Source organism: Ranitomeya variabilis, chromosome 2 (assembly GCF_051348905.1).
Source record: "Ranitomeya variabilis isolate aRanVar5 chromosome 2, aRanVar5.hap1, whole genome shotgun sequence".
Taxonomy (NCBI): Eukaryota; Metazoa; Chordata; class Amphibia; order Anura; family Dendrobatidae; genus Ranitomeya; species Ranitomeya variabilis.
In genome coordinates, this window is record NC_135233.1 from 364,123,522 (window position 1) to 364,267,700 (window position 144,179).

General features: G+C 45.6%; 4 protein-coding genes and 1 pseudogene across 9 annotated transcripts; all 5 read right to left on the reverse strand.

Annotated features, from left to right (window-relative positions):
* Positions 1-14,268: 14,268 nt before the first annotated feature.
* Positions 14,269-49,751, reverse strand: LOC143805978 (delta(3,5)-Delta(2,4)-dienoyl-CoA isomerase, mitochondrial-like). 3 transcript variants are annotated; one of them, XM_077285774.1, is made up of 10 exons: positions 49,621-49,751; positions 47,637-47,799; positions 47,143-47,231; positions 45,532-45,656; positions 31,308-31,356; positions 27,289-27,353; positions 26,940-27,010; positions 20,674-20,745; positions 14,796-14,946; positions 14,269-14,724 (listed from the first exon to the last, which is right to left on the reverse strand). In XM_077285774.1, exons 2-10 carry the CDS (start codon positions 47,765-47,767, stop codon positions 14,623-14,625), a joined length of 855 nt encoding a protein of 284 aa, XP_077141889.1. In that variant the 5' UTR covers positions 47,768-47,799; positions 49,621-49,751; the 3' UTR covers positions 14,269-14,622. The 3 variants fall into 3 exon arrangements, with proteins under 3 accessions (XP_077141889.1, XP_077141887.1, XP_077141888.1); XM_077285772.1 differs by lacking the exon at positions 49,621-49,751 and adding an exon at positions 48,656-48,972; XM_077285773.1 differs by lacking the exon at positions 49,621-49,751 and adding an exon at positions 48,761-48,964.
* A 4,302-nt stretch (positions 49,752-54,053) lies between these two features.
* LOC143805977 (delta(3,5)-Delta(2,4)-dienoyl-CoA isomerase, mitochondrial-like) lies at positions 54,054-76,056 on the reverse strand (annotated as a pseudogene). The gene is made up of 10 exons (XR_013221363.1): positions 75,933-76,056; positions 71,418-71,580; positions 70,925-71,013; positions 69,880-70,004; positions 63,881-63,929; positions 63,735-63,799; positions 63,386-63,456; positions 55,163-55,234; positions 54,808-54,957; positions 54,054-54,736 (listed from the first exon to the last, which is right to left on the reverse strand). The product of XR_013221363.1 is annotated as a delta(3,5)-Delta(2,4)-dienoyl-CoA isomerase, mitochondrial-like (transcript).
* A 7,505-nt stretch (positions 76,057-83,561) lies between these two features.
* On the reverse strand, positions 83,562-98,441 carry HNRNPL (heterogeneous nuclear ribonucleoprotein L). Its single transcript, XM_077285775.1, has 12 exons — positions 98,285-98,441; positions 95,741-95,859; positions 94,652-94,892; positions 93,913-94,000; positions 92,575-92,669; positions 92,044-92,116; positions 90,383-90,454; positions 86,702-86,982; positions 86,496-86,617; positions 85,852-86,117; positions 85,639-85,734; positions 83,562-83,862 (listed from the first exon to the last, which is right to left on the reverse strand). The coding sequence occupies exons 1-12, from the start codon at positions 98,396-98,398 to the stop codon at positions 83,804-83,806; spliced, it is 1,626 nt and encodes a 541-aa protein (XP_077141890.1). The 5' UTR covers positions 98,399-98,441; the 3' UTR covers positions 83,562-83,803.
* Positions 98,442-119,003: 20,562 nt separating this feature from the next.
* On the reverse strand, positions 119,004-125,370 carry LOC143805981 (ADP-ribosylation factor 6-like). Of its 3 annotated transcripts, none has more exons than XM_077285778.1 (2): positions 125,344-125,370; positions 119,004-121,026 (listed from the first exon to the last, which is right to left on the reverse strand). In XM_077285778.1, exon 2 carries the CDS (start codon positions 120,995-120,997, stop codon positions 120,470-120,472), a length of 528 nt encoding a protein of 175 aa, XP_077141893.1. In that variant the 5' UTR covers positions 120,998-121,026; positions 125,344-125,370; the 3' UTR covers positions 119,004-120,469. The 3 variants fall into 3 exon arrangements, with proteins under 3 accessions (XP_077141893.1, XP_077141891.1, XP_077141892.1); XM_077285776.1 differs by lacking the exon at positions 125,344-125,370 and adding an exon at positions 125,122-125,281; XM_077285777.1 differs by lacking the exon at positions 125,344-125,370 and adding an exon at positions 125,106-125,268.
* A 5,387-nt stretch (positions 125,371-130,757) lies between these two features.
* Positions 130,758-136,333, reverse strand: LOC143805983 (uncharacterized). The gene is made up of 3 exons (XM_077285779.1): positions 136,229-136,333; positions 135,525-135,591; positions 130,758-133,859 (listed from the first exon to the last, which is right to left on the reverse strand). Exon 3 carries the CDS (start codon positions 133,828-133,830, stop codon positions 131,392-131,394), a length of 2,439 nt encoding a protein of 812 aa, XP_077141894.1. The 5' UTR covers positions 133,831-133,859; positions 135,525-135,591; positions 136,229-136,333; the 3' UTR covers positions 130,758-131,391.
* Between the last annotated feature and the right edge of the window lie 7,846 nt (positions 136,334-144,179).

The following is a 144,179-nucleotide window of genomic DNA, read 5'->3' on the forward strand; positions in this document are numbered from 1 at the left end:
TTGAACTTGAAAATGATACTGTTTTAGAACAGTAATGTCGAGATAATGCTTTGAAGAAAATGTAACTGTTTTTCATGGAAAAGTTATGTGTGTTTAATTTGTTTAAAATGTGAAACCTAGATAATGTTCTTTGAAGAGAAAGATGCAGAAAGCCCGTAGGGGTAGATGTAGAGTTCCGTTTAACTGAAAGTAAAGAAGTAATAACGAAGGTGAGGATAGAAGGTAAACCCTGCGTCCCCATAGAAAGTTAGTTCGTTACTAAGGACAGAAAGTAGACCCGTAGGGGTTAGTGAGTGAGTCCTTATAGGAGCAAGCAGAGTGTGCTCCATGCTCTCAAATTGAAAGGAATGTTATGTCTATACTATGTATAGTAGAGAAAGGCAGTAGGCCCTGGCTGAACGGGGCGGTCCTGTAAAAGAAAGGAGAGGCAGTAGGTCTGGTGCCATAGGGACAGGCGGTCCTGCAGGTTCAAAGTAGGAGAATGTGAAGTTACCTTGCCCTGTAATGTGATTATAGGAAGGCCTTTGATAAACTAAGAGTGTATGTTTCTTAAAGGCAATGTTAATTTATTGTTCCAGAATTTGCACTTAGTAGAATACCCGGTTGGGTAATGAGAGTAAATTGTAGCCTGTTGCTATGATATTTGATTATGTTTTGTAACGTTAAAGTGTCCTCACCTCCCATAAAGGGAAGCCTGTTCAAGTATGCTTATTGTTTTGCACTCAACAAATTTGTATGTCTTTTTGCTAACCTGTATTGTTGTTTTCTTCCCAGTCCCGGAGTACTGTGTTTAACCAGGGGGGAGTGCAGCGCCCCAGAGTCCTGGTCGTTGCAGTACTGTGGCTCCGCCACTAAGGGGAGCCATGGTGCGTTCGATGGCACTGAAGGAGTTCCTCCAATCAGGTATCACAGACACCAATATGTTTCACAGCTGGGCCTCCGGGGGGAGCTAAGGGTGCTATTCATTAGGCCACTCCCCACCATAGTGGGTAAACTGGGGGTCAGGCAGGAAGTTAGTAGAGAAAGCTGACTGGATCGAACGAAGCAACACCTAGTGAGAGAGGGTGTTGTGGAGGAAGAGACAGAAGGGTCTCTGCCAGGGGTGGGATCCTGGCAGAGGCTTGGCATTGAAAGAACGTAACGGGACCGTGCCTGCTCAGAATAGCGGCGGTGCCCTAAGAAAGGATTAGAAGCGAGATAGATTGTGCTGAGTGAGAAACGAAATCAAGCAGAAGGAGAATACCAGCAGGGGTTTTGTTGAAAGAGGCAGCACCTTGCTGAGGCGCATTACCGGTGGCCGGAACGCCGAGGGAGTGGAATAATATACAGCTTTAAGCCATACTCCAAACAGCGGCAGGACAGTCAGTCTCAGGCGGGCTGTCTACCACATATCACCTATGAAGTCTTGGGGGGCAATTGCGGGAGAGGGGCGTCTCTAGGGTCCCGGAAGAACTCCAGGCCTACCTGACAAACGGGTGCCGTTCTTACTGTAACATCAGGAAGGGACGGAAGATTAGCAGAAGATCAGTTAATCGAGTTGTGAGGGAACTTAAGAAACAGACACAACAGTTGTGGGGTACTTTCCGTAAGCACAGCAGGGAAGGACTACAACACAAAGCGCTAAGAAGGAAGGCACTGATTTCCACCTGTGAGGAGAACTCTGGAAGTGCCATTGGACCGGCCGGACTTGCGCAGCCTGGTGGACCGGATTCCGGACTGAGGACCGAGAGATCTCCAGTAAAGAGGTAAAGAGACTGCAACCTGGTGTCCTCGTTATTTACCGCGACCTGCACCCCACAACTGCACCGCTACACCACCGTTAACAGCACCTATTTGCAACGGACGTCCCCCACTGACAGACAGGGCCACGGACCGGGTCTAGCCACCGTGACAACCCCAGGACTGAGATCCCAGAGGCCCGGCTCCGGGTACCCCTCGGCCCTGCGGCGGTGTGGGGGCGCTCCGCATGAGCATGTGACCCTCGATCTCCAACGGGAGATCTTGCCCTGGGCATGCTTAGAAGGGGAAAAGCAGGACTTAGTCCCAAAAGCGTCTGCTCGCCGCTGCCCAGCACTGGCTTCCATGGCAGAAGCTGGAAAAGCAGCAGTAACCCCTTGCACAGAGTGAGACTGAGCAGGCTCCACTGCGGCTGATGCAGAATGGGAGACCGCAGCAGACATGGTTCGAGATTCCCCCGGCGCAGCAGCGGGAACTCGGCTCCTAACATTACCCCCCCCTGGGCCTCGCCATGCCCAAAGGCTGCAATGAGCAGCAGAGCCCGAATGTTCTCTACAGGTTCCCAGGTTCTGTCCTTAGGGCTGTGGCCCTTCCAGTCCACCAGATAGTATTTTTTGCTACGTACTACCTTGCACCCCACGATAGCATTCACCTCGTACTCATCCGTGGACGAACCCGATGTCCCGGCAGATGACTCAGAAAACCGGGACATATAGACGGGCTTTAAGAGGGAAACGTGGAAGGTGTCGGTGATACCAAGGCGCAGAGGAATAGCAAAACGGCAAACCACAGGGTTAACCTGTTCCAGAACCTTGAAAGGACCAATGTAGCGAGGCACAAACTTAGTGGACTCAACTCGCAGCCTGATGTTACGGGCGGAGAGCCACACTAAATCGCCAGGAGCAAAGGTCGGAGCGGGGCGCCGGTGAGCATCGGCAGAAACCCTCATTCTCTCCTTGGAAGCCAGAATGGCATCCTGTGTGCGGTCCCAAATGTCACGTGCCTCCACTGCCCAGTCTGCCACCCTGGAATCAGTGGATGACACAGGCATGGGCACAGGGACACGCGGATGCTGGCCGTAATTAAGGAGAAAAGGAGTCTGCCCAGTGGAATCGGCTACGGCGTTGTTCAGAGCAAATTCTGCCCAAAGTAGCAAAGATACCCAGTCATCCTGCCTAGCAAAGACAAAATGTCGCAAATATGTCACCAGAGTCTGGTTGGCCCCCTCTACCAACCCATTCGTCTCGGGATGATATGTAGAGGAGAGATTTAGTTCTATGCTGAGTAAACGACAGAGCTCCCTCCAAAACCGAGACGCGAACTGGGGACCCCGGTCTCTGATAATTTTATCAGGCATGCCATGTAAACGTAAAATATGTTTAATGAACAACGCCGCCAAGGCCCGTGCAGAAGGTAACCGTGGAAGCGGCACCAAGTGCGCCATCTTGGAGAAATGATCGGTGACAACCCAGATAACGGTGCAGTTACGAGACATGGGTAAGCCCACCACATAGTCCATCCCAACCATCTCCCAGGGCCTGTCTGCCACCGGCAGGGGGTAAAGTTGCACAGCAGGCCGTTGCCGAGGAGACCGATTCTTGGCACAGGAGACACACGCCCGAATATAGTCCCCGATTTCACGGGCAATATGCGGCCACCAGTACGTCCTCGCCAAAAGCTCAGATGTCCTCTTGGTCCCAAAATGTCCACCCACCCTGGATGAGTGAGCCCAAGAGAGAACCTCCGGTCGCAAATTAGATGGAATGAAAGTCTTGCCTGGGGGCACAGACTCTAGCGAAACCGGAGCCACAGTTCTCAGGCTCTCAGAAGGGACAATAAGCCGAGGCTCCTCCTCCTCCTCCTCAGATGACACTACGGAGCGAGAGAGAGCGTCGGCACGAATGTTCTTCTCCCCGGAGAGAAAATTGAGAGTAAAATGGAACCGGGAGAAGAAGAGGGACCATCTAGCCTGGCAAGAATTCAGCCGCTGGGCCGTCTGTAAGTACACCAAGTTCTTGTGGTCTGTGAACACTTGGAAGGGAAAGCGAGCTCCCTCCAAGAGGTATCTCCACTCTGAGAAAGCCAACTTCATGGCTAGCAACTCCCTGTCCCTGATGGAATAATTCCTCTCCACTGGTGAAAAGGTCTTGGAGAAGAAAAAGCAAGGATACTTCCGACCTTGAGCATCCTTTTGGAAGAGGACTGCTCCAGCACCAACGGATGAGGCATCCACCTCCATAATAAATGGCTTATCTACATCGGGGCGATGTAGGATGGGAGCACTAGCGAAGTGTGACTTAATCAAGAGAAAGGCCTTGGAGACCTCCTCCGACCACAACTTGGGATTTGCTCCCTTCTTGGTGAGGGCAACTGTTGTGAATTCCGCTCTTGGGCTCCTGTTGTGATTCGGTTCGTGGGCTCCCCCGGTGGTCTCTTGTGGTACTGGTGTCCTGCAAGCTTTGCCTTCTCAGTTCACCTGTTCCTATCAGGATGTGGGTGTATCCTATTTAACCTTGCTCCTCAGTCATTCTAATGCTGGCCAACAATGTATCCAGAGTGATTCTGTTGCATGTTCCTGCTCCCAGTTTTCTGCTCAGCTAAGTTGGACACTTTAGTCCTTAAGTCTATTTTTGTATGTTTTGTCCAGTTTGCACTTATGTGAATCTCTGCAGCTGGAAGCTCTTGTTGGGCTGAAATTACCACTCCAGTGGCATGAGTTGTCACATGAGTTAAGGTAATTTCAGGATGGTGTTTTGAAGGGTTTTGCAGCTGACCGCGAAGTCCTCTGTTGTATCTTTCTGCTATTTAGTTAGCGGGCCTCTCTGTGCTAAATCTGCTTTCATACTACGTGTGTCTTTTCATCTGCTCTCACCGTTATTATATGTGGGGGGCTGCTATCTCCTGTGGGGACATTCTCTGGAGGCAAGCCAGGACTGTGTTTTCTTCTACCAGGGGTAGTTAGTTCTCCGGCTGGCGCGCGGCATCTAGAGACAACGCAGGAATGCCCCCTGGCTACTTCTAGTGTGGTGTGTAAGTTTAGCATCGCGGTCACCTCTAGTTTCCATCACCCGAGAGCTTGTCCGTTTATTCTATGCTTCTGATGTTTCCTTGCCATTGGAAACCATAACAGTATGGCCAGCCCGAAATGTTTAATCTATAGGCTGAAGCAGGAGAGAAAAGGAACTGTGTGAAACCTTTTTTTTTTTTTTTTTTTTTCCTTCCTCTGAAGTTGCACTCCAGCTCTAATTGCAGTCTCCTGTTTTCCTCTCCTCTTAACCCCTGAATGGCTCAGACTTTATCTGTTGAAATATGGATCCCCAGAGTCTGGCTACCAATTTGAATAATCTTGCCTCTAAAGTTCAGAATATACAAGATTTTTTGTTACATGCTCCTCGGTCTGAACCTAAAATTCCTATACCGGAGTTTTTTTCTGGAGATCGATCTTGTTTTCTAAATTTTAAATACAATTGTAAATTGTTTCTTTCGCTGAGATCTCATTCTGCTGGAGATCCTGCCCAGCAAGTAAAAATTGTTATTTCTTTACTGCGGGGTGACCCCCAAAATTGGGCATTTTCATTGGCACCAGGGGATCCTGCGTTGCTCAATGTGGATGCGTTTTTTCTGGCTTTGGGGTTGCTTTATGAGGAACCAAATTTGGAGATTCAGGCTGAGAAAGCCCTAATAGCCCTCTCTCAGGGGCAAGATGAAGCCGAAATATATTGCCAAAAATTTCGAAAATGGTCTGTGCTTACTCAGTGGAATGAGTGCGCTCTGGCGGCAATTTTCAGACAAGGTCTCTCTGATGCTGTAAAAGACGTCATGGTGGGGTTTCCTGCGCCTACTGGTCTGAATGAGTCCATGACAATGGCAATTCAGATTGATCGGCGTTTACGGGAACGCAAACCTGTGCACCAGTTGGCGGTGTCTTTTGAAGAGGCACCATAGAGTATGCAATGTGATAGCTTTCTGTCCAGAAGCGAACGACAGATTTATAGGCGCAAAAATCATTTGTGCTTCTATTGTGGAAATTCTACTCATGTTATATCAGCATGCTCTAAACGAACAAAGAAAGTTGATAAATCCTCTGCTATTGGCACTTTGCAGTCCAAGTTTATTTTGTCTGTAACTCTAATTTGTTCGTTATCTTCTATTGTTGCGGATGCGTATGTGGATTCTGGCGCCGCTTTGAGTCTTATGGATTGGTCCTTTGCCAGGCGCTGTGGGTTTGATCTAGAGCCTCTGGAAGTTCCTATACCTTTAAAGGGTATTGATTCTACACCATTGGCTAGTAACAAACCACAATACTGGACACAAGTGACTATGCGTATGACTCCAGACCATCAAGAGGTGATTCGCTTCCTTGTACTGTATAATCTACATGATGTGTTGGTGCTGGGATTGCCATGGTTGCAAACTCATAACCCAGTCCTTGACTGGAAAACAATGTCTGTACTAAGCTGGGGATGTCAGGGAAATCATGGGGACACATCTTTGGTCTCCATTGCTTCATCTATTCCCTCTGAAATTCCTGAGTTTTTGTCTGATTATCGTGAGGTTTTTGAGGAATCTACTCTTAATTCTCTTCCTCCTCACAGAGATTGCGATTGCGCCATAGATTTGATCCCTGGCAGTAAATTTCCTAAGGGTCGTCTATTCAATCTGTCTGTACCTGAACATCCTGCCATGCGAGAGTATATTAGGGAGTCCTTGGAAAAGGGACATATTCGTCCTTCTTCGTCTCCTCTTGGAGCGGGGTTCGTTTTCGTAGCTAAAAGCGATGGTTCTTTGAGACCTTGTATTGATTATAGACTCTTGAATAAGATCACAGTCAAGTATCAGTATCCTTTGCCATTGCTGACAGATTTATTTGCTCGCATTGAGGGGGCGAAGTGGTTCTCTAAGATTGATCTTCGCGGTGCGTATAATTTGGTGCGAATTAAGCAGGGGGATGAGTGGAAAACCGCATTTAATACGCCCGAGGGCCATTTTGAGTATTTGGTGATGCCTTTTGGTCTGTCAAATGCCCCTTCGGTCTTTCAGTCTTTTATGCACAATATTTTCCGTGAATATCTGGATAAATTTATGATTGTGTATTTGGACGATATCTTGATTTTTTCGGATGACTGGGAATCTCATGTTCAACAAGTTAGGAGGGTTTTTCAGGTTTTGCGGACCAATTCTCTGTTTGTTAAAGGTTCAAAGTGTGTTTTTGGGGTTCAGAAGATTTCTTTTTTGGGGTACATTTTTTCCCCCTCTTCTATTGAGATGGATCCTGTGAAGGTTCGGGCTATTTGTGACTGGACGCAACTGACTTCTCTTAAGGGCCTTCAGAAATTTTTGGGCTTTGCTAACTTTTATCGTCGATTCATAACTGGTTTTTCTAGCGTTGTCAGGCCTTTGACTGATTTGACTAAAAAGGGTGCTGATGTTGCAGATTGGTCTCCTGCTGCTGTGGAGGCCTTTCGGGAGCTTAAGCGCCGTTTTTCTTCTGCTCCGGTGTTGTGCCAGCCTGATGTTTCTCTTCCTTTTCAGGTGGAAGTTGATGCTTCCGAGATCGGAGCGGGGGCGGTTTTGTCGCAGAAAAGTTCAGATTGTTCAGTGATGAGACCTTGTGCGTTCTTTTCTCGAAAATTTTCGCCCGCCGAGCGAAATTATGACGTCGGTAATCGGGAGCTTTTGGCGATGAAGTGGGCATTCGAGGAGTGGCGTCATTGGCTTGAGGGTGCTAAACATCAGGTGGTGGTCTTGACTGATCACAAAAATTTGATTTATCTTGAGTCGGCCAGACGTCTGAATCCTAGACAGGCGCGCTGGTCGTTGTTTTTCTCCCGGTTTAATTTTGTGGTTTCGTATCTGCCAGGTACTAAGAATGTGAAGGCGGATGCCCTTTCTAGGAGTTTTGAACCTGATTCCCCTGGTGATTCTAAACCTACGGGTATACTTAAGGATGGGGTGATATTGTCTGCTGTCTTCCCAGACCTGCGACGTGCTTTACAAGAGTTTCAGGCGGATCGGCCTGATCGTTGTCCGCCTGGTAGATTGTTTGTGCCGGATGAGTGGACCAATAGAGTCATCTCGGAGGTTCATTCTTCTGCGTTGGCAGGTCATCCGGGAATTTTTGGTACCAGAGATTTGGTGGCTAGGTCCTTCTGGTGGCCTTCCCTGTCTCGGGATGTGCGTACTTTTGTGCAGTCTTGCGATGTTTGTGCTCGGGCCAAGCCTTGTTGTTCTCGGGCTAGTGGGTTGTTGTTGCCCTTGCCTGTTCCTAAGAGGCCTTGGACACACATCTCTATGGATTTTATTTCTGATCTCCCTGTTTCTCAGAAGATGTCCGTCATTTGGGTGGTGTGTGACCGCTTTTCTAAGATGGTTCATTTGGTGCCCTTGCCCAAGCTGCCTTCCTCATCTGAGTTGGTGCCCCTGTTTTTTCAGAATGTGGTTCGGCTGCATGGTATTCCGGAGAATATCGTTTCCGACAGGGGATCCCAGTTTGTGTCCAGATTTTGGCGGGCGTTTTGTGCCAGGATGGGCATTGATTTGTCTTTTTCGTCTGCATTTCATCCCCAGACAAATGGCCAGACGGAACGTACTAATCAGACCTTGGAGACTTATTTGAGGTGTTTCGTGTCTGCTGATCAGGATGACTGGGTCTCCTTTTTGCCGTTGGCTGAGTTTGCCCTTAATAATCGGGCCAGTTCTGCCACTTTGGTCTCCCCTTTCTTTTGCAATTCAGGGTTCCATCCTCGTTTTTCATCTGGTCAGGTGGAGTCTTCGGATTGTCCTGGAGTGGATACCATGGTGGATAGGTTGCATCGTATTTGGGGGCAGGTGGTGGACAATTTGGAGTTGTCCCAGGAGAGGACTCAACGTTTTGCTAATCGCCATCGTCGTGTTGGTCCTCGTCTTCGTGTTGGGGACTTGGTGTGGTTGTCCTCCCGTTTTGTCCCTATGAGGGTCTCTTCTCCTAAGTTTAAGCCTCGGTTCATCGGTCCTTATAAGATTTTGGAAATTCTTAACCCTGTGTCTTTTCGTTTGGACCTCCCAGCATCCTTTGCTATCCATAATGTCTTCCATCGGTCATTATTGCGGAGGTATGAGGTACCACTTGTGCCTTCTGTTGAGCCTCCTGCTCCTGTGCTGGTTGAGGGTGAATTGGAGTACGTGGTGGAGAAAATCTTGGACTCCCGTGTTTCCAGACGGAGACTTCAATATCTGGTGAAATGGAAGGGCTACGGTCAAGAGGATAATTCTTGGGTTACAGCTTCTGATGTTCATGCTTCTGATTTGGTCCGTGCCTTTCATAGGGCTCATCCAGATCGCCCTGGTGGTTCTTGTGAGGGTTCGGTGCCCCCTCCTTAAGGGGGGGGGGGTACTGTTGTGATTCGGTTCGTGGGCTCCCCCGGTGGTCTCTTGTGGTACTGGTGTCCTGCAAGCTTTGCCTTCTCAGTTCACCTGTTCCTATCAGGATGTGGGTGTATCCTATTTAACCTTGCTCCTCAGTCATTCTAATGCTGGCCAACAATGTATCCAGAGTGATTCTGTTGCATGTTCCTGCTCCCAGTTTTCTGCTCAGCTAAGTTGGACACTTTAGTCCTTAAGTCTATTTTTGTATGTTTTGTCCAGTTTGCACTTATGTGAATCTCTGCAGCTGGAAGCTCTTGTTGGGCTGAAATTACCACTCCAGTGGCATGAGTTGTCACATGAGTTAAGGTAATTTCAGGATGGTGTTTTGAAGGGTTTTGCAGCTGACCGCGAAGTCCTCTGTTGTATCTTTCTGCTATTTAGTTAGCGGGCCTCTCTGTGCTAAATCTGCTTTCATACTACGTGTGTCTTTTCATCTGCTCTCACCGTTATTATATGTGGGGGGCTGCTATCTCCTGTGGGGACATTCTCTGGAGGCAAGCCAGGACTGTGTTTTCTTCTACCAGGGGTAGTTAGTTCTCCGGCTGGCGCGCGGCATCTAGAGACAACGCAGGAATGCCCCCTGGCTACTTCTAGTGTGGTGTGTAGGTTTAGCATCGCGGTCAGCTCTAGTTTCCATCACCCGAGAGCTTGTCCGTTTATTCTATGCTTCTGATGTTTCCTTGCCATTGGAAACCATAACAGGCTCCCTCCGGTGGTTGTAAGTGGCACTTTTGTGAGTTCTGCTCTTGGGCTCCCTCCGGTGGATTTAAGTGGAACTGCTGCTCCTTGGATTTAGCAGTCAGCAGCTGCTTCCACTGATCGTTTATTCTGGCTCGGCTATTTATCCTGGCTCTATCCTTCAGCCATTGCCAGTTGTCAATGGTTCCTGCTTGGATTCACATCTCTGCTTGGATTTCCCTGATATTCTTACCTGTTCAGCAAAGATAAGTCCTTGCTTTGTTCTTTTGCAGTCCACTTGTTGTGGACTTAATCTTTCTGCACTTTCTATGTTTTTTCTAGTCCAGCTTGTCTCTATGGATTTATTCAGTTAAGCTGGTAGCTCTGGGAAGCAGATTTACCCTCCACACCTTTAGTCAGGTGTGGAGACTTTTGTAAACTCTGTGGTGGATTTTTCTAGTTTTTAATACTGACCGCACAGTATTCTGTCCTGTTCTATCTATCTAGCTAGACTGGCCTCCTTTGCTACACCCTGTTTTCATTCTGCGTATGTCATTTCCCTCTCCACTCACAGTCAATATTTGTGGGGGGTTGTCCTATCCTTTGGGGGTTTTCTCTGAGGCAAGATAGCTTTCCTGTTTCTATCTTTAGGGGCAGTTAGTCCTCCGGCTGTGACGAGATGTCTAGGGAGTGACAGGAACATCCCACGGCTACTTCTAGTGTTGTGTTAAGCTTAGGAACTGCAGTCAGTACAGGTACCACCTCCTCCAGAGCACGTCCCATGTTCATAACAGGCAACCAAGGGAGCTACCAAAGTTGAGAAGTGTGGGATGAACTGGCGATAGTAATTAATGAACCCGATAAAGCGCTGCACCGCTTTAAGAGAATGGGGTTCTTGCCAGTCCATCACAGCCTGTAGCTTGGCAGGATCCATAGCCAATCCCTGGGCAGAGATGATATAGCCAAGGAAAGGCAAGGACTCCTGCTCAAACACACACTTCTCCAACTTGGCGTAGAGGAGTTTGCCCGTAAGAGGTCAAAAACTTTGCGAACATCTCTCCGATGGAAGTCAATATCTGGAGAGTAGATGAGAATATCATCCAGATAGACTACGACCGAGGTGGTGAGCATCTCCCGGAAGATGTCGTTCACAAAGTCTTAGAAAACGTCTGGGGCATTACAGAGCCCGAAGGGCATCACCTGATATTCATAGTGCCCATCCTTGGTGTTAAAAGCCGTCTTCCATTCGTCCCCCTCATGGATGCGAATCAGGTTGTAAGCACCCCGCAGATCTAACTTAAGATACCCTTGCTCCCCGCAGCCTATCAAAAAGCTCAGATATCAGGGGTAGTGGGTATTTATTCTTAACGGTGATGGCGTTAAGACCCCTGTAGTCTATGCATGGATGTAGTTCTCCACTCTTCTTCTGCACGAAGAAGAACCCAGCCCCTGCAGGTGACACTGACTTCCTAATGAATCCTCTTGCCAGATTCTCTTGAATGTACTGGGACATTGCCTCCATCTCCGGGAGAGATAACGGATACACTCGACCCCGGGGAGGCTCTGCACCAGGCAAGAGGTCAATAGGACAGTCATAGGGGCGGTGAGGAGGAAGAGTCTCCGCAGCCCTTTTGGAGAACACGTCCGCATAGGACCAATAGTGCTTGGGGAGAGAGAAAAGATCTGCGGGTACCTCTGTAGAAGTAACCTGAACGCACTCCCTCTGACATCTACCCTCACATGATTTACTCCATCCCAAAATTCTCCCTGAGGACCACTCTATATGAGGAGAATGATAGCGAAGCCAGGACCTCATCAATTCCCTCAGGAATGACTAATAGGGAGATAATCTCCTGATGTGATGGAGACATAGAAAGAGTGAATGGAATGGTCTGATGTGTAATCTGTGAGGATAGTGTCGACCCATTTACCACTCGAACGGTCACAGGTTTGGCGAGCATCACCAGGGGTATTGCGTGACGCTGGGCGAAAGCAGATGACATGAAATTGCCTTCCGCCCCGGAGTCCAGGCAAAGCTCTACCGTAAGAGTGGATGGGCCTATGGTTATTGTCCCCTTGAAGGAAAATTTAGAGGAAAACATCTCCGTGTCTAGTGTACCTCCTCCAACTACCACTAGACGCCGACGTTCCCCTGACCGCTGAGAACACTTGGAGGCAAGATGTCCTGACTGCCGGCAAACATGACAGACCATAGGTGCACGAGTGGACCGGGACTTAGATCCCACACGCAATGCCTCTATGGCCTCATGTGACTCGGACGCCTGGACCGGAGATTCCTGAGGTTTGGTGAAGGTGGGAGTCAGCCGAAACCTCTGCCTACACTGGGCTCGCTCCAACCCTCGCTCGTGAAAACGAAGGTCGATGCGGGTTGATATAGCTATGAGCTCCTCCAGTGTGGCGGGAATCTCCCTAGTGGCCAAAGCGTTCTTCACATGGTCAGCCAGTCCTCTCCAAAATACCGGGATAAGGGCCTTATCTGACCATTCCAGCTCAGACGCCAATGTCCGGAAGTGGACGGCAAAATGACTGACCATGGACGAACCCTGAGTCAATGCCTGCAGTTGGAGCGCCGTGTCATGGGTGACTTGGGGTACTAAAAAGACCTGTTTCAGAGTGCTCAAAAACCGAGGAGCACTCTGCACCACATGATCGTCGCGCTCCCACAGCGGCGTAGCCCACTCCAATGCCCTGTCCGACAGCAGAGAAATTATGAATCCCACCTTTGCCCGCTCTGTGGGAAAACGTGCAGCCAGGAGCTCGAGGTGTATACCGCACTGGCTCACGAAACCCCTACAGGATTTACTGTCATCAGAGTATTTCTCTGGCAGCGGGAGGTGAGATAAGGTCGGAACAGAGATGGCAGTGGGTAAAGCTGCCGCAGCCACGCTAGCAGCCTGAACAGCTATTGCGGTAACATCCACCGCTGAGGTTGCACGCTCGAGAGCCGCCAACCTGGAAAAGGGGAAAAGTAGGACTTAGTCCCAAAAGCGTCTGCTCGCCGCTGCCCAGCACTGGCTTCCATGGCAGAAGCTGGAAAAGCAGCAGTAACCCTTTGCACAGAGTGAGACTGAGCAAGACGCTGGGACCGACGTCTCCGCTGAGCAGGCTCCACTGCGGCTGATGCAGAATGAGAAACCGCAGCAGACATGGTTCGAGATTCCCCCTGCGCAGCAGCGGGAACGCGACTCCTAACAGATATGGCGCTAGAACCTCCGCCCACTGATCCGGCGGCAGTCTCTCAGGTCCTCCACTTTCTCAAACATAGCTAGGAACGCCTCAAAATCATCCCCCAGAGACATAGTTTGCAATGCCCCTCTCATGGTTTTCCTCACCTGGGTCTCGTCGTTACGGCTTGAAGGAGGTGCAGCTTCACTGACACGGACGTCATCTACTTCCATTGAGGCATTTTTCCACATTTGATGAGCAGATATTTTCCCCTTCCCCCCTCCTATTCTGCTTTTTTTTCACTGTCACATCCATACCTGATCTTGGTCCACAGATGTTGGCTTCTGCCACCAGGTGCCTCAATATTAATTCTGAGGGAGACGCTGGTGCGAAGGAGACCTTGCGGCAGAATGGGTGTGTGCTTTCCAGATCTCAACCGATGTAATCAGTTCGCTGCTGTGGCTATTGGGGCAGTACCACACCCTACTTAAAGGGACACTGTCACCTGAATTTGGAGGGAACAATCTTTAGCCATAGGGGCGGGGTTTTCGGGTGTTTGATTCACCCTTTCCTTACCCGCTGGCTGCATGCTGGCTGCAATATGGGATTGAAGTTCATTCTCTGTCCTCCATAGTACACGCCTGCACAAGGCAAGATTTTATACCCACTGCTGACCCAGGACGGATCTAAGCCTCCATTTGCCTTGTGATCCTACGCATGACTCCCTACTCCTAGTTCTGACCTCGACAACCTACTGACTGTTTCGGACTCCTGAGTTTGTCTTCTATGTTCCCTCTCTGGTTTTGACACGGCTAGTCGACATCCTCTCCTAACTCGCTCCACCGGTCAGCAGCCAAACTGTGTACGCCACCCGAAGGACCCTGTAGTAAGCTCAGATACCCCTGTATAAGTGTTAAAAGGGTGAAAGCCAGGGTTTCTCTGGGACCTGCTAAGCAGAGTGGCTTGTGAAGGCTCTCTGTAAAAATCTGGCAGCTCTTAACATGGCTTCCACAAACAGATCAATGAGTGGGCGGGAGAAGCAGGGCTAGTATTTGCTCCGTTGCATTTGGAAAAGAAAATGAAGAAAACTTGCAAATAGTCTTGGTTGGAAATCATGCACTGTCTACAGCTTCGATGCAGATTTATAGACCTCAGACTGCAAATAAACCCTATGTAATCTGATCCTGCAGTCAGACTTGTATCCATAAAGGTTGGAGGCAAATTGTTCTCCATAGAAGCTGTAGACACAAACCGGAACAACAGTTTTAATTAACACTTTTGAAACCTACTTTATTTTTTATTTTAGGTGCACCAGAGCAATGCAAACATTTTTGCAGAAATGGACATACCCTCTAAGTGCACTTCTTTCTTTACATACAGATTTGAAAATGATTGGCTTTAATGTGTAGGTTTACTTATGTTTTATTAGATAATTGTATAAACTGCTGTCCTAGAATTCGCCCATTATTAATCAGATTGTCCCCAGTGACATTAGTGCAGGTCCCCAACGCTTCTCCTTGCTTATGGTGACTGCAGCTCTGAGCCTTACACTTCGGTTATACCATGTTCTGGCGGTCTGTAGTCAGGGGCATCAATCTCCCAGCATGTAGACGAGTCCTACAATTTAGAGAAGGTGACATCTTTTGGGGTCTTCTTCTGCATGGCGGCTTGAGCAGATGTCATGATGTCCTCTGTCTGCATGCTCATGTTCCAGGTGGCCTGAGACACAGACACAACATGATTACCTGACTGTGATTACCAAGGAAAAGCAGAACAAGACGACTGCTCACCACGTAATTCAGACTATCCTCCACCGAGTGATCTCGGGAGTACAGTAAGTTCACTTTCGTTCCTTGGACGGCAACAGGGCTTTTGCTGGCAATTTCAGTGGCCAGATCAAAGGCAGCACTAAGGAGGGAGGCCTTATCAGGAAACACCCGGCTGGAGGAGAGGAAAAAAGGTTTTATGGGATTAGAAAAACATGGCTGCTTTTTTCTATAAGCAGTGTCACTGTTGCTCACATGACATTTATGGTAAACTGGAGAGAAAAATAATTGTAAAGTATAATCCACCCCTAGCACCAAAGCACCGAAATGGATTACAGGAAATAGGAAGCAGGCCTCTGTCTCTCTTCGGGAAGTGGGGGCAGGCCTCTGTCTCTCTACGGGAAGTGGGGCCGGGTCTCTGTCCATATACAGGAAGTGGGGGCGGGCCTCTGTCCCTCTGTGGGGGTGGGCCTCTTTCCCTCCATGGGAAGTGGGGGCGGGCCTCTGTCCCTCTGTGGGGGTAGGCCTCTGTCCATATACGGGAAGTGGTGGCCGGCCTCTGTCCCTCTGTGGGGGTGGGCCTCTTTCCCTCCATGGGAAGTGGGGGCAGGCCTCAGTCCATCTGTGGGAAGTGGGAGCGGGCCTCTGTCCCTCTGTGGGGGTGGGCCTCTGCCCCTCCGCAGGAAGGGCCACTGAAAAAGAGTGGATTACAGATCTATAAATGCAAAGCAGATAATATTTTTGGAACTAAATTTCATACAAAATCGACTCAATTTTAAAAAAGGCTTAAAATATCCAATTATGGATCGTATCAATAGACATAGGTGTGAGCCACGATAAGTGCACACCCCTATAATCACCCTACAAAATCAAGCTACATCAGATAATATATAAATAGCACAACCTCAAAGGCATCATATCAATGCCATGCATGTCACTAAACAAGGCTATGACGAGAGCCACACAAAAGAACCCGCTCAATAAGAACTGTTATAACTCCGGAGGAAAGAAGAGCAAACAGGTGTAGAAAAGGAAAACACTTTATTATTATATGAATAAACATACAAAATACAAAAAAGTGCATAAAAAGTAGCAGGGGAAGGCCCAAAGGGGAACCACAGGACTCCAAAACGAAATGACCCGACATTACGACACACAGCACAGGTTTAATTCACAACCTGGCATAAAGTGCATAGTGCATAGTATAATGATAATACCGTGTCTAAAAAGCATAACCGCTTGTTACCCCATAAGTGACTGCATAGTGCTGCAAGAGTATAATAGCGGGTAACCCCTAAGGGTAGGATGCTTACCGGGCATTAAGTTTGCAGGAGTCCAGGGCCGGGTATGCGTCTCCCGACGCGCGTTTCGCGGGTAACAGACCCCGCTTTCTCAAGGGAATGTCATAATGGCCCAGGCAGGACCTTAAATTAGCCTCTGACCTGTCATGTGACAACATGCCGGCCAATCACAGATGGGATCAGCGGCGCATGCGCACCGCAGTTGCCAGGCACTCGGCCAAAGAAGCAGAGCGTCATCGTCGTCACATGGGAGAGGGGAGGAGGAGCAATCCCCCGACCCATGGAAGAAGATAAAGACGCACCGCTACACAGCCAATGCCAGCACCGCAGCACGCATGCGCACCCCTACTGCGCCACCACTGTGGGGTATATGTGCACCTGAGAGATATCTAAGATACCGAATATTAATACAATACATCTAAGAGCGGCGCAATATAAACATACTGCACCACCAATGTAAAATATATGTGTACAAGAGAGATATCAAAAGGTACAGGACATAAATACAGTACATATAAATACGGTGCCATATGAAAATATAAGAATTCCAAGATGGTCTAAAATGTGCAGCATCACGTAATGTCCCATCCCTTGTGCATATTCAGATGGTCCAAAAGCAGTACTAAAGAGTAAGGGCGATATGAGGGTGAACAACCGTGTCCAGTAAGAGCATCATGCCTGGGATAAAGAAGGATAAATGGAAGATAAAAAGATGAAACAAATTAAAACCAAAAACTTAAAAACAAAAAAACACACACCCAAACCCCGCCAGGGGGGAGCAAGAAGACAGGAATACTAATTTTTTGTAGGACGGGACGGTGCAGCAGCTGGGTGAATTTATGGGGGCATTAAACCAAAATGCTTTAAACATCCGTCTAACGTATACCTATGACACCAAGAGAGTTAACTTTCTGGATGTCACTTTTGAAGTGGACCGTGCTGGTCGCATTCAGACGGATGTTTATCGCAAACCAACATCGGTTAATGCACTCATCCATGCATCTTCTGCCCATAATCCATCCACGATTAGGGCCGTCCCGGTTGGCCAGTTCCTGAGGATGAGACGGATCTGCTCGTCAGATGCCAAATTCGAGAGCCAGTGTGCTGATCTTAAAACACGGTTTTCTGCGCGTGGTTACTCGAACAGATGCATCAAACGTGGGTATAAAAGGGCTAGAGAAACCATTCGTAATGACCTACTACAGCCACCAAGGACAAAAAGAGGGACCCTTGCCAATGGCCCAATTAGGTATATCTCGACCTACAACCACGAATGGGAGGAGATGCGATGTATTCTCAAAAAATACTGGTCCATTCTTGGGGCTGAACCCTCCTTACAAACATCATTAGGGATGGGTCCTTCTATGACCGCCAGGAGATCTAAAAACTTAAAAGATCTGTTGGCACAAAGCCATTATGTTCCATTTAGAGCCAATCCTTTTGGGTCCAGAGGGCCCATTGTTGGATCTATACCTTGCGGTCACTGCCTGGCATGCGCAAATGTCCTGCGGTGCACTACATTTAAATCATCCAATGGTCAAAGAGAGTTTGATATTAGGCACCGTATCTCGTGTGGGACCACTAATGTTATTTATTACGCCACGTGTGGCTGTCCAAAAATCTACGTTGGTTTAACATCAAGAGAACTTAGAGTACGTGTGCGTGAGCACGTGCGGGACATTTGCGCGGCCAGGACAGTGACTGATTTATCCCTCCTCAAGACCATCCCGCGCCACTTTAGGCAATTTCATGGATGTGACCCCACATCACTGTTGGTGCGTGGTATTGATGTGATTCATCTGGGGATTCGAGGGGGGAATTATAAAAAACTACTCGCACAGGTAGAGGCCAAATGGATTGTGGCTTTAGATACCATGACCCCAAATGGACTAAATGAGTCACTCTCTTTTTCCTCTTTTCTTTGAGTTGCTCTGGTTTATATACAGTTATAGTTATCCCTTAAAATACCATGAAAAATTAGTATTCCTGTCTTCTTGCTCCCCCCTGGCGGGGTTTGGGTGTGTGTTTTTTTGTTTTTAAGTTTTTGGTTTTAATTTGTTTCATCTTTTTATCTTCCATTTATCCTTCTTTATCCCAGGCATGATGCTCTTACTGGACACGGTTGTTCACCCTCATATCGCCCTTACTCTTTAGTACTGCTTTTGGACCATCTGAATATGCACAAGGGATGGGACATTACGTGATGCTGCACATTTTAGACCATCTTGGAATTCTTATATTTTCATATGGCACCGTATTTATATGTACTGTATTTATGTCCTGTACCTTTTGATATCTCTCTTGTACACATATATTTTACATTGGTGGTGCAGTATGTTTATATTGCGCCGCTCTTAGATGTATTGTATTAATATTCGGTATCTTAGATATCTCTCAGGTGCACATATACCCCACAGTGGTGGCGCAGTAGGGGTGCGCATGCGTGCTGCGGTGCTGGCATTGGCTGTGTAGCGGTGCGTCTTTATCTTCTTCCATGGGTCGGGGGATTGCTCCTCCTCCCCTCTCCCATGTGACGACGATGACGCTCTGCTTCTTTGGCCGAGTGCCTGGCAACTGCGGTGCGCATGCGCCGCTGATCCCATCTGTGATTGGCCGGCATGTTGTCACATGACAGGTCAGAGGCTAATTTAAGGTCCTGCCTGGGCCATTATGACATTCCCTTGAGAAAGCGGGGTCTGTTACCCGCGAAACGCGCGTCGGGAGACGCATACCCGGCCCTGGACTCCTGCAAACTTAATGCCCGGTAAGCATCCTACCCTTAGGGGTTACCCGCTATTATACTCTTGCAGCACTATGCAGTCACTTATGGGGTAACAAGCGGTTATGCTTTTTAGACACGGTATTATCATTATACTATGCACTATGCACTTTATGCCAGGTTGTGAATTAAACCTGTGCTGTGTGTCTTAATGTCGGGTCATTTCGTTTTGGAGTCCTGTGGTTCCCCTTTGGGCCTTCCCCTGCTACTTTTTATGCACTTTTTTGTATTTTGTATGTTTATTCATATAATAATAAAGTGTTTTCCTTTTCTACACCTGTTTGCTCTTCTTTCCTCCGGAGTTATATCAGATAATATATGAAGTCGTGCAATATATACAGTACCTAAAAGACACTGATAGTAAAGCGGTAAAGTATTAACCCCTTAGTGACGGAGCCAAATTTTTTAAATCTGACCAGTGTCACTTTATGTGGTAATAACTCTGGAAAGCTTCAACAAATTCGAGTGATTTTGAGATTCTTTTTTTCATGACACATTATACTTTATGATAATGGTAAATTTAGGTTGATATGTTTTGTGTTTATTTATAAAAAAAATATCAGAAATTTGACAAAAATTTAAAAACATTTGCAATTTTCAAACTTTGAATGGTTATCCCTTTAATTCACATAGTCCTACCATAGCAAACCATTAATAAATAACATTTCCCACATGTCGGCTTTACATCAGCACCATTTGTAAAATGTTATTTTATTTTGTTAGCATTTTAGGAGGTTAAGGGTATGTGCACACGTTGCGGTTTTTGCCGCGGATCCGCAGCGTTTTTGACGCTGCGGATCCACAGCAGTTTTCCATGCGGTGTACAGTACAATGTTAACCTATGGAAAACAAAAACCGCTGTGCACATGCAGCGGAAAAAAACGCGCGGAAACGCAGCGGTTTATTTTCCGCAGCATGTCAATTCTTTGTGCGGAATCTGCAGCGATTTTTCACCTGCTCGAATAGGAAACTGCAGGTGAAAAACCGCAGCGGAAACCGTAAGAAAAACCGCGATAAATCCGCAGTAAAAACCGCAGCGGTTTTGCACTGCGGATTTATTAAATCCGCTACGGAAAATTCCGCAATGGAATATGCAGCGTGTGCACATGGCCTTAAAAATGTAGAAGTATTTTTTCATGGAAATTTACAAAATTATTTTCTTTTAGGGACTTATCCAGGTTTGAAGTGACTTTAGGGGTCCCATATATTGGAAAACCCCCAAAACTGATACCATTTTAAAAACAGCACCCCTCAACATATTGAAAACTGCTGTCAGGTAGATTATTAACCCTTCCGGTGAATTTTAGGAATTAATACAAAGTGGCATAATAGGAATGAAAAAGTTGATTTTTACCACCTAAATGTCGCTAACTTTTGAACAGGCCGCTGCTGCGGTCAGATCTAAGGCCGCTATTTGGCTGTGAATTGCCATCGTAAACATCAGGACCATACAATCATGATCTCAGGGTGCCGATGGGGATAAAGAGGGAGAAGCCTCATAGTGGGCGCTCTCTTTTTTTAGTCTGCGCAGCTTTTTTTATTTCTCCTCTTGGGGATCCAATTAGTTGAGATCTGTTTTCAGACCACCATTTTCTGGAGTCTGCTATAAATGGTGCGTAATTATGGGTTATTCCACTTGAATAGGACAGAGCTGCATTTTAGACACAACCTTCAGAGACTGACTTTTAACATCCTGTCCTGGTTGTAGGGACCACTGCAGTCAAACATTGGCCGCAGTGGTGATGCGTTTTGTCACATGCCTTGTCCCTGCTGGAAGATAAAACAAGCAGACCAGCGGAAGACCGCTATAACAAAAACATACCTGACTAGTCCACTGCTCAAGGCTTCATCTGACATCATCTTCCTAGCGGTGAAGGCCAGCTCGTTCACCAAGCTGTAGAGAAAGAAGAGAATCTGGTAATCATTCCCAAATATATGTAGTTTAATATCAGCACCCCACACACAGACACAAGACACTGCTCAGATACTCCTCCAGAAATATAGACATACGGAAACAGGGGTCTTTGTCTTTCTACAGGAGGTGTCAGGGGGAAAGGAAGTTCCATTTCCCATTGTGCTGTCAGAATGTCGATGAATCGGAGCCATCCACTAAAAATTAGTCATTGCAAGTTACAGAGCCGCTATCTCCATTTAATTGTAAACGTTGTTGAGTTTAACTTTTCAATGAATATCCCATTGTGGAACCCCATGAACAAACTATTTTTATTTTCCATCATTGTATTCTGGGAGCAATAACTCTACCCCCCTTGATAAAGCTATATGAAAGACTAATTTTTTTTTTCCAGGGAAAGTTATATTGGATCAGTGGCACAATTTTCAGGTGTATATCTTTGCATAATTTTTTTTTTTTTCCCCTGGGGAGAATTAAAAAAAACAAGCACAACTATAGCGCAGTCTTGTTTTGGTTTTCACTGCATTCACTGATTGAGATATATATATATATATATATATATATATATATATATATATATATATATATATATATATATATATATATATATATATATATATATATATATATATATATATATATATATATATATATACATACATACATACACTCACCGGCCACTTTATTAGGTACACCATGCTAGTAACGGGTTGGACCCCCTTTTGCCTTCAGAACTGCCTCAATTCTTCGTGGCATAGATTCAACAAGGTGCTGGAAGCATTCCTCAGAGATTTTGGTCCATATTGACATGATGGCATCACACAGTTGCCGCAGATTTGTCGGCTGCACATCCCAAAGATGCTCCATACAAGGCAGGATGGATCCATGCTTTCATGTTGTTTACGCCAAATTCTGACCCTACCATCCGAATGTCGCAGCAGAAATCGAGACTCATCAGACCAAGCAACGTTTTTCCAATCTTCTACTGTCCAATTTCGATGAGCTTGTACAAATTGTAGCCTCAGTTTCCTGTTCTTAGCTGAAAGGAGTGGTACCCGGTGTGGTCTTCTGCTGCTGTAGCCCATCTGCCTCAAAGTTCGACGCACTGTGCGTTCAGAGATGCTCTTAGGCCTACCTTGGTTGTAACGGGTGGCGATTTGAGTCACTGTTGCCTTTCTATCAGCTCGAACCAGTCTGCCCATTCTCCTCTGACCTCTGGCATCAACAAGGCATTTCCGCCCACAGAACTGCCGCTCACTGGATTTTTTTTCTTTTTCGGACCATTCTCTGTAAACCCTAGAGATGGTTGTGCGTGGAAATCCCAGTAGATCAGCAGTTTCTGAAATACTCAGACCAGCCCTTCTGGCACCAACAACCATGCCACGTTCAAAGGCACTCAAATCACCTTTCTTCCCCATACTGATGCTCGGTTTGAACTGCAGGAGATTGTCTTGACCATGTCTACATGCCTAAATGCACTGAGTTGCCGCCATGTGATTGGCTGATTAGAAATTAAGTGTTAACAAGAAGTTGGACAGGTGTACCTAATAAAGTGGCCGGTGAGTGTATATAATAATTTTATTTATATGGCGCCAAAATATTCTGCAGCGCTTTACATTATGGAGGGGATTTGTACAGGCAATAGACATTACAGCATAACAATAATCACAGATCAAAATAGATACCAAGAAGAGTGAGGGCCCTGCTAGCAAGCTTACAATCTATGAGGAAAAAGGGAGACACGAGAGGTGGATGGTTTCGTTGTTCGGACCAGCCATAGTGTAAGGATTGGGTGTTCATGTAAAGCTGCATGAACCGGTTATCAGCCTTAGTACAGTATGTAACAGTACAGACACCGAGGACTATTAACTGTATAAAGTGTATAAGAACATGATGCGAGGAATGGGCCACACAGGGATAGTTAGGTTAATGCGTTGAGGCAGTAGGCCAGTCTGAACAAATGCATTATTAGGGCACGCTTAAAACTGTGGGGATTGGGGATTAATTGTATTAACCTGGGTAGTGCATTCCAGAGAATTGGCGCAGCACGTGAAAAGTCTTGGAGACGGGTGTGGGAGGTTCTGATTATTGAGGATGTTAACTTCTGGTCATTAGCAGAATGGAGAGCAGGGGTAGGGTGGTAGGCTAAGACCAGGGAGGAGATGTAGGGTGGTGCTGAGCCATGGAGTGCTTTGTGGATGAGGGTAATAGTTTTGTACTGGATTCTGGAGCGGATGGGTATGTAATGACTGGCACAAGGTAGAGGCATTGGTGTAACGATTGGTGAATATGATCCTGGATGCAGCATTCAGGAGCGGGGAGAGTTTGGAAAGAGGGAGACTGATTAGTAGAGAGTTACAATAGTCCGGATGAGAATGAATAAGAGGAACAGTAAGAGTTTTTGCGGAGTCGAAAGAAAAAAAAAGGGCGAATTCTAGAAATGTTTTTGAGATGCAGATAAGAAGAGCGAGCCAGTGATCGGATGTGGGGGTGAATGAAAGCTCGAAATCAGGCAGCGGGCATGTAGCTTGGGAGTAATGATGGAACCACACACGGAGATGGCAATGTCAGGCAAAGGTAGGTTAGTAGAGGGAGAGAACACGAGGAGTTCAGTTTTTGACAGGTTCAGTTTCAGATAGAGGGAGGACATGATGTTAGAGACAGCGGTAAGACAATCACTGGTGTTTTCTATAAAGGCAGGCATGATATCAGGAGAAGAAGTGTATAATTGTGTGTCATCAGCATAGAGATGGTACTGGAACCCAAATCTACTGATTGTTTGTCCAATAGGGGCGGTATACAAAGAGAAGAGAAGGGCGCCTAGGACTGATCCTTGAGGAACCCCAACAGTAAGGGTACCGTTACACAAAACGATTTACCAACGATCACGACCAGCGATACGACCTGGCCGTGATCGTTGGTAAGTCGTTGTGTGGTCGCTGGAGAGCTGTCACACAGACAGCTCTCCAGTGACCAACGATGCCGAAGTCCCCGGGTAACCAGGGTAAACATCGGGTTACTAAGCGCAGGGCCGCGCTTAGTAACCCGATGTTTACCCTGGTTACCATCGTACCATAGCCCCATGCGGGAAGTAAAGGCAAAGAAGGACAACTGAATCCAGGTATCACAAACATGCAACACATTTTGCACTCCAGACCACCAGGGGGAGCCCTGCTCCTATTTATTAGGGCACTCTTCACACTTAGGTAAAACTGGTTGCCTGGGGAGGAGGTTAGTTAGTTGCTGGCTGGGCTTCGCTCAGGTAGTTGGTCTCTGACAGGGGTGGGATCCTGTCAGAGATCAAGACAGAAGGACACGGAGCTGTGCATGCCCTGAGAGCTGCAGCTTCTAGAAAGAGACACTGAAGGAGAACTGTATTGTAGAGAGGGTGAAGAAGTCATAGCAAAGGAGTGGATACCAGGAGGAGTTCTGCCCTACACAGGCTGCCTCCTTCTGAGGCGCAGGATCCCGGTAGCCGGAACACGGAGGGAGCAACGATCCTTTATGCCTTGCTCCAGAGACCGGCAGGACAGCTAATTTCACGTTACCTGCCCGCCCTATACCCAGGAGGCAAGGTGGCACACTTTGGAGGCTGGGGCATGATAGAGTCCCTGTAAAACGCTTCAAGCCACCGGTCATACAGGTTTGTCCTATCCATCTGGGGGACAGCGAGAGAGACATAACATCTATAACATCTGTGAAGACCTTATGAGAAGCTTAGCAGTAAGGTACTACAACACCACGGCGCTAGAGGAAGGCTACTGATTTCTACCTGGACAAGGGGACTCTGGATTTGCCTCCAAACCGGCCGGACTCTGTCTGCCCTGTGGTCTGGTGCCCTGGACTGTGGATGCTGAAGCCTTCAGTAAAGGTAAAGAGACTGCAACCTTGTGTCCTCGTTCTTCACTGCGCCTCTCACCATCCACCATTTACACACTGGGAATCCCTGGGGACATACTTCACCTGTGGGAAGGTATACCATCTAGCTGCCATAACATCACCCCAGCGGACCCCTTAAAGCAGCGCCGGTCACCCTGACCGAATACCACAGGTAGCGTCACGAACATTCCCCTTTAAATACCTTTCCCTTTTACACAGACGTCCCAGGGCCACGGACCGGGTCAGCCACCGTGACATCCCCTGTGAACAGTAGGACCCGGTACCGAGTACCGCACGGCCCCATGGGGGCGCTCCATATGCGTTTGTTTTTGCCTCCCATTGACTCCATTGGCGTTCGGCTATGTTAAACGAATATTGCAAAATCGGTGATCGTGATCTGAACCGAGCAATGAAATATTCACTCATCTCTAGTCTGTACGATCACTTTTTATCTACATTTTTGGTAGGGGGACTAAATAAGCAAAAAACTGTAATTCTTGTAATGATTTTTAATTTATTTAAGATTTTCACTGCATGGGATAAATAATGTGATAAGTTTTAGGGTATGTGCACACGTTGCGGATTTCTTGCAGAAAATTCCTGAAGAAAACCGGAAATTTTCTGCAAGAAATCCGCATTTTTTTTTTGCGTTTTTTTTCCGTTTTTTTCGCGTTTTTTTAGCATTCTGCAAGCGTAATTAGCTTGCAGAATGCTAAAGTTTTCCAAGCGATCTGTAGCATCGCTTGGAAAACTGACTGACAGGTTGGTCACACTTGTCAAACATAGCGTTTGACAAGTGTGACCAACTTTTTACTATAGATGCAGCTTATGCAGCATCTATAGTAAAAGATAGAATGTTTAAAAATAATAAAAAAAATAAAAAAAATGCTTATACTCACCCAGACATCTCCTCAGCGGCCGTCCGGCTCCTCTTCTAGCTGGTCTGTGCGCACAGGACCTCCCGTGACGTCACGGTCACGTGAGCGGTCACATGACCGCTCACGACCAATCACAGGACAGTGACGTCATTCGGCGAGGTCCTTCAGCGCACACCAGCTACAGGAACCGAACGGCAGCGTGCGAGGAGGCGGGAATACATCGAGGGTGAGTATAGGACTGTTTATTATTTTATTTCTTATTTTTTTACCACTTATATGGTGCCCAGTGCGTGGAGGAGAGTCTCCTCTCCTCCACCCTGGGTACCAACCGCATATAATCTGCTTACTTCCCGCATGGTGTGCACAGCCCCGTGCGGGAAGTAAGCAGATCAATGGACCCCTAGGTGTGCGGAATCCCTGCAATTCCGCATTTTTAATGAACATGTTGCTTTTTTTTCCGCTATGCGATTTTTTCGCGGAAAAAATCGCAACATTTGCACAAAAAATGCGGAATACCCTGTAAATAATAGGAGGCTTATGCAAGCGTTTTTTTTCGCGTTTTTATCACGTTTTTATAGCGAAAAAACGCGAAAAAAACGCTAACAATCCTGAACGTGTGCACATGGCCTCATGGTTCGAATCATCCAATATAAGTTGATACCAATTATCTGAACTTCTTTTAGCTAGTAGTTTTTTTTTTGTTTTTTTTTAATAACTGTTTTATTCCAACTAGGGGACCCAAACGGGCAATTGTCCCTTCTGTAAGGCTACTTTCACACTAGCGTCCTACGACGCACGTCACAATGCGTCGTTTTGGAGAAAAAACGCATCCTGCAAAGTTGTGAGCAGGATGTGTTTTTTCTCTCCATAGGGTTGCATTAGCGACGCATTGCCACACGTCGCATCAGTTGTGCGACGGATGCGTCGTGTTTTGGCGGACCGTCGGCACAAAAAAGCGTTACATGTGACTTTTTTGTGCGTCGTGTCCGCCATTTCCAACCGCGCATGCGCGGCTGGAACTCCGCCCCTCCTCCCCGGACATCACAATGGGGCAGCGGATGCATTGAAAAACTGCATCCGCTGCCCCCGTTGTGCTTTTATTTCACAGTATGCGTCGGTACGTCGGCCCGACGCACAGCGACGGGCCGACGCTAGTGTAAAAGTTAATTAATACACATGTATTCTGCAGATAGCTCTGCAGCACCCCCTAGTGGCAAGCACAGGCATGTTCTGTTTTCAGTATGGACGTATACTTACATCACTAATCCACATATAATAGGCATATAGAGGAAAAGGATGGGTCTTTCCCATTATTTGGTCTTTGTATTATGGCTGTGTGCAAGAGGCCTAACGCCAAATCATTGAATAGAGGAAATATGATCATGTCCTGCTGTATTGGAGGATAACGTGGTTACATACCTTCTGTTCCCAATGACATTCGGCAGGCGCTGGAGGGTTCCCACGTCCGCCGCCAAACCCACGTCCACCTCCTGCAAGAAGAGACGGTTATATAGAAGGAGGGGGCTGGAGGGGCTCCATTTATTTCTAAAGAGCCTTAGAGAAAATGCCAGCAGTAGGGAAAAGTAAAAGGGGAGCAGTGACCCCACGCCGCCGACACTGAGGGGGCTTAAGACATCAGTACTAGAGGGGGCCCAGTTACACATTGGTGCCCAAATATGGCCAAAGCAAGAGACCCTAATAAGCCGCTTACGTTATAGAGAACAAGGGACCACCAGAAAGAATCACGACCGCTTTACGGACGTCTCACCTTAACTTGAAAATAGGCGTCCTGGGAACAGTAGCGAATGTCACAGGCAGTGACGAGATCCACACCTGATGGGACACACAGCATTACAGGGAATGTATAACTACTGTAAGGGGGTGTGCAGGCGGCTGGTTTGAGCCCTGCATTCCTGTGCATGCCTACTTAATGAAACTGGGTATGTTTTGTGTTTGCTGTCTGCCCTGTGTAGCTTGATAGTTGACACTGTTTAATATGATAATGGCTGACACTGTTCTGATATCTGTGTGTTAGGGACTTGAATAGGGGCAATCAGTGGCAGTAGTAGGTCAGCATTGGTAAGGGTTATGTCAGTGTAGTTGTGGGTTAGTGTTAAGGGGACACTGTGGAGTAGGAGATTAGATTGTGTTGAGAACTGGTTTCAGTCAGAGTAGTGACAGTTGAGAAAGGGGCGGAGCCAGTGTAGTGGCAGGGAGAGTGCCTTTCTGAGGTAATTTTCAGGTAGTGGGAGGAGCTAGAGCAGAGTGAGAGGAATTGTTCTAGAAGGAGTGGTAGTAGTTGTGTGGTGAGTTACAGTAGAAAGAGACAGACGAAGCACTGAGGGAAGCAGGTCTGGAGATGTTAGATCTTAAAGCACGTGAAAAGCGAGGCGGTCTGGAAGGGTCGGTGGCTTGTCTGTGGGTTATAATATATAGATTAAAGTTGCAGTTGCACTCTCATATATGAAAGCGCAATGGCGTTAAGAGGAAAAAAGTGTCCAGTATATAAAAGGTAACCTTAAGCACTCATCCGTGAAAAATTATCTTTATTAATGGCATCCACAGCCGATATAACAACAGAAAAAACTTTTTCCCAATGTTTCGGCCTACTTCTGGCCTTTTTCAAGGGTATTTTTCTGTAGGTAGGGGAATCAGCAAGTGTACTGTGCATCTGGTCCGGTGTGACAAGAAGAGACACTGGACCTGGTGCACAGTACACTTGCCGATTCCCGTACCTACAGAAAAATACCCTTGAAAAAGGCCAGAAGTAGGCCGAAACATTGGGAAAAAAAATTTCTGTTATTATATCGGCTGTGGATACCATTAATAAAGATAATTTTTCACAGATGAGTGCTTGTCTGTGGGTTACCTCCCGTGACATCCCGGACTTACGGTCTGAACAGGAATTGCAGAGGCAACCTGATTTTTCGCCCAGGATGAGGAAAGTGGACGGGGAGCACCTGGTATCAGAAAGCTGGAATTCCCAGGGGACTGCGGGTCTGGAAGCCACGGTGCTAGAAGATAAGCTGAAGGAAAAGACCAGGGAAAGTGCAGGAGGAGAAGTTCTTATGTCTTTTGAAGATTGTTGGATTAAGACTGTTATGAAGATGCACGAATTGAGTAAAGTTTTATTGAAAATGAATCGGGACTTTGATAACATTTGTATGTGTCTGCGACGGATTGGAGCCCTGTATGCTGTGAAGGATTCTGACTCACAGGTGGGTGAACTACTTGACACACACAGCACACCACAAAATGGACATGATATTTCTGTAGCGGAGCGTCAGGGTGTGATGAGGAAGCAGCAGCAATCCCTCAGTACGGCTACCACCCTGGCCCCCGTTACAAAGTGGCGTAGTCGGCAGGATGCAGATGCCTTGCATTTGGAAAATGGAGAAACCCCTGAAACGGCAAAGATGGCGGTCGTTAAAGACTTTAAAATGGCGGATGATGGTGCAGAAGCAGAAGACAGCTCCGTCCATCGTGGGTGTTCTAAACTGAAAATGGTGCGAAAATCTGTTGGGCAGAGACTGTGGCCTGAGGCCTGGGTAGATCCCCCCCTATGAGAGGTGCCCGCCCGCGGTGGGCACAGCGAAAGAAAAAGAAACCTTCATCCCCAGCAGCAGATTCCTGGAGAATGGGAGGATGATCTATCAGCAGCAGCTCTGGCGTTACCGGTGACCGCTGGAGCATGGGCACGGAGCCCTTTAGATGATGTACGGGACTGGAGGGGAAGTGGAGCAGAGGCTAGTGGATGCTCCTCCGGTACCCCTTTGATGATAAGTGGGGACAGTGACTGTAACTGCACCCCGGATCAGAAAGTTGTGCTAGTTGCACCAGATGTGAAAAAGTGGGACTGTTCTGTGTCCCTGAGGGCAAGAGCCCTGTAATGCTGTGAGGGACTGTTCTGCGTACTGTGGGCAGGAGCCCAGAAGACAGTGCAGTGAGAATGGCTGCAGTTAAAGAATTGTTTTGAACTGTTTTCCCCACTCCAAGTTTTGTTGCGCCCCTTCTGCTGGATTGCAGGACACAGACCTTATGAAGAGATGGTGCCCTATCGACTGTTGCTGATCTGTGTGTGGCTGCTCCGGAGACTGTGATAAGATCTGTGAAATGTCATTGTTTAACCTGAATTTTGTTTGCAGGAGGTAAACTGAGCAGCACACATGTTTTAAAGGGACCGTGGTCTGGAAATAGGAGGGAGGAGAAGAAACATATGCAGGATGACCTGATGGGTGAGCCGGGTCAGAAGAGAATGGACTGCATGCTCCTGAATGGTTGGAGCTGTAGTAATTTGGCCATGTGGGCCATGAAGAAGAGTGTGGACATTCAAGTCAGTTTAGGACTGGTCAGTGGACCTGGAGAGTCCTATGGAGAACTGTCTGTCTGTCCGGGTCTCAGGAAGAGAAGATCGGGGTCAAATGGATCCATATTGAAGTCTGGACAACCCGAGGGTCATGTCGGGTTATGCCAGGATTGTGCTCACGTGATGGTAAGTTGGTGAGAACTGTTGGCCAAAGTTGGGCCATGCTGTTAAAAGAACTGAACTGTTTGCTCCGGGGTCCAAAGTAAGTGGGATCGGTGCCAGTCCTGACCTGAAACGGGTCAAACGTGGTGGACTGGAGCAAAGTTCTTTTATTGTAATGTATAATAGTTGTTAAAGTTATTGATGTTTTAATAAGATGCCATTACATTGTGCTTATTGTGATGTGTACATTCTACCGGTACTGTATGGTCGGGGACGACCATGGTTTTAGGAGGGAGGTATGTAAGGGGGTATTCAGGCGGCTGGTTTGAGCCCTACATTCCTGTGCATGCCTACCTAATGAAACTGGGTACTTTTTGTGTTTGCTGTGTGCCCTGTGTAGTTTATGATATTTGACACTGTTTAATATGATAATGGCTGACACTGTTCTGATATCTGTGTGTTAGGGACAGGAATAGGGACAGTAAGTGGCAGGTCAGCATTGGTAAAAGTTATGGCAGTGTAGTTGTGGGTTAGTGTTAAGGGGGCACTGTGGAGTAGGAGATTAGATTGTGTTGAGAACTGGTTTCAGTCAGAGTAGTGACAGTTGAGAAAGGGGCGGAGCCAGTGTAGTGGCAGGGAGAGTGCCTTTCTGAGCTAATTTTCAGGTAGTGGGAGGAGCTAGAGCAGAGTGAGAGGAATTGTTCTAAAAGGAGTGGTAGTAGTTGTGTGGTGAGTTACAGTTGAAAGAGACAGAAGAAGCACTGAGGGAAGCAGGTCTGGAGATGTTAGATCTTAAAGCACGTGAAAAGCGAGGCAGTCTGGAAGGGTCGGTGGCTTGTCTGTGGGTTACCTCCCGTGACGTCCCGGAAAGTGGACGGGGAGCACCTAGTATCAGAAAGCTGGAATTCCCAGGGGACTGCGGGTCTGGAAGCCACGGTGCTAGAAAATAAGCTGAAGGAAAAGACCAGGGAAAGTGCAGGAGGAGAAGTTCTTATGTCTTTTGAAGATTGTTGGATTAAGTCTGTTATGAAGATGCACGAATTGAGTAAAGTTTTATTGAAAATGAATCGGGACTTTGATAACATTTGTGTGTGTCTGCGACGGATTGGAGCCCTGTATGCTGTGAGGGATTCTGACTCACAGGTGGGTGAACTACTTGACACACACAGCACACCACAAAATGGACATGATATTTCTGTAGCGGAGCGTCAGGGTGTGATGAGGAAGCAGCAGCAATCCCTCGGTACAGCTACCACCCTGGCCCTAGTTACACTACCCACTTAGAATAAATAGACAATATTATCCGGGTGTTCTCTCACCTCCTCCAATACAACCATTGTGGACTGCTGCAATCACAGGCTTCGTGCACTGAGGGTAAAAATACAATGTCAGAAAAGAGCTCAAACCCATATCATGACTATCCACAGGATGAGTATATTCATCATCATCAATTCTCATTTAATATCCATCCCCATTCATATCCATATTAATCCCCTATTCCCATCCATCTCCATATCCATCTCTAGATCCATCCTCATCCATAACCATCATTAACCCCTTCCCGACCCATGACGCCACGTAGGCGTCATGAAAACCTGTGCCAATCCGACCCATGACGCCTATGTGGCGTCATGGATAGAGTTGAGCATTCCGATACCGCAAGTATCGGGTATCGGCCGATACTTGCGGGTATCGGAATTCCGATACCGAGATCCGATACTTTTGTGGTATCGGGAATCGGTATCGGGATTAATATCAATGTGTAAAATAAAGAATTAAAATAAAAAATAGGGATATACTCACCTCTCCGACGCAGCCTGGACTTTACCGCCGTAACCGGGAGCCGTTGTACCTAAGAATGCGCGCTTGCAGGGCCTTAGATGAGGTCACTGCGCTCTGATTGGTCCGTAGCGGTCGCGTGACCGCTACGCGACCAATCACAAAGCAGTGACGTCACCTAAGGTCTTTCAAGCGCTTGAAATACCTTAGAAGACGTCACTGCTTTGTGATTGGTCGCGTAGCGGTCACGCGACCGCTACGGACCAATCAGAGCGCAGTGACCTCATCTAAGGCCCTTCAAGCGCGCATTCTTAGGTACAACGGCTCCCGGTTACGGCGGTAAAGTCCAGGCTGCGTCGGAGGGTCAGTATATCCCTATTTTTTATTTTAATTCTTTCTTTTACACATTGATATGGATCCCAGGGCCTGAAGGAGAGTTTCCTCTCCTTCAGACCCTGGGAACCATCAGGGATACCGTCCGATACTTGAGTCCCATTGTCTTGTATTGGTATCGGGTATCGGTATCGGATTAGATCCGATACTTTGCCGGTATCGGCCGATACTTTCCGATACTTTCAAGTATCGGACGGTATCGCTCAACGCTAGTCATGGAATGATCGTGTCCCTGCAGATCGGGTGAAAGGGATAACTCCAATTTCACCCGATCTGCAGGGACAGGGGGAGTGGTACTTCAGCCCAGGGGGGGTGGCTTCACCCCCCCCCCGTGGCTACGATCGCTCTGATTGGCTGTTGAAAGTGAAACTGCCAATCAGAGCGATTCGTAATATTTCACCTAAAAAACTGGTGAAATATTACAATCCAGCCATGGCCGATGCTGCAATATCATCGGCCATGGCTAGAAACACTTATGTACCTTATGCCGGCCGGCAGATTCGTTCCAGATATATTTTGATCACTGAGATATAACCTATCACAGTGATCAAAATAAAAAAAATAGTAAATGACCCCCCCCCCTTTATCACCCCCGTAGGTAGGGACAATAATAAAAAAAAGAAAATATTTTTTTTCTTTTTCCACTAGGGTTAGGGTTAGAACTAGGGTTAGGGTTAGGGTTAGGGGTAGGGTTAGGGTTAGGGTTAGGGCATGTGCACACAGTGCGGATTTGGCTACGGATCCACAGCGGATTGGCCGCGGAGCCGCAGCGGATTGGCCGCGGAGCCGCAGCGGATTGGCCGCGGATCCGCAGCGGATTGGCCGCGGATCCGCAGCGGATTGGCCGCGGATCCGCAGCGGATTGGCTGCTGCGAATTCGTAGCAGTTTTGCATCAGGTTTACAGTACCATGTACACCTATGGAAAACCAAATCAGCTGTGCCCATGGTGCGGAAAATACCGTGCGGAAACGCTGCATTGTATTTTCCGCAACATGTCAATTTTGTGCGGATTCCGCAGCGTTTTACACCATTAGGAATCCGCAGGTGAAATCTGCACAAAAAAACACTGGAAATCCGCTGTAAATCCGCAGGTAAAACGCAGTGCCTTTTACCTGCGGATTTTTCAAAAATTGTGCGGAAAAATCTCACACGAATCCGCAACGTGGGCACATAGCCTTAGGGTTAGGGTTGGAATTAGGGTTAAGATTAGGCTTGTGGTTAGGGTTACGGATAGGGTTAGGGGTGTGTTGGGGTTACAGTTGTGGTTAGGGTTGGGATTAGGGTTAGGGTTGGGATTAGGGTTAGGGTTGGGACTAGGGCTACGGGTGTGTTGGGGTTAGGGGTGAGTTGGGGTTAGGGTTGTGATTAGGGTTATGGCTACAGGTGGGATTAGGGTTAGGGGTGTGTTGGGGTTAGTGTTGAAGTTAGAATTGAGGGATTTCCACTGTTTAGGCACATCAGGGGTCTCCAAACGCAACATGGCGCCACCATTGATTCCAGCCAATCTTGCGTTCAAAAAGTCAAATGGTGCTCCCTCCCTTCCAAGCCCCGACGTGCGCACAAACAGGGGTTTACCCCACATATGGGGTACCAGCGTACTCAGGACAAACTGGGCAACAACTATTGGGGTCCAATTTCTCCTGTTACCCTTGCAAAAATTAAAAATTACTTGCTAAAACATAATTTTTGAGGAAAGAACAATTCTTTTTTATTTTCACGGCTCTGCGTTATAAACTTCTGTGAAGCACTTGGGGGTTGAAAGTGCTCACCACACATCTAGATAAGTTCCTTGGGGGTCTAGTTTCCAAAATGGGGTCACTTGTGTGGTGTTTCTACTGATTAGGCACATCAGGGGCTCTGCAAATGCAACGTGACGCCCGCAGACCATTCCATCAAAGTCTGCATTTCAAAACGTCACTACTTCCCTTCCGAGCCCCAGCATGTGCCCAAACAGTGGTTTACTCCCACATATGGGGTATCAGCATACTCAGGAGAAACTGGACAACAACTTTTGGGGTCCAATTTCTCCTGTTATCCTTGGGAAAATAAAAAATTGTGGGCTAAAAAATCATTTTTGAGAAAAGAAAAATTATTTTTTATTTTCATGGCTCTGCGTTATAAACTTCTGTGAAGCACTTGGGGGCTTTAAGTGCTCACCACACATCTAGATTAGTTCCTTGGGAGGTCTAGTTTCCAAAATGGGGTCACTTGTGGGGGAGCTCCAGTGTTTAGGCACACAGGGGCTCTCCAAACGCGACATGGTGTCCGCTAATGATTGGAGCTAATTTTCCATTCAAAAAGCCAAATGGCGTGCCTTCCCTTCCGAGCCCTGCCATGCGCCAAAACAGTGGTTTACCCCCACATATGGGGTATCATCGTACTCAGGACAAACTGGACAACAAAATTTGGGGTCCAATTTCTCCTATTACCCTTGGGAAAATAAAAAATTCCAGGCTAAAAATCATTTTTGAGGAAAGAAAAATTATTTTTTATTTTCACGGCTCTGCGTTATAAACTTCTGTGAAGCACCTGGGGGTTTTAAGTGCTCACTATGCATCTAGATAAGTTCCTTGGGGGGTCTAGTTTCCAAAATTGGGTCAATTGTAGGGGAGCTCCAATGTTTAGGCACACAGGGGCTCTCCAAACGCGACATGGTGTCCGCTAACGATTGGAGCTAATTTTCCATTCAAAAAGTCAAATGGCGCGCCTTCCCTTCCGAGCCTTGCCGTGCACCCAAACAGTGGTTTACCCCCACATAAGAGGTATCGGCGTACTCAGGAGAAATTGCCCAACAAATTTTAGGATCCATTTTATCCTGTTGCCCATGTGAAAATGAAAAAATTGAGGCTAAAAGAAATTTTGTGTGACAAAAAAGTACTTTTTCATTTTTACGGATCAATTTGTGAAGCACCTGAGGGTTTAAAGTGCTTACTATGCTTCTAGATAAGTTCCTTGGGGGGGTCTAGTTTCCAAAATGGGGTCACTTGTGGGGGAGCTCTAATGTTTAGGCACACAGGGGCTCTCCAAACGCGACATGGGGTCCGCTAAAGATTGGAGCCAATTTTTCATTCAAAAAGTCAAATGGCGCTCCTTCCCTTCTGAGCCCTGCCGTGCGCCCAAACAGTGGTTTACCCGCACATATGACGTATCAGCGTACTCAGGACAAATTGGACAACAACGTTCGTGGTCCAGTTTCTCCTTTTACCCTTTGGAAAATAAAAAAATTGTTGCTAAAAGATCATTTTTGTGACTAAAAAGTTAAATGTTCATTTTTTACTTCCATGTTGCTTCTGCTGCTGTGAAACACCTGAAGGGTTAATAAACTTCTTGAATGTGGTTTTGAGCACCTTGAGGGGTGCAGTTTTTAGAATGGTGTCACTTTTGGGTATTTTCAGCCATATAGAACCCTCAAACTGACTTCAAATGTGAGGTGGTCCCTAAAAAAAAATGGTTTTGTAAATTTTGTTGTAAAAATGAGAAATCACTGGTCAAATTTTAACCCTTATAACTTCCTAGCAAAAAAAAATTTGTTTCCAAAATTGTGCTGATGTAAAGTAGACATGTGTGAAATGTTATTTATTAACTATTTTGTGTCACATAACTCTCTGGTTTAACAGAATAAAAATTGAAAATGTGAAAATTGCGAAATTTTCAAACTTTTCGGCAAATTTCCTTTTTTTTTCACAAATAAACTCAGAAATTATCGACCTAAATTTACCACTAACATGAAGCCAAATATGCCACGAAAAAACAATCTCAGAATCGCTAGGATCCATTGAAGCGTTCCTGAGTTATTACCTCATAAAGGGACACTGGTCAGAATTGCAAAAAACGGCCAGGTCATTAAGGCCAAAATAGGCTGGGTCATGAAGGGGTTAATATTTATCCTCCATATCCAACTCCATCCATATCGATCACCCTCATCCATCCTCTATCTCCATCCATATCTATCTTCCATACCCTTTATCCATCCTCCATCGTAATCCATATCCATCCCCAACTGCCATCCATATCCATCCTCCACATGTATATTTAGCCTGCATTTCCATACTCCATCCATTTCTAAACCCACCCATATATATCCTTCATCTTTATCCATACCCAACTCCCTCATCCATCTTTCATCCCCATTCCTATCAATCTTCCATCTCCTTCATCGATCCCCCATATCTGTCCTCATCCATATCCATCCCCATCCATACTCCATATCCACCCATATTTATGCTTCATATCTATCCTCCAACTATATCCATCCCCATTAAAATCCATCCTCCTTTTCCCTCATCATCCTCCATCCATATTCATCCCCCCATATCCATCTGACATATATTGACCCATATCCATCCATATTTATCTTTCATATCCATCCTCCTTGCCCCTTTTCTATCCTTCATCCTCATCCATATCCATCCCCAGTCCCTCACATCCATCCACCCTGCATCATGATACATAATTTTTCTATAAAAACAAAAATTTCAACTTTCCACTCCATACTACATATAGCAGCAGGATGAGAAATGCACTGATGTCTTCAATCTGTTGGTGAAGATATTTGAGAAGACCATGGGTGTTTACTGCAGCGCCCCAGAGTCCTGGCCGTTGCAGTAATGTCGCTCTGCCACTAAGGGGAGTGATGTTACGTCTGACTGCACTAAAGGAGTTCACCTGACCAGGTAACACTCACATTACACTTCACACTCCGGCCACCAGGGGGAGTGGTTCTATCTAGTAGGCCACTCCTCACACTCTGGTAAAACTGGGGGTTGGACAGGAAGAAAGAGAGAAGTGACTGGGAAAAGCTAGTGAGAGGACCTGTCAGGGATGGGATCCTGGCAGACTCCTAAGAGACCAACGCCACAAGTGAGCAACGGGAATACAGCAAAGAGGCAATAGGACCAGAAGGAGTTGTGCTGAAAGATCGAGGCAACATCCTTCTGAGGCGCAAACAGTCGGTGGCCGGAACGCCGAGAAAGTAAGAGACTTTAAGCATTACTTCAAACCACGGCAGGACAGCCAATTATAGGTTGGCTGTCTCACTAAAACACCTAAGCAGACAACGGAGGCAGCTGTGGGAGAGGGGCGACTCTAGAGTCCCGGAAGAACTCCAGGCCTACCCCGTCATACGGGTGCGTCCTGCCATATCATCTGGGGGACGGAGAGAGAACGAATATCAGTAGGCAGACAGAATCAGTTGTGAGGACTATCCCGGGTGCTCAGCAGGGAAGGACTACAACACATAGGCGCTAGCAGATAGACGCTGATTCTCACCTGTCAAGGGAACTCCTAATGTGCTTTTGGACCGGCCGGTCTCAGACAGCACGGTTAACAGTGCTCCGGATTGGCTAACTCGAAGCCTTCAGTAAAGAGGTAAAGAGACTGCAACCTGGTGTTCTCGTTATTTACTGCGACCTGCACCGCACCACCATAACATCATCACCATCCACACCTTTCATTGGGCGCCCCTCAGCAGGGTCACGGACCGGGTCTAGCCACCGTGACAACCCCAGAGCAGAGACTCAGAGGCCCGGTACCGGGTACCCCTCGGCCCTGCGGTAGTGGGGGCGCTGCAACTTGGCGTCACGAACAGGATCTACTTAAGCCTGAAGAATCAGGTCATGTGTGCCTTGGAACTGTGATTTAATGTGCTTGGACTGTGACTTATTGCAAGGACTGTGCATTGTTATTGCGCCTAGAGTTCCCGCCACAATTCGCCATCGCCACGCACGGAGGGAGGAGCCTTAGCTTCGTGGGCGGAACCGGCCAAAAAGAAGCGCGGAACGAGGAAACGCAGTAAGGTGCCAACCCCGGAAGAGGAACTCCGACCTCCAGCAGGTTAGTGGGAGGAAGGAACAGCCATGTCTGAGTCAGGGGAAGCGGAGGCGGCGGTCGCAGCCGTGAATGCAGAGGCAGCTCCGGTCCCCTTAGCGGATGTAGCCGCGGCCCTAATACTACCACCGGTGGCCGCAGAGCCTGCTGCCCCCATCAACCAGTCGGACACTGCCGCTACCACAAAGGCCATAATGCCCTTCTCTATGCCATACCTGCCCGGAGCGGCCTGGCTCCCGCGATACTCCGGGGAGTCGCACACATTAACTGATTTTAAAGAAGGAATCTGCAGCCTGCTCAAGTTCTATCCCCTGACGGAGCCACAGAAGGTTCATATGATAATCGGCCAACTCTTCGGGGCGGCTTTGAGGGAAGTGAAGTCCTGGCCCGCCGCGGATAAGGGAACTGCGCAACAGGTTTTTGCAAAGCTTAAAGCCACCTTTGATACCCGCACTGCTACAGAAATTAAACTGACTTTCTATGGATGCAAACAGAGACCGCAGGATAGCTTACGGGACTATGCCCTTAATGTCCAGGAGGCGCTGCGGGCCATTAAGCAGAGTGACCCCGACAGCATGCAGGATGAGGATAAACTCCTGAAGGAGCGGTTCATTGAGGGGCTCCTGTGCAGTCACCAACGGGGCCAATTGCACTTCTTGGCCATGCAAAATCCAGACTTGACTTTTGCGCAATTCAAGGATAAAGCTATCCAGGCGTTGCAGGAGCGACAGCCCAGCCGTGCAGTGCCTCCCAGGCGTCCCGCTCTCACATACCACCAGGAGGTGGCGTCAGATGCCCCAGTCGCCGCCGAGGCCGATGCCCAGAGCCTAGAGGACGACTCCCCTGCAGGACTCCGCCTCCAGATGCAGGAGCTGACCAAGAGCGTTGCTGCCCTGGCCCAGACGGTGCAGTCCCTACAGGAGGCCCCCAAGGAGAAGATCCAGCTGGCCTCCAGACCAGAGGATGTCCCTTGGATGCGACAGAGGAGGACTCCGCCGAACAGAGGCCGGGACGGCGATCGCTTCCATCGGGACGGACGACCCATCTGCCGCCGCTGTCATCAGGTGGGCCACCTTCCAAGGTACTGTCCTTTAAACGAGCAACACCTGGGGCAAAGGGCCAACCCCCAGGAGTAGGACGATCAGGCCCGCAACATTGGAGAGCCAAATACATTGGAGGGCGACCAGTTCTTCCTGTAGTGGTTGACGGTATCCCCATGAACGCTTTGCTGGACACCGGTTCTCAGGTGACGACTATGCCTTACGTGCTTTATAAACGGTATTGGGAGGACACCGATATTACTCGTGGCCCCGATGACGATTTCACCATAATAGCCAGTAATGGTCAGCCATTGCCACAAGTGGGGTATAAAGAGGTCACCATCAAGGTGGGGCGGGTGGAATTGAAAGCCCAAGGGATTGTAATTGTTGATATTGACCGCCGAGAATGTAATCCCATGATGACTATCGGTACTAATGTTATAGAAAATTGTCTTGCAGAAGTTATTGTTTTGTTGCAACAGGTAGCAGAAACCGCTGGCCACAGTGAACAACGCGCCCTGCAAAAAGAAATCAGAGCTCTGATGCAGAGACAGCAGGTAGAGCTGACTGGTGGTGAGATTGGTCGTGTCACTGTGAGTGATTCAAACCCCATCGCGATACCCCCCAGGAGTGAGATGTTAATATGGTGTCGGGCAGCCATAGGCCTCAGGGGTAAGGACTACCAGGCCTTGGTAGAACCCGTATACTCAGACAATAGGCCTACTATCCTGACAGCCCGGGGGGTGGTCGACGTCCGCCAAGGGAGGGTGCCCGTACGTGTCCTCAATTGTGGGGAGGAAGAGGTTCACCTCACCAAGTATGCCACGCTCGCCAAACTGTTCGTTGTCAATAATAGTGTGATACAGACACCTGAACCCTTGGTCCCGTCAAACGTGGCGGAGGACAACGGTTCTGCAGGGCACTCGAAAGATTGGTGTCAGGAATTGCATGTGGGCACTGACTCCACCCCAGCCCATCAGAAACAGGGGGCCTACAGGGTGGTTCACGAGTACGAGCAGGTATTCAGCAAACACCCCTTAGATTTTGGACAGGTGAAAGGGATCCAACATCACATCCCCACGGGAGATCACCGGCCCATAAAAGAGAGATACCGCCCTGTACCCCCAGCTCATTACCAGTGTGCCAAGGACATGTTGCGAGAAATGAAGGAGGCTGGGGTGGTGAGAGACAGTTGTAGCCCCTGGGCAGCTCCATTAGTCCTTGTTAAAAAGAAAGATGGCACAATGAGGATGTGCGTTGATTACAGGCAGTTGAATCGCATTACACATAAGGATGCATACCCACTGCCCAGGATAGAGGAGTCTCTGGCTGCCTTAAAATCTGCTAACTACTTCTCTACCTTAGATCTCACCAGTGGGTACTGGCAGGTTCCCGTGGCGGACAAAGAGAAGACGGCCTTCACGACACCGATGGGTCTCTGCGAATTCAACTACATACCCTTCGGATTGTGCAATGCCCCAGGGACGTTCCAGAGGATGATGGAGTGCTGTCTGGGGCACAAGAACTTTGAAACCGTACTGCTGTATTTGGATGATGTCATTGTCTTCTCTAAAGGTACCTTCACACGAAACGACTTTACAACGAGAACGACAACGATCCGATCGCTGCAGCGTCGCTGTTTACATCGCTGTAGAGATGTCAAACACAGCAGCTCCAGAACGACGCAGGAGCGATCCTGTGACGTAACGGTGATGCACTTATCGTTCTCACAGGTTGTTAGCTCCATGTTTAACATTGCTGGCATCGTTGCTTTTGCTGTCAAACACGACGATACACGCCGATCTGACGACCAAAGAAAGTTCTGAACTTTAATCAACGACCAGCGATATCACAGCAGGATCCAGATCGCTGCTGCGTGTCAAACACAACGATATCGCTATCAGGACGCTGCAACGTCACGGATCGTTGTCGTTCTCGTTGTAAAGTCGTTTCGTGTGAAGGTACCTTTAGACCTACGAAGACCATCTGAAGCACCTGGCTGAGGTGTTTGAAGCCCTGTCCAACTTTGGCTTAAAGGTGAAACCGTCCAAATGTCATCTGCTGAAACCAAAAGTGCAGTACCTGGGCCATGTGGTGAGTGCCGAAGGAGTGGCCCCAGACCCCGACAAGGTCACGGTGATCCAGGACTGGCCAAAGCCCAGCAACCTCCACGAAGTCCGGCAGTTCCTCGGGCTGGTAGGCTATTACCGGAGGTTCATTAAGGACTTCGCCAAGAAGGCCGCGCCCTTGCAAAACCTGTTGGTGGGCCAATCAAAGATGACCAAGGGGAGGAACACCCCATTTGATTGGAACGAGGGGCTGGAGGGATCCTTCACTTGCTTAAAGTCGGCACTGACGGGAGAAGAGGTACTGGCCTACCCCGAATACGACCAACCGTTTGTGCTGTACACGGTTGCCAGCAATGTAGGATTGGGAGCCGTGCTGTCCCAGGTCCAGAAAGGCAAGGAGAGGGTAATCGCTTACGCCAGCAGGAAACTTCGTCCCACGGAAAGGAACCCTGACAACTACAGTTCCTTTAAGCTGGAATTCCTTGCCATCGTCTGGGCAGTGACAGAGAGGTTCAAACACTACCTGGCCTCAGCGAAATTCACCGTCTTCACGGATAACAATCCGCTAACGCATCTGGATACCGCCAAACTTGGGGCCTTGGAACAGCGGTGGATGGCCCGGCTGTCCAACTACGACTTCACCATCAAGTACCGGGCAGGACGCAAGAATGCAAATGCCGATGCCTTGTCTCGAATGCCCAATTTGCCAGAAACGGGGGAAGACCCGGAGGCACTTGAAGAGGTGGAGCTGCCTGCATTCCATCGCCCCAAAGCCACTCAGAACTCCCATCATGTGAAGAACAGACACAAGAACCAACCGGATGCCACGCTGAATCCCCTGCCCCATCACGGATGGGTGGAAACCCAGGATGGTGACCCTGCGGTCCGTCGGGTGAAGGAGCTCTTGACGCAGGCAGGGTTGCATCCCGGCCCAGATGATCTACAGGAGACCCAACAGCTGTGGAAGGGGAGAAGCAAACTGTTTATCCATGATGGCAAGCTGTGCCGGAGAAGCATCGACCCACGTACTCACGAATTGGTATGGCAGATAGTAGTGCCAAGGCGAGATGCGCCCATGGTTCTAGGAGCCTACCACGATGGAGCCGGACACTTCGGGTGGAAGAAGCTGGAGAGGCTACTCCGAGGGAGGTTCTATTGGATTGGCATGAAGAGAGCCATTGAGAAGTGGTGTCGAGAGTGCGGTCCATGTAGCCTATGCAGGAGGGACGGTGGCAGCCAACGGGCTCCCTTGCAGCCTATCATCACCAGGCGGCCGCTCGAACTGGTCGCGCTGGACCATGTGAAGCTGACACCTAGCCGGTCAGGCTATGTCTACACTCTTACCATTGTGGATCACTACTCCAGATTTTTGGTGGTTGTCCCTGTCAAGGATCTAACGGCCAGGACGGCCGCCAAGGCTTTCCAGCAGTACTTTTGTAGGCCCCATGGCTACCCGGAGAAGGTACTGACCGATCAGGGACCAGCATTCGAAGCGGAGGTGTTCCAAGAGTTCTGCCAACTGTACGGGTGTAAGAAGATCAGAACCACACCATACCATCCCCAAACAAATGGGATGTGCGAAAAGATGAACCAGGTGGTGATCGACTTACTAAAGACCTTGCCCGTAGAGGAACGGAGCCTGTGGCCAACGAAGTTGCCTGACTTGGTGGACATATATAATCACATCCCAGTAAATTCCACCAACTGCACTCCAGCATACCTAATGCGAGGAAGGTCTAGCAAGTTACCCGTTGATCTGGACATGGGGGTCCTAACCCCCGAGGACACACCGCCAGATGTCGATTGGGATACCGAGAGGCGGCAAAGGTACCGCAAGGTACAAGAATGCATGGAAAGAAGCCTTGCTCAGGCCAGGCAAAAAACAGGAATGGGACTACAACCAGCATGCCCCTGCAATTCCTTTGCCACCTGGTGAGCACGTACTCAAACGAAAGAGGAGGCTACACAAACTCGACGACCAATGGGAAGCAGAACCGTATACCGTCCTGCCATCCGATTTTGACAACACGAAGGTTTGCCTCATCAGCAAGGATGGAGGGGAGACCTCGACGGTGATATCCAGGGACCACCTTAAAGCCTGCCCTGATAAGCTGAGAGCGAGGGAAACGGATCCAGGAACCTCCCCACCTGTGGAAAAGGAGAAGATGATCTACACTGTCCTTGCTGACTTTCCCCAGTCCTGGACTCAGATAAATCAGGCCATCGTGGTACCTGTTCTAACGTTCCACCAGCCGAACCCACCAGAAACAATGGTGGTACCAGATCATCCGACCCCGCAGCCTCAACAAGCCCTACCTGAAGATGCTGTGCCGACCGTTGAAATGGCAAATCCTCCCTCTGCCATCGGCGAGCCTGCCGTACCCACTGTTGGTAGCAGCAGCCCTGAGAGCTCTAGCCTGCCAGTGCTACCCAGACTCACTAGAAGTGTAGCCAGAAGACAGTGCACTACACCAGCGGTAGCGAGCATAGCGGGCCCTGTTAGGTCAATAGCGACCACTGCGCTGCGAAGGTCCACACGCAGCACTCAGAATCAAACTCCCCTCCGCTACAAAACTTGGAGGTATTAATGAGGGCTGCTATTTAGTTGAAAATGTTTGTGTGCATATCTTCTGTTACAGGTCTTAAAAAAAAAATGGACAACGGAGTAATGGACAGTGAATTGCTCCAAAAACTTCTAAAAGGGGATCCCTTTGTTTACCCGGGGTCCCCGCTGTTTCAACCACTGAACTGAGAGTCATAAACTGTGCATGACCTAACTTTCGCAACGTTCAAGAAGTCCTCACCTCCCATAAAGGGAAGCACTGTTATGTTTAATTGTTTATGATATTGCAAATTGTTGTGTGTTTCCTGTTAACATGTATTGTTGTTCTTGTTTTCCCAGTCCGGGAGTACTGGATTTAGCCGGGGGGGGAGTGCAGCGCCCCAGAGTCCTGGTCGTTGCAGTAATGTCGCTCTGCCACTAAGGGGAGGGATGTTATGTCTGACTGCACTAAAGGAGTTCACCTGACCAGGTAACACTCACATTACACTTCACACTCCGGCCACCAGGGGAATGGTTCTATCTAGTAGGCCACTCCTCACACTCTGGTAAAACTGGGGGTTGGACAGGAAGAAAGAGAGAAGTGACTGGGAAGAGCTAGTGAGAGGACCTGTCAGGGATGGGATCCTGGCAGACTCCTAAGAGACCAACGCCACAAGTGAGCAACGGGAATACAGCAAAGAGGCAATAGGACCAGAAGGAGTTGTGCTGAAAGATCGAGGCAACATCCTTCTGAGGCGCAAACAGTCGGTGGCCGGAACACCGAGAAACTAAGAGACTTTAAGCATTACTTCAAACCACAGCAGGACAGCCAATTATAGGTTGGCTGTCTCACTAAAACACCTAAGCAGACAACGGAGGCAGCTGTGGGAGAGGGGCGACTCTAGAGTCCCGGAAGAACTCCAGGCCTACCCCGTCATACGGGTGCGTCCTGCCATATAATCTGGGGGACGGAGAGAGAACGAATATCAGTAGGCAGACAGAATCAGTTGTGAGGACTATCCCGGGTGCTCAGCAGGGAAGGACTACAACACATAGGCGCTAGCAGGTAGACGCTGATTCTCACCTGTCAAGGGAACTCCTAATGTGCTTTTGGACCGGCCGGTCTCAGACAGCACGGTTAACAGTGCTCCGGATTGGCTAACTCGAAGCCTTCAGTAAAGAGGTAAAGAGACTGCAACCTGGTGTTCTCGTTATTTACTGCGACCTGCACCGCACCACCATAACATCATCACCATCCACACCTTTCATTGGGCGCCCCTCAGCAGGGTCACGGACCGGGTCTAGCCACCGTGACAACCCCAGAGCAGAGACTCAGAGGCCCGGTACCGGGTACCCCTCGGCCCTGCGGTAGTGGGGGCGCTGCATTTACTAATCAGGCCTCATCTTCACTTTGAAAGAAAATGACTCCCAAAATACGATATCATTTTGGACATTATGGGAACCCCAAACTTATGGGAGGGGAAAGTATACATGTGGTGGGCCGAGGTGGAGATGAAACTAGATGAGGATGACCAAGGTGGATGGAGACAAGCATAGAAATTATGAAGACGTTATTGAGAAGTCTGGGGAGGTTGAAGAAACATAATTCATATGACCAGCAAGTGTGGAGTCCAACCTTCCAGGCTCTTATAGGTCAAAGAAGTCCATGACCTTTTATATTCTTCATAACAGTCACCATGAGGACCACGATTCACAACTAACACAAGTGCCCAAATAGATGCATGCTAAACCAACGAAAACTCATCCATTCATCAAGAGCTAGCCTGCAAAAAGAATCGATGTCAAGAGTCCACTCTGTAAAGAGGCCATATTGTTCCCATAGAGACAGTATCCCATATCCTAGACGTCTACTGTCCAGATTGAAGCACAAACCTTCTCGATGACAGAAAAAGATTTCTGATATTCAATAATCTTCTTACGAACGCCCCAGGCAATTCTGGCAGCGTCTTCTCCCGATGGCTGTATGAAGTCACCTGCCAGGTCCATGAGATCGATCCCTGCAGAAGAGAGAACGACATAAGGGGCATCCAAGGGGATATATACCACAGAAGCAAACTGGGGGTCCTTGGAGAAAAAAAACGGGGGCTTAGACTTGGTTGGTCGTATTATATTTGCTGACAAGGGAAGTGACAAAAAACCATATTACACTGCGATCACATGTCCATATGACATCAGACTGTAATGGATCAAGTAAAGAAGAAAAAAAAAAAGAACATGTACAAAAGAAGAAGGAAAAGATGCAAACTACCAAACCGAACCCAAAGCTTCCATCTTTAAACGGATTCATCAAATGCATCGGTTTAAAAGAGGAAACTTTTGGTTTCCGTGTTCTATCCATTTGCATCTGTTTATGTTCCGTTTTGATCAGATCAGATTTACTAGCTGAAAAAAAAACCAAACTGATCCGTTAACCCCTTCCCGATCGATTTGTTTTTGTTTTGTTTTTGTGCTTTTATTTTTTCTTCTCTGTCTTCAGTGTCACAAATTTATATACAAACAAGTGATTGGGGTTTTTTTTGCAAGACAAGTTGTACTTTTGAATAACTCCACTCACTTTGCCATATATTGGGAACCAAAAAAAAAAATCAAAGTGCAGTGAAACAGTGGAAAAAATGCAATTAAACTATTTTTTTCTTTTTTTTTTCTTTTTTTTTTTTTAAATGGTGGCAAAATGATTCTCCAGGTGAGTACCATTAGGGCAAAACAAAAATGCCAACTTTGTAGCACAGCCCCTGGAACGAATGCAAAAGGACATTCTACTAAAAATAAAGCTCATTCAACTGAATGGATCTTGTAAATGAGAACATTTGTTTTTGTATGACTCAAAAGAAAGAAAAAAAAAATCACAAAAATTGAAATACAAACACTAGTGTTAACAAAGACTTCAGAAAACGCCAAGATTTTGCAATCTGAGCTGCAAGACCACCAACGTGGCACTGTTTCTAGCCAATGCTATCAGTAAATCATGTTGCTTTTGCCAGAATACCCCTGATGAGCGGCCATGCTGGGACTGATGAACACAGCCAAGCCATCAATCCCGGAAAAGTGAATGGAGCGATGGCTGCACATGCGCAGTAACGTTTCATTCACATAGGAGACTTTGACATTTTCTTTTTTTCGATCGGTCGGATCCTTGTTACTTCTGACATCTGATAATGTTAGTTCTCTGATGTCAGAAGTATAAAATATCCGAGATCACTGGTAGATCCCACCGATCGTGAGAATAAGAGTGTCAAAGTCCCCTGTGTGAATGAAATGTTAGTGCGCATGCGCGACCACCGATCCATTCAGTTTTTTTGCAGTGATAGCGGCTCGGCTATCTCCATCAGTCCTAGCATGGCAGCCAGCCATGAACTGCGCAGGTGAATGGGATGGCACAAGATGGAAGATGGCACAAAATTATGGTCAGAAAGCCATCGATCGTGAAGTTATATATCGTAGGACTTACGACTCACCCCATATTGGGTGTAATGACGCACTGACCTGATGTGAACATTTTTCCCGAGCCAGAAATGACGACTGCCCGGCAATTAGAATCTTCTCCGAGAGCCTGAAAGCAAAGGACCATCTCCCTGTGGAGGGAAGTACAGAATATACAGTCCCATATCTGATGTCAGAGAGATTATTTCCAACATCTACCATCCGGGGAAACAAGGACCTAACAGACTGGATTGTTACCGGCTCGATCCTTTAACTACCCCAAGATAAGAGGAACCAAAATGGGTCTGGACGCCACACAAAGCGATATCATAGACATTTATTACAACTCCACAAAAGGAATGGGTCCTCCGAACCAGACTGTACCTCGATAGGCGGCCACCATCCAGGCGGGACTGGGAGGGTAGAAGTGGCCGCACACCTGGAGGCAGCAGCCGGACAAATCCTGCACTTATGCCATAGATGTCTGTTGTGTTAATGGGGGAAGATGTGATATCTAGTGTCTACAATATAATAATGAGAATATTAGACCTTCGCACCTCCAGAAAGCCTTGTTCATTGCATTCCTCTTCTCGGGGCGGTTTATCTCTACATGGTAGATGTGATCGGCAGGAGTGGTGACTTTCAGGGTCTCATAGCTGTAGGAGGATATCGTCGTGTCAGACGACATATTTTGGAGACGTAGGATCGCCTTGTAGATGTCTGAACATTAAACATACATCATTAGTATCATCCTCCCATCATCAGACTTAGTACCAGTGCTAGTCGGACATCTTAACGATGTAGAAAAAAGTGCAATGTTGCCCTATCATATAAACCAAATATTGTGCCAACCTGGCATCATTCATTACAACCCCAAAACGCTTCCTCTTCCAACATGCCATCACATAGAATTTTGTCACCTTCTCCCACAGAGATTGATACCTGCTTTGATATTAATGACTGATCCTTAGCACTCATACACATGGCTGTATTTTTGGTCCGAGTGAGATCCAACAAAACACTGTATCACACTGGGAACAATGTTAGTCTATGGTGCCGAACACGTCATATTTTGTCCTTGGACAGAACTGGTTCAATGGGGAGAAAAAAAATCACAACATGTCCGAATTTGATCCGATATTCGTATTGCATTCAAATCAATGAGTCCATGGAAAACATCGGACTGCACTCGGATTACATCTGAGTGCAGTCCTACTTTTATGGACCGACATTTTTTCTTCATCTTCTCCTCATCTGAAAGAATCAGGTCACACAATGCTCGAATTCTGATTAGAGTTTGATTTGCATAATCAACCAGATTCCTTTGGATGAAAAAAAAAATACACCTGCCCTTAGGTCATCAATATCAGGTAACCCGGCATCCACACAATCAGCAGCAGCGAGCAAAAGTACAGTGTTAAGCTTTGTAATGGCCGTTCTGAAAAACAGCCGATCGGTGGCAGTGCCGGGTGTTTTCTAAGTGCAAGTCTGCAACCCTTATACTCCAAACATGTCTGGCTAGAAACATGATGGCCTCATTTACTAATAGCGCAAACTGAAGGTCCGTTTACTTCACCTGATTTTGCAGCATTAAATGTCATATATTTGCACAGGACGATGCGCTGCCGAGGATGATGATCTTGTGTGCAGCATAAAAGATCATTTCACCTGACTAACGTACGTTAGGATTTGGCTCCGTGTGCTGGTTCTTATCGCGGACTGGTTCCAGAGTGGTCTTCTATTGCGTACACTACTCCGGTCCATAAAACCAGACAGAATACTGCATTGACCTTTTTTTTCCCATTGATCCGTGCAGGCATAGCACGTTAGCAGCGATTAGCCCTCACGCCAACTCTTGTATGATCGTTCTACATCTATGGCTCCTCTCTTGATTAGCCAGCCTGGCATGTCGTCATATGTGCATCGGAGACGTCTCGCCAGACTGGCTAATCAAACAAAGTATCGCGGATGCCGTCAGGCAAGAGGCGGTTCACTCACCTTCATCCGGCGGACACAGATCACTGACATGGTCGATGGACGGGGTCGTGTGAATCGATTCACGTTAACGTGTGTGCCCGCCAATAAAATTTAAACCTGTGACCTCCAATAGCAGCGCTCCAGGTGCTGCAAAACTAGGACCCCTCGGACGCCCGGTACTTCCAGGTGTTGTAGGTTAAGGCTGGCACTAAACACCGATTTTGGTCACGACACGGGTCATGCAGCCAAACAATGATCCATGCCCCTTCTACATTGTAGCATATTGCAGGGGAACGGGGGGGGGGATGCATTACAACCACGAAAAGGCAACTCGCAAAATGTCCAGCTGGTTCTTAAGTTTTGCAACTTGCCGCTTTGCAATGCAACCCCCTGTGACGTGGAAGCAGCAGAGTGCGATTTTTGGCTGCGTGATTGGTTTCGTAACCAAAGTCGCTGTGCAGCCCCAGTCATTCCCTGCAGAGCCACAGATAGGAGACCACCCAACAATTCTTTAACTTGCAATCCTAGCGAATTAATGGGGTTGTATACAGACAATGCATTTACCTGGGCAGCCGCCACTGGATCAAGAGTCACAGTGCAAAGTATCTGGAGTAAAGTTCAGCGCAGCAGGGGAGGAGGTAGAAACAAAGTCTGCAAATCCACAAGTCTGCTCCAGAGCCAGGCGTGGATACGTATGTGATCACACAAGGCTATGTTTGCATTGATTAGGATATTATACAAAAAAAGTTAATAATAACAAGTCTCGCACCGCTGCAGACAGTCACAACTCTCTCCCTTTAAGGCTACTTTCACACTAGCGTCGGGAACAACCCGTCGCTGCGCGTCGGGCCGACGTTCCCGACGCTAGTGTGGTCTCCGCCGCACAACGGGGGCAGCGGATGCATATTTCCCACGCATCCGCTGCCCCATTGTGATGTGCGGGGAAGTGCGGGGAGGTGGGGGCGGAGTTCCGACTGCGCATGCGCGGTCGGAAAAAGCGGACCGTCGGGAGCAAAAAACGTTACATGTAACGTTTTTTTCTCCCGACGGACCGCTACCATACGCCCAAACGCCGCCAAACGCATTCACCGTTTGGAAATGCGTCGCAAATGCGTCGCAAATGCGTCGCTAATGTTACTCTATGACGAAACAACGTATCCAGCAAAAACTTTTGCTGGATGCGGCGTTTCGCAAAAACGACGCATTTGCGACGTATTGCAGTTAACGCTAGTGTGAAACTAGCCTAAGAGTCTGAGTGACTACAATAAAATAGTTGAGTGCCAAGTTCTTTATTTTACTGCACATTGGTTTTGGTAACCTACTTGAGCACCTCACGGTAGTGCCACGCTATACTTCACATTGAGTGAACACAATGACTAAGGGTACCGTCTCACAGTGGCACTTTTGTCGCTACGACGGTACGATCTGTGACGTTCCAGCGATATCCATACAATATCGCTGTGTCTGACACGCAGCAGCGATCAGGGACCCTGCTGAGAATCGTACGTCGTAGCAGATCGTTTGGAACTTTCTTTCGTCGCTGGATCTCCCGCTGTCATCGTTGGATCGGTGTGTGTGACACCGATCCAACGATGCGTTCGCTTGTAACCAGGGTAAACATCGGGTTACTAAGCGCAGGGCCGCGCTTAGTAACCCGATGTTTACCCTGGTTACCGTCGTAAATGTAAAAAAAAACAAACAGTACGCTGTGATCTGCTTTCACTTTACGGCCGGGAGTCAGTCAGTGCGGGAAGCAGACGGCAAGGGACCTGACGGACACCGGAATGTGAGTATGTACTGTTTTTTTTTTTTTTACATTTACGACGGTAACCAGGGTAAACATCGGGTTACTAAGCGCGGCCCTGCGCTTAGTAACCCGATGTTTACCCTGGTTACCCGGGGACCTCGGCATCGTTGGTCGCTGGAGAGCTGTCTGTGTGACAGCTCTCCAGCGACCACACAACGACTTACCAACGATCACGGCCAGGTCGTATCGCTGGTCGTGATCGTTGGTAAATCGTTTTGTGAGACGGTACCTGGATGGTTCCTGCACTATACACACGACTAGGTCAGACTGTGGGCTCCGCCATATTGAGCTCAGCAGTTGCCCCCTCCCCTCTTTTGCATGGAGCTGATGGGAGGAGAGACACAGGGGCTGTGCTAAGTGACTGCAGATACTGAGTTCACACCAGACTGCTTTGGGACGGTCCAGGATGGAGTATTCTGCTGCTGATATGGCTCCGCTGTCAGCACAACCTGTCAGCTGCGCATCTGAACTACAAGTCCCAGCTATGTCATCCTCAGATATAGGTGTAGCCCCTTAAGAGGGTGTGTATGTCGTCGCTCCTCTGTCACTGTCAGTTTATTGTACTTGTATATTATATATGTATTATATGTATGTAACCGTCTTCACATGTACAGCAGCCATGAAGTAATCAGGCTCTATAATAAACTAGCTGAAGAGCCCGGCGTTGCCAAGGCATAGTAACTAATTGTGGTTAATTATAACAAATTATAATGGTTATATTGCACATAAAAACATTTCACATCATAATTTCAACACTACAGATTTGCAACACAAATTAACTAAATGATTACCCAAGTATTGATAGTATTTTATTTTCAACTCATTCAAAAGCCTTTGATAAACAACCTTTTTGGCTTCTACACAGCCTCCACCTGCAGCGCCTCACTCTTCTCGATACAAAGCCTCATACAGCAGCACCTCACTTTTCTCATTTTCCCATCACGCCTCTCATTTTCCCCCTCACATCTCATTTTCCCCCCTCACACCTGTCATTTTAATCTCACATCTATCATTTTCCGATCTCTCCACTATTTTCCTCACTCCTCCCATTTTCCACTCACACCTCTTCATTTTGACCTCACCTCTCATTTTCACCTCACATCTCTCATTTTCACCTCACTCCACTATTTTCCCCTCACTCCTCTCATTTCCCCCCCTCACACCTGTTATTTTGACCTCACATCTGTCATTTTCCGATCTCTCCACTATTTTCCCCTCACTCCTCCCATTTTACACTCACACCTCTTCATTTTCACCTCACACCTCTCATTTTCACCTCACACCTCTCATTTTTCACAGAGAGATCACAGTACAGACCAAGTCCAAGATCTTGTCTACATCTTTTCTCCACAACACAAAGACTGGCAACTTTAACCTCCAATGGCTCCACCTTCTGTATGAACTGCTCTTGGGAAGTATAACCGTCAGTCTGCTGTTCACCATGTCTCTCACGGATTCTGCTGTCGATTCTTATGGCCTGGGTCATGACCTCCACCAGAGAATAAGAAATGTCATGAAGGACTAGAACATCCTTAAGAGTTTCAGAAAGGGCTTTGTGGAACTGGTACCTGAGAGCAGCATTGTTTTATAGAACTTCAGTGGACCACTGCCAGAAATCAGTACAATAGTCCTCAGCTGTGCTACTCCCCTGTACCAGGTTCATGATCTTAACCTCAGTGATCTGGATCCTGTCAACTTTGTCCTAAACTGTCAAACAACGTGTCAACAGCAAACCATTCTGGGGTTTGTTGGGATTAAGGAAAATGCGCAGGTCTGAGGATACCCTTGCAGTAGGGCTATACCTATTCCCACCAACTCAAACTCATCCCCTGATGACCGGGGGCGCAGGGTAAAAAATAACCTACAGCTCTCCCTAAATACCCTAAATTGGCCTTTCCCTCCCAAAAATTTATCAGGGAGGGCCTTTACAGGTTCGGAAGATATCATCTGTACATCAGAGGGTACTGACGTCACAGCCACTGCCGGCAGCGGAGGAATTTAGGAGGGATTCATCAAAATAATTATCTGACCCTGCATTTTGATGACTCCAGACTCTGGCATTCCCTAGCCAGATCCTGAGTCATCTGCGTCAAATTCACCACCTGGTCACAGAACATGTGAACAGGCTCCATACTGGCAAAAAAGAGAAACTTATTGGCCAGACATAATGTACCACTGAGTCACCTCTCATAGACAAGCCATGAGATGGGATAGTCAAGAAATCTGAGGTCAAAAGCCAGGAGGGTACGTCATAAACAGATGGAAGAGATAAAGGCGTAGTCAGGTTAAGTTCCAAGGTCAGAATACCAGGAGAAAGAGGATGAGAGCAGAAGGAGTTAAACAGACAGATGGTCAGAATGAGGTCCAAGGTCAGGTAATGCAAGATCAACAAATATAATTCAAGGCACAAAGACGAACCACACAGTAGCTGTATGTACATCTGGCAGAGATCTGGGAGTAACAGCCAAGTTAAGTAGCCTGGCAATCACCTGGCAAAATAAACACCTGTAGACAGCCAGTGCCTCTCAGTCTCAGGTTGGACGGCCTAGCTGTCAATGAGCACACTGACGGCTCAGTATTCCCCTGAACCAGACTGGACGACTGAGCTGTCAATGAATGTATTGACAGCTTCAGCACACCCTTGTAGCAGATTGGACGGCTGAGCTGTCAGTAACTGTATGCCAGACACTCTCAGGGGTGGAACCGTGACACACTTATTTTTAACTATCACATATGGATTTTGCATGTGAAGTTACGTGCAAGCGACATGAACAAGAAAAATCTTTATCTTAACCAAAAATGTACACAATTTTATATATAAAAAATTATTGCACAAGAATTCTGCAACATTATTGGAAACTAAATCTTGTCCTTTTCTCTTCAAGGCTTCTCTTGATACCTTTTGTCTTACAGCCTACAGATCTTCACTGCGTCCAGCAGTAGTCCCCCATCATGTTCACATTCCATCTACCTTGGTATCGTCGTTTCATCACCTTGATATCCTGATGAAATCTTTCCTCTTGCTCTTCACCAACAGCACCAAAGTTTTCAGGAAAGTCGTCCAAATGAGAATGTAAAAAATGTAACTTCAAATTCATCAGACAAACCACAACTTTGAAACGTTTCAACATGTTCTCCACAATGGACTTAAATTTTGGATCTTTGTTGTTACCTAGAAATTATTTCACAATTTCTTTAAAATAATCCCATTTATTTTCTCAACAGTTTTCATTTTTGTTTAGAACATGTTGTCTTTCATGAGTTTGCGAATATCCAGACCCTCAAAAATCATCCACCAAAGGTCACGCAAAGAGGTCAAAGTATGGTGCGAGAAAAAGTGACGGTATTTTTTTGACATTTTTATTGAGTTAAGCGATCAAAAGTATATAAACATCACCCCTTACTTTTCAAACAATTTTACCTTTGTATTTATTCTTTCCCTTGAGCCACTCCTTCGGTGTGTCAGATCCAATCAAGGTGTCACAGGCACCAAGATTCATAACATTTCTTATAAGTTTGCAACCTTTGCAGATGACCTCTTATTTTTCATCACTAATCCGATTTGTCTCACTTTCCAGTTTAATGTTGGAATTTAAAAGATATGCATCCTTATCTAACTTTAAAATTAATTTATCTAAATTTGAGGCTTTGAATATTAATCTCTCATCAAACATAGTTTCCTCTATAAAATTTGTTTTTATTTCGCTGGTCATCACGTTCCCTGAAGTATTAGGGAATCCGAATCAGCTGATAAGATGTAGACGAGTCCTACAACTTAGAAAAGGTGACATCTTTTGGGGTCTTCTTCTGCAGGGCGGCCTGAGCAGATGTCATGATGTCCTGGGTCTGCAGCATGCTCATGTTCCAGGTGGCCTGAGACACAGACACAACATGATTACCTGACTGCGATTACCAAGGAATGGCAGAACAAGACGACTGCTCACCATGTAATTCAGACTCTCCTCCACCGAGTGATCTCGAGCGTACAGTAAGTTCACTTTCGTTCCTTGGACGGCAACAGGGCTTTTGCTGGCAATTTCAGTGGCCAGATCAAAGGCAGCACTAAGGAGGGAGTCCTTATCGGAAACACCCGGCTGGAGGAGAGGAAAAAAGAAGGTCTTATGGGATTAGAAAAACATGGCTTCTTTGGTCTCTGTCCTTCTAAGGGAAGTGGGGGCTGGTCTATGTCCCTCTACAGGACAAAGGGGCATACCTATGTCCTTCTACAGAAAGAAAGAAGAAGATGGAAGAGGAAACGAGCAGAAGAGGAAACGGAGGACCACTATGAGAGAAACATACCTGACTAGTTCGCTGCTCAAGGCTTCATCGGACATCATCTTCCTAGCGGTAAAGACCAGCTCATTCACCAGGCTGTATAAGAAGAAAAGAATCTGGTAATCATTCCGCTCCCCAAATATATGTAGATTATTATCAGCACCCCACACACAGATAAAAGACACTGCTCAGATACTCCTCCAGAAAGGTAGGCATACAGAAATAGGTAGTGGAAAGTGTGGTCTTTGTCTCTCTACAGGAAATGTCAGTGGGGAAGGAAGTTCCAGTTCCTATAGTGCTGGAAGAATATTAATGAATAAAAACTGTCCACTAATAATGAATGGATTGCAAGTTACAGAGCCTTCAGAGATTCAGGACAGTTCCTGGACAGGACAGAGTATACTGGTATGAGCACCAAAAGTGGTATTAAAGGGGTATTTCCGGGAACTTGCATGTATAGAATTGTATGATGGGTGATAGAATTAAAATCCTTAGTTGGAGTATAAGAGGACTGTCAGAGGGAACACGAAGAACGGCGATCATGGAATATGCTAGGAAGAGGAGGCCGGATGTTCTATGCCTCCTGGAGACTCATTTTCTACGGGGAAAGGTGGAGGTGTTGAAGAGGAGGTGGATTGGGAGAGCATATCATTCCACGTATTCTTCATATGCTAGAGGGGTCTCTTTATTAATAGGAGCGTCTACGCCATTTGAACAAATTGAAAGCCATGTTGATAGTGAAGGACAGTATATTATTGTTATGTGTAAAATTTATGGGCAATCATTATGTATAGTAGCTATGTACATATAACCGCCATACAGGGGGAAAAAGTTATGTGAGGTTATGGAAATATTTAAGCGAGGTACGGGATTTCCATTACTGATCATTGGTGATTTCAATAATGTTATAGATGAGGGGTGGGATAGACATAAACAGAGAGCAGGTAAAAGTACTAGGAAATTGACGGCATTAGGGAATTATATTAAAGAGATTGGAATGAAGGACCTGTGGAGAGTGAGAAATGAGAATGCGGTGTGCTACTCTTGTTATTCTGCGACGCATGGGTCTCTCTCACGAATAGATATGGCACTTGGAAATGAGCGAATGACACAACTGGTCTGTGGAGTGGAATACCTCCCAAGGGTGATTTCGGACCATAAGCCCCATAGAATTGTCTATTAGACGGATAGGGGGGAATATTGGGAAGGGAGTTGGGTGGAAGTTGAACCCGGTATGGCTGGGATATATCAATATGAATTCTATAAAGGAAGAATTTGAGGAGTATTGGCAGATTAATGAAGGGAGTACTGATAGTCGGGTGGTGTGGGACGCTATGAAAGCGGTCCTAAGTGGTCTCTTGTTTCGAGAGATTTCCAGGTGTAGGCCGAAATCTAAGCTAGAAGATACGGCAATAATAGAAACCTTGGAGAGGGTGGAGAGGGATATGGCATGAGACCCATCAGCAGAAAATCAGAGTGGGTTAAGGGGTGCACAGGAAGAGGTTAATAAGGTGTATTTGAGGAAAGCGGAGACGAGGAGGGCCTTTCAGAAAACGCAATTTTATGATGAAGGTGAAAAAGTGGGGCATCTGTTGTCAGTGGTGGTGGCGGAGCAGAGGGAATCGTCTTATGTATATAAATTGAAGACTGATGAGGGAAGGGAGGTGGGAGACACAGAGAGTATTTTGGGGGAATTTAGACGGTTCTATAATCAGTTATATTCTTCGGGATCGGGGGACTCATTGGGAGACATAGAGGGTTTTCTTCAGGAAGCAGGGCTCCTGAGTATTAAAGACAGTGATAGGGGGAGACTGGAGGTGCCCATAACAAAAGAAGAGATTGAAATGGCTATTAGATCTATGGATAATAATAGGGCCCCGGGGGCAGATGGTAGCCCGAGTGAAATTTACAAACAATTAATTGAGATGGTAACACCCAGATTGCAAAAGGTTTTTGAAGAGGTTCTTCGGGAGGGGGAATTACCGGCGTCCATGAGGGAGGCGGTGGTGGTGGTCATTCCGAAAGAGGGAAGAGATCCGGGGTTGGCGGAATCTTATAGGCCTATCTCGTTGCTGACGGTAGATGTAAAGATTTTTGCTAAAATTTTGGCTAGCCGTTTGGCGAGTGTGGTTCAGGATCTTGTTCATTCTCACCAATCCGGATTTATGTCAAATTAGTCTACGGCAATTAATTTGCGTAGACTCTTTCTGAATTTGCAGCTGCCGTCGGACAACAGGGGCAGTAGGGTTGTGGTATCATTGGACGCGCGTAAAGCTTTTGATAGTGTTGAGTGGCAGTATTTTTGGAGGGTGTTGGAACGCTTTGGTTTTGGGCCGACCTTTATTTCATGGATACGGTTGCTATATACTTCCCCAACCGCTAGGGTCAGAGTTAACGGGCAAATGTCTGTCAGTTTTGCGCTTCATAGGAGGACTAGGCAGGGGTGTCCACTGTATTTGCTTTGGCAGTGGAGCCTTTGGCACAGACAATTAGGAGGGCGGCTTCGGTTAAAGGGTTCAGATATGGCGTGGTAGAAGAAAATTATCCCTGTATGCAGATGATGTGTTGCTTTTTTTGGAGGATTCCGGAGAGTCGTTATTGAGAGCAATGGATATTATTAAAACATTTGGGTCTATATCGGGATTAAAAATTAACTGGGAAAAATCCACTGTCATGGCTGTAGATGATTGTGTTGATTTGCCAATGTCGGGGTGAGGGTAGTAGGTTGGCAGTGATGCGACAGTTTAAATACCTGGGCATTCAGGTGTCACTCCCGATTTCGAGCTATGCAGATTTGAATCTGATTCCACTGCTGATTAAGTTTAGGAGTAAAGTAGGGGCGTGGTGTAAACTGTATCTTTCAGTAGTGGGAAGAATTAATTTAAGATGATTTTGATGCCCCAACTGCTGTACGTCTTGCACAATGCCCCTATATGGTTCCCTAGGCGGTGGTTTCGTACTATTGACTCTATATTTAGGGATTTTGTGTGGGGAAAAAAGCAGCCGAGGATCAGACTTGAGATATTGCAGAGGCACAAGGATGGAGGGGACTGGCGCTTCCGAACCCTTGGATTTATTACTTAGCTGCTCAGGGCCAACAGATGAGGGGGTGGAGGGAAGTGTCTGGGGCAGGGTGAATACAAAGGGTCTTGGTCCAGGAAATGGGGAGGAATCCCTTGGTTCAGGGCTTGGAGGCAGGAAGTTTCAGGAAGATGGGTTTGGTGTATCCTACTTTAGCACTGATACGTAAAGTCTGGGGCAATTCAAAAGATGAGGGGTTTGGAGCACTTGACAAACTTTTCCCAGATATGGCAAAACGAGACTCTACCGCAATTTGTTAATATGGGAGAATTTAAAAATTGGATGAGACTGGGAATACAGTATATGGTTCAGGTGCAGGACGCGCAGGGACTGGTGCCCTTTGGAAAGTTGCAGGAGGATTATGGGCTACCGGAGGTCTGCAGATTTCAATATGGGCAGTTTTGGCATGCTTATGTTACGCAGAGCAAGATGATGAAAATGGAGATTCACAAGGATATATTGATTGATTATGTCTCCGCAGAGGGGGGAACAAAAGGGGTAGTGTTGGGCATTTATAAGGATCTAATGCATGCTTTTTTAAATAATTATCCTATTGGAGCAAAGGGGAAATGGGAGGAGGAGTTGGGAAGGATAGAGGAAGATAAATGGGAAGTGGTTATGGAATATATACCCCAACTATTACTGACTGAACTGGGCAGACTCTCGCAGATATATGTACTCCATAGAGTATATAGGACTCCTGAACGGCTGCATAGAGCGGGTCTTAGACAGACTCCTGAGTGTCCTCGGTGCTGGGTGGAGGGGGCTGGAATTCTCCATCTGTTATGGCAGTGTCCGAGTCTGTACCCATATTGTACAGCGGTGCTTAATGCCATTGGGGGAGCGAATGGTTGTAGGATTGAGAGGGATCCTGTGGTCTGTATTCTGGGATATGTGGAGGAAGTCCAGGTACATAATAAATATAAGGTGGCAATAGCTAGATTATTATATATTGCGCGGAAACTAATCGCCAGATACTGGATAAATGAAGATCCGCCGACTTTGAGGGAATTTTTCAGACAGTCTGACTCTATTGTGAATATGGAAAAAAACATTTATGTTAAGAGAAAAGGCATAAGAACATTTGAGACACTATGGACACCTTGGGTGGAGAGAAGATGACCCTGAACGTAGGTTATACCAAGCATAATTTGCTGCTCTTGTATGTAATGGGGGGAGGGGGAGGGGAAGGGAGGGAGGAAATTTCTGAAACTAATGAGCATTGTTAATGTTGTTCTCATTGCGATTTTTGTTTTATTGCTTTGTACCTTGAATTTGGTTAAATAAAAATGTATCTGATTTTAAAAAAAAGGAGGTATTTCCATCTAAACTGACTGATGTGATTCCTGCCTTGTGGTCCTACACATGGAGAATAGGCAGCATGTGCCACTATCTCCATTTAATTGTATACATGAGCACTCGCGGGCAGGGTCCTCTCTCCTCCTATACCAGCTGTGACTTGTATTGTTCAAGATTATTGTACATATTATTATTATGTATACCCCTCACATGTAAAGCGACATGGAATAAATGGCACTATAATAATAAATAATAATAATAATACATTGTTGAGATTAACTTCCCTATGACTAGTCCACTTTCGATCCCAATTAGTGATTAGCGAATGTGCTCGAATAATGTGTTATCCGAGTACCTTCGGCGTGCTTGAATAATGTGTTCGAGTCCCTGCGGCTGCATGTCTTGTGGCTGTTTGACAGCAAATGTCCAGGCTTGTTTATTAAGACTGCATAAACCGCTCAGGAAAATAAACAACAAAACAGTCTTATCCGGCACATAGTGAAACCACAAAGTAAAAAGTCCATACAATATTGCGGGTTCGCCCACTCAGGTTAGTGTCCGGTTCTTAAGGCCTTAGCATAGACCATCACACAAAAGATCCACACATCTCCGGACCCAGACACTAAATGAGACACTTGGTATCCATTTTATATGCCAAACCACGCCCATGGGGTGGGGATATGTGATAAGCCACTCCCACCCATCTCTTTGACTGCTCATGAAACTTAGCCCTTTTACTCCCTATTAACTCTCTCGCACTGTAAGTGCTGGAGAATGCTTTCCAATGTTTACGTTACCAAAGTTTCCAACCTTAATGATACATATGTCCCCTCAAGGACCTGTCCGGCAGCCATATTACATACCCCCCCTGCCCAAAGCTGGGGGGGTTTGGCACCTTCTCCATCATCTAATAGTGGACTCTCGACAAAGCTTCAGCATTGCCATGAGGTTTCCCATGCCTATGCTCTACATGGAAGCTAATGTCCTGAATTGAGACCACCTGGTCACTCGGGCATTGTTCCCCTTCTTCTCTATCGTCCACCTGAGCAGGACATGGTCTGAAACTAGCCTGAATTTCTTGCCTAAGACATAGTACCTTAGAGTGTCCAACGCCCACCTGATAGCCAAACATTCTTTCTCCACTATGGAGTAATTCTTCTCGCAGGATGACAACTTCCTACATCTGAAGCATCTGTCTGGATCACAAACTCCTTAGAGAAATCCGGTGCCACCAACACTGGCTGTTTACACAGGGCTAGCTTCAGTTCCTTGAATGCCGTATCAGCTTCTAGTGACCACTTAGCCATAGCTGACTTTGTCCCTTTAAGGAGGTCTTTCAGAGGGGCAGAGTTAGGGAATAAACCGGCGATAATAGCCCACGATGCCTAGGAGCTCTCTGACCTGCTTCTTTGAGAGGGGTTGTGGCCAACTGTGGATAGTATCAACTTTATTTTTTGAGGGTTTTATTTCACCTCTGCCTACGACATAGCCCAAATATTTAGCTTCCTCCATTCCCATAGCACATTTCTTCTGGTTTATAGAAAACCCTGCCTTCCGTAGAGCATCAAGTGTCGCCTGGACTTTGCTCAGATGGCTTCCCTAATCCTCGGTGAAGATCACAATGTCATCCAGGTAGGCCGCTGTGCAACTCTAGTGGGGAGTCAAGATTCGAACCATGGCTCTCTGAAAGGTTCCTGGTGCTCCTTGTATTCCAAACAGCATCATTGTGTACTTGAAGCATTCATCTGGTGTTGAGAAGACAGTGTTCTCTTCGACGTCTTGGGCCACGGGAATTTGCCAATACCCTTTTGTGAGGTCAAGGGTGGTAATGTATCGGGCAGGCCCTGGCCTTTCAATCAATTCATCGAGACAATGCATTGGATATATATCGAACTTAGAGACCTCAGTCAACTTCCTATAATGACTGCCATTCTCCATCTGGTTTTGGCACTAAGACTATGGGACTGGACCAGCCATTCTTGGACTCTTCAATGACTCCCAGGCTCAGCCTCCGCTTCATCTTTTTTGAGATCACCTTTCGGCGAGCTTCGAGAATCAGATACGGTTTCAAGTTTACCCAGACATGAGGCTCCATAAGAATCTCATGCTCTAAGATCTAAATACAACCCAGTAGTTCTGAGAATAGGTCTCTGTTCCAAAGAAGCAACTCTCAGCACTGTTGCTTTTGGGCATGTGACAGCGACTCTGCCACCTTGAACTCAGGAAAATGGTTTCATTGAAATATCCAAGCTGGTTTACTAGGACTGCATAAACGTTTAGGAAACCAAATAAAAAAACATCATTTTCTGGCACAAAGTAAAAACACAACGTAAATAGTCCTTACAGGATGAAGGGTTCGCCCGCTCAGGATAGTGTCCAGTTCTTAAAACCTTAGCACAGACAAACACACAGGAGATCCACACATATCCAGACCCAGACACTGAATGAGACACTTGGTCTTCATTTTATCTGCCAAACTACACCCCTGGGCTGGGGATATGTGTGCAGCCTCTCCCACCCATCTCTTTGACTGCTTGTAAAACTCGGCCCTGATATGCCCCATTAATTCTCTCAGCGCTATAAATGCTGGAGCATGCTTTCGCAGGCTCACATCACCGAAGCTACCCGCCTCGATGATACATATCTCCCCTCAAGGACCTGTCCGGCGGCCATCTTATAATATATATTTTTATTTAGCTTTAATTATGAGTACTTGATTTCTAAGGCCTCTTTCACACTAGCGTTGTGCACTGCACGTCGCTATGCGTCGTTTTGTAGAAAAAACGCATCCTGCAAAAGTGCTTGCAGGATGCGTTTTTTCTCCATTGACTTGCATTAGCGGCGCAGTGCGACGCATTGCCACACGTCGCAACCGTCGTGCGACGGTTACGTCGTGTTGCGTCGTGACCGTCTTTTCCGACCGCGCATGTGCGGCCAGAAGTACACCCCGCCTCCCCGCACATCACAATGGGGCAGCGGATGCGTTGAAAAACAGCATCCGCTGCCCCCGTTGTGCGGCGCTTTCAACGCTAGCGTCGTTGCATCGGCACGTCGAATTGCGACGTGCAGTGCACGACGCTAGTGTGAAAGTAACCTTACATGTAACTTTTTTGGTGCGTCGTCTGCAGCATTTCCGACCGCGCATGCGTGGCCGGAACTCCGCCCCCGCCTCCCCGCACCTCACAATGGGGCAGCGGATGCGTTGAAAAACAGCATTCGCTGCCCCCGTTGTGCGGCGCTTCCACAGCTAGCGTCGGTGCGCCGCAACGTCGCGTAGCGACGTGCAGCGCACGACGCTAGTGTGAAAGTAGCCTAAGGGACCATTTTGGGGTAGATGTGTCTCTACGATCACTTTTTATTTAAATTTTTGGAGGGGAACTAAATAAGCAAAACAGTAATTCTGGCAATGATTTTAATTTTATTTAAGATTTTTACTGCATAGAATAAATAATGTAAAACGTTTTATAATTCGGATCATCTGTGATAAAAATGATACCAATCATCTGCACTCTTTTTATCTAGTGTTTTTTTTTTATTATTCATAATTTTTTTAACTTTTATTAGTCCCACTAGGGAAACCAAACGGGCAATTGTCCCTTCTGTAATACACAGTCATGTATTCTGCAAATAGCTCTGCTGTGCCCCCTAGTGGCAAGCACAGGCATGTTCTGTGTTCAGTATGGACGTATACAGTACTTACTTACATCACTAATCCACATATAGTAGGCATATAGAGGAAAAGGATGGGTCTTTCCCATTATTTGGCCTTTGTATTATGGCTGTGTGCAAGAGGCTTAACGTGAAATCATTGAATAGAGGAAATATGATCATGTCCTGCTGTATTGGGCGATAACGAGTGTTACATACCTTCTGCTCCCAATGATTTTCGGCAGGCGCTGGAGGGTTCCCACATCCGTTGCCACAGCCATATCCACCTCCTGCAAGAAGAGACGGTTATATAGAAGGAGGGGGCTGGAGGGGCTCCATTTATTTCTAAAGAGACTTGGAGAAAATGTCAGCAATAAAGAAAAGTAAAAGGGGAGCAGTGACCCCACGCCGCAGAGACTGAGGGGGCTTAAGACATCAGTACTAGAGGGGGCCCAGTTACACATTGGTGCCCAAATATGGCCAAAGCAAGAGACCCTAATAAGCCGCTTACGTTATAGAGAACAAGGGACCACCAGAAAGAATCGCGACCGCTTTACGGACGTCTCACCTTAACTTGAAAATAGGCGTCCTGGGAACAGTAGCGAATGTCACAGGCAGTGACGAGATCCACACCTGATGGAACACACAGCATTACAGGAATGTATAACTTCCCACTGAGAATAAATAGACAAAATTACCCTGGTGTTCTCTCACCTACTCCAAGACAACCATTGTGGACTGCTGCAATCACAGGCTTCGTGCACTGAGGGTAAAAATACAATGTCATCAAAGAGGCCAAACCCATGACTATCCACAGGATGAGTATGGTATATTCATCATCATCAATTCTCATTTAATAACTATCCCCATCCAATATCCATCTTCATTATTCTCCATCAATATTTACTGTATATCCATCCTCCATCCCCATCCGTTTTACCTATATTCATACACCATTTTCATACATCTTTCCCCCTCAACCTTCCTCAATCTCCATCCATATCCATCACAACCCATTCTCCATACCCATACCTAAATCCATTCTCCATTCATATTTACCCTCCATATCATCCCCCATCCATATCCATATTTATCCTCTATATCTATTTCCATCACCCTTATCTATCCATATCCATCTCTCATACCCTTCCTCCATCCCAATCCATATCCATCCTCCACATCCATATTCTTCCTGCATATCCGTACTCCATCCATATCCATCCATAGCTATCCTCCATCCTCATCCATACCCATTTCCCATCTCTATCCAATCCCCATCCATATCCATCTCCTTCATGCATCCTCCATATTTATCCTCATCCATATCCATCCCCATCCTCCATTCATTCATCCAAATTTGTCTTTCATATCCATCAACCATATCCATCCACATCCATCCTCTTTCCCCCTCATTCATACATTATCCTCCGTATTCATCATCCATATCAATCACCATCCATCTGACATATATTGAACTATATCCATCCATATTTATCTTTCATATCCATCCTCCAACCACATATCCAAATCCATTGTCATCCAAATCAATCCTCCATTCCCCTTATCTATCCTTCATCCTCATCCATCCTCAGTCCCTCACATCCATCCTCAGTTCCTCACATCCATCCTCAGTCCCTCACATCCATCTTCAATCCCTCACATCCATCCACCCTCCATCATGATACATAATGTCTATATAAAAACAAAAATGATAACTTTCCACTCCATAGTACATAAAGAAGCAGCATGAGATATGTACTGATATCTTCAATCCATTGGTAAAGATACTTGAGAAGACCATGGGTGGTGAAGAAACCCATTAAGTGTGTCCTTTACTAATCAGACGTCATTTTCACTTTGAAGGAAAATGATCTCCAACACTTAATATCATTTTGGACATTATGGGAACCACAAACTTATGGGAGGAGGGAGAATAAATGTGCTGGGTAGAGATGAAGCTGAAACTATATGAGGATAACCAAGGAGGATGGAGAAAATCATAAAAATTATGAAGACATTATTGAAATGTCTGGGGAGGTTGAAGAAACGTAATTCATATGACCAGTTTCTACATGGAAGCTAACATCCTGAAGTGGTAGTAACCACCTGGCATTGTTCTCCTTCTCTTCCCTCATCCACCTCAGCAGGGCATGGTCTGACACTAGCCTGAATTTCCTGCCTAAGAGGTCGTACCTTAGAGCGTCCAACGCCCACTTGATGGCCAAACATTTCTTCTCCACTATGGAGTAATTCTTCTCACAGGATGACAGTGACAGCTTCCGACTTACATTATGGGGTGCTCTTCACCGTTTACCTCTTGTGATAAGACAGTGCCCAGTCCGACATCTCACGCGTCTGTCTGGACTACAAACGCCTTAGAGAAATACGGTGCCACCAGCACTGGCTGTTTACATAAGGCTAGCTTCAGTTCCTAGAAGGCTTTCTCAGCTTCTGGAGACCACTTAGCCATAGCCAACTTTGTCTCTTTAAGGAGGTTCGTCAGAAGGACAGCTAGCATGGTGAAGTTAGGGATAAACCGGCCGTAGTAGCCCATGATGCCCAGGGACGCTATGACCTGCTTCTTTAAGAGAGGTTGTGGACAACTCTCTATTGCGTCAACTTTATTCATTTGGGGCTTTATTTCGCCCCTGCCTACGACATAGCCCAAGTTTTTCGCTTCCTCCATGCCCATAGCACATTTCTTTGGGTTTATGGAAAACCCTGCCTTCAGTAGAGCATTTAGTATCCCCTGGACTTTGCTCAGATAGCTACCAAAATACTTTCCAAAGATAATAGTGTCATCCAGGTAGGCTGCAATGTACATCTTGTGAAGAGCTACATTCCGATCCATGGATCTCTGGAATGTAGCCAGAGCTCCTTGCAACCCAAACGGCATCTTTGTGTACTGGAAACAACCATCTGGTGTTGAGAAGGCAGTTTTCTCCTTGGTATCTTGGGACTTGACATGTACATCGCCGGCCCTAACCTTTCAATCAGTTCATCTCCCCTGGTCATTGGATAGGTATCAAACTTTGAGACCTCATTGAGCTTTCTCCAGTAATTACAGAACCATCATTCCGCATCTGGCTTTGGCACCAACACTATGGGACTGGACCAGCCATTTTTGGACTCTTCAATGACGCTTAGATTCAGCATCTGCTTCAGCTCTTTCGAGATCACCTCTCAGCAGGCCTCTGGATCCAATACGATTTCAGGCTCTGTGAGTACCTCATGCTCTATGACATGAGTGAGATCTGGCAACTCAAAAAAACAGGTCTTTATTCCGCTCCAACCGATCCCAGCATTGCTGTTTTTGTGAACAGTACAAGGTGTCTTCTCTCTTAACATCTTCCAAGCTAACTTCTGACTTGGCCACCAGATAAGAAGATCCCACGAGTTCACTGTCCTGCCATGGTTTAATCAGGTTGACATGGTAAACCTGGTAGGGCTTCCTCTTCCCTTGTTGGTGGACTTTATAGTTAACTTCATCAATTTTCTCTACCACCTCATAGGGGCCCTGCCACTTGGCCAGTAACTTTCTCTCAACCGTGGGCACCAGAACAAGTACTCGATCCCTTGGGTTGAACTGTCTAACCCTGCATTACCTACTATACACCCTGGACTGTGCTTTCTGTGCCATGAGGAGGTGCTCCTTCACATTAGGTATCAAGTTGCCAATCCTCTCTTGCATCTGGGTGATATCTACCACGCTTCTATAGGATGTGGTCTCAGCTTCCCATGACTCTTTTGACACATCCAGGAGTCCTCGATGGTGTCGGTCATAGAGTAGATCAAATGGGGAGAAGCCTGTGGAAGCTTGGGGAACTTCCCTGAAGGAGAATGACAGATAGGGAAGGAGACAGTCAAAGTCTCGGAGATTCTTATCCACTGCTTTCTTCAACATAGCCGTCAAGGTTTTGTTAAACCTCTCCTCCAGTCTGTCCGTCTGGGGATGGTACATTGAGGTTCTGAGTTGTGCAATCTGCAGTGTTTTGCACAAATCCCTCATAACTTTTGACATGAAGGTGGTCCCTTGATCCATTAGTATCTCCTTCGGCAGACCCGTTCAAGAGAATATATGGAGTAGCTCCTGAGTGATACACTTTGCAGAGGAATTTCTTAAGGGTACCACCTCTGGGTACCGTGTAGCATAATCCAGGACCACAAATCTATATTGATCTCCTCTAGCGGAGTTCAACAGGGGCCCCACCAAATCCATCGCTATGCGTTCAAATGGAATCTCGATGATGGGAAACGGTACTAAGGGACTGCGGAAGGGGACCACCAGGGAGGGTAGCTGGCATGTGGAGCAGGAACAATAATAGTTCATAATTTTTCTATAGCACCCAGGCCAGTACATTTGAATGAGCCATGTTCAATATCCTGCGACTATTGGGCCCTGGCACCTGTAACTGCTCTATCACCTAACCCCTTGGCTTGGTTACTCTATATAGCAGATCCCCATTCAAGGCAAAATGAGGGAACCATCTGTCAGCTCCTGAGGAACCCCATTTAACACTGTCACATGTTCATATACCACGTTAAGAGTTCAGTTCCAAAGTTTCCCTCAGACACCTCCAGTTCAGGGATGTTGGCCTCAGGAGATGCTTCCTCATCGCCAATTAGCACACACAACGGAAACTCATCAGCTACGAGCTGTAACAAGGTTTCTTTAGGGGTGATCTGCTGTTGTGTGAGCAAGCAGGCATCCCTGCTTTCCCTCATAAGTCCCAGAACAATGCAAAGTCCTGTCCGATAATTATGGGGTGCAACAAGTCCTTGACGACCCTAATTTCCTGAGACAGACAGATCCACCCCCATGGATACACCAGACGACCATCACCTTTCCACGGACCAGCCGATGAGGAAGTGTGGCCCTTATCAGGTTCACCAAACTTCTTGAGTCCACCAGTCCAGTCACTTGCACTCAGTTTGCAGACACTGAGTATGCCTGAGGGCCCTCGCCAGGCTGAAAAACTGCACATCGGGGAAGTTAGGCAAAATAGGAGCAACATCGGGATATGCTGCAGTCCATTGGCTCCAAGATCATGGGATATCGGGTGGCTATATGGCCAAGGGCATGACACCTTTAATAGACAAAGTCATGGAACTGATTACTCGGCTGTGAATCAGGTACCTCCTGGGACTTTAGATGCCCCCCACAGTGTGGATTTAGTCCCCTTCCTTTGGAAGCCATCCCCACTTTGGGAATCCAAGAAAGGTGAGCTTACCCCTGCTCGACCACCCTGGAAACCCTCGACCGCCCAATGCCTCTCCACTAGGCCCACCGTTTGCATTTTGGGGATCTCCCTGGGCAGACTAGGACTGAATTGGCTTCAGCAGACGGTGGATAAACCCATCCATGACCACTCTCTCAACCATCTGGGGTGAGGAAGAAGTCTCTGGCTGCAGCCACTTCTGTACCAGGTGGAGAAGGTTAAACATTTGTGACTGAGGAGGTTTGTACCTGTGAAAGTCCCAGAGGTGGAACCATTGTGCCCTGACTGCCAGGGTTAGGTCCAGCTGAGCCAAGATCTCAGCCTTAAGTTTGTCATACTCTTTCGTGTCTTGCAGTGCCAGATCAAAGTACGCCTTCCGGTCAGATATGGCGCTAGAACCTCCGTCCACTGATCCGGCGGCAGTCTCTCAGGTCCTCCACTTTCTCAAACATAGCTAGGAACGTCTCAATATCATCCCCCAGAGACATCTTTTGCAATGCCCCTCTCATGATTTTCCTCACCTGGGTCTCGTTGTTTCGGCTTGAAGGAGGTGCAGCTTCACTGACACAGACGTCCTCTACCAGGAGCGTCATCTGTTCCTGCAGCTGTAGTGTTAGCTGCTGCTGTAGCTGGAACTGTTGCATCAACACTTTACTCATCTCCTATTGGGCTTGATGCTGCTGTAGATTCGCCTTTACCAGCTGTTTGATCAGTTCCTCCATGGTTGCAGGTTGTGCTTGCACTGCTACAGCTGTCTTGATTCAGGACACAGGGTTTTCAGACAGCAATCACCTGTCCTCTGGGATTTCTGACCACATTCGTAGCACCAATTGTGAGGGATTGGTGGGTGCTGGTTCAAACACAAGAATTCAGTTTGTCGATTCAAATCAAACAGGCGGTTTATTAAAAGTTCATAAACCGTCTGATTTAACAAAATAAAACAGCCTCTTCCGGGTACAAAAAAGGTGTAACAGAACAAAAATGGATAAATAACCAGTCTATAAAACACACAAGCTCACTCGTTTAAATGTCCGTCCTTTACTCTCAGACTCCAGCAGGGTCTGAGCAGAAGGTACAAGGCCTCCTCACCTTGCACATAGTGAGATAGCACCAGCTGTCTTAAATCAGACATTCCATGTCCTGGAGGTAAGTAAGCAGCTGATCCCACCCAGCTCTTTCAGCTGCTCATAAAACAAGGACCCATAATCTGGGCCAATTAAAACACCTCTCAGCACTATGTAGGCTGGAGCCTGCTTCTCCAGGTCTTACATCAATCACGGAGGCTTGGAACCTCAGGGACGCATACCTCCCGTCCACAACCTGTCCAGCTCTCACCTTACAGTGCCCAAATAGGAGCATGCTAACCTGATGAAAACTTATTTATTCATCGAGGGCTAGCCTGCAAAAAGAAAATAAAAATCGCTCTCAAGGATCCACCCCATAGAGACAGTATCCCATATCCTTGACATGTACTGTCCAGATGTAAACACAAACCTTCTCGATGACAGAAAAAGATTTCTGATATTCAGTAATCTTCTTACGAACGCCCCAGGCAATTCTAGCAGCGTCTTCTCCCTGCAACTGTGTGAAGTCACTCATCAGGTCCATGAGATCGATCCCTGTAGAAGAGAGAACGACATAAGGGGCATCCAAGGGGATTCATACCACAGAAGCAAACTGGGGGTCCTTGGAGAAAAAAAGGGGGCTTAGACTTGGTTGGTCTTATCACATTTTCTAATAAGGGAAGTGACCAAAAAACTATATTACGCTGCGTTCACATGTCCATATGACATCAGTCTGTATCTGTAACGGATCCATTAAGAAAAAAAAACACATTTTAGCAAAAATAAAGCCCTTTCAAATTGATGGATCTTGTAAATGAGCATAATTATTTTTGTAAGCTCCCACAAAGATCACAAAAACGCCAAAACATTGCAATCTGAGCTGCAAAACCACAAACGAGGCACTGTTTCTAGCCATTGCTGTCAGCAAATCGTGTTGATTTTGCCAGAAAACCCCTGACGGGCGACCATGCTGGGACTGACGAACACAGCCAAGCCATCAATCCCGGAAAAGTGAATGGAGCGATGGTCACGCATGCACACAAATATTTACTTCACAAAGGAGACTTTGACACTCTCATTCTTTTGATTGGTCGAACCCCCAGTGATCTCCTACGTGTTGGATGCTTGTTACTCCTGACATCTGATACTGTCAGTCCTCTGATGTCAGACACATAAAATATCCTAGATCACTGGTAGATCCCACCGATCGTGAGAATAAGAGTGTCAAAGTCCCCTGTGTGAAAGAAACGTTCGGGTGCATGCGCGACCACCGATCCATTCAGTTTTTTGGCACTGATAGCGGCTCGGCTATCTCCATAAGTCCTAGCATGGCAGCCAGCCATGAGCTGCGCAGGTGAATGGGATGGCACAAGATGGAAGATGGCACAAAATTATGGACAGAAAGCCATCGATCAAGAAGTTATATATTGTAGGACTTACAGCTCACCCCATATTGGGTGTAATGACGCACTGACCTGATGTGAACATTTTTCCTGAGCCAGAAATGACAACTGCCCGGCAATTAGAATCTTCTCCGAGAGCCTGAAAGCAAAGGACCATCTCCCTGTGGAGGGAAGTACAGAATATACAGTCCCATATCTGTGACATAGGGGAGATTTTTTCCAACATCTACCATCCGGGGAAACAAGGACTTAACAGACTGGATTGTTACCGGCTTGATCCTTTAACTACCCCAAAATAAGAGGCACCAAAATGGGTCTGGACACCACTCAAAGCGATATCATAGACATTTATTACAACTCCACAAAAGAGAAGGGTCCCCCGAATCTGACTGTATCTCGATAGGCGGCCACCATCCAGGCGGGACTGGGAGGGTAGAAGTGGCCGCACACTTGGAGGCAGCAGCCGGACAAACCCTGCACTTATGCCATAGATGTCTGTTGTGTTAATGGGGGAAGATGTGATATCTAGTGTCTACAATATAATAATGACATTAGACCTTCGCACCTCCAGAAAGCCTTGTTCATTGCATTCCTCTTCTCGGGGCGGTTTATCTCTACATGGTAGATGTGATCGGCCGGAGTGGTGACTTTCAGAGTCTCATAGCTGTAAGAGGATATTGTTGCATCAGACGACATATTTGAGAGACGTAGGATCGCCTTGTAAATGTCTGAAAGTTATTAAACATACATCATTTTAGTGTCGTTCTCCCTTCATCACACATAGAACCAGTGCTAGCCGGCAGGCGTCAGCACCCAGCCAAATGCCAGGGCCCTGTGCAGGCAAGGGGGCCTACTCGCCATCGGGGACAGCGTCGCGCTATGAGGGCCCAGTGCCAGTGCCTGTGAGTCTGCCTCTCTCGGTTGCTCAGGGCCCCAGTACTTGCAATACTTACCTCTACCTCTTCCACCTCAGCTGCGACGTCTTCCAACTCTGTGATGTTTCAGGTCAGAGGGTCACTACTGTGCGCACTTTTCTCTGAACAATCACAGTGCAGAGAGCCAGAACATGGCGATGCTTAGGACTCCGAAGCAGAGCAGCAGCCAGTGAAGAGAGGCGAGTATTTTATTTTTTTAATGTTTGGAGCAATATATGGGGCCCATTATCTATAGAGCATTTCATGGGGCCCATCATATACTGTATGGAGCATTATATGGAGCCCATTATATATAGACCAATACATGAGGCCCATCATATACTGGAGCATTATATGGGGCCCATTATGTATAGAGTATTACATGGGGCCCATCATATACTGTATGGAGCATTATATGGGGCCCATTATACTGTATGGAGCAATATATGAGGCTCATAATACAGTATGGAGCAATAAATGGGGTTCGTTATTCTGTTTGGAGCAATATATGGGTCCGTTATTCTGTATGAAGCAATATATGGGGCTCATTATTCTGTATGGAGCAATATATGGGGCTCATTATTCTGTATGGAGCAATGTATGGGGCTCTTTATTCTGTATGGAGCAATATATGGGGCTCATTATTCTGTATGGAGCAATATATGGGGCTCAGTATTCTGTATGGAGCAATATATGGGGAGCATTATTCTGTATGGGGCAATATATGGGGCTCATTATTCTGTATGGAGCAATATATGGGGCTCATTATTCTGTATGGAGCAATATATGGGGACTCATTATTCAGTAAGGAGCAATATATGGATTCCATTACACTGTATGGAGAAATATATGAGGCTCATTATACAGTATGGAGCAATAAATGGGGCTCGTTATTCTGTATGGAGCAATATATGGGGTCCGTTATTCTGTGTGAAGCAATATATTGGGCTCATTATTCTGTATGGAGCAATATATGGGGCTCATTATTCTGTATGGAGCAATATATGGGGCTCATTATTCTGTATGGAGCAATATATAGGGCTCACTATTCTGTATGGAGCAATATATGGGGGATCATTATTCAGTAAGGAGCAATATATGGATTTTATTATACTGTATGGAGCAATATGCAGTGCCTTGCTAAAGTATTCGGCTCCCTGGACCTTTTCAACCTTTTCCCACATATCATGCTTCCAACATAAAGATACCAAAAGTAAATTATTGGTGAAGAATCAACAAGTGGAACACAATTGTGAAGTTGAATGAAATTTATTGGTTATTTTAAATTTTTGTGGAAATTCTAAAACTGAAAAGTGGGGCGTGCAATATTATTCGGCCTCTTTAATTTAATACTTTGTTGCGCCACATTTTGCTGCGATTACAGCTGCAAGTCGCTTGGGGTTTGTCTCTATCAGTTTTGTACATTGAGAGACTGAAATTCTTGCCCATTCTTCCTTGGCAAACAGCTCGAGCTCAGTGAGGTTTGATGGAGATCGTTTGTGAACAGCAGTTTTCAGCTCTTTCCACAGATTCTCAATTGGATTGAGGTCTGGACTTTGACTTGGCCATTCTAACTCCTGGATATTATTTGTGAACCATTCCATTTACATTTTGCTTTATGTTTGGGATCATTGTCTTGTTGGAAGACAAATCTCCGTCCCAGTTTCAGGTCTTTTGCAGACTCCAACAGGTTTTCTTCAAGAATGGTCCTGTATTTGGCTCCATCCATCTTTCCATCAATTTTAATCATCTTCCCTGTCCCTGCTAAAGAAAAGCAGGCCCAAACCATGATGCTGCCACCACCATGTTTCACAGTGGGGATGGTGTGTTCAGGGTGATGAGCTGTGTTGCCTTTACGCCAAACATATCATTTGGCATTGTTGACAAAAGGTTTGATTTTGGATTCATCTGACCAGAGTACCTTCTTCCACATGTTTGGTGTGTCGCCCAGGTGGCTTGTTGGAAACTTTAAATTACACTTTTTATGGATATCTTTGGGAAATGGCTTTCTTCTTGCCACTCTTCCATAAAGGCCAGATTTGTGCAGTGTACGAGTGATTGTTGTCCTATGGTCAGACTGTCCCACCTCAGCTGTAGATCTCTGCAGTTCATCCAGAGTGATCATGGACCTCTTGGCTGCATCTCTGATCAGTCTTCTCCTTGTTTGAGATGAAAGTTTAGAGGGACGGCCGGGTCTTGGTAGATTTGCAGTGGTGTGATACTCCTTCCATTTCAATATGATCCCTTGCACAATGCTCCTTGGGATGTTTAAAGCTTTGGAAATCTTTTGTATCCAAATCCGGCTTTAAACTTCTCCACAACAGTATCACAGACCTGCCTGTTGTGTTCTTTGGTCTCCGTGATGCTCTCTGTGCTTCAAACAGAAACCTGAGACTATCACAGAGCAGGTGCATTTATATGGAGACTTGATTACACACAGGTGGATTATATTTATCATCATTAGGCATTTAGGACAACATTGGATCATTCAGAGATCCACAATGAACTTCTGGAGTGAGTGTGCTGCTCTGAAAGTAAAGGGGCCGAATAATATTGCACGCCCCACTTTTCAGTTTTTGAATTTCCACAAAAATTTAAAATAACCAATACATTTCGTTCAACTTCACAATTGTGTTCCACTTGTTGTTGATTCGTCACCAAAAATTTACATTTGGTATCTTTATGTTTGAAGCATGATATGTGGGAAAAGGTTGAATAGTTCCAGGGGGCCGAATACTTTCACAAGGCACTGTATATTGTAAATAAAAAACACAGCCAGAATAAAGTATTTTATTTGAAATAACTGTTAAATAGTGTGTTTTGTATTATTTAAAAAAACAAAAAAAAACAAGTTATACTCACCTTACGCCCATTTCATTGAAGCTCTTGTCTCCTGTAAAAAAAGAAAAAGAAACCACCATCTCCCTCACCTGTCTGACATACTGTCCCACGCTGTAATCCATCTCAGTGATAACTGCTTTACAACCTGGACGGTGCAAAGATGCGACCATCCAGGCTGAAAAACAGGATACAATGAGGTGCTGCGAGCGCAGCTACAGTGACGAGCGGTAACGCCATAGAGTTCACCGCCGATCATTGTAGCTGCATTCCCACAATTCACTGTGAGCGGCACGATGAACTGCGGTGACCTCAATAAGATCACCGCAAGCACGTTGCCATCCAAGTTTTCTTACGGTGTTGTCATGTAAGAGGCGGTTCTCTCACCTCCATCCAGCGGACACAGGTCACTGACATGGCCAATGGACGGGGTCATGCGAATTGATTCACAACAACTCATGCTCGCCAATAAAATTTATACCTGTGACCTCGTACAATGGCAGCTCTACAGGACCCCTCAGATGCCCGGGAATTCCAGAAGCTGTAGATGAAAGCTGGGACTACACACCGATTTTGGCCACGACATGAGTCACGCAGCCAAGAAGCGATCTATGCCCTTTCTACATTGTAGCGTAATGCAGGGAAATAGGAATGCATTGCAACCACAAAAAGGCAAGTTGGAATAAGTCCAACTGGTTCTTACTTTTTGCATCGGAGATGTAGAAGCAGCAGAGCGATTTTTGGCAGCATGATTGGTTTTGTAGCCAAAGTCGCTGTGCAGCCCCAGTCGTACTCTGCAGAGGCACAGATAGGAGACCACCCAACAATTCTTTAACTTGCAATCCTAACGAAATAATGGAGTCATATACAGACAACGCATTTACCTGGGCAGACGCCTCTGGATCAAGAGTCAGAGTAACAAAGTATCTGGAGTAAAGTTCAGTGCAGCAGGGGAGGAGGTTGAAACAAAGTCTGCAAATCTACAAGTCTGCTCCAGAGTCGGGCGTGGATACGTATGTGATCACACAAGGTTATGTTTGCATTGATTAGGATATCATTAAATCAATAACGTCAATAATACGTCTCGCACAGCTGCAGACACAACTCTCTCCCTTTAAGGCTGCCGTCACACTAGCAGTATTTGGTGAGTATTTTACATCAGTATTTGTAAGCCAAAACCAGGAGTTGGTGATAAATGCAGAAGTGGTGCATATGTTTCTATTATACTTTTCCTCTAATTGACCAAATACTGCTAGTGTGACGGCAGCCTAAGAGTCTGAGTGACTACAATGACTAAGGCAGGATGGTGACTCGGTGATAGCGCTCACCTCTCCTCAGAAGTCCTCTGATCGCAGCCATCAGAAGTCACTGTCTTCCTGTACAAAACACAGGACTTAGGTCAGACTGTGGGCTCCACCATATTGAGCTCAAGTTCCCCCCTCCCCTCTTTTGCATGGGGCTGATGGGAGGAGGGACACAGGGGCTGTGCTAAGTGACTGCAGATACAGGGAGCTTCATAGACTGCTGCGGGACGGTCCAGGATGGAGTATTCTGCTGCTGATATGGCTCCGCAGTCAGCACAACCTGTCAGCGGCGCATCTGAACTACAAGCCGTGCCCAACTTTACTTTGCCAACATACCAGTCTTGCCCGCCAGTACCTGCCTGTGCGTTTTTCATGCCAGTCACTATACCAGCCAGTACTTGCCAAGTCTACTGTTCCTGCCTCCTGTATTGTCAGCCACCGTGCACACGAGATCAAACTTGGTGAGCCACTTAGTCACGCCCCTCCTCGGACCACGGCACAGTGGTTTCACCACCCAGTCCGTAACAGTTTGCACAGGCTATGGAATCCGCTGGCTCTCAGGCTTCCTCCATCTGTGACTTGTTCCTGTGCTATGGAGGAGACCCTGCTGTACCTCAAGAGTTAATTAATCCGTTTGACGCTGCTCTTTGAACTCTTGGCTCATCAGTTCGTCTCAGATTAGGCCAAGGTTGCCTTTATTATGTCCCACCTCGCCGGCGAGGCTTAACCCCCTATGAGAGAGAAGGGAACCTCTAGTGTCAAACCTTTAGTCCTTTCAAGAGGCCTTTCACAAGGTCTTTGATGAACCCAGACGAACGTCCTAAGCAGCATTTCTCTCCTCCAACCACGCTAGGGAAACCTCACAGTGTGCCAGTATGCTTTATGTTTTCACATCCTGTCGCCTGAACTCGCCTGGAATAAGACTCTGGTAGCCACCTTTTGGGAAGGCCTGTCTGGGTGAATCAAGGACAAGCTGGACAGTCATGAGATACCCACCTAACTGAATGACTTGGTATCTCTAGCAACATGGATAAATATCAGCTTTCAGGAACTTTCCAAGGAGGTGAACCGCGAGAGAAGATCTGTATGCCTGGATCCTACCTTTCAAAGATCGGTCATGCAGCAAACCTCAGCTTAGGCACCCTCTCCTGTGTCCATGCAGGTAGACCAGGTGAAAATGACAAAGCATCATCAGGAGGTCCGCTGGTCCAAGGGAAGGTGCTTCTATTGTGGCAGTCCTGAGCATGTAATCTGAGACTGGGGAACATCTGAACCTATGTTTGTTGGAGAGGTCACTCTAGGCAAAAATCACACCACTCCATCGCTGACTTTGTCACTATCCATGTATTGTGACAGCATTCAAGCGAACTTTTTCCACCAGTTTATTCCACATTTCTCCTCTCAGACTGCTTCTATTTCTGCCCTGGCCCACAAGAGTGACAATCCTCAGATATGGACTCCAGAGGCAGAGAACACCTTTGCGTCTTTAAAACAGGCCTTCTCGTCAGCTCCTGGGCTGCATCGTCTGGACAACAGCAAGCAGTCCTTTCTGGAAATGGATGCTTCTTCAGGGCCCAGAGCCATTCTTAATCAGAAGTCTTTTTAGAGTTGCATGGTGACTTGCGGCTTCTTTTCCAAGATCTTCACTGCTCCAGAACACAATTACCGGGCAGCACGGTGGAGCAGTGGTTAGCACTTCAGCCTTGCAGCGCTGGAGTCCTGGGTTCAAACCCCACCAAGGACAACATCTGCAAAGAGTTTGTATGGTGTTTGCGTGGGTTTCCTCCAGGTTCTCCGGTTTCCTCCCACATTCCAAAGACATACTGATAGGGAATTTAGATTGTGAGCCCCATCGGGGACAGTGATGATAAAGTGTGCAAACTGTAAAGCGCTGCGGAATATGTTAGCGCTATATAAAGATGATAAAAATAAAGATGATTACTCTATAGGCGATAGAGAACTGTTACCAATTGGAGGAGTGGCACTTCTTGCTAGGAGCTAAGCATATGGTAGTTATATACACAGATCACAAGAATCTAGCATAGTTGCAATGCACACAGCGACTTATCCCACAACAAGCCACGTGGTCTATTCTTAACCTGTTTCAACTTCATACATTTTCGGCCGGCAGATAAGAACGTCAATGAGGATGCTCTCTATAGATCCTTCCAGTGTTCCGACCAGGAGGAGGAGCCCCAACACATCATTGAGCCATCCAAAAATGTTTACAGTCACTTCGTTGGATTTATCTTGTCACCCCTCCGGAAAGACTTATGTTACTGAACCTGATAGGAAGCAGGTCCTTCTCTGGGTTCACTCATCTAAATTGGATGGTCATGCCGGACCGAAGAAAACGGCTCTTCTGACACCATTGGTGGCCGTTCTTGCACAAGGATATTGCGGATCTAGTGTCTGCCTGTGTCTCTTGTGCCCAGAACAAAACAGCTTACGACTGGTCGCTTACTTCCTTTGCCTATACCATCTGCTCCCTGGCAGCATGTTGCATGGATTTCCATCTGCTTCTGTGGTTTCTTAAACATATTTTCCGCCTCCATGGTCTACCGCTCCATATTGTCTCGGATAAAGGCATCGAATTTACTTCTCGCTTCTGTAGAGCTACTTGTAAACTACTGAATGTGTCACTTTGGATTTTTCAGTGGCCTACCATCCTCAGTCCAATGGCCTGGTAGAACGGGTCATTCAGATCCTGACTAACTTCCTCTGGCACTTCGTCTATGCTCACCACAGTGACCGGGCCGAACTCCTGCCTTGGGCCAAATTCTCCTACAACCATGTGAGCGAATCTTCTGCCAAATCTCCATTTTTTGTGGTCTACAGTCAGCATCCCAATATTCTGTTCTCTGTTTTTACTATCTCCGATATTCCTGCTGTTGAATTTTTCATCAAGGGTTTTTCTAAAATCTGGGAGGACACCAAGTTCACATTTTTGAAGACTTCTGAAAAGCTGAAAATACATGCAGACAAGAGACATCTGGATCAGCCTCCGTTTCATCCTGGAGACAAAGTCTGGCAGTCGTCCAAGTATGTCAGTCTCATGGTACCCTAATATAAACTAGGTCCTTGCTTGATCGGTCCCTTCAAGGTTTTAACAGATTAATCGCAGCTTTACATGAACACCCGAGCCTTACACTATGTCTGGTCCGAGTAACTAAAGCAATTGTTACCATCCACCTCTCGTGTCTCCCCTTTACTCATAGTTTGTAAGCTTGCGAGCAGGGCCCTCCTTCCTCTTGGTATCTATTTTGAACTGTGATTTCTGTTATGCTGTAAGGTGGAGTCTCAGGTCTGTCAGCATTCAGTCCTGCAGACCCATCTAGACCCGATCATTTTCGTACATTCCTTGCTCACTCTCTCTCCCACTTCAGTTGTTTACAGAGCACGAGAGGAACTTAGCTTAACAGACACACACTTCAAAATATAACATTACCAACTAAGAGTGCACACCCACACGTGAAGAGGGAATGTACGGGTGCCGTCATGGGATCAGAGAAAAAACGTTATCGGTAACTATTTTTCTTTGTCCCCATGACAGCACCACGGAGAGATTGCAGAGATTGTACATTAGGGGGGGACTACCGCTTCCAGAACCCTTTTCCTGAAGGTAAGGTCTGTGGAAGAGGCCAGGTCTAGCCGATAGTGCTTAAAGAATGTAGAGGAGGAAGACCAAGTAGCGGCTCTACATATCTGCTCTATTGAGGCACCGGCTTTTTGCCCAGGAGGCTGCAACTGTTTTTGTTGAATGAGCTTTTATTTTCTCTGGGGTGGCCGCCCCCAGCGAGGTATGACAGGGTGATGGCATCCCTTTATCCATCTTGCCAGTGTGCCTTTGGAAGCTTTTTGTCCCTTTCGAGGACCCTGAAAACACTCACAGAGAGACCTATCCTTTTTACACTCCCGTGTGGCCTCTAAATACTGGATCGGGCATCTTCTGACATCTAGTGTGTGCAAGACTTTCTCTTCCCTGTTTTTTGGATTGGGACAAAAGGAAGGGACATCTCTTGAGATCTGTGAAACCGAGATGCAACTGTAGGGGATGTGATAGTTTGATGCCTTGTTCCCCTCTCCCTTAACCCACTGTCCAGATGTCATGTGATACTGCTACATTATTCAATGTATTATCACTGTTATTTATGTATGGTACTGCTACACATTTAAAGTGTATTACCATGGTTGCGTACAGGTATTGCTACACCCTAGGTGTATTACGATAAAGAGTCTAAATGTATAATAGGTTGTCATGCTATTACATGTTTGCACATATACTGTTGTTAGGGAAAGTGCCCCGAGCCAGGTTAGTATTAGGGGAGTAGTATCAATAGCTGGCCACTACATGGGGGCATTATAGCAAATAGTTAGGATAGGAAGGGTAAGTTAGTAAGAGCTTCCTGCTTTAGTTGAGATGGGCCCTGGGTGCCCGTGTAGCTCACAGGGCTGGCTAGCCCAGGGCACAATGTGCCCCGTAACGCTCTTCTAGGAAGAGTGGGCCCAGCAGTAGTATCCAGGGGGCCAGAATTAAGAACAGAGAGTACAGCAACAGCAGTGCAGTAACAGTGGGACTACAGCTGCTGGAGAGAAGGCTGAGCAAAGTGGGAGAAAGTGCACCAAAATGTGGCAGGTTTTTGCATGGGCCGCCATTCTCAGGACCGGGGCAGAACTCCCCCACGAAAGGCAGAAATACTGGACATTGAGGACACTGTGAGACCGTATAGTACGGATCGTCCCGAACACAGGCTTAGTGACAGATAAGGGTCAGAGATATCGGTACCTGATGCTGTAACAGTGTGTGCCCTGCATGACAAGTTGCTGAGTAAACATATTGAAGTTGAAGCAAAACCGGACTGTGACTCTTTATTCTTGGAATCGTCTGCAGAGGTAACTGTCCTGTGCTGGGAAGACCCTGATGGGTCAGAGGAACAGCACCGAGGTATTCAGAGAGGTACACGTTTGATGGAGGGGAGAAGGCCGGAGAGTGATAAAGGGATTGCTATCTGCCATGTCTGCCTCCCTGGCCCCCGACCCCTACACATCCTTCGGGAGGTAGGCTGGGTCAGTCTTAAGAATAACCCTCTCCTCTAAAATTAGTGTGAAGGGAGGGTTTGGCTGACAATGCCTGAATGTCACTGACCCTAGCTTACGTGAGAGCTACCAGCAGTGATGTTTTGAGGGACAGGGTCCTCAGGGAATCCTCTGACATGGGTTCAAACGGGGGCTTAGGGCGGTAAGGACCAAATTTAAATCCCACAGCGCAAGGGAAAAGCCTGACGCTTTTATGAACCTGGAAACCCACTGATTCCCAGCCAGGTCATAATTGTACAGAGCACCTAAAGCTATGACATGAACCTTTAGGGTTCGTGCACACGTTGCAGATTTGACTGTGGAATTTTCTGTGCAGATTCTGCATTTCTTGGCAGAAAACGCAGGTCTGAATCTGCACCTTTTTTTGGTATGTGCACACGTTGCAGATTTTTGTGCAGATTTCTTCCTTCTTTTACCCTTGCAGATTTCTATTATGGAATGGGTGCAGAAACGCAGCAGATCTGCACAAAGTGACATGGTCCTTTTTTTAATCTGCTGCACAGCATATTTTTTTTGCCATCGATTTACATTGTACTGTAAATCACTTGCAGATCTGCAGAATTTCTGCACGGGAAAAAAAAGCTGCAGTTCTGCAGGAAATCTGCAACGTGTGCACATACCCTAAAGTGCTAGTAGCCAGCCCGTTCCAACTCTTTCTGCAGGATTTCCAAGATTGCCTTTAGTGAAACCTCCCCATCTAGACTGGAGCCTGAGAGGAACTTTTTCCAGATTTTTCCACCAAGCTTGGTGGTCACTGGCTTTCTACTGGTAAGGTGGTGACTAAATTTGGAGAAAACCACCTATCACTTAGAGCCCTTTCAAGTTCCAGGCCGCGTGTGCACCACCAGCCCCTAGGAGAGCAGGTCTGGAAGCTCCGGCAGAACCCAAGGGTCAGAGACGGACATCCTCCTCAGCCAGGAAAACCATGTCCTCCTTACCCAGAAGGGGGCTATTAAGATCACAAGCTTTGTCTTCTCGTATTTTCCTCAAAACCGTCTTCTGCCAACTGAAAAATGGAATGCGTTACTTCCATGAGCGGAAGGGAACAGGTTCCCCCTTGGCAATTCAAATATGCTACCACTCAGTTGTCTGAGAACACCCTGACATGGTGCGACAGAAGGCGAATTCAGCGAAAAACAGATGAAATGTGAGGCCATCCGTTGCCAATACAAGTCTATGAGAAAAAACACGGATCCGTCAGCAACTTATGCCAGATTCATTGTTTTTTCATTTGCGTTTTTTCAAAATTCGGCGGATTGTGACTGATGGCAAAAAACTGGTGTGTGAAAGTAGCCTGAGAGGGACATTGCTTTCCGCAAAGTTGTGGAGGGGAGATCTTTTGTTTGAGCTCCCAACGCTACCATCTTCCAGACTTTCTCTAAGGGGGGGGGGGGGGGGGGGGGGTTGGGCGACACTCCTGAATGCTCGAGTCTAGCATAATACCCAGGTACTCCTGTACCTGGCTCACCCCTAATCTGAACTTCCCTAGATTCAAAAGCCAGCCTAACTTGGTTAAGAAACTCAGGACCCTCTCTAACTGGTCTTTGCAATGCTGGGGGGGGGGGGGGGGGGCTTGCCAATTGTCAGGAAGTCGTCTAGATATGGAACGATTAGAATGTCCTGTTCCCTCAGGTGTGCCATTACCTTGGTAAATACCCATGGTGCTATGGCTAGACCAAAGGGTAGAGCTGAGAACTGATAGTGTCTTACTACTCCTTGTATTAGGACCGCTACCCTTAGGAACTTTTGATAGTCTGTGTATGGTGACGTGATGGTACGCATCCCTTAAATCCAGAACGGTCATGAAACAGCATTTTCATTGATGTGTTTGTTTCCATCTTGAATGATTGCACTTTCAGGCACCTGTTCGATCAGGTTTCCCAGTAATGCATTGCACGTTTGCATCCCCCGCACATGCACCCTGACTGGCTACCCAGCAATTCATCATGGCGGCGCTGGGCTCCTCATTATAGGCCATGCCTCTCCACGCATGCGGGCTGGTTTCCGGAACCCCCGGAGTCCCAGCGTGGTGGAAGTCCAGGGAGCAGAGTCCAGAAGAGGCAGGGTGCAGGAATCTTCTCTGCTTCCTCTCACCGCACACCCTGAAGGGTCCACTGACCCCAGAAGTGGTGCCTCAGGCTACCGCACCAGCCGAGGCACAGAACCAACAGCTGCCTGTATCGGATGGGCCTGGCATCCCACAGGTATGTCCAGATTAAACTGTAGGTTCCCCATCAGGGACAGGAAACCAACTGATGCTAGAGAGAGGTACTAAATTTTTATCTGTAGGTTTCCTACCCTTGATGGGTGGATCCCCTCTCCGTTGTGCAGTCATGGGTGACGACAAAAAAAATAAAAAAAATATAGAAAGCAGATCTGTCAGCCAAAACAAGCAACGGAGAAGTGGTCACAAACATGGGACTTCGAGCTGTGCTTTTCACGGAGCAGAGTCTCCATTCATTTGACCCTACCCTGCAAGTAGGTTAGAGAAACATGCATTTAGTAAAATCTCAGTGTTCAGATCTCCTAAATACAGAAGTAGTCAGACACGAGCAGTTACCAATGAAAGTTTCAGGCTTTATTAAACATGGGAAAGACTAGCAAACGCTCATTCACAGACGCAACACAAGTATCCCCCAAACAGTTTATTAACATGTGCTAAACACTGGCACAACCATACAAAAAATAAAATGAAAAATTATAAAATAAACCGGAAATAAAAACTGGCTCAAGGAGCCAACTGGTACTAAACATCAGCGGCAGGGAGGGAAGTGGCGATGGGGGTCGCATCTGGGAGGTTATGATGCATGCTGGGCGGTGGAGAAACACAGCTTCAAGGTGTATGGGTATGGGCCATCTGCAAGAAGGGAGAGCAATGAATAGTCAGATTACACAGTAAACCTGGCACAGCCAAAAACAACCTATGTTAGAGGAATTAACCTTACTATAAGGCTGCAGTCATACTAGCAGTATTTGGTAAGTATTTTACATCAGTATTTGTATGCCGAAACCATGAGTGAGTGATAAATGCTGAAGTGGTGCATATGTTTCTATTATACTTTTCCTCTAATTGTTCCACTCGTGGTTTTGGCTTACAAATACTGATGTAAAATACTGACCAAATACCTGCTAGTGTGATGGCAGCCTAATTCTGTATTTCAGGCCCAAATTGAGCTAGTATACTGAGGGACAGTGCCTATTTTTAGTTATTTTATATATTGTGGTTTACTTTCCTGAAAGTGATAAAAGGCTTTAATAGGGTGGTCCAGAACGGAAAAAAAACCCCTCTATCCAAAATGAGGTAATAACAATCAGTAGGTAGGGGAGGGGAATACAACAGTTAGGGTATGTGTCCACGTTCAGGATTGCTTCAGGCTTTGGTCAGGATTTTATGCAGGTAAAATCCTGACCAAAACTGCACCTGAGGTCACTGGCAGGTCACCTGCGTGTTTTGCTCATTGTAGCAACATGCTGCGTTTTGAAAAAACGCACCGCATGTGCGTTTCCGCAGCAAAAACGCATGCGTTTTTAACACATAGTGGAGTCGGGATTTCATTAAATCCCCTCCACTATGCTGTAACATCTGGACGCTGTGTTTTTGACGCTGCGGCTCAGCACTGCGTCAAAAACGCAGCGTTTCCTGAACGTGGACACATACCCTTAGACTTTCAGCAAATCAGTTTAAAGGGAACCCGTCACCCCCCCCCCCCAGTAGTTTCAAACTAAAAGAGCCACCTTGTGCAGCTGCAATGCTGCATTCTGACAAGGTGGCTCTTTTAGTTCTGGGTGCTGTAACTAGAGAAATAATCAGTTTTATAATTTGTCTGAAATACCTGGTCTTCAGCGAAGGAGGCCGGCATTTCCCCCGTTTTAGACGCCACACAGCTGTCACTCACATCTTCTTGGCGCCGGGTGCCGCCTCCTCCTCACCGCTGTTTTCAAAATAGCCGGCGCCTGCGCTCTTTTCCCCTGCCTGGTGCAGGCGCAGTGAGCGCTGCCAGTCTTTCCTCATATGCAGTCCAGCTGACTGCGCGGCCGCCCTGCTTGTGATTCCCAGCCCTGCAGTGACTTATGATTTATTCACATTGCGGGGCTGGGATTCACAGGCAGGGCGGAGGCTCAGTCAGCTGGGCTGCATATATGAGGAAAGACGGGCAGCGCTCACTGCGCCTGCACCAGGCAGGGGAAAAGAGCGCAGGCTATTTTGAAAACAGCGGTGAGGAGGTGGCGGCACCCGGCGCCAAGATGTGACAGCTGTGTGCTGTCTGAAGCAGGGGGGAAACGCCGGCACACTTGACTGAAGACCAGGTATTTCGGACAAATTATAAAACTGATTATTTCTCTAGTTACAGCGCCCAGAATTAAAAGAGCCACACTGTCAGAATGCAGCATTACTGCTGCACAAGGTGGCTTTTAGTTTGAAACGAACGGGGGGGGGGGGGGGGGGGCGGTGTCACTTGCATCATACAACGTCCGCTACGGATTGTAGACACGCTGCAGGCTACCACAGAAATGCTTGGTTTCAGAAATGCTGCAAGCTTCAGTCAAATGTGCAGCGACAGAATCACATCTAAATTCTACATGTTTTCACAATTTGGTTTATATGTAAACATTCCCATATATGAGAACTCACTGGGATTCTTCATCTGGTAATGATTCAGAAGACCAAGTGTTTCCAGGGCATCACTCTTAGACTCCCACTCCAACAGCCCGGAAGAGCTCCGCTCACCTAGAGGTGGGAGAAGAAAAAAAAAAAAAAAAAACCACATGTAAACAAGGGATCTTGGGAGATAAACCCCACTTACCCACCTCTAAAGTTCTGGTTAAAACAGCCAAAGGTCCATACTTTTACTTTTTCCAGAAAACACTTTGACAGATGTTGGTTTCTTCACACCGAGCTCCTCATTGATCTCATAGAAGTTTTGCTCAGTTACTTCTGGTGGAGCATTGAAGAAATGTAGCACGTTGCTTGGCTGCTGGATCCGGTTCTTAGCCGCCTGCTCGGCGGACGTGAAGCGATTGTTTCTGGAGCCACTGAATACCTTGAAGCTGCATGAACCGTCCTCCAGGCCATACGACTGACCGGGCACAATTGACTGCTGCTTAGATACACTGGAAATGTAGACGTAGTTAGGCTACGTTCACATTTGCGTTGTGCGCCGCAGCGTCGGCGACGCAACGCACAATGCAAACAAAACCGCAACAAAACGCACGCTAAAACGCTGCGTTTTGCGACGCATGCGTCCTATTTGGCCGAAAGCTGGACACAAAAAAATGCAACTTGTTGCGTTATCTGCGCCCAAAAAAACGCATGCGTCGCAAAACGCAGCACAACGCATGTCCATGCAACCCCATGTTAAATATAGGGGCGCATGACGCATGCGGCGATGCTCGACGCTGCGGCACCGAACGCTAATGTGAACGTAGACTAAGAACTACCAGAGAAAAAAAAGTTTGGCAACTCTACGCCATACTGACAAGTGAACTCACCAGACGCTGAGCTTCTGCCCAAACATGAAGTTATTGTTCAGATGGGTCAGGGCTCGGTCCACAGCGTAACCATCAGCCATCTCCACCATGGCAGCCCCAGGCTTGCTCTTCATAAATTTCACCTAATAGTCAAAGTTGGAGATCAGCGCAGTCCAATATATCAAGTGTTAATAATCGTGAGACGCCACGGGTTCAGGTCATCTTACCTTCTCCACATTGCCATACAGACAGAAGACATTGAACACCCGATCGCAATTCATCTTGTTTGGATCAAGTCCGTACACCATGAGCACAGGGCTGTCAGCATGGGGGCCGTATTCAGGGGGCGGGGGTGGTGGGTGACCATACTGAGGACCATAACGATTTGGTCCCCTGCGTGGGGCTCCAACGGGAGGCGGTCCCAATCTACGGCTTTCATAGTGTGGGGGTGGGGGGCCGTAACCCTCATCGTGATAGGGACCATGGTATCCACCATGCGGGCCTCCACCTGTTGAAAAAGAAAAAAAAAAAAAAAAAGTCGGGGAGGATTCACACTAAGGAGTGCAAAAACACCAGTACATAAAAGGCAACTACACTTCTGCAAGAAATTCTAAATTTTTTTTGCTATTTTATTAATTTAATTTCAGTGGGAGCCTGGATTTCAAGACCCACACCCCTCCATCAATCACTCAAAAGCCAAGTGAATTACAGGGAACCTGTTAGCAGGATTATACCCAGTAAACTACAGGCATTGTCACACTGATTAAAATGATACCTGGGGTGAAGAAAGCCATTTTGTGGAAAGACTTGTCCACAGGCAACCCTGAAGCACAAACATTCCTTATCAGAGTGCTTTGGCCAGGTCTTTCCTTGGTTTCTCTGGCTAAAGGCTGAGTCACACAACGATATCGTTAACGATATCGTTGCAACGTCACGCTTTTGGTGACGTAGCAACGATCCCGCTAATGATCTCGTTATGTGTGACAGCGACCAACGATCAGGCCCCTGCTGAGAGATCGTTGGGGAATGATCAGGACCATTTTTTGGTCGCTGATCACCCGCTGTCATCGCTGGATTGGCGTGTGTGATGCCGATCCAGCGATGTGTTCACTAGTAACCAGGGTAAATATCGGGTTACTAAGCGCAGGGCCGCACTTAGTAACCCGTTATTTACCCTGGTTACCATTGTAAAAGTTAAAAAAAAAACAAACAGTACATTCTCACTGACGGTCAGCGCCGGCCGTAAAGCAGAGCACAGCGCTGACACATTCAGTGCAGGAAAGCTCTCGGCAGCAGCGCGTGCATTAGCAGCGCTCTTGCCGAAAGCAGTTTTAACCCTGTGGACGCCGGCGGGGGACGTGACAGACATCAGAATGTGAATATGCAGTGTTTTTTTTTTTTTTTTTTAACTTTTACAATGGTAACCAGGGTAAATATCGGGTTACTAAGCGCGGCCCTGCACTTAGTAACCCGATGTTTACCCTGGTTACCCGGGTGCTGCAGGGGGACTTCGGCATCGTTGAAGACAGTTTCAACGATGCCGAAGTCATTCCCCTGATCGTTGGTCGCTGGAGAGCTGTCTGTGTGACAGCTCCCACGGCCAGGTCGTATCGCTGGTCGTGATCGTTGGTAAGTCGTTTAGTGTAACTCCAGCGAAGGAAGACAAGACTGCCTACAGTCCCACCCCAAAACATGGACATATCATTAAGGCCAGTGTCACACTTGCGTGTGCAATGCAAGAAACTCGTGCAAGTCTCTCGCATCAATATCCGTCACTGCAGCTGGCGATTTGGACCGGAGCGTTCAGCTGCATAGACATACATGCAGCCGCACACTCCGGGATCCCGAATGCCGGCAGCAGTGACGGGCACTGATGCAAAAGACTTGCACGAGTCTCACATTGCAGACGCAAGTTTGAAACCAGACTAACTGAAAACATCTAACACTGGTTACTTAACCCCAGGTTTAATTGTAATCAGTGTAACATTGCCAACCTGACAATGCCTGTAGTTTACTTCGCAAAATCCTGCTGACAGGTTCACATTAAAAGGTAATTCTCAGCAGTTAATTGAAGAGCAGGATGATGTAGGGGCAGAAACGCAGCTTCCAGCAATGCGTCATTTACCAGACTGAGTTTTGTGGTTCAATAACAAAAATCAGTGTTTTATCAACAGGAGTTTACCACTACAGGCAGTGCTGTGGGTGTTTTTATAAAATGGACCGACTCAGACTCCCAAAATACAATCATTCACGCTACAGTAATGTTTGAACGTTAAATTAGGGCACATAAGAAGCAGCAATCGAATCACAAACCATTTATTAAAACTGAAGCCATCAGTCGTGCGTATAAGCCCCTATAAATGTCAATGTCTCAACTTGTCATGTGTCCTTGAGCATCAATTACAGCTTGACAATGTCGTCTCACAAGGAGCATTCTTGCCTGCTGAGGCATTGCACCCCACCCTTACTGAAGGGCAGTCCTCAGGTCATTGGAGGTTCTGGGGTACAGCGTTAGAGCCTCTAAATAGAGACTCACCTGATCCCACAGGTTTTCTGTGGGATTCAGGTCTGGAGAAAGTGCAGGCCATTCCCTAATGATGTGACTTCAATGAGCTGGAGCACAGTCATCCATGAAGATTAAATTAGGCCTGTGTTTTGTGCAGAGGCACAATGACTGGATTGATTAAATTCGAGTAGTACGTGCTTGTCATTGTACCATTCACAAAGTGTAGGGCAGTTCTGTACTAACTAGACACCTGCCCACACAATAAAACCATGTATATTTTATGTGACCCCTATTTTGAAATGCAAATGTGATTTTTTTTTAATCCCTTTTGCAAAAAAGTAAACAAAAACTTGTGCTGCTTATGGTATGTATTACTTAAGCACTTTAGTAAATTATTCAGTCTATCACCTAACACATTTTTTCTGTTGAGAGATAGCATTGTTTTGATATTTAGACTAACATCTAAAAATTCAAAATTTACTAGTCATGTTTACATTATATAGGTATATCAGTCTTTATAGGTCGCACAGCAATTACACTGGGGAACAATTTGAAAAAAAATTTGTTGAGTTAGGTTTTTGAGCTGATTTATACTAAAATTGGCATGCTGATTCCAAAAATGTAGTCAGTTTTTTTCTAGCACGTCAAGTTTTTCCTCCACAACTTACCTGCCAGAGAAGCACAATTGCACTGATATCTGTAATAAGACTTGTTATCTGATTACAATTCGACTCATACAGAGCTACGTGGCAACTTGTAAGAGTAGTCACAACTGAGACAGTGTGGTGAGAGGTGTGTGCAGCTCCCAATACGTCATAATTATCAATATCTTTACACAAAAAATTAATCATAGTAGGAATAAATAGGATTTGTGATAGCTTTTCTCTTTACATTGGGCGCTTAGTTGTAATTTATATATCTTTTATGATTTTCTTTGTTAGTTTTCAAAGCTTGTAACTTTCCATCTCAGTGTTTTATTTACATATGTACATATTTCCTACATATTTCTCATGCCTATTTCTTATATATTTCATTTTTTGTTCATATTTGTACTATTTAAAAAAAACAAAAAAAACAAACACTTTAGGTACAGTAGTTTACATATTTTTGAGAAGACAAAAATCCTATAGTTCAAAAACTTGACGTGATAGAGAAAAACAGATCATTTCTGGATTCAGCATCCAAAACTTAAGAACAGTTGTCTGACCTAACTCTTAAAAAATTGTGTTCCCCAGTGTTATCGGTTGTTCTATTTATTAATATAAAGGCAACTGTTGCAGATGACGTCCTGTAGACTGGTGCCCATCAAGACATCACCACCTGATCAGACTATGGTGTCGGAGCAACATTTTACTGAATTTGGAGCATCCTTTGGGCTATCTGACGTGATGCGGCATCTTACCATACTCTGCGGGGTGGTCTCCCAGTAAGGGTGGATTTCGCTGCCGTTTGTTAGGAGTTCCTGCGGCATCACCTAGAATTTAAGCATAGAGATCAATCAGCATTTTTTTGTCACCCAGTCATCGTAAACCCCCACCATTTAATCAAAAATTGGGGTCCACGTCCTTGCTGCCTGCACCCAATTTAAAAAGAGCTGTGTATCAAGGCTCTGAAGCAAATAAAACATACAATTACTACAAAGTACCCTCTATAAAAATGGCATTGAAGAAGTCCAACATCCCTTATCACCTCCCAAACCCAAACCAAGGACTGCTGGGCAACAAAGTGACCTTGATACACAGATCCACCCTCGCTCCTCCCCATCAGCCACAAGCCCTTATAGCAAAAAAATAAAACTATATATATAAAAATTATATTTCTGACTGAGCACAAGACATTTCATTTGGGAAGATTGAGAAAAGACTTACTTACAGCCGTGTCCCAGTGACAACAACTTATCTGCATTTCTCTTACCATTGGATACCTCATGTGTGCGTAAGCAGAGCTCTGAAAGGTGCCGCCCCGCCATACACACGTTGCGACCCTGCATCACATGGTTTCAGTCATGAGTTACAAACGAAGGTCAAAACACAACTCAACAAATTCTGTAAAAAGTTGCTAAAAGAAACAAAAAAAAAAAATTTGTTTCTCCGTGTTTCTGTGTGCTCCAATGTGCATGTTTCGCTTGTGATGCTGCTAGCGGGTGTCTGGGCGCACGTCCTGTATCTTGAAGAGGTGTTTAGAAAAACAAGGTTGTGTTTCGGGCTCTTCTGGACTTGTCTGAGAAATGGAGGTTCGCATTGGAGCTAGTGTTGTAGCATGTCCCGTCTCTGGCCTGCCGTGGCATGTGCCGACCCACTTCCGTGCCCATTGTGAATGCTCTGCTATGGCATGTGTCCGTCAGTTTCACTGTACTTGTAACGTGTCTGCTGTAGTGTGGAGCCCGATCTCTGTACTGGAAGCACTTGTTACATGCCTGTCGGAGCCCCCGATTCAGCGTCTTTCTCTTGGTTCACCGTGTGATGTTCTCCGTGTGTAGAAGGGCCTGGTCTCTGCGATGCGTGTCTCCATGCTTTCTCACTACACTGTGTGTTTTTTTTTTTTTTTTTAAATAACAGACAATGTGCAGATGAGGGCCTGTCAGTCCTGGACCGCAAGAGGGAGGTGAGAAACTTCCCACTAGTGGGACACCCCTGAAAACCAAATACTGTCGCCTCATGGGTCAACGCCTTCATCTCAGGCAGCACTGAGCTGGCCCCTGCACATGGATTCTAGTTATGTACCTTGGAAAAGAAATGTGTTAGGTTTGGACATGTAATGCCATTGCTTGCTCTAGGGAGAAACGGTCAGGAGCCAAATGGCTCAGAAATTGTTTAGGGGGATGAGGTACATGTAAAATTTGTAAAGTGAAACAAGTTTGAGAAACCCTAACTTACATTTCTGTCCAGATCTTACACTGTGGAAATAGGGTTAGATGTAGGGGAAAAAAATAAATGGGACCATGTTTCTTGGTAGCCAAGAGCTAAAGCAATGGCATTGTAGTGTGACGTGCCAGTCTGGTGCATTTGATCAAACTAATGAATAGAGAATGTATACATAAAACACACAAAGGGAAATTTTTACCTTGTCCGCTCAGAGTCGGGTTGGTGTAGTCCCAAGTGTCCTGGTCGTTTTTGAAGACATTCAGTCTTGTGGGCTTTGGAAAGATGAAAAAACAAGAATCATAATGTGGACCCTAGAGAAAGAATGCTTTAATAATGCATGGGTGGTGAACTGCACGCCCCTCAATGACCTTTTATCCGGCCCCTGGGTAGATTCCCAGGGACTGCAGTGCTAGGGTCGATAGCTGTAATTTGAGTCACCGGCTCTTAAATTTCTTCTTGCTCTGTGAGCAATGTGTACACTATGTTCACCACTGAACGCTGAGGCTCGTGCAATGAGAGATTACATCCTGACACCAGTGCAAGCATCAGGACATACATTGTGGGCGTAATTGTACAGCCACCGAAGGATGGTATAAATATCCAAATAGCCATGGGCAGAAAGGGAGAAAACAAAAAGACACAAACAAAAGACTCCTAGCCCCTGCTCTTTAATGCCTAGTCCTGCTCTACCCACAATACCCATTCACCACGTTCACCATCTCGGACTTACCTTAGCATATTCAATCTTTAGAGTACAACATCCTGAGTATATGTCTGCTCCATTCAGAGACGCCTTGGCACGTTGAGCGCTTTGTACAGAGTCAAATGTACAAAAGGTTAAGGAAAAATGTATATAAAAGACATTTTGCACATCCAATAAAGTATACGGTAGATTTGATAATTAATTTACACTGTACATATACGTTCCTGTGTTTGTGACATTACCTACTTTCAGAAAACTCTCTTCTACAAGCCACGGCAATTAAGCAAGGCTCACACAACCCAATTGTGCTGTAGACTAGTAAGAGGCTGGTGCCTGGTGGCTTCTCACTACCCCCTGCACTGGAGATTACTCTCACAGCAGGGGTGCTGAACCATTTATGGCTCTCAATTACCATTTATCCAGCCAGATTCCTTGGAATGGCAGTACTTGGGCCAGCAGTGTTCAATGCTAAACACTGAATGCAAAGACAGATTAGGGTTTAACCAAAGTTGGCACCATAGTAACTATTTTTGCATCTACCTCCTGCTAGAAGTAGAAAATTAGACTACTGGGCTTTAAAATATGGGCAAAAAAAAAAATTAATACAGGCGCTATAAGATATATTTAACCCAAAAGGCCAGATTAAGGAATTTCACCAAAACGCGCGTCGGGGTGTGCCACTGCATCAGCAGGTGGTAATGTCAGCTCTATACAGGTTTCAGATCTGTTTTAAGTCTATTATACATTATTTTTGACTATATCTATTGGCTACAATATAAGATGATATATAAAATAAGTTTTATATGTAGTGTAAACCACTAGGCTGTCTTTACCGGCATATACTTTTTACATCTAGGAGTCAATTTTTTACGTGTACTTTGTATTGATCTTCTGCTATACAGTAGTGCTATGGTGCCACTTTTGGTAACCCACTTATTTTAAATCCCTCTTTTTAAAGTGTTTATTTCAACAAAGGTTTACTACCAGTTATATTTTTGGTTTCCATGTGCATTTTTTTTTACTGTAGGTTCTCATACTTGTAAAGTCAGCAAGCAACCAGTAAAAGCTAGATTTCACCATCAAGAACAGTGTACACCACTGCTGAAAAATGGGTAATTCATGGCACGTCATCACACTGTGATTTGGGAGATCGTGTCAGATCCTGAGAAGGCTCTGCTGCCATTCCTCCTTTTACTTCCCTGCACAGCAGCCCCGATTGAGCCGTAGTGACAGCGGGCCACTGCTCCACCACCCATCAGATGATCACAAAGTGGCGGTATATTCTAGAAATGCACCACAACAGTGTAAGGCTGGAATAGCTCTTCAGAGTGAGTTGATTATAAACATTGCATTTCTTAAAAGGATATTCAACCATGGCCTGGACACCATTCTTCCTGAAGATGACAATCCGCTGGACAGGCCCACATGGATTACAGATTGTGTACAAAACATCCTAAATAATATTAAAAATAACAATGAGCTCTAATAGTGCATGCATTTCTACATTTAAAGTTTTAGTGCAAACTAACCAAAAGTACTTGCAAACTGACCCCTTCAAATAGAGAGTAAAATATGGGGGTGGAAATCGTGCAGTAAACCCCTATTACATGGGTGGGAACCTCAGGCCTGCAGGGCGTTTACAGCCCTCAACCTTTTATCTGGCCCCCCAGATTTCTGGGGTGCTTGGCCCAGCAGCTGTAGTTTGACAGCTGACCGGCTCATTGATTTCTTCATGCTCGGTTGGCATGGGCACGCAGTGTTCATTACTGAACAATGAGGCGCATGTAATGAATGATTACACCCCGAGACCACTGCTAGCATCAGGATGCACTTTGCTGGCTGGGTTACCATGCAATTTGTATGAGCCCCCCCCCCCCCCGGAATGGTATTAAAAAAAAAAATCCACATCCCTGTCCTAATAGATCAGCTCCCACCGACTGCAGATCCACTGAATGACAAGTAACAAGTCCAATCAGATATAGACAGGCACATTGTGATTGCCAAGTCCGCAGTGATTGGTGGTTCAGGCCCTTCATATTGTGTCTGGGAAGTACAGATCACCAACATAAGACTTCCAGTAAAAGCTTTCGGCACTACAGCTTACCGTAGTGATTGAATAAATGGGGTTGAGGATGGTGAAGAGTAACACATTGTTGACGCCCCTCGAGTCATCTCCAGTGTCAACAGGGCGGGAGATCTTCTGACTTGTGGAGTAGTTGACAAAAGCTGGGTGACCGGCAACGTATATCTGGTTGTCGGCAGCATAGTTAACAGCATTACAGGCTCCCAGAACATCCTCAAACTCCACCAGGGCTTGTCGCTTCTTGGGCATTACAACTACATAACTGTGGAGAGAGAAGGGACCCAGCAAGTCAGTGTCACCAGACTACACACAAAGTGATAGCATATGAGTATAGATTCACAATGTGTACAAGTCACACAGGGGAGAGGGAATGTACTGCCTCTAACAAACTGCAGCTCAGTCCTCAGAGGCGCAGCTGATATAGGCTGCCCACCGGGTCTGCCATCCCAGCCAGGTATCATTTACTCAGATATGCTGTGGCATTTCAGAAAGAAAACTACATTTAACAAGCCAACCGGGGAACCATGCCGCTCAGGTGACTAGAGGCTGCTTATCTGCAACTTGTCTGTCTGCCAAGAAGGTGAAGGCACAGAAAATCAAGCAGTCACTGACTGGCCTCTTGCACAACGTGGCTTTAATATGCATGTTTCATCTCAAAGCAAAAACAAACCTGGCTGTAAGGACAGAGCTGGACTCCGTTACTCCAATTGTGGTTCAACAGTACGGCTATGTGCACACGTTGCGGATTGGACGCTGCAGTTTTCCATGCGGTGTACAGTACCATGTAAACCTATGGAAAACAAAATCCTCAGTGCACATGCTGCAGAAAATACTGCGTTGTATTTTCTGCAGCATGTAAATTCTTTGAGCCGGATTCCGCAGCGTTCTACACCTGTTCCTTTATAGGAATCCGCAGGTGGTAAAGAGCAGGTGAAATTCGCACAAAAAACACTGGAAATCAACAGTAATTCCACAGTGCGTCTTACCTGCAGATTTTTCAAAAACTCAGCGGAAAAACCTGCACAGAAATCCGCAACGTGTGCACATACCTTAAGACTCAGGTTCACGTCAAGAAAAAAAATCATTTATAAGTGTTACTTCTAGTCTTACCTGATAGTACCAAACTCCTGCAGGGCCTCTGCAAGATCAGCCTCCACCACACCATCAATTAACCCCCGCACGTGGACCACTGGAGAAGCCGGGGTCTTGTGAGGGTCATCATATCCCTCCTAAAAAAAAAAAAAATATGTAGTTTTAAAAAACCAAACCATTATGTATCCTGCACAGCTGGCAGCAGCTCTATAGAGAAGATTCAGAACCTCACAGTACACAAGGTGAACAGGTATTCCTCCTACTACAGGACCACCAGGACCTTCCTTTGGCCAAAAAAATAAAAATAAATACATGAAATTGTCAGATTTTATGCCTTTTTTTGGAGGAGGGGGTGTTATTTTATCTCGTCATTGATGTGTACCAAATTCCTTACACTACTTCTGGACCGTCAGGTGGTCCACAGTTTACTCTGCACTGAAATGTAGTGTGAGCAGGAGACCACAGCTGTGGGGGCAGGAGGCGGCTATCAGACAAGCAGACCCCCAGAGGAGGAAGATTTGATTTACTACTGTCACATACACAGATCACTAACGCCTATTGAAAGTAGAAATCCTAACAAACATTGCCCCTTGTGACATAACTTAGGGTACCGTCACACAGTGCCATTTTCATCGCTACGACAGCACGATTCGTGACGCAGCGTCGCTTGATTATCGCTCCAGCGTCGTAGACTGCGATCACACGTTGCAATACACGGCGCTGGAGCGATAATTTCATGACGTATTTGCGATGTAGAAGCCGTTGGTTACTGTGCGCACATCGTATACAACCTGTGTCACACGATGCAATCATGCCGGCACAGCGGGACACTAGACGACGAAAGAAAGTTTCAAACGATCTGCTACGACGTACGATTCTCAGCGGGGTTCCGGATCGCAGTAGTGTGTCAGACACTACGATATCGTAACGATATCGCTAGAACGTCACGAATCGTGCCGTCGTAGCGATGAAAATGGCACTGTGACGGTACCCTTAGGATAAAAGCCAAAGCAAACTTCAATTTGCAGACACATTTTGGGGTGTTGATACCTGATCTTGAACACATAGGTACAGAACAGGTCCTTATTACTACCTCATATGGGAAAAAAAAAAAAAAAAGGGATCTAAAAATTCCTAAATTTTTAAGAATATAAACACCGAATCGTGTGTAGTGGAAACGCCCAAAAAAACAAACAAAAACAAAACACAAACTTCAATAGTTGGACAGGATTAAAAATAGTCAGGATCGGCGGCTGCCGCAGTTCCAATATTTGCCCTGGTTCTCTCTTTTTTGGTCATAGTTGCTGAGTTCTGTTTTCTAGATGTCATCATCGATTTACCTGCAAACATTTTACACCAATGTAACCCAGGAGTGATTTTTTTATAAAGGTCTGGAGTTTTTGCAATATTTTAGAGAAATATAGTACTTTTGGCTATAAAAAGGCACAAAGGAAAGGGTAATGTGCACACGTTCAGGATTTCTTGCAGAAATTTCCTGAGCAAAACCGGACATTTTCTGCAAGAAATCAGCATGCTTTTTTCACGGAGATTTCCTAATGCAATGATATAGCGGGAAATCCGCAAAATTAATGAACATGCTGCGTTTACCGCGATGCCTTTTTTCATGGGGAATAAAAAAAACGCATTGTGTGCACAAAAGTTGCAGAATGCATTCTAAATGACGGGATGCATATGCATGCGTTTTTTACGTTTTTTATATGAACCTGCTGTGCCAATTTGGAAATTAAAAAACAAAAAAAAACACACCAACAACAAAGATTTGGGCCTGGAGTCTTGGGAGAGGCCTGTGCCACCTTCTGCAGGTCACGCAGGTGGTCTCCCAGTATCACCACAACTGATCTAGGAGGGTGACCTGCTCGGCTAGCCCACCTTACAGGACTACTAGTCTATCCAAGGCTATAGCAGAAGCCGGATCTACTGCTCTAGGACTACAACTACCAGCATGCCCCACAACTGGAGGAGATCTGCGGGCAGGTGCCACACAGCCATTCCCAGGGGGGAAACTATACCACCCAGCAGCCCCATCCAACAAGCTAAGGCCTGTGCCTCCAGGGTTTATCATCGTCAGCTGCAGTGGTCGGCCCAGAAATCAGGCTCCCACCCACGTAGTCATCCCTTTATAGCGTAGGACTACCCCTTTAAGGCACCATCTTAACATGACTTAAGAGGTTTTAATGGGGTCCGGCTGCGGCTCATTGCCTTTAAGAAGCAGCCACTGTACACGTCTATAGACCGGCAAGGTCAGCAGGCAGCATAGGTAGCCAGCCCCGGGGTCCTCGTGTAGGACCCTCCGGTCACCCTTTGAGTATAGGACCCCTCCCCCGGGCTGAGGGTAGACGAATCCGTTATTTTAATCACACAAAAAAAAACAAAAAAAAAAAACAAACAAACAAACAAAAAAAACTAAAAATGAGCTTCCCCTTTAAATGATGGTGGAGGCCGCACAACAGAGGGATCCTGAGCATCCTGCTGACAGCGCCCCGCAGCCTGCACCGTAAAAAAGCGACACAATGAGCTATGACGGAAATGCCTTATTCTTACCGCCGTGGCCGCCACGTTGTCGTCTGTTCCGTCCGTCTTCATCCTCTTAGTGGCACGACCACCCTCGTTGCCGTAATAAGCTGGCCTTCCTCCCACCGCTGCAGTTGCCGCCATCTTCAGAGATCCGCCGGGACTGAGAGCTCCGTAACATGGCGCCGGGGCTAAACCACAACCGCCCCGCCTACTTACTGAAACGCGATTGGTCAAACATAATGCCGATCTTTCATCTAGTCCATTCATTGGTTGAAAGTCTACGCCAATCAAGGAAAATAGCGGCTTATTGGCTACAATGAGAAAGGCGGGAATTTAACGTCTCCTTCTTTTATTGGTCATAAAACTTGTCAATCAAATCTTTTGTCCCGGCTTTTCAGCGTTCTTATTGGCTGTTGTCAGTGAGTCGAGAAGAATTATTTGAGGAGATGAGCCGCCATCTTGTGCGTCCTCATTTTACTGTGTAATGGCGCTCATTCATTAGAAAGGCGCTAAATTTGGTGTAATAGCGCAGTGACCATGTTTGTGACTGAAAAAAATCTCTAATAAAGTAAAAGCTCTAATAGTATTGATGTTCATTACAGACAAAGCATTCTCCACATGTCCTACAATGATAACGTGTGAAAGTTATGTTTAATGTGGATTTTGAAAATAATCTGCATCAAAGAGTATTCAAAGGCTTATGTATTCACACAGAATTTTGGGGGAACGGGTCTACTTCAAAATCTTCCTGAAAAACCAAGAAAATTCTTGCTCTGTGGAAAATTCACCTTGCTGAGGAAATTTTCAGGTTTTTTTTTTTTTTTTTTTTTTAAATCTCTGAGGAGGTTTTGAATAAGGGTAGTAAAGAAAAGAGCAAAATGTCTTCAAAGACACTTAAGGAAAATAAATAATCCCCCAGAATTAGCATTCCCGATTCCTGCTTTAAAAATGCATTAGGCCACGTTCACACATCCAGTATTTGATCAGTATTTTACCTCAGTATTTTCTATATTTTTCACCCACTCCTGGTTTTGGCTTACAAACACTGAGGAAAAAAAACTCACTAAGGCTATGTTCACACGCTGCGGTTTTTGCTGCGGATCCGCAGCGGATTTTCAGCTGCGGATCCGCAGCCGTTTTCCATGCAGGGTACAGTACAATGTTACCCTATGGAAAACAAAAACCGCTGTGCCCACTTTGCGTTTTTCCGCTTGAAAATCAGCGCGGATTTTCTGCGGAAAAAAAGAAGTAGCATGTCAATTCTTTCTGCGGATTCCGCAGCGGGTTTCCACCTGCACCAATAGGAAAGTGCAGCTGGAAACCCGCAGTGGAATCCGCAGTTGAAACCGCACAAAAAACCGCACTGAAAACCACCGCGGTTTTGCACTGCGGTTTTCCAAAATCCGCAGCTGGAAAATACGCAGCAAAAAAAGGAACGTGTGAACAAGCCCTAAATACTATGTGAATGTGGCCTTAGTTCTGAACACCAAATCACCAAGATCCGCTGCTGGCAGCTCCCTGTAATTACTGACTAATGACGTCCCAGATGTACTCGATAGGAGACAAGACTGGAGAACCTGCAGCTTTGGATGCATGTTAAGGCCAAGTAGGCTGCTCATAGTAGTACGAGAAACATATGGCCTGATGTCATGTTGAAAAATGGCTCCTGGGACACTGAAGAAATGGCGGCACCACTGGCTCCAAGACTAAATCAATGTAACGCCGAGCTGGAATGGAGACTAGAGAGGGGACATTATGCCACCATACTCCCAGGAGTAGGACCGGTGTGACGTCTTCATTGACCTTACGCCACCAATCTCAAAGGCTATCATGGTGCAGAGCAAGGTGGCAATAGAAGCTGGAATGGAGGTTTATCCTCTTCAGTGATGAGTCCTGCTTTTGTCTTGCTTGCAATGATGATTGTCGCAGATTGGTCTGGAGACCATGTGGGCAACACCATGAAATGCCCTTCATGGAGGAACATGAAAGTGTCTCAGGAGAGGTTTACTCAACACAACACCAGGCCGCATGTTGCTCGTGCTACTGTGAGCAGCCTGTGTGGCCTGGATGTGCTACCAATTTGTTTCCATATTCTCATCATTAGGAAATCTGTAGCATGTCTACCCTTTGAAAAGTAGGATTTTAATCAATATAACTCGGATGAGGATCACAACACCATCCTCGGAGTGGCCGGCAGCGCTCCTGACCCGAGCGTGACAGCTACAAAGAAACGCATGAAGCTGTCATGCTCGGGTCAGGAGAGATGCCGGCCAGTCTGAGCATTGCATTGCGAGTTCGAGTTACACAGCCATCTAACTCTTCTGTTAGAGCACATGTCAAACTCTGGCCCACAGAATGAATATATTTGGCCCACGCCAGGCACATTTCCTAAGTATAAGTGGGCGGCCCCACGCCTGGCATCGCACTTTCAACTGTATTGGCATTAGTGATTATCGATATTATGTTACCCGAGCATGCTCGAGTGTTATCCGAGTATCTTGGGCGTGATCGGGTAATATGTTCGAGTCCCCAAGGCTGCATGTCTCGCAACACATGCAGGGATTGCTTGTCTGTTAGGCATTCCTCACATGTGTTGCGGCTGTCTCATAGCCGCGAGACATGTAGCCGCGGGGACTCAAGCATATTTCTTGGATAACACTCAAGCATGCTCGAATAACACGATATCCAAGCACGCTCACTCATCACAGTTGAAAGCAATGATGGAGGACCAAGCATCAGCTCCCTCTCCCATTATTACCCCTCTGCATCCGAGGTCATTACAACATGCCTGCTGTACCGAGGTGTACGTACAGAGGATCTAAAGACACCATGAAGAGACTGGAGTAGTGGGGGAATGAACAGAGATGAGTATTAATTTATTTTAATGAGGGGCCTATTATACTGTATGGAGCACTATGTGGGGCCATTATACTGTATGGAGCACTATGTGGGGCCATTATACTGTATGGAGCACTATGTGGGGCCATTATACTGTACGGAGCGCTATGTGGGGCCATTATAATGTACGGAGCACTATGTGGGGCCATTATAATGTACGGAGCACTATGTGGGGCCATTATACTGTATGGAGCACTATGTGGGGCATATTAGACTGTATGGAGAACTTTTTGTGGCCATTATACTGTAGGAAGCACTATGTTGAGCCATTGTACTGTATGGAAGGCAATGCAGGGCCTTGTTATACTGTATGGAGGCCTATGTGGGGCCCATTATACTGTGTGTAGCACTTTTTGTAGCCATTCTACTGTATGGAGCAGTATGTGGGACTATTACACTGTAAAAAGTGCTATGTGGCCCATTACACTGTATGGAGTAATATGTGGAACCATTATGTTGCATAGAGCACTATGTTGGGCCACTATACTGCATGGAGCACTTTTTGTGGCCCTTATACTACATGGAGCACTATGTGTGGCCATTATACAGTATGGAGCCATTATACTGTATGGAACACTATGTGGAGTCATTATACTGTACAGAAAGTTATGTGGGGTCATTATACTATCTGGAACACTATGTAGGGCCATTATACCTGTATGGAGCACTATGTGGGGCCATTATACTGTATGGAGCACTATGCAGGGCCATTTTAGTGTATGGAACACTTTTTGTGGCCATTATGCTGCATGGAACACTATGTGGAGTCATTATAATGTATAGAGCATTTTGTGGGGGCTTTATACTTTATGGAACACTTTTTGTGGCCATTGTGCTATATGGAGAACTATTTGGGGCCATTATATTGTATGGCAAGCAATGCAGGGCCCCATTATGCTGTATGGAGGACTATGTGGGGCCCATTATACTTCATGGATCACTTTAGTGGCTATTATATTGTATGGAGCACTATGTGGGACTGTTATACTGTATGGAGCACTTTTTTGTGGCTATTATACTGTATGAAGGGCTGTGTGGGGATTATAGTTGGAGAATCATACTGTGATGAGTCACATTTCTTTGATGGGGGAATGGGGGAGGGGGGTACAGTATGGTCATCATACCGTACTTGTGGAGGAATTCACTGTGGGGGTATTATACTGTGTTTGGGGGCACTTTTGCTGGCATCATACTTTATTATTTGTATTATTCAAGTTTTTTTTATCCTTTGTTATTACATATTTAAATTGGGCCATGTTTGTACTGCTCTTACATATTATATTATTCCAATATTTTATTCTAAGATCTATTGCGGTAATTAAAATGTACATATCATAGGGTGTCTCGTCCCCCTGGAAGACCAGGAGTTAGACGGTCACATCGGGTAATGAATCGTCGGTCGGTCGGTGTGATTCATGTCCTAATTTAAATGGATTTCCTTTCCTTTGGTGCTGAGATGGTTAAGGATTCTTTCCATGTTGGCTGAGTCTATACAGCCTGGTTGTTCACGCTGCAACTGCTTGTCATTTACTCCGTCTATACCATACTGGTTCTGGGCATTTAGTCCTTGCAGATGAAAGATTTGTCTTCCTGTGCTGTATGCTAAAGCTAAATGATTGGAGTGGAGTTGTTGCAGTAGTGTTCTGTGTTTTGCTGTAGTACATGTGGGTTTATCTCCTAGTCCCTATTCTTATTCAGTTTATTCCTCCCTGTCCCTATCCTCTAGCTATTTACACTGCATTTTTCAGCGGCGATTTGTCCACATTAATCAAGTTGATTTTAGTTACCAAAAACGTAGCACAAATGCTCTACTGCCTTTTTTCAGTGTTTTTGCACTTATTACATTATTACTTTCAATGGGTAAAAAAACACAGCAAAAATCCTGAAAGAATTAATAATGTTCAATCAATTTTGGTCCATTTTTACCATCCATGCCACATCTGTTTTTTTTTTTTCTGCAGGATTAAAACAAACATTTCCAGTCTTATCCTACCCCTTGAAAAGTGAAAAAATGGACAGAACTGAGGTGAAACGCGACTGACGTCCGTGTTCTGCCCATTTTTTTATGGACTTAATTACTTGAATGGGCGAGTTTGATGTACAAATCGGATAAAAAACAAATGGACATATTGCAGGTTATTTTTTAGGGGGGCGGACACTTAGCCACCATGTAAACTACACAGTGTACGTATTTCCATAGTTGTTAATGGCCAACGTATGCCACTGTGACTCCCAACATACACCTAAATCACATTTTGCGTGCCTTTGTCATATGCTTAGAGGTTTTTTGCTTTTTATTTGTTTTATCTACATTCTCATATAATATCTTTCCATGTTCTCTGTCTGCTGTGATCACAAGGCCCAAGCGAGGTTCTGCCTATGGAGACAGAACACCATGTGGCCTAATGGCTGCTGCGGGATAAGCAGAACATAACAGCGGCCTGCAGAAAACAAATGACATAATGACTGATGTTACGTCGCGTGAAATGGACCCATATCTTCCTCAGGAGCTGTTACCTCAGACTATGAATTACCAGATACATAATCCCTTCTTGTATTTCCACCATTTCTTAAAAGGGTTGTTCACGCAACTTTTTATAAATGGATCCACGTACCTATTCTGCTAAACTCTTCGCATGCCGTATTCTCATAATAATAATCTTTATTTATATAGCGCCAACATATTCCACAGCGCTTTACAGTTTAACAGTTTCAAACACAACAGTCATAAGTAGCAACGTTAGCAATACAATAATTAAAGCACAATAAGACGACCCTACTCGTGAGAGCTTACAATCTACAATGAGGTGGCTGAGATACAAAGTATAGGAGCTTATTTACAATGATGTATTTACAATGATGGTCCAGCCATCTTCAGGGGGTGGAGGATAGATGGAGATAGTGAATGGGCTACACAGGCGCCCTTACACATAAAATGACTTTTATTAGGGAATGTGATAGGCCGCTCTGAAGAAATATGTTTTGAGGGAGCGCCTAAAACTATGCAAATTGTGAATGGTCCTAATTTTTTGGGTAGAGCATTCCAGAGGATTGGCGCAGCACGGGAGAAGTCTTGGAGACGGGAGTGGGAGGTACAGATTTGTGCACAGGTTAGTCGAAAGTCATTTCCAGAGCGCAGCGGTTGGCTAGGCCGATGGACAGAAATGAGGGAGGAGATGTAAGGGGATGCTGCACTGTGACGAGCTTTGTGGGTGAGAACAGGTACTTTGAATTGTATCCTGTAATGAATGGGCAGCCAGTGTAACGACTGGCGAAGAGCGCACACGTCTGAATACCGATTGGCTAGATGGACAACCCTGGCTGCTGCATTAAGGATAGACTGGAGGTGAAAGTCGAATATAATGTATAGGCCAATTAATAGAGCGTTACAGTAGTCTAGGCGGGAGTGTAACAGGGCAACAGTGAGGGTTTTTGTTGTTTCCATGGTGAGAAAAGGGCAGATTCTAGAGATGTTCTTTAAGTGTAAGCGGCAAGAGGAGGCAAGTGATTGTATATGGGAAGTGAAGGAGAGATTGGTGTCAAACGTGACACCCAGACAGCGCGCCTGCTGCAGGGGTGTTATTATGGTGCCACCCACGGAGAGGAAAATGTCAGGTTTAGGGATGTTATTAGATGGTGGGAGCAGAAGTAGTTCAGTTTTGGAGAGGTTCAGTTTCAGATAGAGGGTGGACATGATGTTGGAGACTGCAGACAGACTGTCACTGGCGTTCTGTAGTACAGCGGGGGTAAGGTCAGGGGATGATGTATATAGTTGTGTGTCATCGGCATAAAGATGGTACTGAAAGCCAAATCTGCTGATGGTCTGTCCAATTGGGGCCGTGTAGAAAGAGAAGGGGGCCAAGGACTGAGCCCTGAGGTACCCCGACAGTGAGAGGAAGAGGGGACAAAGTGGAGCCAACGAACGATACACTGAAGGAGCGGTCAGAAAGATAGGAAGAGTACCAGGAGAGAGCAGTGTCCTTAATGCCTAGTGACTGGAGCCTAGAGAGTAGGAGAGGGTGGTCAACAGTGTCAGAAGCTGCAGAGAGGTCGAGAAGAAGGAGCAGAGAGTGGTCACCGTTATACTTTGCTGTCAGAAGGTCGTTGGTCACCTTGATGAGTGCAGTTTCTGTTGAGTGTAGGGGGCGGAAGCCGGACTGTGAAGGGTCTAGGAGGGAGTGAGTGGAGAGGTAAAGGGTAAGGCGGGAGTAGACCAGGTGCTCCAAGAGTTTAGAGATGAAGGGGAGATTGGAGACCGGTCTGTAGTTATTTGTGCAGGATGGTTTGAGGGCGGGTTTCTTTAGTAGTGGAGTAATGATAGAGTGCTTGAAGGAGGATCGGAAGATGCCCAAGGAGAGGGAGAGATTAAAGATTGTAGTTAGGTGAGTTGTGATGACTGGAGAGAGCGACTGGAGGAGATGTGAGGGAATGGGGTCAGTAGTGCATGTAGTCGGACGAGAAGATGAGAGGAGCCTGGATACTTCTTCTGTGATGGGATCAAATGTGAAGAGTGTGCCAGGGGAAATGCAGGGAGGGATGGGAGTCACAGCACTTAGTGGCTGGGAGCAGATGTCCTGGCGGATATTATCTATTTTCTCTATAAAGTGGGAGGTCAGGTCATCAGCACAAATGTCTGTGATAGGAGCTTGTGCTTTTGGCCTGAGGAGGGACTGAAAGGTGTCAAAAAGTTTCTTGGGGTTATTGGATAGTGAGGAGATCAGGGTGGTGAAGTAGGTGTGTTTGGTGAGGTGAAGGGCAGAATTATAGGTTCTTAACATAAATTTGAAGTGTACATTACCAAAGAAGGGTCCAATACTGGAACAGTCACCTCCAATCAATACAATAAACTCATATTCATCAGAAAAATAACTGGTGAATTATCGAGGCTAAGACAGAAATGAATTAAATAGATATTTTTATTAATGAAGAGAATAAAATCTTATATAAAACAAGACAAGGGGATTTCTCTTCATTAATAAAAATATCTATTTAATTCATTTCTGTCTTAGCCTCGATAATTCACCAGTTATTTTTCTGATGAAGATGAGTTTAATAAATTTGAAGTGGTAGAAGTTTTCTGGTGTGCGTGTTTTCCTCCATAAGTGTTGAGCACACCTAGAGCATCGCTGGAGAAATCGGGTTTGCGATGTGAGCCAGGGCTGTTTTACTCTGTGCTTGGAGGTTCTGAGGGTGAGGGGCACTACTTGGTCCAGGGTGCTTCTAAGAGTGTCATTGTAGTGATGTACAGCCAGCTCAGGACAGGAAAAAGGAGATTGGGGACAGTGATGAATGCAAGGAGTCTGAAAGTGTATGAGGGTTAATGGCTTGTAGATTTCTAAATGTGTGGTAGGTAGGAGTGTGCTGGGGTGGGCGAGGGATTGTGAGCGTGAAGGAGAGAATGTTGTGATCAGAGAGGGGCAGCAGTGAGTTATCTAGGTGGGAGATTGAGCAGAGCCGGACAAAGACCAGGTCAAGAGTGTTACCGTCTTTGTGTGTTTCAGAGGTTCTCATACATGATAAGGCTCAGCCATTCAAGCTAATGGGGATAAATAAAAAAAAAAACCATGGATAAAGAAATTTGTTCATCACATTTCAATGTATTTTGAACTGAGTGCCAATGGAATAATAATATTAATGATAATGAAAAAGTTCAGATATTTTACTTTGCTTTTTTTAAAAAAAAAAAAAAAAAAAAAAGGCTGACACGTGGGAGAATACCGGTCCATTTCTGACAACTGTGTGAATGTGTTTCTAGGCTTTACTCAGACATACGTGTTCTAGCAGTATTTTTTTTTTTTTTTTAAAAAAAACAAACTTGTGCCTTTTATAATTTATGGGGCTGTTCACATGTCCATGTTTTTGTTTTGTTTTTTGCCGACCATGTGTCCTCAAAAAAAAAAAAAAAAAAAGATCATGGACATGTCCATTTTTAATCAGAGTCACAGATGAAAATCTCCCATACAAATATATGGGTGCATGAAAATCACGGACAGCACTCATGGTTGTTAGTATGCTGCCCGCCTTTCATATTTTACCGGGTATGAGCAACTTCGCTTTTTATTTTCTTGCAAGAAAACTCACTGACAAACCATTGATCGTAAAAACTGACACTGATCAAACACTGATAGAAATCGGTCCTTTAGGTCATGTATGTGAACAAACTAAAACGTCCATTTGAAGAAGAGTTTAGGGTGAATTTACACAGACTGTCTGGCGGCGCTAAACGATCTGTAAACTTTGTTTAAATCGCCTGTTTACACAGACCGACTGCAGAAAAAGCTGCACACTCTGTAATCGATCGCTCAGTACAGAGAGGCGCAGGACGATGCACCACCGGGAACAAATATCTTCTGCACTGTGCAAAAGATCATTTCACCTGATGAACGAGAAACACACTCATTGGGAGATCGGTGGTGAGAGATTAACATGAAAACACTATTTTTTATTTATTTTTTTATGAGCTTCTACCCCATTCAGTTTTAATGGGTGAAAAACACTGAAACAAGTGACATGCTACAGATTCTGAAAGGAGAAAATAGTCCATCCCCGGTCCTCCTGCTGCTGGGGTCTAACACGTCAGTACATATGCAGCCCACTGGAGCCTGTACGACTCCACACTAGATACTTCATGTTTTATGTGCATTTTGGCCTTTGTGGCGATTACCTGCCAAGGACAGAACTTGTATAGTCAGTAAAAGCTTTAAAAAAAGTTGTGTGTGTGTAAGATGTGGTTAAAAACGACAAGACCTGGGACTCTTCATACAAGTCTTGGTACATATTCTACCTGTATATTTAACAGATCGGTCGCAAACCCATTACCCCTCCCTCATAAAAAAAAAAAAAAGTGGTGTACAGATTTAAAATCTGCAGCATATCAATTTATGTTGCGTGTTTTAATACGTGCAGCACATTATTTTTTTTTTTTTTTTTAGGCTGTCAGAAAAGCATTAAGCTACTTACCGGTAGCGGCATTTTTCGGAGGCCCATGACAGCACCATGAGAGAGGGGATCTGCCCATTAGGAACAGGAAACCTACAGATACAAAGTTGTATTACAGAGCCTGAGAAGACTACCGCGGTTAATGACAAGCACATACAAACATTATATACACTCAAATACAATATCTTTAGTAAAGTAACAATCCAGATATCACACGTGAGAAAATCCCTTTTTTTTTTTTACATTTTAAGGAAGCGCAGTCCCCACGTGAATAGGGAGGGAACTAAGGGTGCTGTCATGGGCCTCTGAAAAATGCCGCTACCGGTAAGCAGCTTAATGCTTTATTCGGACTCCCATGACAGCACCACGAGAGATTTACAGAGATGTAAGCCACCTTAGGGAGGGACTATAGCCTGCAGCACCCTTAACCCGAAGGTGAGATCTGAGGAGAATCCCAAGTCCAACTGATAGTGTTTGAAAAAGGTGGAAGGGGATGACCATGTTGCCGCCTTAGGCTACTTTCACACTAGCGTCAGGCCGACGTACCGACGCATGCTGTGAAATAACTGCAAGACGTGGGCAGTGGATGCAGTTTTACAACGCATCCGCTGCCCATTCAGCAGTCCGGGGAGGAGGGGGCGGAGTTTCGGCCGCGCATGCGCAGTCGAAAATGACGGACGCGACGCACAAAAAAATGTTACATGGAACTTTTTTGTGCCGATGGTCCGCCAAAACACGATGCATCCGTCGCACAACGGATGCGACGTGTGGCAATCCATCGCTAATGCAAGTCTATGGAGAAAAAACGCATCCTGCGGGCAACTTTGCAGGATGCGTTTTTTCTCCAAAACGCATTGCGATGGACGTTACCCGACTCTAGTGTGAAAGTAGCCTTACATATCTGGTCGATGGACACTCCAGACCTTTCTGCCCAGGATGATGCCATGGCCCGGGTGGAATGCGCCCTCAGATTACATGGAGCCGGACCCCCACCTGCTGTGTAAGTCAGAGAGATAGCCTCCCTAATCCATTTAGCTAGTGAGTATTTTGATGCTCTAAGGCCATGTGCACACGTTCAGGATTTTTCGCGTTTTTTTCACATTTTTTCGCTATAAAAACGTGATAAAAACGCGAAAAAAACGCTAACCTATGCCTCCTATTATTTACAGTGTATTCCGCATTTTTTGTCCAAATGTTGCGATTTTTTCCGCGAAAAAATCGCATCGCGGAAAAAAAAGCAACATGTTCATTAAAAATGCGGAATTGCGGGGATTCCGCACACCTAGGAATCCATTGATCTGCTTACTTCCCGCACGGGGCTGTGCACACCATGCGGGAAGTAAGCAGATTATGTGCGGTTGGTACCCAGGGTGGAGGAGAGGAGACTCTCCTCCACGGACTGGGCACCATATAAGTGGTAAAAAAAAAAGAATTAAAATAAAAAATAGTGATATACTCACCTTCGATGTCTTCCCGCCTCTCAGGTGCATGCTGCCGCTTCGGTTCCTGTAGCTGGTGTGCGGTGAAGGACCTGCGATGACGTCACGGTCCTGTGATTGGTCGAGACCGGTCATGTGACCGCTCACGTGACCGCGACGTCATGGAAGGTCCTGCGCGCACACACAATCTATACGGAACGGACGCCGGTGAGGAGATCAGCTGTCTGCAGGTGAGTATAAGCATTTTTTTTTAATTATCTTTAAACATTCTATCTTTTACTATAGATGCTGCATAAGCAGCATCTATAGTAAAAAGTTGGTCACACTTGTCAAACAGTATGTTTGACAAGTGTGACCAACCTGTCAGTCAGTTTTCCAAGCGATGCTACAGATCGCTTGGAAAACTTTAGCATTCTGCAAGCTAATTACGCTTGCAGAATGCTAAAAAAACTGCGAAAAAAACGCAAAAAAAAAAAATGCGGATTTCTTGCAGAAAATTTCCGGTTTTCTTCAGGAAATTTCTGCAAGAAATCCGGACGTGTGCACATACCCTAAAGCTGGAGTCACACTAAACGACTTACCAACAATCACGACCAGCGATACGAGCTGGCCGTGATCGTTGGTAAGTCGTTGTGTGGTCGCTGGGGAGCTGTCACACAGACAGCTCTCTCCAGCGACCAACGATCAGGGGAACGACTTCGGCATCGTTGAAACTGTCTTCAACTATGCCGAAGTCCCCCTGCAGCACCCGGGTAACCAGGGTAAAAAATCGGGTTACTAAGTGCAGGGCCGCGCTTAGTAACCCTATATTTATCCTGGTTATCATTGTAAAAGTAAAAAAAAAACAAAACAAAAAAACACTACATACTCACATTCTGATGTCTGTCACGTCCCCCGCCAGTGTCCACAGGGTTAAAACTGCTTTCGGCAAGAGCGCTGCTAATGCACGCGCTGCTGCCGAGAGCTTCCCTGCACTGAATGTGTCAGCGCCGGAAGTAACAGCGGTGACATCACCGCTGTGCTCTGCTTTATGGCCGGCGCTGACACAGTCAGTGCAGGGAAGCTCTCGGCAGCAGCGCGTGCATTAGCAGCGCTCTTGCCGAAAGCAGTTTTAACCCTGTGGACGCCGGGGGACGTGACAGACATCAGAATGTGAGTATGTAAAAGTTTAAAAAAAACACAGTACAATGGTAACCAGGGTAAATATCAGGTTACTAAGCGCGGCCCTGCGCTTAGTAACCCGATATTTACCCTGGTTACAAGTGAACACATCGCTGGATCGGCGTCACACACGCCGATCCAGCGATGACAGCGGGTGATCAGAGACCAAAAAAAGGTCCTGATCATTCCCATCGACCAACGATCTCCCAGCAGGGGCCTGGTCGTTGGTCGCAGTCACACAACGAGATCGTTAGCGGGATCGTTGCTACGTCACCAAAAGCGTCACGATATCGTTATGTGTGACTCAGCCTTAACCCCTTTCCTAGGACCTTGGAAGGATAAGAATAGTGCATTATCTTTCTTCCAATCATTAGTGACTAAGATATCTTGTAGAAGGCATCTCCTAACATCTAATGTATGGAGTTCTTTTTCTTTAGGGTTAAGGTACCGTTACACTAAACGATTTACCAACGATCACGACCAGCGATACGACCTGGCCGTGATCGTTGGTAAGTCGTTGTGTGGTCGCTGGAGAGCTGTCACACAGACAGCTCTCCTGCGACCAACGATGCCGAAGTCCCCGGGTAAACATCGGGTTACTAAGCGCAGGGCCGCGCTTAGTAACCCGATGTTTACCCTGGTTACCATTGTAAATGTAAAAAAAAAACAACAGTACATACTTACATTCCGGTGTCTGTCACGTCCCTCGCCGTCAGCTTCCCGCACTGACTGTCAGTGCCGGCGGTAAAGCACAGCACAGCGGTGACGTCACCGCTGTGCTCTGCTTTTACTTTACGGCCGGCGCTCACAGTCAGTGCGGGAAGCCGCCGGCGGGGGACGTGACAGACATCAGAAGGTGAGTATGTAGTGTTTTTTTTTTTTACATTTACAATGGTAACCAGGGTAAACATCGGGTTACTAAACGCGGCCCTGCGCTTAGTAACCCGATCTTTACCCTGGTTACAAGCGAACACATCGCTGGATCGGTGTCACACACACCGATCCAGCGATGACAGCGGATGATCCAGCGACGAAATAAAGTTCTGGACTTCTAGCTCCGACCAGCGATTTCACAGCAGGATCCTAATCGCTGCTGCGTGTCAAACACAACGAGATCGCTATCCAGGACGCTGCAACGTCACGGATCGCTGTCGTTCTCGCTCAAAAGTTGCTCAGTGTGACGGTACCCTAAGAAGGATTAGAGATAAAAGATGGCAGAACTATCACCTGTTAAATTGGGATGCTACTTTTGGCAAGTAAGCTGGGTCCGGCCTGAGGATCACTATCCTGTAAGAATTCTGTATACGGGGAAGTTTGGAAAGTGCCTGGATGTCTCCTATTCTGCGAGCCGATGTTATAGCTACCAGAAAAGCTGTTTTAAGGGACAACATTTTGATTGAGGCTTCTTGTAAGGGCTCAAAGGGGTCTTTCGTTAGAGATGAAAGGACTAGATTTAGGTCTCAGGTACCGTCTTGTTCTTATGCAAAGGTCTAGCTCTACCGACTGCCTTAATGAACCTCGACACCCAATAGTTATTGGCAATATTACAAGAGAACAGGGCACCAAGGGCTGAGACCTGCACTCTCAGTGTACTTTTAGAAAGATTTTATTCTAACCCCCTTTGCAGAAATTCTTATTGGTATTGGTATTGGTACCCCCTCTTTGATATTAAAATCTGAGAAAGCCAAGAACTTCCTCCAGGTTCTAGAGTAGATTTTTGTTATTTGTTTTCTACTTTTTAGAAGGGTATCTACTAAATTTGGGGAGAAGCCTCTGTCCTTTAACAATGACCGCTCAAACTCCAAGCCGTTAAATGGAGTCCCTTCGCTTGTGGATGGCAGATCAGTCCCTGGAAAAGCAAATTTGGGATATCTGGTAGTACCCAGGGATCGCCTAACGACATTGTCCTGAGCCATGCGAACCAGGTTGTCCTGGGCTAGAAAGGAGCAATCAGAATGACCTTCGCACGATCTTCCCTGATTTTCCTCACCACTAGAGGTAACAGGTTCAATGGTGGGAAGGCGTAAGCCAAAGGAAAATCCCATTTTATTAGGAATGCATCCACCGCCAGAGGATTCTCCCTGGGATTCAAAGAACAAAATCTTTTTACTTTTTTGTTGTCTCTCGTGGCAAATAGGTCCACCACAGGCTGACCCCATCGGCGGATAATCTGATTATTCTCTTTGTCTTAGCATATTGCGGCTGAGAAAGTCTGCTTTCACGTTCTCTTTCCCTTTGATGTGAAGACCAGTCAAAGATTGAAAATTTGTCTCTGCTGTTTGGAACAGGCGATCTGTGACCTGCATCAGGGCTTCGAAACGTGTTCCACCTTGATGATTTATATAAGCCACTGCCACCTGGTTGCCCGAGAGGATTCTGATGTGGTGTCCCTGCAGATATATGAGGAGTGTTTTCATTGCTAACTCAATCGCCGTCGCTTAATCGTTGTGTATGGTTCCCATTGTCCCTGAACCACAATGTTACCCATGTGGGCCTCCCACCCTGAGGGGCCGGCATCCGTAGTTATCACCCGGGTTATATCTGTTACCCAGGGAACACCTGCCGATAGAGATAATTTATCTAGTCACCACCTTAGGGATTCAAGAGTTACCGGCCTCAAGGTTATTTTTTCCCGTAAGGCTCCTCTCAAAACATCTTTTTGAAGGGGTCTCGTATGAAATTGAGCCCATCTGACAGCTGGGATGCATGATGTGAGGGACCCTACCAGGGACATAGCTTGTCGAAGGGTCATGGAGTGTGTATTAATTGCCTTATATACCTGACGCTGAATTTGATCTAATTTCTCTATAGGGAGAAGACACTTGTGTAGCTGAATCTAATAACAACCCTAAAAACTTTTGAAGTTCTAGGGGCTGTAACAGAGATTTTTCATAATTAATTATCCAACCCAGGTGTTCCAATTTAACCCTAGCTACTTCTAATTGTGACAAATAGTGATCCATTGAATTCCCTGCTATGAGGAAATCATCAAGGTAGGGGACAATAAGAATATTAGATTCCCATAAATGTGCCATAACCTCCGCAATTATTTTTGTAAATACTCTAGGGGCAGAAGTTAAACCGAAGGGAAGCGCCCTGTACTGAAAGTGGTGAACTACTTCTCCCATTAATACTGCTAGCCTTAGGAATTGTTGGAAATCTGCATGAATGGGCACATGATAATAAGGATCTTTTAAATCCACTACTACCATGAAACAATTTTTAAACAGCATCTTTATTGTTGAATTAATAGACTCCATTTTAAGGTATGTTTGACCTGAAAACTATTAAGATGTCTAAGATTTAAGATGGTCCTTTATGTCTTGTCAGGCTTCTGAATAAGAAACAGGGGAGAATAAAATCCCTTTCCTCTATCAGATTTTGGGACTTCTATCAGGACATTTTTAGAACAAAAGAGACAACACCTCTTCTTCTAAAGCCGACTGTTCAAGGGGAGAAGAGCGTAAAGGAGTCAATTTAAAACTATCCTGTGGGGTACGAATAAACTCAAGTGTGAGACCCTGAGATATAGTGTTTTGCACCCAAACACTATTTGTGATCTCTAACCATTCTGAACAGAAATGTAACAGTCTACCCCCCCACCGGGATTGCTAGTCATTTGTCTTCCTTCTTTCTCTCCTTTGAGGAACGACTGAACATAAATCCTGTACCTCTTCTATGCCTATCATCCCATCTAGACCGATCTCTAAGTCTACGTTCACATTTGCGGTCGGGCGCCGCAGCGTCGCCGCATGCGTCATGCGCCCCTATATTTAACATGGGGGCGCATGGACATGCGTTGCACTTGCGTTTTGCGACGCATGCGTCACTGCGGCGCACGCATCCGGGCGCAGAGGACGCAGCAAGTTGCATTTTTGCTGCGTCCAAAATCAACCAAAAAAAGGATGCATACGTCGCAAAACGCAGCGTTTTGCATGCGTTTTTGTTTGCGTTGTGCGTTGCGTCGCCGACGCTGCGGCGCACAACGCAAATGTGAACGTAGCCTAATGGGTGAAAAGGCACGCTTCCTTCCCCGGCTAAACCTCTTCTTATTGAAGGGACGACGATAGGACCCAAAGAAATTAGGGAACTTCTTTTTGTCATCTCCTGCTTTTTCTAGGAGTTCATCCAAGGTGGGACCAAATAAATATTCTCCCTTGCAAGGAATGGCACAGAGTTTTGATCTCGTTTGTATATCCCCTGGCCAGCATTTTAACTACATGGCTCTTCTAGCCGCATTAGAGAGTCCTGCAACTCTAGCCGCCATCTTAACTGAGTCAATAGACACGTCTGACAAGAAGGCAGCTGCCTCCTGAATCACCGGTAAAGCAGTTAAAATAGAGTCTCTAGAGGCCCCCCTCCTTCAACTGGGTTTCTAATTGATCCAGCCACACCATCATTGACCTAGCCGTACAGGTTGATGCCACCGCAGGTCTTAAGGAACCGGCCGCCATTTCCCAGGTACCCCTCAGAAAAATGTCCGCCTTTCTATCCAGGGGGTCCTTAAGAGTTCCCATATCCTCAAAAGGAAGAGAAGCTCACTTCGCTACTTTAGCTATTGCCGCATCCAATTTAGGTGCCTTCTCCCAATTGCTGACTGCTGAATCATCAAACGGATATCTGCGTTTCTGTGCCGGAGGCAAGAAACCTTTTTTCTCAGGTTTCTTCCACTCTCTATTAATGAGTCCCTGAATTTTTTCGTTTAGCGGAAAGACTCTACGCTTCTTTTGCTCTTAGTCCACTAAAATAATAATAATTTCTTCTCTGGATAATTGAGGCTTGGGCTCTGCTATACCCATAGTTCCTCTGACCGCTTTAACCAACTGATCTCTCCATTCGAGGAGTAGACAAAAGCGCCCAGTGTCTTCGAGGAAGAGGACGATGCAGCTGAATCACCGGAGATTTCGTCTCTATCCTCTTCCACTAAAGAATCAGATGTCAGAGGAGTTTGGTATTTAGAGCTTCCTGCTTGAGACAGGGACTTTTTAATAGATTGTTTGACTTCCGTCCTGACCATCTCTTTCAGGCTTGCCGCCATACTAAGGGACTCTTCCGCTACCTGAGGGGGGCAAGTAAGGCAATCTAGTCTATGTAGATCTAATGCCCTCACCCCCTCCCCCTTCCTGAGACCTCACCGTCTGCTGGATACAGGGGCCACATAGCTTTTTAGGGCAGCTATCAGGTAAGAGAACCCCGCAGATGGCACACTCTCTATGTTTCGCCTTACCGATGCATTTCTTCCCCTACAATAAAGAATATGAGGGGAATCATGTCACTGGGTGAACATTCTCGAAGATCACTTACCAGTGCCTGCCCCAAAAAAAGGGAAATACCGGAGTATGAGGGGGATTCTTCCTGGCTGATGCTCCAGACCCCTGTCTGGAGGAGCTCTTGCGGCCAGATTCATCACTCCTTCTATCATGCTCCTTCCCTTTGGGCTTCACATACCTCGTCCAGCAGCTGAGGCTGCTGTTCACGATCACTCTCCATACCTCACGGTTTTAAGGCCAGAAGCAGGGAATCCAGGTCTGGAGTCAGTTTATAAATCCCTCCTCCGGTCAGCAGATGTGCCAAGCGCTCCCCCCTGATTCGCTGTCTGCCCCAGGTGCAGGAGATCGGCTGGGGGTCTGTGGGAGAGCGGTGTGCAAAATTCCGGTGGGCGTCACCATCTTGGAGACACCGCGCATGCGCAGAGCTCCGAGACCCGGAAGTAGACGCTGGCTCCGCCCCCAGACGTCATCCGGCCCGCAGCGCTTCCTGTCAGCGCTGAGAGTAGCATGGGACACCCGGCTAGCCCGCACTATACCGGGTGGCGCCACCATAATGCCGCCGCACAGACCACAGCCCGCAGCACCACCTGCCCAGGAGGAGGAAACATAGGGGACTATACTTACCCAGTGCTGGTCTCCGGACAGAACACCACCAGTGACTGCTCCCTGCTGTGAACGTCACTGCCATGCAGCCCTGCCAGGACCACCATGACGTCTCCAGGGTATCCGCACCAGCCGAGGTAGGATACCCCCCCACGCTACCTGAATCGGCCTATCGGCCTGGGATCCTTTAAAAAATTCTGTAGGATCCAGTCCCTTTAGGAACAGGAAACCAACTGATACGTGGGAGAGGTGCCGCCCTTTTGTATCTGTAGGTTTCCTGTTCCTAATGGGCGGATCCCCGTCTCGTGGTGCTGTCATGGGAGTCCGAATAAAGACAGGTTTTCAAGCAGAAATTCCTTCTTGGGGAGGTTTTTTTCTGACGTTTTTTAAAGAATTTTTTAAGCATCTTGGAAGAGTTTTTTTTCCCCTCAAGTGTTTTGCAGCCTACTGATTGCTCCCAACTAGGCTCTGACCAGATTCTAGTAAAATCAGCTTAAAAAAAAAAAAAAAAAAAAAAAAAAAAAGTCATATACACTAATTCTGTACCCTGCCCCTCCCCCTACAGTTTAGGGTTTGTTTTTTTTAAACATATCTGCCGAGGAGAACAAAATACAAAAATAAAATACACTGAATTTATTTACAGCAAAGCACATTTCAGAAATAAGCAGTAAGAGCATTTTTAAAAAAGATGTAATTTTTTTTTTAAAGGACTTTAAAAACTGTTTCTATATACCCTTACAAATGCAGATTTTGCTGCAAAAAAAGCATTATTTTTTTTTCCAAACAATTTAGGTTTTGTATGGAATGTTCTGGCATGGAGATTTTTTTAAATTTTGCATTAAAACCCAGATAAAAATCTGCAATTTTTTACACCAAGATGATGAGATGCGCAAACAAATTTTCCAGTATTTGGTTATGAACAGGTCTAATTGGTTTGGCTTTCAAACGGCGCTCTCTGTAGACAACACATGAAGACACTACACGCATTGTCCAAATACACAACGCCAAACCACACAAAGTGCCATCCATGTAACACAAAGATAGTCAACATTTTTGATTATAATTTTTTTCCCCTCATATCCTTATTTCAAATAAATTCTTGCAATTTTCACATTGACCCCCCCCCCCCCCCAATAGATCGACTCAGAACCTATCAAATTGTATTGGAGTATTTAACGAGCTCTAATCTGGACAAAGGTAAAAAACACACAAGGAGGGGGAGGTGAGCTGCGATATCACCTGCTGTGAATGGTGGATCCTGAATTATCTGCTGTATACAGAGGTTATCAGTCATTGTACAGGAGGAGGAGGTGAGCTGTGACATGACCTATTGTGAATGGTGGATCCTGTGTTATCTACCATATATAGAGGTGTTATCTGTTATTGCACAGGAGGAGGAGGTGAGCTGTGACATCACCAATTGTGAATGGTGGATCCTGTGTTATCTACCATATATAGAGGTGTTATCTGTTATTGCACAGGAGGAGGAGGTGAGCTGTGACATCACCTATTGTGAATGGTGGATCCTGTGTTATCTACCATATATAGAGGTGTTATCTGTTATTGTAATGCTGTCTGTGATCAGATGATTGCTGAGAAGTGATCTCTATGGAATAGGAAAGATCCTATTGTGAGAACAAAGATTCCTAAGGCCCATTGGGGCAGATTTCACTACCTGTCTGTTGCCCATAGCAACCAGTCTCAGCTTCAATTTTTCAAACCCAGAATACGGAATGTTGGTAGAGCTGTGCCTGGTCACTATGGGCAACAAGAAGTTTTAGATATTTTACATATCTTACCATTTGTGTTTTAGTCAGGCGTCACTTGTATTTTCTTACTATTAATCTGACAAAGTAGAACGAGAAGGATAAATCTAGATATAACATCTTATAATTTTCGGGTCCTCTCTTGATCTTACAGCCTTCACAGACAATGAAACGTAAATGCAACAGAATTTTGACAATGTGCATATATTTATGCATTTTAGACACTTTGGGGGGGTCTTAGGTGATACGTGGATATGGCTTAATTGAAAAAAAAAAAAAAGTTTGGTGTAAAGTAAGCCAACCAATAGGTAGTGTAAAAAGTGTCTATGGGGCGCCACATTTATCATCCAGTAAGAGCCGCTGAGATAAATTTGGCTTACCTTCAGACCGCCTAGGCAGGATTATTAAATCGCACCGTCATATGACTATTTTGGAAGGAAAAACTTAAAAAAAAAAAAAATGGGCGACTTCTGGACCTACCTGTAACAGATCCTTGGTACCTGGTCATCCTGCAGAAATCACACACAGCAGCATACAATGACCACAAACTGGTAAAACTGCAGCGGCTGCTACAGGCAAGTGTGCAAACAGCTCTATAGCGGAGCACAGACCTGTTCCCTTTCTCCCACAAGACGCCATATAACAAATGCACAGTCCCGACACACAGAGCCCGAGTTTGGATGCATTATTGAACTTTTATTGATCAGTTGAAGAAAATTAAGCAGTACAACATGGAACACAGTCCTACTGAAATCAAACATTTTGGAACAGAAATCGTATTAGTGCAGCGGAAAGGAGAGCAGAAAGAAAGAGGGAGGCTGCATAGCTCAGCATTGTATGTCAGTCGGGGGGAATCGCCTCCCCAATGTGTCAGCAGGAGGGCTAATGTCGGACACTATTGCCCATGATGGGGGGCGGGGCTGGAAGACTGAGCCGGACAAAATAAAGAAAAACGTGTATATTGGACTCATAAATCAACGATGAACACTGCATTATAACAATACACGGGGGACATGGCTAAACCGCTATTCACACTATTACAGGACAATGGACCTTGTCCGTACAGTTAAGTGCAACCATGTCAGACTCAATTATCAAGTCTCAAGAGGGGGAGGGCATGTGGCAAAAGTGACAACAAGTTCCGAGGCTTAGTGTAAAAACTTTAATTTATTGGGGGGGTGGTATCAGTGAAAAGTTTTATCCTATTCTATAGCGGACCACATGATAAGTGACGTAACATTTACGAGACGAGTCAAAAATGGTCAAAAGACCAAAAATGGGGACGAGCAAAACAAAATAATAAAAAAATGTTCTGCCGAGGATACAAAAACAAAACGCAGGCTTATGTGGTACCAAACTTTAGTTAAAAAAAAAAGGAATGATGGTCAGATCGATTGTACAATGGATAGTGTATGGAAACAGGGAATGACGCTTACGAGCCGGCCATTTGAAGGAATGGTCATCCATATAATGCATAGAAGGGATGGGTCCGCCAGAATGGCGCTGCGTACTGGAGGAACACCTGCTACGGCATCCGTATGTCCAGAAAAAGGCGTATGGACTGAGGGTGGACAGCCCCTTTAAGAGATGACCAACACAATCAAGTGATTTATTGTACAGGCACCAGTCTGGAATGAGAAACGACATGTTAGGAGGTTACTGCACCCGCGGTAATGTAACACTGAGACATTCACCCTGCACAGACTTTGCTGCCTTTATCGGAAACTTTTTTTTAAATACCGGGGCTGTGGTGATTTTTGCTGCCAAGCAAGAGGTAACCAGCCCTTTATGTGTTAATATTAGGGAGACAGACAAGAGCGTTGGTTGCTGAGGTCTGAAGGAAGAGCGACCGCTCGACTTGTGTTAATCGCTTCACACTACTAGTTAAGGCAGATATCGCAGGGGGCCGTCAGAGTCCTTTACAGCCCTGCAACTCCAAAATAATAAAAAAAAATAAAATAAAAACAAACTCCCTTTAAATTCCATTACATAACAAAATGGTTCCCCCAGATTTGGTTGATGAGGATTTACTCCTTCAAAAGCTCCTCTACTGAACCCATAAAAATCAAGAGAAAAAAAAAAAAAAATCATATATATTAAAAAGAAAAAAAAAAAAATCACCATAAAAAGAGGAATTTAAGATTTGTAGTTTGATGTTAGCCACATGAGACCCTCGTAAAGTCCCTCTCCAGTGTTGGCACAAGACGGCTGGACGTACCAGTTCCTGTCCCTGATGCGGGTTAGTCCCAGCTTTTCCTGGATTTCGTGAGGCTTCATTGCATCCACCAGGTCCTGTTTATTGGCGAAAATCAGAATGATGGCATCCCTCATTTCACGGTCGTTAATGATGCGGTGGAGTTCTTGCCTGGCCTCATCGATGCGATCTCGGTCAGCACAGTCTACCACAAATATGAGGCCCTGCGTGCCTGTGTAATAGTGCCGCCAGAGAGGACGGATCTTGTCCTGGCCGCCAACGTCCCATACGTTGAACTTAACATTCTTATAGGTAACCGTCTCCACGTTGAAGCCGACCGTGGGAATGGTGGTAACGGACTGGCCCAGCTTCAGCTTGTACAAGATGGTCGTCTTCCCGGCGGCATCTAGGCCCAACATCAATATCCGCATTTCTTTGTTCCCAAACACCCTGGATAGCATATGCCCCATGATGGAGGCTTAGAGTCCATACAGCTGGGCTAGAGAGACAAAAACAGAACATGAATAGCAAGAAAGCAGAAAAATATCATATTAATAAGAAAAAAAAAAATCCACTCTTGTTCAGGAATCAACCTGTTCTGTCAAATTGTGAAAAAGAACATTAGAAGGGGCATTCCAACCTTATAAAGTATGGCGACACTATGCCGTCAGTTCATGATCGACCTGTGAGACCCCAATGGATCCCGGGACAGAAGGGGCTGTGGCTCCAGTGTAGAGTTACTTCCCCAACTACAATGCAAATAAAAAAAAAAAAAAAAAAAAAGGGGCCATCTGCTTTTTCCTCCAAGCCGGGAGGCCATGATTGCTGCTATACAGGGAAACGCTAGAAGAAGACATTGTGCAAGACCAGAGCTGTTGACCCATTATTTCCAGGATTGGTAGGATTCATAGACGTCTGGCACCCATCACCGCTCCTAGTGATATACCATCATTTATTTTTTTTTGCAAAAAGAATATCCTATCAACTCTTGGTTAAAGGGTTATTCCCATCTTTAGAAGTTATCACCTATACATATGATAGGTGGTAACTTGCTGATCGGTGGAGCGGGGCAGCCAACAGATTCTGAGAGTGGGGCTTTGCAGAGTTCAGCCTTAATAGAGCGTTGGGTGAAAATTATCACCATCACTCAATTAATTCTTTATGGAACTGTCAGAGGTAACCTAGAACCGTGCTCTGCTTTACTGGCAGTCCCATAAAGAATACCCAGCCTCTGCGATACCACTGTACCCTTTTGGCCAGATGAAGGCAAAAAAAAAAAAAAAACATGTCAACACTTTTGGGCTTCCGGAATGTTAATGTAACCCTATAAATACGGCTTTGTTCGTGAACGCAGTCTTACATACATTCCCGATAAACCTTGGACTTCATTACAGCCACATGTGGAGGTGACCCCCAAAGCCTCAAAAACGTGGCAGCTCCTTAAAATGGGATCAGGGATATATCAACTATCCCCTGGCCTGCTTGGCTTCTTCTCTAGAGACCTCCCAGTCAGTGCATGCAGAGAGATAATGCAAAATAACCCAGTTATCAGGTCCTCGGTATTTTGTGGATTCTAAGTACAGATGCACCAAAATCAATTCCCTTTTCTCTAGGTGTATGGCGTCCCAATGTAGAAGTCGCTACAGGTGCCATGAGAGTCAGAAATCACATCGGAAATTACCGAATGTCTATAAGCACTGAACAGGACAGTAAAACATGAGAAGCTGTGTGTAAGCGGTGCCACCCAAAAACAACGCGTGGAACAAAATGTAGTGGGAACGAGCGCGGACAATGGATTCACTGTAAGCAAAGGTCAGAGGGGACATTACTAATGGGGGCACAATGCGGGCGGACAAGCCAATAGCTCATTCTCTGTACAGAAAAAGTACAAGGGACCCAGCACTGCTACTGGCCAAACCTCTCCGCGACCTGTGCAGGGCGCCGAGCTAAGGTGCCCGCCAACCACAAATGAAGGGTCTCTCGGTTGGCACGTCATGGCCAAAAATTGTGTGATTTGGAGTATGCTCAGATTTATTTTAAAGAGGCTGGTAGAGTTAGGCTGTGTTCCCACTGAGGTTTTGGACTATAAACTCTCCAAAAAAAAAAAAAAAAAAAAAACACACACACACATGAGTTTTCAATGGAGAGTTTCTGCTCTACAAATTAAGAATTAGTGATGAGCAAACTAGCTCGGATAAGGTGTTATCTCAGCATGCTCGGGTGTTAATAGAGTATCTTCGGCGTGCTCGAAATAATACGCTCGCGTCCCTGCGGCCGTTCGACAGCTTCAACACTAGAATGGACAAACAGGCAATCCTTGCACATATTGTGGCTGTTGAACAGCCGCAGCGACTAGAACAGAATATTCGAGCACGCTGAAGATACTCTGTTAGCACTCAAGCATGCTCAGATAACACCTTATCCGAGCACATACACGCTCATCACTATTAAGAATAAAAAAAAAATAAAAAAAAAAAAAAAAGACTCAGTGTGATCAATCCCTTAGAGTGGAAAAAGTTATTAAAGGGAGCAGGGGTGTTGAATAAAATTAGGACACTAAGATTATTCTGCATCACAGGCTAGTAAGATAAATAGTAGAATGCCATAGCGAAAAAAGGAACAGGAAACCCCTGGAGAGATTTCCTATAGAACGGATACTCGTGTGGGGGTGGGGCACTCGTGACGTCAGGACAGACTTGTACAGGACACAGAAGCCTTGGACACTTGTTTTTGATTTCTAGCACGGAGGAAGCACATTATTTCAAGCCTCTCCCATTATCACCCGCCTGAGAAAGCCACAGGATATGGAACTGAAATAAAGCAGGTTCTTATTGCATGGTAAAACCTCCAAAATTAGTTCTTAAAAGGCAAGGCAGCGCTTTTTTTTCTTAGGCTATGTGCACACGGCGTCTTCAAGACATCAGTTTTCCAGGGCAAAAAAGCCAACCGTTGCCTTTGTGCAGTGTATACTGTAAAAACAAAAGCGGCCCTGAAGAAGAGCACGTTACTTCCGGTTATAAGTGACAAAAGACTGAAAATGTGCACAGCAATGTCGTCTTCACAACGCTGCGCATATGGTCTTTTTACCTTGTGTGTACATATCCTTATGTGGATTTTCAATGAACTTCTGCACCAAAATCCACATAAAAAACTGCTTCAAATACTCCATTAAAGGATATCCCACATGGTGTGGGATTTTTTTCCACCCTCAAATCAGAAAAAGCAGCAACCTATCAATTGTTGATTTGTCAGTACTTGGGGGAAGGGTAAAAAAAAAAAAAAAGTATATACACACACACACACACACATACACTGTAAGGGCAGGTTAACAACGTTTCTTTTTCTGATTTTTCTGGCTCAAAATCCACATGCAAACAATTAAATAATACCTGTTTTTTGGCGTAGTTTGTATATATGGAGCGCTTTTGTACTTCAGTTTCATTCAGAAGTTGAATGTGGAGCATCACCGCCTCTATCCCCCTCAAGCAAGAATTGAGATGTTGCCCCTATACCCACATAAGGGGGCAGCCCAGTATGTGCACTCTACTGGGGTTTTCCAATTTAAATCAATAGGACGTTTATGTAAAAAGGTTTTGATGTGGATTTTGGGGCAGAATGGAGTCCAAAATCTGTATAGAAAATCTGCCCGTATCCGGAGAGTACATTCACGTGTGTTTTCTGCAAGTATTTGGGGCAAATTTCAGTCTATGATTTGCAAAGAGAGACACACATTATCCACCTGACACGATCAGCAATACAGATTCTTATATAGATGATAAAATCCACATCACAGGACAAATTCTGATACTGATTTTTTTTTCTTGCAGCATTTCGTTGGGAGTTTGTAAAACTTGCATCCGCTTTTTCCGCTGTTGTAATTATTTCCAGACATTGTGTCCACTATCCTAGACGGAAAAATAAAAATCCTCCCCGTGACAACATACTTAAAGGGGTTTAAAAAAAAAAAAAGGTACATATGCAAAGTCACTGCTGCAAAGACCCACCGAGACCACCAAAGATCGCAAGGGACCAAACTGGTTAAGTGCCAGTTCACACTGCCAGACAACCCCTTTAAGCAAGCACTGAACTTCTGAGCCCGGATATAATTTCTGCACACTTCCCACCACCAGACATTTTGAGGTTACAGCGGCTTCTTGTTTGCATTCACTGACAGCAAGCAGAGATTGTGAAAATGTGAAGGAATGAGACGCAATGCAGGTTAGAAAGGCGCAGAACTTTTCCTGAGACGGATTGGACCACCCCTTTAATTAGGGAGCGCCCCCCAATCCCTGGCTCAGTGCTGACATCCCCTCTCCCAGGTCACAATATAGAGGGGTGCAGACACCAAAAAGTTTAAGGTTCTACATAATCCAACGGAGGAATACCCCCATCATCCACCACACCTCCCCATCCATTGTGGCACAAGCACACCCAAACAATGGCCAATTATTAAAAAATAATAATTTATTTTTATAGTCATAGTCCCAGAGCACAGCTGTGAGGTGACAGCCCTGCAGCCCAAACCCACCACTTGCACAAACACTGCCCTAAATCCTTCCCCCACCGCCTGTTACCTACAGAACCGAGCACGTACATTGCCCCCGGTGTCACAGCTGCAGCAGCTCTCAGCAGTCCCGGCTCCTGATCCGGAATCGGAAGGGCGGCGGGCAGCAGAACCACACCGAAACCAGCCGCGCATGCGCACTAACCCGCCCACCCAACGCACTGCCATCACACACTGCTGTAGCCTGACGTCTGCGCATGTCCAATGCCCTCGCCCTGGTTCAGCCAGCGTAACGCGCAGGCGCAGTATTACCTTCAACGCCTACTGCTTCACCGGCACACTGTCCATTCAAAAAAAGAAAGCTTTATTGGCCCGTGTGCGCATGCGTGCCCCCTTTCTCTTTATGTGTTCACTTCAGTACTTTTTGTTTTTTGGGGGGGCTCAAGAGCTGAAATCACAGTCATTACTTGTCTAATTGTCATAAATGTGCTCAATGCATTTTATTTACCCATCTTTAGTCTGGATTTGGATCTGGCAGAAAAAGAAAAAACACTCCAGATCATGCCTTATGTGCTCTTGTGCCATTAATTATGGGGGACATGATGATAATTTTTTTATAATATGATATAGGGGATATTAGAATAGGAAATAGGGTAGCAGTGCACTGTTGATTTTCCATCACAAAAAAATCACATTTAAAAAAAAATAATGCATACTAATAATTATTAATACTAATTTAATTTTAATAGCGCCAACATATTCCACAGCACTTTACAATTACTTTGGCCTAATTGGTGGGCTCCAATGCAAAATCTCCCAACAAGGCTCCAATTATCAGGGGTCTCTTCAATAGTATTCTTTTAGGCCTATCTAGACCCCAAGACCTGGAGGCGACTGCCACCACTACATCCACTATAGCTACACCCTTGGGTACGGCGGTGCCATGACGGAACGCATGATAAGACATTAGGGTCCACTGGGCACCATTAGTGTCTGACTTGTAACCGATCTGGCACTCGGTATTTTCTGCTTCCATTGACTGTGATGGAACATGTAAGGCTAGAAATAACGCCAATGAGACCCCAACGTAACTGTACTGGTGGACATATCGTCACTGGAGACAGATACAGGATGGAAAATCAAGGAACAAGTGGTATCAGATTTTATGGTAAAGGTAGGATATTCAGAGCCCTCCTAAAGCTTTTATGGAGACAGCAATCCACAGAAAAGAGACGTATTGAGCAAGAGAATGGGATGTGGCTATCGTGAAGGAATGTATGGCTTACAGCTTGTATTGCCATTTTCTGCACATCCTTATAGGGCTCTGATCATAGTTCTGTGATGAGAAGAGAAAAACGGAATAAGTGATCCGTAGCGTCAGTTACATAAACGGAAAGAAGAGGGGCAGCATAGGATTTTCGGCTTGATGTTAATTTTTTAGAACTGGAAAAAAAAATCTGGAATGGATAACGTTAGAAAAAAAAAGTCAAAAGATGGAATTTATAGTAATCTATGGGACACCTCTGCTTCCGTTTATGTAATTGACGCAACAGAACACTCTCTAATCCTATAACGGAATGTCTGGGTGGACATGTGACGACATTTAGCAGTACAGATTGGATTGCTTGTGCACCTCGCTGAGGTTGAACTACAGGTCTAGAGACAGATTTAGAATTTAAAAGACGGCATGCTGATTTTAGAAAAGTATGCCTCCTAGTAGAAACTTATCGCAGGGGCTCTTACTGCGGAGATTCCCCACCAGAAGCTTCTCATTCAATTAGTGTACATGCACAACTGAGCAGTTAATGGTCTAGTTCAGAAAACCCATTTCTCTGTAACCTCTAAGGGTGGTCTAATTTGTACAGGGGGTCTTATAGGATCATCATCCTTTGGCCAGGGGGAGAGATACAAAGATCACCAGTCTCTCTGGAAGACCCATCCAGTCCTGTGTTACGCAGACATCTCACTGATTCGAATAACCAGTGTGTAATGTTTGATTTCCCCTGTTGAGGCGCTGTAGGAAAATTGAACAGTTATTGTCAAATTTCTCCACTACTTTACAGTCAGGAGATCCTTTTTATAAGGGGATGCTATCAGTTTTGTTTTTGTATTGCTATGTTTATTCTTTTTGAATTTTTTTTAGTCCTTTTTCAGGTGGGTTCCAGGCGGAATCCGTCTGAAAAAGGTGATACGGGTTGTAAATGGAGAGCTGATAGCATTGTCATGGTAGGCAATGCTAGATTCCCCATTGTTTGCCATGTTTGTACATCTATGAAACCCCGTCACAGGCTACAGGAGAAGCGTAATTTTTTAAACAATATTGCAACATAGCATTGTATTGTACAATCAATGACAAGTGTTCAAGTTCCCCTAACTGGGGCTCATTAAAAATGTAAAAAAAAAGCGAAATATTTTTACAAAAATTTGACAACCTCCCTGAAAAAGTTGAAAAAAGAAAGTGATCAATATGTCACTTGGACCCCAAAATGGCATTAATAAAAACTACAGCAAATGTTCACCCCCCCCAAAAAAAAAAAATATTCGAAAGTGAAGAAGAAAAATTGAAAGCAAAGAGGATCCCATTGGGTGTCGCTCAAGGAGTCCGACATGATGGAGTGCCCCCTTACTGAAGTTAGGGGTGCTTGTCTTTTTTTTTTAATAAATAAGTGTCAGAATGGTCATAGCTATCAACCGTTCCTAATACAGAGGAGCGATGTGAATAAGGTCAGTGGCAAAAACTGCTCATGTAAGGGATGATCATCAATGTAGTGATCAGTATGCGTCCCATCTGCTTCCCCCTCACCCACCACTTCCGCTCTGGCCAATACTATTGTACTATGTCTTGTCAGACACTAAAAGCGAGTGCACGTGTGGCAGCCATCTGCTCCAGCTTTCAATATGTAGATAATATATTTGTTTGAAACATGTTAGATGTAGTGTAGTGGGGGAGTTTCTTCATTTTCTACACTTATGGTCAAAACTTTATTTTCAATTCTCACTTGTAGATATTGTACAGACTCTAATAGGCAGCCATTGCATAGTTGAAAAGAACGCTAGGGTTACGTAAAAGTGGAGCTTTCAGTAGATTTTTACATTTTATCTCAGTATTTTCTTTTACTGCTGCTGATCCACTGATTCCAGAACAGTTTTTCCTTTTCTTCTATGCCCCTCCGTTCCAAAGTTATGTCCCATGGAAATAAAGCTACAAACGTTTCCTTCAACCAACTGGGTGTATGCCACATAAGCAGCAATAAAAGAGAAAATCATCTCACTCACCAAAGAAGGATTCCTGATACGCGGAAAAAGACTTGTAGTACGACAAGAGTTCACTTGTAGGAAAAATGTAGAAATCCAGTGTAACCCTGGTGGGTGTGGACCCACTGAGCCAAGGGCCAGGCTTACCCTGGAGGGGTGCATCTAAGTGACTACCTGGTATTCACTAGAGTCTCTGATGGTGAGGATAGGCTTGGCCGCAGGTAGTCACCAGGTACCACACCACAGCAGTCCCCAAGTCTGAGACCCGGGTCTGAGGGTCAGAGACATGGGTATGAGGTACAGGAGGGCGAAGGCAAAGATGTAGTCAAACAATTCGTAGTCAGGGAAGACAGCACGGGATCAGAGTACGAGATTGAGGTCAGGAGTGGAGAGATCATACAGGATGGGTATACGAGTCGGGTCAATGGTAAGAGAGACAGAACGAACAAACATCCATCCTCAGGATCCAGAAACAAGCAACTGGGAACCAAGGATCGGGCAATGAGCTGTGGGAGGAGCTGCCTAATATACCCACTGCTGCCTAGGGATAGGCTGGGGAAGGTAAACCCTGCAAGGCAAATTTGGTCCTGCCTCCCTAAAACCCGGTGGAGACACTCTAGGACCAGAGCTGGTAGTGAACACAAGGCAGCTCAGGGAGATGGTCTGACGCTGGGGAAGCAGAACGGTTACCACATTGAGTAGGGCGGCGCTGAGAAGGCGTACGAGACACCAGCGTGACATCCAGCAAAGTGGTCCTTAAAATAACATCTTAATTGAAGATCAATAAAAAATGCAATGTGGAATAGCAAGCGCATTCCTTAATCGTTGAATACAATGGTATGGTATTTGGTATGCAATGATTAAGGACGTTGTATTAGAAACACGTATGCTAATCCATATTTGATTTTTAAAGGATCTTCGATAAAGATGTTATGTTAAGGACCCCATTGTTGGATTTCTACATTTTCCCTACATATACCACATAAGCTCTTTGTGGGCGGTGTCTTTTTCTTCTCTGATGCTGGCCAATCAAAACATGGCTACTGCCATAGAGGAGTCTGTGGTACACGCCCAGTTTGTTGAAGAGAATATTTGCGCCTTTATTACCAGGGGGTATAACTTTAAAATGGAGGGGCACAGAAGAAAAAGAAAAACTGTTCCTGAATGAATGGAGCAGTGGAAATTGGATGAGGTACTCAGCTTAAATTAAAAGATCCGGTGAAAGGTCCACTCTAAAGGGTTTCCAGTGGGAAGAAGTTATCTATTCACAGTATAGGTAGATCATTGGGGATCCGACTGCTGAGATCTTCACCAATGGCCAGAAGGGGGCACTCATTCTCTACAAGACACCCAAGCGCTGTGCTCGGCTTCCTCTGACAGTCCCATATAGAATGAGGTGAGCGGTGGTCAAACATGAGCACTTCATTTAGATGGGAGACAAAAGTGCCTCATTCTGGTCAGCAGTGGGGGTCTCGTAGGTTGGATTTGCAAATATGTAGAACACAGCTCTATGTATGTAGTTTACCTTGAGCCACGTGCGTGGCCCCCTGGACACAGTGGCACTTTCTGGGATTGCCGGGTGCTGGCCCCTGTCCTGTTCTCCACTCTGGACAATACCAGCTTATATGAAGGGTCTCCTGTCTGTAAGTTGATAAAAGTGTCCAGCTGGGACACTGGGTGGTCAACTCTCATCTGTGGGAAAACTTGACAGCAACTGTTCAACGTTCCTACAGCGCCACCGCAGGGGAAATCAAACATTACACAATGGTTATTAAAATCAATGAGATCTCCATATAACACAGGAAAAGACGGGTCCTCCGGAGAGAGAGGCGCTCTTTGTACCTCTTTGGCCAAGAGATGATGATCCTAGAGGACCCCTCCACCATGAAAACGTAACTTCTTCTTACTGAAATGAGCAGGACCAGTAGGTACAAACAGCTGGCTGTTACACTTGGCAGGTCAATGTTGCCTGGAGCCTGAGTAATATTTTTTCCCAATACATTACTCGTATAGTTTAGTTGAATCTCCTTAAAAGTTTCTTTTTTCCAAAATATTGGACCACGGTGTAAAAAGAAATTGCGTAAAATAATGAAAGTTATATTACTTATCTAAGAATTTTGCTTCTGCTCCAGTGCCACATGGACAGCACAATAAACAATGACTGGCTACACACAAACTACTCATATGACCACTGCAACCAGTCAGTGGCCCTAACAGTGTACCGCTAAGGCTGCAGCGCTCATGCTGGGGATGTTGTCGTTGCAGGACTGGCCAGTGGAAAGCATCAGAAGTGATAGATTAGGTAAGTAATCTGCCTTTTATTAGTTTCTGCAGTATTCCATGGTAATTCAGAAATCCCCTTTAATAACAACTAGAACGCCCCCCAGGGCCAGTCCTTTCTATTACCATCATAAAATATGGCAGACGGCACAGAAAAAGCCACAATAATAACCACACGTAGGAGACACGTCCACATTTAAGAACATTTAATGCAGTGATAGTTTACGCAGTGTCCTAACATGGTGCAAAGTAGAAATACATTTATATATTATATGAAGAAGTGAAGCAACGAGGGGAGACAAAATGCTTTGGTGAGGGTCTTCAAGACAGCACGACCAAGCTAGGTCACATCAAATGGCTATGTTATCCAGCATTGTGATACAGCACTCATCCCATAGTCAATCCTGTATATATATACTGGTAATATCCTGTATAGTGAAATCTGCAGTCATCCCATAATGGTACGGCCATGCTCCTACGTGTGGCAATTAACTCCTACATGTCATGAATCCATGGTTGCGTTAACCTCTCTAGTGCAGCATGCAGTATATCCCTACACTCGCGGTAGTCATCGCTGAGTAATTATGCCTGGTGATTCTTCTAGTAACTTCATAGACGTATGTTACCCGAATGGTGAAGTGTAAACATGTCTGATTTTTCTGTCTAAGAAGCTTTTTTTTTAGTTTAATCTAAGACACATGCTTGAGCTAAAATGGTAAATGTCTCCACAACTACTATTTCTTCAAACTCACATGTGCGCTGGGCCTTTTTACCTTGTATGGAAAGTGAAGAATAAAATATATATCTCGAACACAGTTGATAATTTTATCCAGTGCCTTCCGATTCTTCTGCATAATTGGAGAGTCTATCTGAGGCTTCCTGTACCAACCATTCAACCATGTCCTTCACTTCCACCCTTAGAGTTCCTAAATCGGTGTTCTCACGTCCCATACCATCATCTTGATCATTGACGCATGTATGGAGGATATTTTCTTCCTGGTAGGTATGGTCTATGGCGTTTTTTGATGCTAGCACCTTGTCCTTTGGTAACCCCAGAACTTGTGTGTTTGCTTCCTCAGAAGATGCACAGGTAATGATGCTGTTGGTCATAGTCTTCTTTCCGATGGATGCATTGTCTTCAGAACCTAATGTCATCTTGGTAGATGAATCTTGACATGTTTCTGTGTTCACGGGCTCTTGATCCAGCATGGATGGTCCTTGATTAGACATGTTGTTCATATAATGTTGCTCATCTTGAACATCTAAAGAGACCTCCGAGACCTTTTTAGTGTTGTCTTCAAAGTCTTGCAATGTTTCTTTTGGAGTGTCCTTGAGTGTCCTTTCCACCTGACTTTTCTGAACTACCAACTTGTTCCCTTGATCATTAACTACTTCATCATGGCTCTCCTTGTCTCCATGACTTCTTTCCTTCTCTACCTTTTGGTCAGCTCTATCTCCCTGACTCTGCTGCTCAGTCATGTCTTTTTCCTCTAATCCCTTCATCTCTATCTCACCATCTTGCCCAGACAAAAAATTCCTTACATCTTCTAAGTCTTCCTCCAGATTCTGTTGCCCTGACAAATTATTTTCAGTATTTCCCATGCTTTCTGTTTGACTTTCTAGTTCTGATGCAAATGTATTTTCCTTGGTACATACTAATTCTTCAGGGCCAGTGATCATGACACTGTGACTCTCTTTCTTAGGTAAGTCTTTTTCCATGACCTCCTCCCCTCTATCCTGCTTCCCCACCTCCTTTGCTTGGCTCACATTATCTGACAGAGCTTTATCCAAATCCCCCACCTTTACTCCATAACCCTTTTCCTCTAGCACACCTTTCTCCTGCTCTCCTACTCCATCTCCATCTAACATCTTTTCTACTTTTTCTATTTGACTCTCCTGTTCTGCCAGGTTTTTGTCTTCTTGGAGACTCAACCCACCTTCTAGCAAGATGCCCTTTTCTTTAAGGGTTTCTACACAAGTCTTCTGCTCTGCCATATCTTCACCCATGCCTCCTAGACCTTTTGCAGGTTCTTCTATTTTCACTGATTGCTCCCCTAATTTACTTAATATTTCTTTGCTGCATTCCTGTTTTTTTAAGCTATTCTTCTGTTCTACCAAATCTTCGCTCATGCCTCTTAGATCTTGCATAGGTTCCTCTTTTTTTACAGATTCTTCCGCTGTTGCACTTAACTTTCCTATGCAGCATTCCTGTATTTCTAAGCTGTTCTCATGCGCCACTAGGTCTTTGTCCATGTTCCCTACATGTTCTTCTATTTTCACTGAATCTTCCCCTTGTTTGCTTAACGTTTCTTTACAGCATTCCTGTTTTTTTAAGTTGCTCTTCTGTTCTACCAAATCTGTGCTCATGCCTCCTAGATCTTGTGCAGGTTCCTCAATTTTAACAGATTCTTCCAATAGACCACTTAACTTTCCTGTGCAGCATTCCTGATTTTTTAAGCTATTCTCCTGTTCTGCTAAATCTTTGCCCATTTCTCCTACACCTTGTCCAAGACCTTCATTTTTTTCGGATTCCTTCCGTGGTCCACTTAACTTTCCTGAGCAACATTCCTGTTTTTTTAAGCTGTTCTCCCCTTCGCCTATTTGGGAAAATTCCTGTTCTTGAACATCATTATCTGCCTTTCCCAATTTTTTTTCCTGACTTTCCTGTTCTGTTGTATCTTTTCTTTTCTCTTCCATCACATCTACCTGTTCAATACTTTGAAGACCCTCTTCGCTATGTTCTACTACTTTCTCCTTGCACGGTTTTACGTCAACATTTTCCCTATCGTGCTTACGTTGAGCCATTTCTATCACTTTCTCCTTTTCTGTAGAATCCTTTTCCCGCATTAAACGATAGCATCTAATTTTACGGAGAAATGACGCTTTAGAATAGGGTTTCAGTTCTTCTTCTTGAACGCCGTCATTGCTTTGCTCCTCTGTCTTATCCTGAATGTCATTATTACCTGTTGTCTCTGCAGCTCGAAGGCATGGAAGTCGGAAGATGCCACCAGTCACTTTCCGTTTTTTGCCTTTCACTTCCTCCTGGTCTTCTGTAATTTGGCTGCTTGATGGGTCCTCCTCTGTCTTATTGGTCTTATTGTTTGGTTCTGTCTTCTTTACAAATATACGAACCAAAGCTCCTCTTAGGCAGGATGGTTGAGCTGCTTTTGGACTTTGGTTGCTTTTGACAGATATTTTACGTGGCTTCTCTTCTAATTTGGATATTGTGTTTTCAGAGAGTTCTGACTCTTGCAAGATTCCCATTTCTTCACAGTCTAAGGTCTTTTGGTTACCTAAATGAAATAAAGAAATGTTTAATTCATTGAAAATGATTGTATTCTGTAAGTCCTACTAACCTTGGTGATGGTTTTTACAGCTGCCCATACTCACTAGATGATGAATGTCAACTGAACCCACTAATGTCATAAGGATTGCCTGATAATCTAATGGGTAATGGGGGTGTCCTGACTCTCTCTGATGAAGGATAAAGAAGGATTGGTCATGACCATGTTGGATTTCCTTTTGTACCACGTAGCAGCTTGAAAAGAGCCTGTGCATGCTCTGTTGTGCCGAGCATGCGTTTGTATAGGGGCTCGAGATGAATAGCTATCTAAAGTGTATGGAAAGTTTAAGAAGACTGGAATGAAAAGGCTCTGATCTCCGCTATGGATGTATCAGTGATGCTATGAATAACCAGACAGATGAGCATTTCAGGGGTCACATTATAGGAAAACTGCAGTGAACGGTTATTGATATATTCTTAATAACCTGGAAATTCGGTCCATGTTTGAGGACCTATCAGCTTTCTCAACATGTCTTTTTTAACGAAAAGTGTGGATTTTCCCATGAAAAACAACAATGCTAGAGCATCTCTTCTTAGAATTCCGAGTTGTATCATCCCTCTGTTATTCCACCTGGAAATATGTGACTAAATTAACAATTGGGTCTTATCATTCCCCTTATGAGGGGGTTGCATCTGACATTATTTAATTGTTGCTGACTGTGTCACTGTTGACCATGGGAACGATACTACTTACTTGTCCATTTGATTGCACAGTGCTGTGAGGAATAACAGAAGGGAAAATAAAACAATGCAGAATTCTAAAAAAAAAATGTGCTTCAGTTTTGTTTATGTTGAATATAAGTAATTACTGAAAAAGACAGAAGAGCTCATAAGTCTGCTTTAAACAGGACCTATCACCAGTCAAAAGTGGCCGGTTTTGCTCTAATTTCATTCCCGTTGCTCCTGAGTACATTTTTTTTTTTTTAAACCATCATACGGTTCAAGAGACTTGGGTCTTTTTATTCTGCGCAAAATTTTATAGCCTTTACCAAGGGAACGTGAGTCACAAGATCCTCGGGGGCGTGTCTTTAGGCTGCTCTAGATTATTATTCTGTGAACACCGCTCCCGTGAAAAGACCGTAAATATCAGCACTAAATAAAGGGCAATATCTCTGGAACCGTATGGCGTATTTGAAACAAAAAATCCAGAATACTCAGGCGAGCAGCTGAAATAAAATAAAATAAAAACTGGCGATTTAAAGATATATTAAATTATCTGTGCTGGAACCAGGTCCTCTTTGAATGCATAATTAAATTATTTGAGCTGGGACCAAAGGACCATACACACATTAGATTAAAATAATCTAAAATTGATGATTTTTGAGGGGACCTGCTGACCATCTGACATATTTGGGGGCTCCTGAATCTTCCCTGAAATATGATCTCGTGGGGAGAGAAGGATCGGCTCAGTTGACATTTCAAAGGCTGATTCTTGTTTTCAGGCGAGATAAGCCACTTGCCAGAAAAGTTTGGCAGTGGCTTTCTCTTCTGTCCCCATTTAAAACATGAAAATTCCTGTATATGGGGGGGAGTCAGGAGAGACAACTGTCTGTCAAACAAACTTTTAATCGACAATTATCTCATGTGTATGGAAAACTTAACCCTTTCCTCATACCTGAATTGATCCCTGGCCAGTCGAACCTTGCACCGCACCTCGGGAGCTCCTGAAGATGAAGGGTCGGCTGTAAAAGGGAAAAGGTGCAAGATCCACCTTAGTAGATACATTTATATGTCAGACATTCAGAGAAAAACATTGTCCACTGTTCTAAAATCTGCATTTATCCCACCCTTTCATTTACGACTACTACCTATGTGGAGGATCCCCTCCCCGTCATGAGTGGAATCATTACTGCAAGCACACTGATTCTTTGTATATTTCCTCGGAACAATCGGAACCTTCTACATTTTTGACCCCGACTTAGAACCCTTATGTTAGATCTGACACTCATCTTCTGCCCCCTGTATATAGTGTAGGAGGTGGTCACGTGCCGTGTACATAGTAGTATGTGTCGTGGCAGTGTACGTGAGTCACCTTCCTGTCGGAGTGATGTATCTGTTGTGTCTAACGTGGTCTATTAGGTCTCTGGTCCTGCGGTGAGTGGGGGTCTGGTGTAACGGTGCTTTGCCATCTGTTCTTCTTTCATACATTGAGTTCCTCTAGTAGGATGACAGGTGGATCCTTTGTCTACTGTCTCCCCCACCCCTATACCTCCCTATAAAATATAATGAACCCCTATAATGCTCCCGGCTACGTTATATATACATGTCCAAGCCAGTGCTATATTTGGGTCCCTTTCCCCACCCCTTCCGTCATCTTACACAGCGTGCAGCCTTGGATCCTCTCTTCTGTGGGATGCAGACTGTGTTTCTGTGCAAACAGACCCCCCACCACCATCACACACACAGACGTCGCTCGCACTTCACTCCGGTTTCCATAGCAACTGATCTGCAAAAAAAAAAAAACCCATTCACAACCCCGCGAGGATGAACTCGCCGAAGCGTATTTTTTATTTTTTATTTTTATTTTACATACGGAGTCTTCAGGCCTAATCATGGCCTGATGATCATTGATTACGACACAACCAAATGCCTCAGCATTTCTTAGGTAGACGGGTTGGAAGAATGTCATTGTCGGGAAGATTTTCTGAATGGATACAGAAATATAGATGCAGTCGATGTGTCTTACGCATGGCGATTGATCCTAGAAGATACTTGAGGGTTTCCTGCCAGGTTTCTTTCTCATGCCAATATTCCCATCTGGGATTTTTATGGCACGTCCTATAAACGCCTAGTAGATGCAGGTCCCATCTCTGGTCTGAAAAAAAAATGGCACTTAACCCCGAAGCCTGTTTTCACCTTCCTGACCAGGCCAATTTTTACAATTCTGACCGCTGTCACTTTATGAGGTCATAACTCTGAAACGCTTCAATGGATCCCACTGATTCTGAGACTGTTTTCTTGTGACATATTGTACTTCACGCTAGTCATAACATTTCTTTGATATGACTTGCGTTTATTTGTAAAAAAAAATTGTAAATTTTGAAAATGTCGCTATTTTCAAAGTTTTAATTTTTGTCCCCTTAAATCAGAGAGTCATATCGCACAAAATAGTTAATAAATTACATTTTCCACATGTCTACTTTACATCAGCACAATTCTGGAAACATATAAGTTGACCAGCGATTTCTAATTTTTACAACAAAATTTGCAAAACCATTTTTTTAGGGACCATCTCACATTTGAAGTGATTTTGAGCAGTCTATATGATAGAAAATCACCCAAAAGTGACACCATTCTAAAAACTGCACCCATCAATGTACTCAAAACCACATTAAAGAAGTTTATTAATTTTCCTTTTGACCTAATTTTTTTTTACGTTCACAAGGGTAACAGGAAAAAATGGACCATGCAATTTGTTGTGCAATTTCTCCTTAGCATGCCAATTCCCCATATGTGGGGGGAATCTACTGTTTGGGCGCACAGTAGGGCTCGGAAGGGAAGGAGCGCCATTTCACTTTTTGAATGTAAAATTTGCTAGCATAATTAGCACACAACATGTCATGTTTGGAGAGCCCCTGATGTGCCTAAACAGTGGAAACCCCCAACAAGTGACACCATTTTGGAAACTAGACCCATTAGGGAACTTATCTAGATGTCTATTGAGCACCTTGAAACCACAGGTGCTTCACCAAAGTTTATAACGTTGATCGTGAATTATTTTTTTTTAAATTACATTTTTCCCAGATAAATATTTTTTAGTTCCAAATTTTGCATTTGCATAAAGGTAACAGGAGAAATTGCTCCATAAAATTTGTTGTGCAATTTCTTCTGAGTGCGCCTATACCCAATATGTGGAGGAAAACAACTCTTTGGGCGCACGGCAGGGCTTGGAAGGGAAGGAGCGCCATTTGACTTTTTGAATGCAAAATTCACAGGAATAATTAGCGGATGCCATGTCTCGTTTGTAGAGCCCCTGATGTGCCTAAACAGTGGAAACCCCCCACAAGTGACACCATTTTGAAACTAGACCCCTTTGGGAACTTATCTAGATGTGTGGTGAGCACCTTGAACCCCCAGGTGCTTCACAGAAGTTTATAACGTTAAGCCGTGAAAATAAAAAAAATCACATTTTTCCACAAAAATCTTTTTTAACTCCAAATTTTGTATTACTACAAGGGTAACAGGAGAAAATGGACCCCAAAAATTGTTGTGCAATTTCTCCTGAGTTCACCGATACTTCATATGTCGTAGAAAACTACTTTTGAGGCACAGTGCAAAGCTCGGAAGGGAAGAAATGCCATATTACAGTGCAAATTTTGCTGCACTTGTTTGAGGGTGCCATGTTACATTGGCGGAATGCCTGAGGTGTCAACACAGCAGAACCCCCCAGAAGTCATCCCATTTTACAAATTAAACATTACAATGAAATCATCTAGGGGTGCAGTGATTATATTGACACCACAGGTGTGTCACAAACTTTATAATATTGGGCAGTGAAGATAAAATAATTTACATTTTTGCCACCAAGATTGTGTGATAGCCCCATGTTTTACATTTTCATACTGGGAAATTGGTAAAAGTAGCACCAAAATTTGTCCCACAACTTCTACTGAATGTGGCAATACCCCATATGTGGTTCTACAGTACTTCTTAGCCACACGGACAGTCTCAGGAGGGACAGAGTGCTATTTGCCTCCTGGAATGCAGATTTTCCTAGAATAGTTTGCGGATTCCATATAACGACCCCCTATGTTCTAGAAAAGCAGAATCTCCCCTCAAGTGACCCCATTTTGGAAATTATACCCCTTTGGGAATTTATCTACAGATGTAGTGATGATTTGGACTCCATGGGTGTTTTCCAGAAACAGGCAGCAGTGGATGTTGCTGAGTGAAAATTGCAAACTGTCTTTGTAGTGACCAGTACGTTGTAGTGACCAGTACATTACGCCCAGCTCATGCTTCTGGAGACACGCACCTGTAAATTAGGCGGGCTCTCATCACTACAGAAATGCCAAACATGTGGGCGCTAAATGTGGTTTAGGCACACTGGGGCTTAGAAGGGAGGGGGGTGTTTGGATTTGGGAGCAGGGAATTTACTGAGTTTCTTTTGAGGGGCGAGGAGCCATTTCACTTTTCCAGAACCTTTGTGCTACCAGTAATGTAGTAGCCCCTTATATTTCTATTAACAGATGACGGTCCTGAGGGAGGACTTGCTTTTTTTGTGGATTGAGTTGAAGCTTTTATTGGGAACATTTTACATAACATTTATGATCACAATTATACGGCGCTCTACGCTGACCACTTACATCAGGGTTTCCATCTAAATCTCCGAGTGACGTGACAGATGAAACCCCAATGGACCCATTCACTATAATGAGGTAGCAGAGTTACTCTGGACTCTGTCTGGCCTCTGTTCAGTGGTGTCCTTCTTTTCAGAAATGCACAAAACTGTGACTGACGGCATTTTTATGCAATCCTAAAAAGACAGACACCACCGGATCTCAGGTTCTATGGCGTTCACAGTGCCTCCATCTGCCTCATTTGGGTATGTGCACATGCTGCGGATTTCGCTGCGGAACCGCAGCGTTTCCACAGCTGCGGGTCCGCAGCGGTTTCCCGTAAGTTTACAGTACAATGTAAACCTATGGGAAATGAAATCCGCTGTGCACATGCTGCGGAAAAAAACGAGCGGAAACGCAGCAGTTTATATTCCGCAGCATGTCAATTCTTTGTGCGGATTCCGCTGCGGGTTTACACCTGCTCCAATAGAAAACTGCAGGTGTAAACCCACAGTGGAAACCACAATAGAAACCGCGATAAATCCGCAGTAAAAAACTGCAGCGGTTTTGCACTGCAGATTTATCGAATCCGCAGCGTGGGCACAAGCCCTTATAGGGAATCTTCCACCGGGGGTTCTGTCAGAATTACATATTTCAGAGATTTACACTGAAACCCCGGTGTACACGCTCAGCGTAGTGCGCAGGATAAATGTGCGCCGAGCCTTACTGTGATCTCTGCGATTACAGCAATACCAGGTTTATGTCGGGTTTTTATGTTTGGCTGCTGTCATGCACTAAAAGACGCTTTTTATTGCAAAAACTATTTTTTTCATCACCGTATTTTTAGAGCTATAATTTTTCCATATTTCGGCCACCAGAGTCATGTTATGGCTTGGTTTTTTTTGCGGGACGAGTTGACGTTTTTATTGGTACCATTTTCGGGCACATGACATTTTTTTATTGCTTTCTATCAAAAAACAGAATGAACAAAAACCAGCAATTCAGGAATTGCTTTTTGCTTGTTTTTTTATACCGTTCTTCTTGTGGTAAAATTGATAAGGCAGCTTTATTCTGGTCAGTACGATTACAGCGATACCCCATTTATATCTTTTTTATGTTTTGGCACTTTTACACAATAAAAATTATTTTATAGAAAAAATAATTATTTTTGCATCGTTTTATTTTGAAAGCTATAACTATTTATTTTTTAGCTGTATGACGGCTTGTTTTTGGCGGGACAAGACGACGCTTTCAGCAGTACCATTTTTATTTATATTCGCCTTTTTTATCGCATTTTATTGCACTTTTTGTTCGCCGGTATGATGATCAAGCATTATTTTGTGCCTGTTTTTTTTTTTTCACGGTGTTCACTGAAGGGGCTAACCAGTGGGACAGTGTTATAGAGCGGGTCATTATGGACGTGGTGATACCAAATATGTGTACTTTTATTGTTTATTTTTTTATTTACCTAAATAAATGTATTTATTGGAAAAATATTTGTTTCTTTTTTTTTTGTTCTGTATTTGGGGATTTTTAACCCCTTAACGACCAAAGGTATTTTACATTTTAATTTTTTGCTCCCCTTCTTCCCAGAGCCACAACATTTTTATTTTTTGGTCAAAATGGCCATGTGAGGGCTTGATTTTTGCGGGACGATTTGTACTTTTGAACCACACCGTTGGTTTTAATATCGTGTACTGGAAAATAGGAAAAAAATTCCAAGTGCTGTGAAATTGCAAAAAAAAAAAAAAAAAAAAAATGCAATACAGTTGTTGTTTTTTTACCATGTTCACTAAATGCTAAAACTGACCTGCCATTATGAATTTCCAGGTCATTACGAGTTTATATATAATAAATAACTTGGCACTCAACTTGTGTATGGTGATGATTTTAAAGAAATAGATGTTTATTACTTGAATGGCAGTCCAGCATAAACGTTTTGGTCAAAACAATAAGAACTTCCTCAGTAAACTGCGTTACAAATATATAACAAAACAATAATGGGTATATAAAAAACAACAACAAAGGATAAATTAACAAAAAGATAAATCTCACAATAATTGTGTGATATGTGACAAATTGGAAGGGAGGAGAGATGGGATAAGGATAAGGTAACATCTTTTAACATACCCGACTGCTTATATGGTGTGTAGAGTATCGCTGGATGTAGACTGTGTCCTATATCATGGTTATGATGGACCTCCAAGGAAAAAGGGGGGAGGGTGTTTCCCTATAGTAATGAAAGGTAATTATATAATGGAGTATAAGGTAACAAGGAGGGATAGTAGTAATATACTAACCGGGTAAGCTGAGCGTGTACGTCTAGCGTTCCAAATATACGGTAAGGATGGGTATGGTAAGGATATAGGCTGTAAGATAATATATGACCATGTTGGAGAAACTGGTGGACACCAGTTTCTCCAACATGGTCATACACTCACCGGCCACTTTATTAGGTACACCTGTCCAACTTCTTGTTAACACTTAATTTCTAATCAGCCAATCACATGGCAGCAACTCAGTGCATTTAGGCATGTAGACATGGTCAAGACAATCTCCTGCAGTTCAAACCGAGCATCAGTATGGGGAAGAAAGGTGATTTGAGTGCCTTTGAACGTGGCATGGTTGTTGGTGCCAGAAGGGCTGGTCTGAGTATTTCAGAAACTGCTGATCTACTGGGATTTTCATGCACAACCATCTCTAGGGTTTACAGAGAATGGTCCGAAAAAGAAAAAAAATCCAGTGAGCGGCAGTTCTGTGGGCGGAAATGCCTTGTTGATGCCAGAGGTCAGAGGAGAATGGGCAGACTGGTAGAGCTGATAGAAAGGCAACAGTGACTCAAATCGCCACCCGTTACAACCAAGGTAGGCCTAAGAGCATCTCTGAACGCACAGTGCGTCGAACTTTGAGGCAGATGGGCTACAGCAGCTGAAGACCACACCGGGTACCACTCCTTTCAGCTAAGAACAGGAAACTGAGGCTACAATTTGTACAAGCTCATCGAAATTGGACAGTAGAAGATTGGAAAAACGTTGCTTGGTCTGATGAGTCTCGATTTCTGCTGCGACATTCGGATGGTAGGGTCAGAATTTGGCGTAAACAACATGAAAGCATGGATCCATCCTGCCTTGTATGGAGCATCTTTGGGATGTGCAGCCGACAAATCTGCGGCAACTGTGTGATGCCATCATGTCAATATGGACCAAAATCTCTGAGTAATGCTTCCAGCACCTTGTTGAATCTATGCCACGAAGAATTGAGGCAGTTCTGAAGGCAAAAGGGAGTCCAACCCGTTACTAGCATGGTGTACCTAATAAAGTGGCCGGTGAGTGTATATTAAATTATCTTACAGCCTATATCCTTACCATACCCATCCTTACCATATATTTGGAACGCTAGACGTACACGCTCAGCTTACCCGGTTAGTATATTACTACTATCCCTCCTTGTTACCTTATGTAGCGCCCCCACTGCCGCAGGGCCGAGGGGTACCCGGTACCGGGCCTCTGAGTCTCTGCTCTGGGGTTGTCACGGTGGCTAGACCCGGTCCGTGACCCTGCTGAGGGGCGTACAGTGATAGATGTAGATGGTGGTGGTGGTGCGGTGCAGTAAATAACGAGGACACCAGGTTGCAGTCTCTTTACCTCTTTACTGAAGGTCTCTGGGTCCTCAGTCCGGAATATGGTTCACCAGGCTGCGCAAGTCCGGCCGGTCCGATGGCACCTCCAGAGTTCTCCTTGCAGGTGGAAATCTGTGCCTTCCTGCTAGCGCTATGTGTTGCGGTCCTCCCCTGCTGTGCTTACGGGATAGTCCCCACAACTATTGTGTCTGTTTCTCGTGTTCCCTCACAACAACTCGATTAGATGATGTTCTGCTAATCCTCCGTCCCTCCCGGTGTTATGGTTGGGACGCACCCGTATGACGGGTAGGCTCGGAGCTCTTCCGGGACCCTAGAGTCGCCCCTCTCCACAGGTTGCCCCCCCAAGTCTGCATAGGTGATTTAGGTGAGACAGCCCGCCTGTGACTGACTGTCCTGCCGTTGGTTTGAAGTATTGCTTGGAGCTAGATATATGAATACTTCCAAGGCGTTCCGGCCGCCGGTTGTGCGCCTCAGTAGGATGTTGCCTCGATCTTGCAGCACGACTCCTACTGGTATTCTCCTTCTTGCTTTGATCTCGTTTCTCACTCAGCACAATATATCTCGCTTCTGATCCTTTCTTAGGGCACCGCCGCTATGCTGAGCAGGCACGGTCCCGTGACGTTCTTTCTTGTAGCCAGGCCTCTGTCAGGGTCCCAAACCTGACAGGGACCCTACTGAATCTTCCCCACAACACCCTCTGCCACAAGGTGTTGCCTGGTTCCAACCCAGTCAGCTTTCTGAACTAACTAGAGAGAGTACAAAGGAGGGCAACAAAATTAATAAAGGGGATGGGAGAACTACAATACCCAGATAGATTAGCGAAATTAGGATTATTTAGTCTAGAAAAAAGACGACTGAGGGGCGATCTAATAACCATGTATAAGTATATAAGGGGACAATACAAATATCTCGCTGAGGATCTGTTCATACCAAGGAAGGTGACGGGCACAAGGGGGCATTCTTTGCGTCTGGAGGAGAGAAGGTTTTTCCACCAAAATAGAAGAGGATTCTTTACTGTTAGGGCAGTGAGAATCTGGAATTGCTTGCCTGAGGAGGTGGTGATGGCGAACTCAGTTGAGGGGTTCAAGAGAGGCCTGGATGTCTTCCTGGAGCAGAACAATATTGTATCATACAATTATTAGGTTCTGTAGAAGGACGTAGATCTGGGGATTCATTATGATGGAATATAGGCTGAACTGGATGGACAAATGTCTTTTTTCGGCCTTACTAACTATGTAACTATGTAACTATGTAACTTCCTGCCTGACCCCCAGTTTACCCACACGGTGAGGAGTGGCCTAATAAATAGCACCTTTAGCTCCCCCTGGAGGCCCGACTGTGAAATGTATTG

Coding starts and splice junctions, on each gene's coding strand:
- LOC143805978 (XM_077285772.1), bottom strand. CDS start 48,680: ATGACATTTAATGCTGCAAAATCAG. Junction 47,800..48,655: donor ATTTAATGCTGCAAAATCAG/GTGAAGTAAACG, acceptor TTTAATGTTCAG/ACATCTACAAGGCGATCCTA. Junction 20,746..26,939: donor AATGTCATTGGGAACAGAAG/GTATGTAACCAC, acceptor CTTTCTCTACAG/CTTGGTGAACGAGCTGGCCT.
- HNRNPL (XM_077285775.1), bottom strand. CDS start 98,398: ATGGCGGCAACTGCAGCGGTGGGAGGAAGGCCAGCTTATTACGGCAAC. Junction 94,001..94,651: donor CCATTTATTCAATCACTACG/GTAAGCTGTAGT, acceptor AATATTATTTAG/GATGTTTTGTACACAATCTG. Junction 83,863..85,638: donor TTACCAGATGAAGAATCCCA/GTGAGTTCTCAT, acceptor CCCTTCTTGCAG/ATGGCCCATACCCATACACC.
- LOC143805981 (XM_077285778.1), bottom strand. CDS start 120,997: ATGGGGCATATGCTATCCAGGGTGTTTGGGAACAAAGAAATGCGGATA.
- LOC143805983 (XM_077285779.1), bottom strand. CDS start 133,830: ATGGGAATCTTGCAAGAGTCAGAACTCTCTGAAAACACAATATCCAAA.